General features: G+C 31.7%; 1 protein-coding gene and 1 non-coding gene across 3 annotated transcripts; one reads left to right on the forward strand and one right to left on the reverse strand.

Annotated features, from left to right (window-relative positions):
• The first annotated feature begins 62,735 nt into the window (after positions 1-62,735).
• On the forward strand, positions 62,736-111,602 carry LOC147073712 (putative inorganic phosphate cotransporter). 2 transcript variants are annotated; one of them, XM_085944325.1, is made up of 11 exons: positions 62,736-63,441; positions 78,142-78,278; positions 83,463-83,642; positions 93,655-93,793; positions 94,574-94,794; positions 102,479-102,628; positions 102,922-103,054; positions 103,363-103,487; positions 103,935-104,054; positions 108,971-109,106; positions 109,927-111,602. In XM_085944325.1, exons 1-11 carry the CDS (start codon positions 63,384-63,386, stop codon positions 109,980-109,982), a joined length of 1,455 nt encoding a protein of 484 aa, XP_085800451.1. In that variant the 5' UTR covers positions 62,736-63,383; the 3' UTR covers positions 109,983-111,602. The 2 variants fall into 2 exon arrangements, with proteins under 2 accessions (XP_085800451.1, XP_085800450.1); XM_085944324.1 differs by lacking the exon at positions 62,736-63,441 and adding an exon at positions 75,098-75,611.
• A 2,097-nt stretch (positions 111,603-113,699) lies between these two features.
• LOC147073713 (5S ribosomal RNA) lies at positions 113,700-113,818 on the reverse strand. The gene has a single exon (XR_015070414.1). It is a non-coding gene; the product is annotated as a 5S ribosomal RNA (ribosomal RNA).
• Between the last annotated feature and the right edge of the window lie 25,111 nt (positions 113,819-138,929).

The raw sequence follows: 138,929 nt of genomic DNA on the forward strand, positions 1-138,929 counted from the left end.
TAAAATTCATATGGTTTTATAAATGCAAAATATGCATGATAACAATATTTTATCCAACTGATTTAGGTAGCTATCAAAAAGGTTCGCTCGGATGCCTACTTTCGTAATCCTACCCCACTGGCGACACGCAACCGCGCATAATATGTATATTATAAAAGTAATCCTGTCATTTTTAGGTAAAATGACCTCCTAAAACAATATTACTTTGATTCACCCACCCACCTCAATGTTATGTTGACAAGGCAATAGTAGATTTTGAACTTTTAAATCGAGCTTCAAGCTTTGAGAATCGATGTATCCTCTGGCAATATGAACATTTTAATTTAATTTTAGGTTCTCCGCCTCCACTCGTCATTTCACTCCTGCCGTGGAAATGCATGGCCGCCTTCCGTGACACTTAAAACGTGTCTGAAAGAAAAGATTTTACATGCTTACGCTCCTTTCACATTATACGGTTTTGACCGTACGGCAAAAAATCGAACGGCGACATTCTTTTAGTTGCGTAAAGAAGAGCAAGGCCCTTTTCACATTACACTGTGACGGTTAAAAACCGAAACAGCGCCGTATTGCAGCCGTCCATTCCACTGTATTCACGGCGCCCGATGACTCAGTGGCGTACGTGACCTAACGCACACTTTCATATTAGACGGTTTTAAATCGTACGTTCAGTCGGGTCAGTAGCCCACAAACTGAGCTTGTGACGGGAAAAAACCGTGCACAAACCATGAATAAACCGTATAGTGTCAAAAGAACGTGAACTTGTTGCCGATTCGGATTATTACCTTTAGATTTTTTCCGTACGGTTAAACCGTATAGTGTTAAATAGAGGTTACTCCGTTAATCCGATAAGGAGTCGCACGGGACTGATGTAACAAAAGTGTGCAAAATGGTGCTTAAAAAAATTAAAACTAAAAATGTTGGACTGCTTCAGCTAGTCTCGGTGACATTACGTGTCATCTGTATCCGGATACTGAATATCAAGATTTGAATTTGATGATGACTCCACGGAGGAATCGGGTTTCAACCAAGTTAACCTGCCCTTCATACGACGCTGCAAATCTGTCAAATTTGTAAGCGCATACGTCTACTCTAGGTGATCGAAATAATCATGAAAAGATGCTTCACATGACCTGGACATGACGTGTTCCAGATGTCGCCAGATAGTACGACACCCTGCACCCTTATGTGGCACTGCCTTTACACTGATTACCGTGGCCAACCCTCTCTCATCCTGCAGCTATGCTATAAAACACAAAATATGTGTATAAGTAGTTAATTTCACTTAATCAAGAAATAATGGAATACATGTTTACTTACCTAAGCAGATAATCGGTATCGATTACTATTGTTGGGATTTTTCAATGAAATCATTAACCCTAAATTAAAAATTATTATAGTAAATACAGGAAGTTGCTGGCAGTTTGAATGACTCTCATTATGCAGTTTTGCACAACCCCATAAAATGTAAATTATTTTTTATGAAGGCTTTGGGTGCATAAAAAATATATTCTTATTAATTTGACAAGCAAGTGCAATGGAACAATAAATTTATACCAATAACAAACCGGTTCATTTTCTGCTATTTTAATGATTCGGGGAGATTGGGGCAAAACCTCGCACAATTTGAAAAATTATTTTATATAACTAATAAAATAATAGCAAGATTTTTAGTTTTTTTAATTATTGCGTGTAAGATATACCTGTAATGCTATCATTTTTTAACAATCTGTTTTTAAATTAATTTAAAAATTCATTGAAAATATTATTACGCCAAAATCTTTAGGTATATGATCTTCTAAAAAACTTATCAAATTATATTTTATTCATGACAAGCTGAAGTACCCCGCTTCGCACAGGGTCGCTTCGTGGATACGTTTATCTTAGATATTAAAAAAATAATAATACGTAATTCTTATTCTTATTCTTAAATTCTTAAGTAAATTATCTTTTTAATATAAAAATATCTGTGTAATACAATATGGCAATATGAAATTATTTCTAATAGGAGTAAAGGTCAAACAAAAGAACACTAAATTAAAATCGAATCCATAATATGCAAACGTTATTAATAGTATTAATATGTAGTAAAAAATTCAAAATTGGATGGAACAAAAAAACAACAAACTTTGTATTTTATATAATACTAATTTAGAAGCCTTTGCAGGTGTGCACACAACAACTGACAAAAGTTTCATCGCAATCGGATTAATGGCATAGGAACGCATACGAATAGAAAAAGAAGATGAATTTCTAAATCAGAAATCTTCGCGGGCGTGCGCACGAAAACTTACCAAAGAAGAATGGTATAGTAATGCATACAAATAGACGAAGAAGATGGTTGTACTAATTCAGCAACCTTTGCGGGTGTTGGCACAATTACTGACGAAAGTTTTATTGCAATCGGATGAATGAAATAGGAATACATACGAATAAAAGAATATATAATAGAAGAAGAAGAAGAATATGGTTGTACTAATTCAGAAACCTTTGCGGGTGTGGGCATAACAACTGACGAAAGTTTCATTGCAATCGGATAAATGGTATAGGTATGCATACGAATAGAAGAAGAAAGTTGTACTAATTCAGAAACCTAAGCGGGCGTGCACACAACAACTGATCAAAATTTTATATCAAATAAGAACGCATACAAATAGATGAAGATATAATAGAAGAAAAAGAAGAAGAAAATGGTTGTGTCAATTCAGAAACTTCTGCGGGCGTGAGCACAACACTTGATCAAAATTTCATTGCAATCGAACGAATAGTATAGGCACGCATACGAATAAAAAAAGAAGAAGAAGAAGAAAATGGTTGTACTAATTCAGAAACCTTTGCGGGTATGGGCATAACAACTGACGAAAGTTTCACTGCAATCGGATGAATGGTATATGAACCATACGAGTAAAAGAAGATAGAATGAAGAAGAAAAAGAAAAAAAAATGGTTGTACTAATTCAGAAACCTTTGCGAGTATTGGCACAACAACTGACGAAAGTTTCATTGCAATTGGATGAATGGTATAGGAACAATACGAATAAAAGAATATATAATGAAGAAGAAGAAGCAGAAGATGGTTTTTCTAATTTTGAAACCTTTGCAAGTGTGTGCAAAACAACTGACGAAAGTTTAGTCGCAATCAGATGAATGGTATAGGAATGCGTATGGGACAGATAGACAGACAGACAGACATTCATTTTTATATATATAAAATATAGCCTATAATCTTCGCGCAAGTTCAAGCAATAAGTTGACAAAGTTTTATCGCAATCGGATGAACGGTATGGCAGCGCATACAATACGAACAAACAAACATTAATTTTTATATATTAGAAGATAACAACTATAATTTGAGTAGGTTAAAAACAAAAGGGGTTCTTTCCATCACATACACATTGAGATATGCGCATAAAAATAATGACATGATTTTGAGGGCATTTTAGGTACATTATAAGTTGTATCATAGTATTTTAATAGTACCTGTCTACTAATATTAATCTTCTTTCGCCATTGTTCAACATTTCAAAAAGTGATTGTTTTGCATTTCAAGTATGGAGAAAATCCCTTTTGATTTTAACCTTTTTTATTATATAGCGTTTTTTCAACTGTGCAGATTGTTTTATTAGTTGATAGCTATTTTACGAAAACATTATCAAGATATAAATCTCATAGCTTGAGATGAAATTACCTCTTACCCTCCCCTCTGGACTAATCAATAATAATACCCACTAACTTGACAACCGTATTCAATTCAAATCAGTTAAAGAGACGTTATGTATCATAAATATAATTCAAGGTAAATATTGATAACTTTTACTCAGGTAGTATTTATTGGCCATTTTAGTCAAACATTATTTTTTACAAAATTAATTACAACATTATTAAAACTTCTTATTCTTATTATTCTTATTTTTTTAATAATGATTAAATGCCAAATCATGTAGAGGATCTTTATTTTTATTGTATATCTTAAATTCATACCTCCTTTAAACCTAATAATAAAATGTGAAAATAAAATTTAAACTAGGTATTTCATAGTGTATTTTTTTATAATTTTATTCTTTCTTTATTTAGACGTGTACATTTCTACGGACGTACTTGTCCATATCTCCCCCAGCGTTATCATATTCGTTAATTTCAGTCACGTTTAATATTGCCCACATGATCATTAAAAAGAAGCAAGGTTTAAAATATGAACTTAGAAGGTTAAAATCAAGACATTATATTATTATATTGCTTTTGGAGCAAATTTTACTAATAATTGTCTTTATAATAATATTATTGTAATAAGAGGTCAATTAAATAACTTATTTTAGATAAATGAAACAAATTAAAATTATTTGGGCATACTAACTTGGTGAATGAAATATTATAATTTTGATAAAGTTTTTTTTTTCAAAATAGTTGATCAACATATTTGATACTAACTTTCATGTTCTTTTTTTCAACCAACTTCTGTTTTCTCATATTATTTTGGTAAGCATTTTGAAAACATAGTAGGTAGAACTAATGGTTTATTAAATTATTGGAAAATGCAAGAACATTATAAAAAAATTTGGAGTAATCCTGACAACGGTTAAGATAATTATAATACTTTGATTTAAAGTACAAAACCCGATTGCCAATAAGTAACACAATTTATAAAGCGCTTCAGAAATTATTGCAAAAACCATTAGTTAAATCATCGCAATATTAGCTTCGTGGTTAGTGCACATAAGCGTGAATCTCGGGAGGTGCATATTCGATTCCCACTGGTTATTTATATTTCGAAAATTATGTGTGTCTGTTATATTTTTTTTAATATTATAGTGGTTTTCATTAAACATTAAACGAGTAAAAAAACTCCTCTGAGCCAGAATATATTATAATATTAATAATAAAATTCATGTTTAAATAAAACACAGTTGTCGGTTTACACTTTACAGGAAGTCAGCAGCAAACAAATTTTGAAAATATCCGATAAACTGGATTATTTGTTAGGTTAGGTTAGGTTTTCATTCTTGAATTCATGAATTTTGCCAAAATCAGTTATGAAAATCGAATTAATGTTCATATTGAATCTAATTAAATTGGAGACCATAATAATATAGTACACGATCAAATCTTTCCGACAGAAAGCTCACGGCGAACTATACCACGGTGAAATGTTTTACGTATAATTTAAATGTAACCGCAGCGTGCATATTGTGTGTACTTGTTTAGCATGAACGCCGCACGCCCCGCTCCGCAAAATGCTTACACTGAGGCCTTACACTTAGGTACAGGTAGAGTAGACAATTTTGAACAAGTGAGCGATTTCGGTTGTTACATGTAAGTTGTACATATGCAGTTCTTCGTGGGACACTTATTCGTGTGCCGCAGTACGTGAAACATGAGTTCGTGCAACATTTAATCAAATGACGAGTTCTTCGTTGAACATTTCACCGTGGAATGCGTATTCTACAACATGTGGCCCTAGTTTGCTGTTCCAATTAGATTCAATACGAATTTTATGAGATGTCTTTATTGCTTTTAAATAATTTAATGTTGAAATTACATACATAATATACCTATACGATGTGATTGTATTTATAATCTACTTACCTACCTATTTTTTAATGTGTGTTCCTTGTATTATGATGGTTTTATTACGTATTTTTAAGTGTTTTATTTAGACATTAATATTGTAAGTTACCGAAATAGCAATATTTTGTTAAATATTATAAATAAATAATATTTTATTTATAATTCCCTGTGTAATATATTAGTGTTAGCTAGTATTAGTATATTAGTAAGTAATATTGCACTTTAATGGTATAAATTATCAACAGCTATTGGTGGTAATTGGTAAAATATTATATTAGGAGATTATCTTTATTATTAGAATATTATGGTTTCAAATGTTTTATTCAGATTCCTATAATCTTTCCAAAACATTTGAATAAAAAAAATATGTGAAAAATGTTCTCTTATTGTATTAATATGTATATTTATATTTAAATATAAAATCAGATCAAATGTTTCTTATACTTACACATAAATTTTGCGTGTGGACAATGGACTAGTTGATTTGAAACCTTTAGTAAGTAGGCATTATTGAAAATACAAAGATGGCAATACCTACCTACTTTAACTTTTACTATAGATAAATGCTGTTATTTAATTCATTTAGGATATTAATGATTTTTATAGATAAGTACCTACGTAGTAGCGTAAAGACCCAATGGGTTGGGCGAATGGCTAACAAGTGACAACATTCTTTGTAAAAAGTTTATTTATTAATATAATTTCCATTCAATGGAACCCAATGTATTGCGCTTTGTAGCAAAAATGTTAATTATTTAGCTAGTTCCAGTACAAGCGATTGTTTAATACCGTTCAGACTTGTTATTTGATAATTTTAACAATAATGATGCACCATAGATGTTTTTGTTGTTTTTAATACATGTAAATAATTTGGACAAGACTAAAAAATAAAGTTTTTGAAAATTTTTAAGAACTTTTCAACACTTAACTTAGTACATATTAGACAATTTTGACATAGGCACTTCTTTTACATATATCCAGATTTATAATTCCTTGTGTAATATATTGGAATCATGTAAGTATAGATAATTGACGATTTTTATTAGTAATATTATGTAGTGCCAGCTATTCATTGGTGGGAATTAGGAAAACATTATATTAGGTAGGTATATCTATAAGTCATAGTTGTAGTGGTAGTACCATTTGATTTGTTTTTTTATACTTATACCTAAAAGAACATTTTTCATATAATATCTATATTTTCTATTCAAAAACATTTCAAACCATTGTGTGTTAACACAGCGTAAAGACCCAATGGGTTGGGCGAATGGCTAACAAGTGACAACCATTCTTCGCAAAAAGTTTATTTATTAATATAATTTCCATTCAGTGGAGCCCAATGTGTTTCGCTTTGGAGCAAAAATGTTAATTATTTAGCTAGGTACCTACTGTATTCTGTTTACTAAGTATTCACACATACATGATTTATAAATAATAATATGTAATGTTTAATACACTTGCAGTTTAATACAGTTGCATAATAGTGCATTTTAAATATCTATATGTCATACCACAGAACTGAGTAATAAGATATGCGAAAGCCAGTCACCATCGACCAAGAATTTGAAGCCAGCAACGCAAGAAATACTAAGCCCGTTTAGTGTCTTCGAATATCGCCAATATTGAATGCGCGTTTCGTTTATGTTAGAAACTTAAATGCATATTATGATACATAATGTAAATATTGAAAATAACATATTCTTTATCACGTGGTTGTTGACTATACTACTACTACCACTACAACTATGACTTATAGATATACCTACCTAATATAATGTTTTCCTAATTCCCACCAATAAATAGCTGGCACTACATAATATTACTAATAAAAATCATCAATTATCTATACTTACATGATTCCAATATAGCACACAAGGAATTATAAATCTGGATATATGTAAAAGAAGTGCCTATGTCAAAATTGTCTGATATGTACTAAGTTAAGACGTGTTGAAAAGTTCTTAAAAATTTTCAAAAATTGCTTTATTTTTTAGTCTTGTCCAAATTAGGTATTTACTTGTATTAAAAACAACAAAAAAATCTATAGAGCATCATTATTGTTAAAATTATCAATTAACAAGTCTGGACAGTATTAAACAATCGCTTGTACTGGAACTAGCTAAATAATTAACATTTTTGCTCCAAAGCGCAATACATTGGGCTCCATTGAATGGAAATTATATTAAGGGGGAGACGCATGCCAGCAGAGAACCTAGCGGAAATATACGAAGCTTGCAATTTGAGATTTTTTTTTGATAATTTACAATTTCAACTGTATTATTGAATAAATATGTATCCGAAAACATTAAAAAGATTTTTTATTCTTTTTTAAACTTAAAGATAAACTTACAATTGTAAAAAAATGTAATAAAATGTGAATTCGTTGCAGGGTCAAATCTTATTATTGCATTATATTTTATGGTCATAATTATCATTAAAATTTAGTTTAGTTTTAGATTTTATGTGGTGTAGATTTTTGACTAATTCATCGTTTTAATATTTTTTATATATATTTTTAAAAACATCGATTTTTATAAAAATATAAATGTGTATAACTTGAAATCCTTTTTATTTATATCAACTCGAGCTTCAATATTGTGACCATGCCTAAAATAAAATTTGATATAAATAAAAAGGATTTCAAGTTATACACATTTATATTTTTTTTAAAATCGATATTTTTTAAAATATATATAAAAAATATTAAAACGATGAATTAGTCAAAAATCTACACCACATAAAATCTATAACTTAATAAACTAAATTTTAATAATAAATATGGCCATAAAATATAATGTAATAATAAGATTTGACCCTGCAACGAATTCACATTTTATTACATTTTTTTACAATTGCCAGTTTATCTTTAAATTAAAAAAAAATCTTTTTAGTGTTTTCAGATACATATTTATTAATTACTACAGTTGAAATTGTAAATTATCAAAAAAAATCTCAAATTGCAAGCTTCGTATTTTTCCGTTAGGTGCCTCTTTTCGCCTCTGATAGTATAGCCATCCCCCTTAATAAATAAACTTTTTACAAAGAATGTTGTCACTTCTTAGCCATTCGCCCAACCCATTGGGTCTTTACGCTACTACGTACTTATTTATAAAAATCATTAATATCCTAAATGAATTAAATAACAGCATTTATCTATAGTAAAAGTTAAAGTAGGTAGGTATTGCCATCTTTGTATTTTCAATAATGCCTACTTACTAAAGGTTTCAAATCAACTAGTCCATTGTCCACACGCAAAATTTATGTGTATAAGAAACATTTGATCTGGTTTTATATATAAATATAAATATACATATTAATACAATAAGAGAACATTTTTCACATATTTTTTTTATTCAAATGTTTTGGAAAGATTATAGGAATCTGAATAAAACATTTGAAACCATAATATTCTAATAATAAAGATAATCTCCTAATATAATATTTTACCAATTACCACCAATAGCTGTTGATAATTATTTATACCATTAAAGTGCAATATTACTTACTAATATACTAATACTAGCTAACACTAATATATTACACAGGGAATTATAAATAAAATATTATTTATTTATAATATTTAACAAAATATTGCTATTTCGGTAACATACAATATTAATGTCTAAATAAAACACTTAAAAATACGTAATAAAACCATCATAATACAAGGAACACACATTAAAAAATAGGTAGGTAAGTAGATTATAAATACAATCACATCGTATAGGTATATTATGTATGTAATTTCAACATTAAATTATTTAAAAGCAATAAAGACATCTCATAAAATTCGTATTGAATCTAATTGGAACAGCAAACTAGGGCCACATGTTGTAGAATACGCATTCCACGGTGAAATGTTCAACGAAGAACTCGTCATTTGATTAAATGTTGCACGAACTCATGTTTCACGTACTGCGGCACACGAATAAGTGTTCTACGTTGAATTGTTTACGTACAAATTTCCGGATACGAGCGATTTCATATACCTCAAGTCAAGCTTCAATGACTTCAGTAGCTGCAAAAAGGAAATTAGGCGAAGAATTATGAGAACCCAAGAAGACTATTAATCGTCTCACCAAGATTTGGGTAACATGCAGCATCACAAAAACAACATTAAAACAATCGTTAAAACGCCGTTATATTAATTATTCTTCCTAATTACTGAACTTTTATAAAATCTGATAGGAAGAGAATTGACGTACATATTCGAGATGCTGGTGGAGGTTGTTCCGCATTCTGTGATTCAGACGTCTTTCTATATTGTAAGAGATCGGCATAAAATAACGAATTTTAGCCATAGTAAGAAGAGATCCGAGCACCCTGGAGCATGGCCCCCACAAAGGGGGGGCTGACAGGGATCTAGCCTGGGGGCCTGAGCTTAAAGGGGGCCCAGCGTGGTGATTCGACTAGTTAAGTAAGATAACCCATACACCACAGATTTACTGTAATATTGAAAAAAAGTCGCTATTTTACTTAAAGAATAGTACCATCTAAAATGACTGTGCGATGCAATTAAGTGTAATATTATGATGATTGATATAATTAAATGACAATTTAAGAGTAAAATTTTATTTTTAGTGTATTTTATTTCCTGACTAATGACAATGACTATTTTCCCAATATGATGAAGGTTTGCAAGTTACTTGACTGTAAAAAAAGGGGGTTGTGATCAGTGCTTCATAATAATATGTTGCCAAGTCGCGACAACTCAATAATTCTAGATTTATTTATAAATACAAAGTATCGCTAAAAATAGACGAAATACATTTTACCTCGCGGAACCTTGGGGTTCCACTGAATTCCAGTTGGGGAACACTACTGTAGAACATCACACTGCCCTTAACCTTAGCGATAGGTAGGAGGCCCGCCAAACATCTTGGCCTGGGGGCCCGCTTTAGGATGTGGAGACCATGCCCTGGAGGGAAGAGTGATCTAATAATAATAATTAATAATTAATTAATTAATAACTAATAATTTTCAAGGATGTGCATCTTCCATTTCCAGGTGGATTAACATCGTCAAGAAACAGCTGAATAATTAACAATGAGGGAAGCAACGAGATCAGTACGGAATTTTTCCAGATGGAATGAAATTGTCGACACAACAACTGTAATTTCAGTGATGTAATGAAGCAAAGGATAATATGAAGAATATCAAAATAACCTACAGAATTAGATATTATATTTTTCGTACAATTTTCAACGTTCTAACACCCCTGTTTCCCCATTTCTTAAAATAATGTTACCCAGTACATAAGTATTTAATTTTTGTTTTATGCAACCTTTTATTATAAGAAAATCGATAATTTTAACTGACAATAATTTGACATACTTACATATTATTTCTTTTATTGGGTAACTATCAATTCATGGTGGAACTGCATTGTATTATTGATTAATTTAATAAAATACAATTTTTTTTAGAAGGTAATTATTCCACTTTTATTATTTAATAAATTTGAATAATCTTCAGTTGAAAATGTTCTTTTGAGATGGACAAAACCGGTCCAAATTAATAAATATTAAAAGTGGATTAAGTACTAAAAAAATTACGTTTTATTAAATTAATCAATAATACATACATATAATTTAGTATATAGTCATAAGTTTTCTGATTTAATCATAAAAATATAAGATAATACTTTGTTTCTATTTTATTCATAAAATTATTATGCATCACACTACTTTATAATGTGTGTAATAATATTACATATGGAATTTATATTTTGAATAGCAAATGTTTCTTGTTTTTTTTTAGAGCCTTCAATGTTGCAATAAAATATTGATAAAAACAGCTATCGGCTATATTATATTCTTTTACACACATTGCAATAAACTAGGAGCCCTACGGAACTTTTAAATTAATTACTATACAATATATTAACTTAACGTAGGTGGCTTTTATAGACTTGTTTATATTGTCTTCCGGGTGGGATCAGAAAGGCTACCGGTTGCTTCCTTTTTCAATAATTAATTATCATATTAATACCTTCTAATAATAGCTCAGAGTGAGTTATAAATAAAATAATAACTATATATAATATGATAATACAATTATTGATTTTAAGTCAGTGGTATTCAAACTGTGCTCCGCGGAGTCATGGAGCACCGTGAGAAATTCTCAAGGGCACCGCAGGCTGTTCGAAAAAAATATAATTCCAGAAAATCTTTATTCAATAATTGACTACATTGATTTGTATTCTTCAGTGGATGTTTTCATAAGGTGATTACTCTCAAATTAAGTCAAATTAAATTTCACTTCCAAATGGGACCTTTCATAAAAAGTTAAAGCTAAAATAAACTCTCAAATGTGATTGTGACAGAAGAATATTCAAAATTGACAACTGTTCATAAAATCTAAAAAAGGTCTCAAATCAGATTATAAAGGAAGAATTTTCGATTGGCTGCTCAGAACAAGATGTTGAAAAACCTTTTTCTATAGAAACGGAGCCTAAATGTATGAAATTGGGACAAAAAAGGACCACTAGTCCACTAATTAAGTTAGTTGGAAGTGACTTCGCATTGCAGGTTAATTTGCAAAGAACTTCAAACAACTGATATGCAATTTTTATTTGCCAGTTTTCAGGGCATAAAAAAGGTAATTCTTCAAGATGAGTCGAAAAGCAGCCAATAATACTACACTTCGGCATTATTATTCATTTTTCAAAAAATCTTTAAAATTTGTGTAAATAATCTTGAAATGAAAAAAACACATTGAAAATATAAAATGGTCGCCATTTTTTGAGTAAGAAAATCGGAATAAAAAAATGTCTGAAGTTATCATTTGTAGAGTTTACCAACTTAACCAAGCTTTGAGCGCTTACAAAATAATTTTAAATATCATAACAGATCTAACATATTATTAGACTCCTATTTACATTACAAATTCTTTGGTTTCAGGTCACCATGAAAGAATTTTTAAACTCTAAAGGCGCCGTGAACGAAAAAGTTTGAAACTTACTGGCTTCAGCTAATTATAATTTATACCCATATGAATAGGTACATAATATATATATTATAATATACTAATATAGGTAGGTTAGATATTATTGCTATCATATTATACAATTATTGATATACAAGAAAATTTTATTTAAAAAGGGAAATGATATAATATTACTGTTGTCTTAGACTTCTTAGAGATATATGTCTATATAATGAAATATATATTATATATATATAATAGGTAGGTATTAATACACGATAGGTACGATGTTGTCAGAAGCGAGAAACCGCTTCAGTGAGAATTGTAAAAACCATTTGAAAACTTGTCGCAATTGGATAAAACACACTTAGCTTAGCGGTCAGAGCGGTTCCCAGGGGACACGGGTTCTAATCCCGCTGGGCGTCTTTTTTTCTAAAAAATTTTTTCTAGTAGTTATATGTATTTAATAGTATTTATCTTGTAGTAAATATACGAGCTCAAATTCCGTTGGGCGTCATATTTTTTTTTCAAATGTGATTTTGTCTAATAGGTATTATATATCGAAGGTATTTTCAAGTAATGTATATGTAGCAATCATACCACTCAACATTACAAGGGTGATACACTTTAATATGTATGTCTTGTTATCAAAACAAAACAATGGAGCAGAATCATCAAATGCCAGCATTTCCTCAGTCATGACTAGATCAGTAGGGTATATTATGATTTGTTTAATTGCAACAATGTCTCTTATAATTTTTGAGCTAAATTTATATAAATAGCAAGGATAGTCCATAACTCATCACTCACATCGTGTCCGTCACTCGGCGCACTACTAGTATATCAGCTGTACCCGCGATTATAAGATCACTCTGTCATATTTTATCATTGTATTTATTTATTCGTGTAACGACAAATAAACTCTATCCTTACAACATCCAAGCAATAACGAATTTATCTTCACTCAACTTATCATCCCCAAATATGTTAAATATATTATAATGAACATGATAAATTACAAAGTTAAATTGGTTATAACATGATATTTTTAGCGATTTGTTAAAATTACTGTTATGTAACATTATTTAAATAAAATAAACGGTAGTATAAGTAAAAAAAAGGTTACATGCAAATTGTACGTAAAACATTTCGCCGTGAGTTTCTTATCGGAAAGAGATTACCGTATACTATACGGTCTCCAATTTTATTAAATTCAATAAGAAAAATAGTTCAATTTTCATAGCTGACTTTGGCAAAATTCATGAATACAAGAACCTTAACCTAAGACAACCTAACCTAACCCAACCTAATCTAACCTAACAAATAATCAAGTGGCTATTTTCAAAATTTGTTTGCTGCTGGCTTTTTATTATGTAAACCGACAAGAACCGTGTTTTATTTAGACTTGAATTTTATGTCAGTACTATACGACCCAAAGAGGTTGGATGGTCATTAATATGCGGCCATATATTTCCGATACAACATTTTCACGGTGAAGTGTGATACGGTGAACTGCATACGTACAAGATTCCGGACACGAAAAAATGAACATGGAATCACATCGAGTGAACTCAGTAAACCCTATTTTAATAACCTAGCATCCATAAACTTTTAAATCATATAAATCCGTATATAATAAGAAGTATCAATTTAATACCTACTAATTATATTGTAAACAATTTAATCACCAATCAAAAAAGCCTAAAGACAAGTGAATCCGTTCAAAGCGATCGTTAAGTTCAGCGCAGAGGCCTTGTTTGATAATGGTTTAACATGAGCATTTTAGAAAGGACTAATAATGCATCTACGAAGGCTGCTGGATATCTAAACGAATCGTATATAGAGATATAAAATAATAATACGTACTGATATAAATGAATTAAAAATAAAACAAAAATCAATTACTTAACCGCTTAGATAACATGGATGACTATTAAAAAAAACGTGACACGGAAACTGAAGTCAGACATCTTATTTAATATAGCAAAATGATATCCTAATTTGTTTTAAACCTATTTTTTCGATTATAACAATTGCTCCGTTAGTTTAATTTGAAGGTAAATGCTCAAATAAAATATAATGTATCGAGTAATAAATAAATTGAATTCATAGAGAGTTCAAAATTTAAAATTATTACACGAATTATAATACTACTCCTGTCAAATTAGGTCAAACTCCTTCCGGTGAAATAATTTCCCTGGAAGGAAGACTTTGTACTTAATTATTACGTTTTCGCTAACTTGTACGTATGCAGTTCGCCGTATTACACGTGAAATGTTGTATCAGAAATATATGGCCGTATATTAAAGACCGTCCAACCTCTTTGGGTTGTATAGTATTCACATAAAATTCGTGTCTAAATAAAACACGATTCTTATCGGTTTAAACTTTACAGGAAGCCAGCAGTAAACAAATTTTGAGAATAGCCAATATAATGGATTATTTTTTAGGTTAAGTTAGGTTTTCATTCTTGAATTCATGAATTTGCCGAAATCAGCTAATTCGTGGGCGTACAGGCAAAAGTCACCAACTCCAAATACACAGTTCTGAGATAATCAATGTTTTGTGTTTTTGATTTTCTTGAAATGGTTGTAAAATCTTTATTTTTTGAGTTATTCATTACTTTTATTTTTTTATATGTTCAGTAATCTTAAATCGTGACTTATGCTAGTCAAGCAGCATTACTTTTGTACTAATAATGACATTAAAATCTCAATTTCGTCAAAACTGGAGTTAGTGACTTCAGCTGGCTGTACGCCCACGCTATGAAAATTGAATTAATGATTATGTTGAATCCAATAAAATTAGAGACCGTAGTATACAGTCATCTCTTTCCTATAAGAAAGCTCACGGCGAACTGTGCCACGGTGAAATGTTTTACGTACAAATAATTTGTACACATGTAACCTAATTATTAATTATTATGTATAGTGTTAGTTTATTGGGCATATTGTCAGGCGCGGATCGGACAACCTGGAGAGACTGGTAGTTTTGGGTAGCCTCCAGGGAAGACGAAGCAGAGGAAGAGCGTCTGCGCGATGGAGCGACCAAGTGAAAGACCTGACTGGGGGCACCATCCATTCTGCTCTGAGAGAGAAAGATCGAGAAGGATGGAAAGTCTTGGTCGTTCAAAGGATGGCGAAATTTAAATGTGATCACGATCCTCAGCCATGAGTACACGACCAAGAAGAGATAGTGTTAGTGCTCAGTAATAACACTAACCAAAAATCAACACTCACTCACTCGCCATCTTAGAAAATGGTGGACGGTTTTTTGTTTTCCAGCTATATCTCATGAACGGCTAAAACTATTTCAAATAAAAGTTGAATAAAATTAAAATATAGATAATTACTTTAATAATAATTGTTATTATCGTATTTACAACGGTTGTAATTTTGTTACCGGGTACTTTCAGGGAAATTAATTGAAATAAATTTGAGATTAAATAAATTGAGAAAATCTAACGCAGATGTCTTTGTATGTGATCAAATTACATGTCCATTAACTGAGCTGTATACCTAACTGATTGCTGTATGAAGGCTTCTCTAAGCCAATCCCACTCCTCTCGGACCACATACTTTGACTAATTCGTTGACCCAGTGACCACTAAGTTTTATATGTCGAACGTGTTTACCTCTTGAATAGTAGTCCAGAGATTGTCCATTTTTAGCTATGCATCCAGTCAGTGGCGCACCCAGGATTTAATATTGGGGGGGGGGGCAAGGAGGAGAATGTAAATTAGTCCCATAGGCTCTTTTTCTTCTTCACAGCCTAATTTATCGTTTAGGTATCGGTCTTTTGTTTATTGCACTCGGTGTACCTACACCATGGTCCCCATATCCTGAAACGGGCAGTCAGGCTAGGATATTTGGCGGGCCCCCCTACCTACCTATAAGATTAAAAGCAGTGTGAAACACTACATTAACGTTTTTCAAATTGTGTTTTAGTTCAAACTAAGGGTACCTACTTATACAGTGAATTATTAGCGATTTTTAATACATCTACTTTAATAATGGAGCTGTCGAATTAGAAAAGATATTGCACAATTATACAATTTAAAATTTTCATGGGCATGAAATATAATAATGCCGCAGGAGACATTTCTTTACTATTAAAGCTAATTTATGATGTGTGTTTATCTCACTTATCTGGTCAACCCGACACGCCGGGCCCCCACAGCCCGGGCCCCCGGGCTAAAGCCCTGTAAGCCCTCCCCAGCCATGACCCACACCACTCCGGAATTCGGGTGGACACCGAGAATTTTTTGACAGTTCCATTAGGGATTAGGTTTCTAAAAAAACCCGACATTAGTGTTTCGAAATTTTTGTGTCTAAATCTAAGAATTTTCTAAAAAGGGTGCTGGGAATTACAAATCATTTTTTGGTCTAAACCCAAGGTATAAGTAGTTTATTGGCTTTATTTATTTATTTATTTTTATGTTTGGGGGGTGCCCGGGCCCCTTGCCCCCCCCCCCGGGTGCGCCACGGCATCCAGTCCATTTCCATTAAGTATTTAGTCGATACCGTTAAATTGCATTTCTACCCATTCCCACATTCCCATATTCCATTTTTATCCATTCGCACTATACCCATTATGCACCTCTCCATACCAAATGTCACTTGTACTGAAGTTTGTGATATTTTGCACAAATAATATGATTACAGGAGGTACTTACGCATTATGCACAATGGGAGGTGACTTTTGAAGATAATATTCAGGTGACCAAAATCACTCAAAGCCCCACAGAATAGATTAATAAGATAGAAATGTGACAGTACGATCAAGTTAACGCGTACGGTTAGGTACATGTTCAACATGTACCTAACCGATTTTTTTAAGCGGTACATGTTCAAACACGCGCGTTACCATGATCTTACTCCCTACTTCATTTATCGTTTGTCAATTTATGGCTACGGCCGTATGTTGTAGCTTAGCCACTGGGAAATGCCAATAGAAATGGCGTATTTCAAAAAAATACTACCTTATTCTTAGGTCAATAATTATTATAAAGCAAATATTATTCATAGAATGTTTATCACATTTGAATGGTCAAAAACATAGCTTATAATCAGTATCTTTAAAATTATCTTTAAATGTGTAAATCTTGCCCATTTTTTGAATAATAAAATGCCTAATTCTTGTCAAATTTGAGATCACAGAGATTATCAATATAATTTTTTATTGTAAATATTTCAGTATAATAACGTCAACATAAATTTTACTAATGGTTTTATAATTGCTTTTAAAAATTAATAAATATAAAAAATCTTAACACCACTTCACATGGACGTACTTAAATATGACTATATTCTAAAACATTACAGCGAGAGGTTTAAAAGAATACTATTTTATGTAATAAAAATACTTTATGCAGTCATCAAATGTTTAAAATAAATATAAAGGATAATAAAGATACAAAATTATGTAAATAGATTATCTACAACGTTTAAGAAATGTCCAGGATCATGCTTTGAAAATAGCATAAAAGCTCCATTTTGACGTACGTTGAGCATGCCCCCCCCTTAATCTGTGGTTACTTGTTATCCTGAATAGATGTAATTATTTACATATTCGAACTAACTGCAATTTATTGATGAGGACATTTTTTTGGTCAACGAAGCAGTTAAACATGATTATATTTCTATCTTTGTTACATTTCTTTTAAAGCCTATTTTGCTACTGGGTTTAGTGAGTTCTGTATTATACCTAATAAAGGCTTTAAATAAAAGTGTTTAAAATTTTAAATATAACTTCTAATGCATTTAAGTTTTATACTATTCCATTTGACACGGGTTTCATCTTTCGGCATCTTCAGGCACTATGTGCACTCACTAAAAGGCAAATGCACACTGAAAACGAATACAGTACTCTAACTCAAATGGAATAGTACACAACTTAAATCCATTAGAATTTAAATTCTATTTCCATCAAGTACCTTCGGTCGATAGTATTAATATTAAAATATAACTATTGCTGTATTTTTAATAGTCAGTGACGGTTAACCTCATAGGAGAAAATTTTCCAAGAAAGACCTCATATACCTACCCAAAACCACCACAGATAAGAAGGGGCATTGTGACTCGTTGTAGGTTGCGAAAACTTTTCTTTTTCTTGTCTTATTTTTCCATATCCGTTCCTCAACTAGAGTAGAAAATTAACACCTTATGTGTCGTCCTAAGTAAATACAACACCTGTACAACCATACGTTATACATATGTTAACGAAAACTATATTCTTTATAATATCACTAGAAAGAAGGATATTTGGAATGGAATAGGTGCTAATGTAATCTGTCGTTTACCTCTTAAATGCCACAGATAGAATATATTGTTGAATAGAACTGCGTCGTCATTTCAATATTTTTATTTTATGTTATTAACTTAACAAAATTATAAACAATGACGTCCGGCATAATGACTAATATACATCGTTACATTTTATAGATTTTAATTTCAGATTAAATTCACTATTGCCTTATTTATCGTGGCCTTAGCTTACGCTAAGGGTCTCGAGCTCTTTTCCATTGCAGTGGCCAAATCGATAATATTTAATTGACCGTTTCAGATCAATAAAAATGACCTACACCAACATAATAATTCAAAGATAATAATTATATTTTAGAATTTGATCCGGTGACCTCAACGGTAAATCATGATAATGAAAAAATACATTTTCTAATATACCAAACTGTTATGTGGGTGATGAAGGTTTCTCCACAATAATTTTACTGGTGGTGCTTTATATTATCATGTTTCTTAAACTTGGAGCAGTGTTTTTTTTTTTCAAAAGACCGTACCTATACCTAATTAAATAATTTGTAGTAATTGTGCATGTTGCAGTGCATAGGTTCTTCCTATTTTGTATATATTACAGCGTTAAGCAAATAATTAAAATAAATTAAAAGAAAATAAGTAAGGTTTTACACATATCAAAACACAACAAGTAAATTTACCCGGATTCAAACCGAAATCATCGACTTACCAAGCCGTTATGTTACTACTCGACTATTACGGGCGTACACGGAAAGGACAGGTAAAATTTATTTGTTAAAAATTTTGGGAGTAAAAAGTGGAAAAAAAATCATCCTAAAATGGGGGAAATATCCCAACTTAATATGTCATTTTGTTTTTATTGTAATCGTTTTTGGTAATTTTGATAAAACTATACTTGTAGTACATATTTATGTAGATAAGATAAAAAATGTTAACATTTAATTATTATGAACAAATATTATGCTTGCCACAAATAAATATTTTAAGATTTTTCTATTAATGCGTATGTTGGACGTTTAAAATATATTCTTCTATTATTTTTATTAAAAATATACAATACAATACACATCAATATTATTAAAGCACTTACAGTTACAAATGGTAACTAAACAGTAAGCCTTATATTTTTTGCACAGATTTGGGGAGCCCTGCAATGAAAATTTTTGAGAAGTACTGCCCGATATAATAAATTATATTTTAACCCTTCTTACTCCACGATTTACAATACAGTAATTAACGTAAATTACACTGATTTGTACTTATACCGTCTGTAATATATACCTACTATTTAAAAAAAATAGTAAATATTCTAAAATAAAAAATCATCTAATAGAGGCTTTTGAATAAGAATAATATCTTGGTTAAAATATCTTAGAAGCTCATTTAAGATCAGGACTCCCATCCTTGTCCAGAAAAGCAACAGTGGAAATCTTCACTTCTTAAAATCATCCTTGTCTAACCAAAAGCGGTATATATTTACAATAAAAATGTAAGTATTCGTAAAAAAATAATATATATTTTATATTGATCGATCAATTATGACACTTTGGCAGCGATGTAGGTTTTTTTGCCGAACAACATTAGACGTACCATTGTTTAATAACAGCTTCATTTTTATTATCTTTTCTGAGATTTGATGGACGAGTTGAACCAAATTGACGTTTATTCGATGTTTTCAATATGTCTATACGTTTATTAATTATAGTTTCTGTCATGGCCCCCACATCCTTTAGCGAGCCCCCAGGATAGAATCTTTGGTGGGCCACTCTACCTATCGCTAAGGATAAAGGCAGTGTGACGCTCTACAGTAGCGTTTTCCAAATGGTGTACGCGATATAATTAATATATATGTATATTTTAATACATCCAATAGAATTATGGAGTTGTCGAGTAGGTATCGATATACACAATTAAAAATTGTATCATACAACCACATATACGTACATAATAACATTATTGAAAAAAAGCCCCCGCTGGCGACATTTTTTTAATATTAGAGAGAATTTGTGATGTATGTTTTTCTCACTTATCTGATCGACTCGCCCCGCTGGGCTGTTCCTGAGCCCGGGCCCCCAGGCTGGAGCCCTGTCAGCCCCCTTTGTAGGGGCTATGGTTCCCGTCACCGAAGCAGTGGGTGCAGATCTTTTTGCCGATTTCAACAGTCTCAAACAAGATGCAACAATTCACCTCAATAGAAAAAAAACTGTAGGGGACCAACGACTGGAAAACTGGATATTAGATCCTTCAAGGAAAAATAAGCATTTAATTTATGGTAATTTGGAGAAATTTGATAATTTCCATTTCTCACTATTTTTAATGCATCCAATTTGATGTAAAATAAAGATTATTATAAATTAATATAAAATACTTACATGTTTAGCTATAAAATTATTATGTTTGCTTAAACATACGTAAATAATTGGCATTGTATGTCAATAATATTAAAATTCAAAATAAAAAAATGTAATATTTTAGCACCGAAATCTGGGCATTATTAAATTTTTCTACGAGTTCGCAAACAATAGAATATAAATTACGACTTTTAAACTGGATTTTGATTAGAAGAACATTTATGGTCGAGAAGGAAACTTATTATTTTCGCATTGAAACAATATAGCCAATATTATCAGTTTTTTGAACATTAATAAAATTTAAGAAATATTGCACCACAGGCAAAGTCTTTCATTGTATGCACACATAAACATGGAAGATAACGGAGTCTGAAATTCAGGAGAGAAGTGAAAAAGATGAAAATGTCATTCTAGGGCAGCTCTACCATAACTACCTTTCATATTATCATCATAATATTTTGACGATGAAATTTGATTGATTCCATTTTTCAATGAACAAATGAATTTGAAAAAAATGATTTATTGGTACCGTTGGCAGAAATTCGTGACTGAGAATAGTGACCCGGATTAATCTAATATTTTTGATTTAGTTCATCCACCTAGATAGCTCTCTTTCTTGTCCTTGGCGACCTTCAACCTTCGACCTACCCAACTCCCACGTGTTTTCCAGGATACAAAAACATACTTTTAACGAAATTGTCAAATATTGAAAATGAAATTTAGATTTTTATATTAAAAAAAACATTACTTTCATGTACCTATTTTTACATTGTCCTGAGGATGCACCTAAATAGCGCACGTTGCATGAAAACCCTGACCTACAATTAATATACAACATACAGTATACAATATACATACTACACTCTTTGTACAGGCAGTTATTACATATAAATACATATTGTATACATAACTATTATGTTTATCCATTATATATTACTATGTGCATCATATTATATTTCTGAGAAAAAATCTTCACAGTTCATCGGGGACTACCTGCTTTGCATACCCTTACTCATTCTTTTATGAAATACTGAACACCTGTTTTAAATTTCAACACACAACTGGCATTTTCCCTTTTTCATTTAACACCGCAATAGGTCACAATGCCCAACTATATAGTAGTGAAGTAGTAATATAGAGTATACGTTTTATAACTTTGCACTTTTTTGCACTTTTTTCTACACATACACGCCTCTTTGTCTGATTAACTCACATAAAATTAGATCAAATGATACTCACTTGTAGAAATATAATAATAGGTAGTAATAAATTAATTAATAGATAATATATTATGTAAAAATATATTTCTCGAATATTATATTAGGTACATCATTTTCATCCTAGAGCCAGAGTGCAAAGTTATGAAGCATATTATACTACAATAATTAGAGTGGACCATAGACTATAGATACATGAGTGGACAGGTTATCATAGTAGATCATAGACATGAATCTGAGACATAATAAATTGATTGTTTGAATACTGTAGTAAAAAATAAATTTGGTTAGGTTTAAATTTTTAATGGTGTTGTTAATATTGCATACAAGTAAAATATTATGATACTCGTATTTGTAAATATTTTTTTTTACTTTGCCCACTCTACCCGCAAATTTGTTAGATAAATAATTCATAATTAAATTTATATATTATATATAAGTCGATAAATTTATATATTATAGATAAGAAAATACGTTTTTAAATTTCTGAAGGAGAAAAGGTTGTTCTGCGGATCCAAAAATATCATCACATGCCTGCAGGTAGATCCGATAGGTTTATAAATTTATGGCAATCAATAAACAAGCAATACGTTTTAAAATTAAACTTTCGGATATTAGAGAATAAATTGTTTCATCAAAGTAGATTATATCCAAATAATATTAGATGGAACGTTCTATTGTTTTTTTTTAAATCTTGTATAAAATGAGTAGATAGTATCCAAGTGATATTAAAATGGACCAATATTTTGTTTCTTTAAAGGTTATTATAATGTTTTATATAATATTATGATGATAGTCTAAATTAACCGCGTGATGAATAGTTACATGCATCATATTTTAATGACAGCTACAACAATGAATAATTTCCTTCTTTCTTGCGTATTACTTTACATATATAAATCTTGTACTAAGTAAGTATCAAAATATACCAAACCTTCCTCTCCATCTTATATTAAAAAAAGACTTCCCTGTAGGGAATTTACCGCAGAGAAAAAAACGACAAACAATGAACAAGCCCACGCCACGCTATGACGCTGTGAAACACGTTAAATTTTGATTCAGTATCAAGATTAAAGATACCTAAAACTTGTCGTGAAATAGGGATATATAAGTCATCTGGGAATCACCCAAACCAAATGTATGCATGTCACGACAAAACAATTGTAATTATATGTAATTAATCTTTTTTACAATCTAATCGACATATCATCATCATCATCCTGAATCTATCAACTGCTGGATGAAGGCCTCTTCAAGCTACTTCCACTTCTCTCGGTTCTGTGCATTGCGTTGCCACGTACTTCCACAGAACTTTATCATTCCATCGATCCAGCAGCCTCTAGGTCTACCTTGCGGACGTTTTGTACCTCTTGGATACCACTGGATGACTAAATTCGTCCAACGATTATCTCTTCTTCTAGCAATGTGTCCAGCCCATCTCCATTTGAGGCTTTTAATGATCTTTATCATATCGCAAACCCTTCTCTACTTCCTTATCCACTCATCCCTCTTTTTGTCCTTTCGCGTTATGCCCAGCATGCACCTCTCCAAACCGCGTTGTGCTACACTAAGTTTCTGGATTTCTCTATTACTTAGGGTCCATGTTTCACACGCATATGTGATTATGGAAAGCACACACTGGTTGAACACTTTGCGCTTTAGGCACAGTGGAAGGTCACTTTTGAAGACATTATTCAGGCGGCCAAAAGCACTCCGGCCTAGCTTTACTTTGCGAATAATTTCATCAAATATACATCCATCTATAGACACTTCGTCGCTATAGGATTGGTTTCCCGAATATCCGTTTTTGTCGAAATCGACCTTTTAATGCAGAATGTTTTTTGTATCTAATTGGACTAGAACCATCCCTTTCTTTAAATTACTTTGTAATGGTAATGAATACATCATTAATATGCTGTAAAAATAACAATTTAAATATCTCCATGTATTTATATATAGGATTATGAAATTTGTTTTTCGTCTCCTGAACATTTGGTCTATTCGGTAAACCAATCCTACAGCGACGACTTGTTGTCCCAGATAGATGTCGTTTTTCACCTGTTCGAGCTGAGTGCCCTTGATAAGGATCTCTTTTTGGCCCGCAAAGTAGTTGAACATGACTTTCGTCTTTGTTATATACACATACCAATACAATAAAAGAACTTCTTTTTTCTTTAATAGGAATATTTTAATCTAAGGGAAACCATTGCTCATAATATAATGAATTGGTATGATTATAAGTGCAGGATAATTATATTGAATATATTTTTAATGTAAAATCATCGTAAATACGTCATCATGATAGATGAGATAGTATTTTCTTTGCGCATTGCATTAGTGTCGACTGAAAATTTTATTAATACGAGGTTGTGTAGTTTATGTTTATTTTAGATTTTTTTTGCACGTGTAAAATAAACGGTAAATGAGTAGGCTTGTCGTTGGGGCGAATAACGCTTTACTAAAATATTATGATATTATATTTTTTTGCAAATATATTGCCAGTGGATTAAAAAAAATCAAAATGCACATTAGATAGAAACTCAGTGTTTTTAAATATCAACACCTCCTATATAAAAGGCCGTAACTGCGTTTTTGGCTATTTTGACTTAATAACCTTTTATTTAATAATTTTAAAGATAATACAACAATGATAATCGAAGAAAAAGCAAAAATTGAATCAATATATTATATCAATAACCAAAAAGTTACGATTTCAGCATTAAAAATTATCGTTTTGGTGTCATAAAAATGTATTAAAATAAAATTGTACTACTAAAAAGTACCATTTTGTAGTTCCGGCCTTATCGGTAGGAGGTGTCGATAAATGATTACAACATTAATAATACCTATCAACATAATTTTGAAAACATTTATTAAAGCGCGTTGACACGGTCCAAGTACGATCCAAGTACACTTGGACCGAGTGCCATCCAAGTGCACTCGTATGAGACATCTTCATACTAATTATTCCTATCCAAGCTACTTGGACCGCGTCCTACTCATCCAAGTTAGCTTGGATAGGAATAATTAGTATGAAGCTGTCACCTGGATGGCACTCGGTCCAAATGTACTTGGATCGTACTTAGACCATGTCAACGCGGCTTTAGTCGCAGTAGGATTCCAACATATTTCCAACATATTTCCAACATAATATCGAGATAATACCGTTTAAAAAAAATATGTACTTAAATACCTATTCGTCACAGCAATGATAAAAATACAATAATATTAGTATTACTTATCAATGTTTTACAAACACTGTAAGTAAAATTTATTAATCTCTACCTAAATATCGACCAACTGATAACTTCTTTTTCTGCCATCAAAGCCGACGAAAACGCATTATAATAGGTAATAATTTATAGAGATTATACCGTTGTTTCTCTAGTGATAAACTAGTATGTAAATAATGATAATGTGACTGTGGTTTGTTTGTTTTGATATTTCTATTTATAGAAATATAGGTACACCTTGTACCTATACTTACGTAAACATTAATAAATCTATAATATTATAGTACTTACCTTATTTTGTACATATTATAATTTTTTGACAAGTTACATACTATACATGAAAAAATCTATATATTAATACAATATAATTAAATTAAAATTCTATTTCGATTGCAGGATGCTATCAAACTTTGACAGGTAAGTACTACTACATGATCCGTTGATATCGTTTGAATATAAATTACCTGCATTCAATAATTATGATTCCCTCTTATTTATGTCACAGAGATGATTACGGTCTGAGAAGAATAAAAGTACTCAATTTAATTTTTGATAATGGCCTGCATAAACTATTACTCATGCAGTATTATTAAAATTCCCTTTTTAAATTAATATCGGTATCATTGACCTATTATCAAATCTACACAATTGGATTTAGGTAAACACGTTAATATCATATTACATTACTATATTATATCCAAGAGGTTGGTTTTAATAATGAATCACAATTGACTATTAACCAATCATTGTTTTCCTCATCACTTATGATATTCGCGGTTTTTGTTGAAGATATGCCCTGTTGATGGATTTTTAATACAAATACCAGAAGTATCAGATAAGGTAGGAAACTGTTTTACCAACCAAATTAATCCGGACGATATTCACACTAGTTTAAATATAATTTTTATTGAAGGAAGTTGGTAATTCTCATCCGTCAAGATGTTTTGACATTTATATACAGGTAAAACATTATTTTTCTCTCTACATCACACATTTTTTGTTGATTTATTACTAAAGTAACTCTTATAACTTTATATTTTTTTTTTATAATTTGTGTACCCATTTACTCTTTATATTGTTTTACTAATAGTGCATTTTATATTTCTATGTTCTTTTTACTATTTTAATACTATTTATTTGTGTTTTAATTCCATGTTATGGACGACTTAAATTTACAATTTGTAAAGTTCACTATATGTAACAATACATCAATTTTAATTCAAATGATAAGAAGGCGCATTGCATGTTGGTCGCCAACTTTCGATGAAAGACCAGACCAAAAACATAAACATAGACTTTTACAACCCAACCTACCTCGCACTACACTCGATTTTAATCAACCGTATCATGAGGCCCTACGTTCGGCTGTGAAGCGTCAGCAGGTTTACGCCTGGTAATGTCTCAGGAACAGATACCCAAGTCTCAAGTGAGTTGTGACTGAGTTGACTTAAGTTAATAAAAAGTGCCATAAAAGAGAAAAGCTCGGGGAACTATCATAAAAGAAAATTAATTTACTTATAAATATAATTCAAAAACCAAGCTAAATAAAATGGCTCTGCTCGACAAACGTACAAGAAGGCAATCATCCAAGCCAGGAAAGACCACTGGTGGAACTTCGTCACCATAGAGGGAGGTTCGGACCCCTGGGATGCTCAATTCCGCGCTTTGAAGTTAGAACTTACGGCGTAAGCGCGTTCGGCGGTGCGTTGAGCGACGCGCGCAACTCAAACGTATAACCGTATAACCAAAAAAAGACTTTGTCTACGAACATGTTCACACACGGTTATACGTTTGAGTTGCGCGCGCCGCTCAACGCTTCGCCGATTTCGCCCACGTAAGACGCCCAGTTAAAAAGGAGACCAAAAGAATTCATATATATTATTCTTGGCTGCCATTTTTTACCCTGCATGTATAATAATAATATGTTTAAATAAATAAATAAATCACGTATTTAGCCGGTTATAATAATTTATCATGAAATATACAGTAATCATAGACAAGCTTTAACAACCGGTTAAGTATATAATGTGCTTTATAAAAAATACTTGGAAGTAGTAGCAATGCCAAGTACGCTGGTGAAACCAAACACTATAAAATTGTGACGACCTTAATCAACCCGTTAAAACTGATGATGAAATACAGAGAAAATCATATAAATTATTGATACAATCCATTTTATTATTTTACCAAGTAGCATCGTGAAATTTGGAGGTAATAAATGCCTTGTACTATTCTCGTAATTTTTTTAAAGGCTGTGTCGTTTTTTTCATGATCAAAATGAAAAATGTTAGTCGTTATTTGTAATGGGATTGTCGCCTGAGGCGTCCGGATACACTTGCTTCTACAATACGTGCTACCAATATCGCCTACTTACGTCAGAATGAATTATTATCGATTCCAGCAGTGTACTTTAAAGTTTGTGAATAAATTAATTATTACATTGCTGCATTGAACAAAATAGCCAAGCATGTTAACAAATTTTTGTCCTAGCACCGACATAATATACCTATTCACATACATTTTCGTAGATGAGCGACGTTTACAACATGATATTTAATTTTTGAACTTACACTTCTTTTGGGGCGTTTGGTAGAGAATGAAATTTAGAGCCGTTACGAAAATAATTGACAGTATGAAGTTAACTGCGAATCAATCAGCTGTATACAAACGCAAGTTTGATAGTAGAATTGTTCCGTTGCCTAGGCACCGAATTTATTATTGTTGGCCAAAATAAAATACAAGCAACGAGAAATAATTATATAATTTATTTAGTGATATAAGTTTAAGTGCATAGAAATAAACCAGCGGCACTCCAATAAGCGGCCCTCCTTTATTATAGTTTTAATTGATATGGGGCTATTAAAACGTCAATTCTATCAAACATCACACTTTATTTGACATATCTGAAACATGACATTTCGCGCAATGATATACCTGACCATAGTGACCTTAGACTAAGGAGTATGGATTATTTTGCTTGGTGTAAAATATTATTTCGCTTTGTGAATTGTACTCCTTTTTCTATGTGATTAGCTGTCAAACTAAGCCTACTTATATTTTTAAGTGTGATAGGTACGTTACTTTTGTTTCGTATAATGTATGTGAAAACTATTTTCTCAATGTTTGAATATTTTTACGTACATAAATACACGCACCGAATTTTTTTATTTATATTTATATTTTTCTACCTATGAAAGAAAATATTATGCAATAAACAGTAAAACATAGCATACGGAATATCGTTAAATTTGAAAAAATAAGAAAGTAGTAGAGAAGGTAGACACAGAAAAAAACAATTCTATGCCTTACCTACTGCTTGAAGGGAGTTATTGAACATGTCAAAGAAACCCCTGGGCCGCTCCGGAGGAGATGGATGGATAACGTCCAGATGGATGTAGAGAGGCTCAGATTAAGTAAGTGTACTCATTCATAAGTAAACATAGTAATCTAAATATAACGTTTAAGAATTTATAAAACTACGTCCATATTAACTCTCCCACACATAAGTGGAATATATCGATATCAAAATCAATACGATTGAGCGCAGTGTTATTGCCATCCGAATTGACATTACCAGTGACAGGTTAGTTCTGCGTCTTGAAATAGGTGGAATATTTATGTTATGTTAGGGTTTTTAGTGTATTTTCACCAATTTGTATAAATCGATGGTGGCGTATTCTATAATCAATAAAGTTTTTTTTATAGAATTGAATTTTTATAAAGGGACCCTATGTGATTTATGTAGAATGTAGAAAACATGTTAACTATATCATGTTAAATATGATAACTCATTTTTACCTCAGTTAAGCGACATTATTAAATAGTATATTATAGATTATTTTCGGGCATGCTGCTCATCTACAATATCTATGGAAAGCATGCCTCTTACAGATTGTCAACAATATCACATAATTAAATGAGTCTCGACTCCCACAACTCTAAGTTAAACCCGTTTTAGATCGAGACTTTACCATGGTTAAAGTATAATGATTTTATATCTTAAATACGTACAAAATGTTGAACATCTTAGCAGTCAGTTAGTACTACGTAACATTGTGTATGTAGATACTATACACACGACATGCAGATTCGATTTTATCTTCAGTGAATTGAGTAGGTCAATGGTCCAGTTTCGTTTCAATGATATCGAAATGGAGGTATGCATTTATCATTATTTGAGTCATTTCAGTGCCAAAACGTACAGACTTCATGGCCTTTACTTATAGGGTAGGATGATTTGGAGGTTTTAGTACCTAAATAATGTAAAATATTATTATTTCTGAATGTGAGAGGTAAACTATAATAGTATGTCGAAATTGCCAATATTATAAATAGAAGATATCACTGAGTGAATTGTCATGCTATAAGCATATTCTGCGCATCTATTCTATACACAAGGCTGATTCGGCGGCTATCGAGGGTTGTTTATCATATTTATGTATTGAGGTGCTCACAAAGGTGCTGTCAAAACATAGCACTTTTTAATAGTTCAGACGATTAACTTATTGCAACAATTAACCTACTCAACACATAAATATGATAAACTACCATCGATAGCCGCCGATAGCAGCATTGTCTATAGAATAGATGCGCAGACACCTATTAGAAAAAATCTTTTTGAAAAAAATAGCGCGAATCCAGATAATGCAGATTTGTGTCCTGCTCAGCGTCGTATTTTAAAAAATCTGATGTATTTTAAATAAAAGAATGTTACATTTTCTAATCTGGTGAATTATTCGTTGAAAAAAAAAATAGTTAATTCCATATTAGCAGAATCGAATTGCAAAAAAACACGAAATTTTATTTCGCTTCTTGAAATAAAATAAATAATATGAAAGTACCTATTTAATTATTTTATTAGTAAATTAAAGTGATATTAAAATATCCTAAGTAATAATATATTCAAATATAATCAATATTATAAAAAATATACATACCAAATTTTATTATAAACAGATTCGATTATTTTGTGAAAAATTATGGCAATTAATCTTTTGAAAGTATATATACGTATATATTAGTTAGCAGCATGTAACTATGTATATAATAATTATTATTAATTATTATTCATATTACAACTACTACATATTATTATAATCGCTAACATAATATATCACCTTCAAACCGATCATCAAATGAAAATAATATAGAAAATTTGTATAGTTAGAATCGTGAAAACCGCCTGTTAGAGGTCGATAAATAATTATTACATACAAAAAGGATAACAATATACACTTAGATAAGTAAAGAGTAACGAGCGGTAATGTGGTCATAATCATTTTAATTTAAAAACTTCCAAATACTATATATTATTCAAAGTTTTCAGTTTAATCGTATCAATAGATTCAGTATTATTCAAATATTAGTCACTAGAAAAAGTTACCAGGTGACAGTGCCACCTGTCAACATTCTTGGTGGTGGCGATTGTTAGGACTTCACTGTAAGTATCTGTCAAACTATTATGAGAGTGTCCTACATATTTGTTTTCCTTCACGACCCGATTAATATAAACGATTTCTTTATTTGCTCATCATTTTATTTTTCAAATTTAGAGTTTGCTCCTTGTATTTGCTCTCTCCGACATATTTAGATATTTACATATTATTTTCTCCCATGCGTTACAGTCAGATAGAAAGATATAAAGCAAGACCAATATAATATTACAGACTCTATAATTTCATAGTACTTTAAAGGTGTTGCTCAAGGCCCGAACAAAAACGAACTATAAGTGCGAATGAGAAAGCATTCAGCACGCTTATATCTCTACAATATGGAGTAAGATGAACTTTCTACGGCTGAATTAAATATCTTTTGTAGGTACACGTTGCCGGTAAATATTAATTTGAATGACTCCATTCATTCAAAAACTGCGAGCGTATTATTGAATACCGGTATTTTTCAAAATATATTATAGAAAAAAGAAGTACATATCAATAAATAGGACTATTAAAATCTATTTAAAACACTATTTTATCGCAATCTAAAGTACCTACCTATATTTATCATGTTGATAATGTAAATAATGAATAAATCATAATATTTTAGAACTGATAATTTTTACAAGTACCTACAATTATTATAAGTCCGGATATAGAAAAATCTCTCTGATATTCAACGTTTGTTGGATGTACTATCAACTTTGGATCAATGGTTAATAGATCAATTTTTAAAACCTGTATTTCGGTATCGATAAATAGTTATTACCATTACTTAATGCAATCTCTAGTTGCACGCACATGCAACAGTGAGGTATCGGGACGCAACTGAGAGCCATCAAATAAAAATAGTAAATACATATTCATATTATATTATAATTATTATAGTTTCGGAAAAAGAAATATTTTATTGACTACACACCAGAGTATCTAAGCAAAGACCAATCAAAAAGGAGGGAATAATTTTCAATCATTTAAAATAACAATATTATCTATGTCTATGCATTTTGAAAAAAACTACGAATGGAATAATCAATGGATTTAATACAAAGCATTTTTCCATTTTGGATACAAAATTATGCTCGGAATAATTTGTCCGCGGTGCTTGCATACAGAGTAGAAGCATAGTGAACGTATGTAATATGGGTAAGTATATTAAATTATTTTTAATTTTTAATATTACCTATTAATTTTAAATTATTATTAAAATTATATTGTGCAGTTTTCATCCATTTTCCATTGTACATAATATGCCAACACGATGCCCGAGCAGCTACTCTGTTGAGTTATAATGTCGTGGGTTCCAGTTTCAAATCCTGAGTCAGGTAAATACAAATATTGCTTTTCAATGTGTATTTGGAGTCAGATTATAGACCTAATACGTCGACCAAGTTTCTGACATTTATTTCTCGTAAAACCGTAAATCTGGTAATACAACTCCACTCTGTGGAGGTCCATATTATGATCTTCTTCAAATCGGACAAGGTAAAAAAAATGATGCGAGAAGCGATGTTGGCAGGTTATTAATTATTGTTTTGCTATTTCTTTCATGGTAAGTTAGTTAAACATAACGTCAGCATTCTATTGATCCACATTCAGCAGTGAATGGAAGAAGGTTGATAAAGAAGAATTTCACTATTTTCTTTGCAGCTGAGTTTCCCCGCAGATGAAACGTCAAAGGCTGAAACATCCCTACCAGTTTTAAATGTATAGGTACATTAATTGTAAAAAAACAACTTAATGCATTAAAAATGTGATGTCAGCCAAAGAACACGAAGTTTGCCAATAAATTCAATTAGCTATTTATGCCAACCACAAGTCACGATTGATTTCAGAACAGAGGTTTGTTTTCTTTTTATTTTCTCCTAAATATGGCCACTTGTTGTTCTATAAGTGTTGTTCCTCCGGTATATAGAATCATCTACTTACTTATTTTTCATATTCTAATTTTATATAAGATACTGCGACTTACTTTATATACAAATATATCAACTAATTATTTAGTGATATGACTAATTGCATATCCGAGGTATTTTTTTTTTTATTATTTTGTTATCGTTTTTACTACAAAAATACGTCATATTCTTTGTATGAAAACAAGCATTAAGTTATTACTTCTCTACATGTATAATTATAATAAAAGTTATTCAAATGTGATCGATTTTAGTGATTTGGTCTCCCAACTCCTCTTCTAGTCTATGTATTGAAGAGAACCATCTTCGCTTACTTGCTTTATCTTCCACCACCAGCCACGTCTCTTAACCCGTTATGCATGCGTATACTGAATGTTAGGCGCCCCTCAATTATTTTGTGCTGGGAATATTCCAGGGCCAACTTTCCAAGATCTTTTTGACGTGCACTAGAGTGTGCGTGCCGCAAACTTTTAGGAAACTGAGAAATTTCGTATATTACCAAGCCGCTATAGGTGACCGGTCTAACTAAGGATTGGACCTCGGGGGTCAAAGTCACCCTCAGTAGTGATAAATCATGCCAGCGGTCCTTTCAGTCTTGAAGCAAGGCGTCTTTGAATTTACGTCTGGTGGCTTTATAATATGTAGTGTGCAGTGGTGTGTGGTATTGTGAGGTGGTGGTGCGCAAATTTGAGTGCCTGTCTAGTTCATTTATTGAGATGTGTGTGATCATAAATGAATGTGTTTTGTCTACCAGACTGGTAGATGCTTGGAGTTGCAATGGCCTAAAAATACTGCAGCATTAATGATGATGCCAGACAGTCGTGATGCGGGTGTCGAATTGTAAATAGTATTTTATTTCAAGAATATTTTTTTAGCGGCTTGGCTATTTTCAGTAGAATGTAGAGAAAACCTTCTCGCATCTGATCTATATCAAATCTCATTTTTTTATTTTTTGTGTACTGGCTACTTTCTGCATAACTATGTCCAATTATGAATATATCACACCAGTCAGTTTTTGACAGGCCACGGTGGGTTCGCTGCCAAGCCCTTTGAGCTTGGACTTGTTACCCGACCGACATGTGGCGTAGAAAATCAGGATTCAAACCACATCCTCTGGTAATGTCCGAGAATGTGTTCCGAGAGAGAAGAGTTACTCGAATCGGTCCAGCCAGGTGTTGGACTCATCGGGTCATCTGACCTGGTCGCCACAAAGGCCAATTATCTTGCATTTTAAAAAAATGTGGCGTCTTACTGCGGGCGTGAAAATCTTTTTACAGAATTTTTGCTGTCCGTATGATAAGCTTCGTTTATTCTGTTCTTATATTTATTAAATTCCTTTCTTTTTTGTTATTTCCTTGTGGCTTTTCTCTCCCCGGCACTTTGCATTAGAGTAAAATCAGTAAACTCAGTCAAAGCTCACTTGAGAGCGTGGCGACCTCAGTCTCGGGTAATTGCTCCTGGGACATTACCAGGCGTAAACAACTGTACAGATGCTTCACATCAAGCGTAGTACCTCGTGATATGCTCGATTAAGACCGAGTGTGGTGCAGGGCGTGTCTGTGCTGGGTTTGGTTTGGAGGGCGTGTTTGTGCTGTCATTCTGAATGATGGTGTAAGGTCCGCATAAGAAATCTAGCTCGATTGTAAGTAGGTATATACAAATAACTAATTTTAATACATGTGGTTTTTTATTCATCCAAGTCGCATATTATTCTTAGTCATATTATAAACGTGTCAAAAATAATAACAATTTAAAATTGTGTAGTCGTTCCACGTTGTTTCTGCATTCATTTATATTAGTATATTATTTGTAGACATTGCATATTGCAATAGATGATAATTTCTGCAAGTTCATCGATTAAGAATATAACCAATACTATGTCAGGACCCGGGCACCAATAAAAAAATACAAATTATTTAAATAAATAGAATATTAGGTCTTCTTCATTTTCATCAGGACCTCATGAGTGAGGATCATAAAACGGATGATCTGGCTATCGGATGGTCTTCTCAACGGGTTGACTCATCTCCTCTCGGTATTCTACAACATGCGAGGTCTGTGTCATTCCTATCATCTTAGACATCCAATGGTTTCTTTAATATTCTGACGCGGTGTGTGTAAAAGACATGACAGGAACGGACATATTTACGATTCTAATAACTATGTTCATACCATAGGTGAGCATCCGCAGTTATAATTCAGATCAGGTGTTTATCGCTCAACTCAAAGTAATCTGCTGGGTGTTTGGATAAAGGGAATTTACCGGAAAAGTGCGGAGGTCCACGGTTGAATCGACGTGAAGCTTGAAGTAGTTAGCGGGTTAATTTGTAACTCAGTGGCACCTCCTAATTTTTTTAACATCTCACGATGCCATCCGTAAATTATTATGAATTTTACCCCCCCCCCCCCTATATCATTTTTCTTTGTGTGCGCCTGTTTAAAATAGATAACTCATATAACAATTACACACTTACTATACTCTGAAGACGTATTAACATTTCCCGTCTGAAAAACCAAATATGTGACTAATGGCCACAGTGCTTGCGCTGGAAAATCTTAGAGACAATTGCACCATTGTTTTCTATTTTCAAAGTTATTTTCCTGATCATAAACTTTTATAAAAAAAAATACTACGTAATAGTGTCTAATAATAATAATAATACTCCTCATAGTTATGTATATATTATACATACAGTTTTCCCAACTTGTAGCTATTCACAAAAATTTGCCAGATAGGGTAAGAAAATAAGAAAAACAGCAAAAAATAATGCAAGATTTTCCCAAAATTCAAAAAGTGTCTGAAAACTAGAATTTAAAAAAAATATGCTATAAATATTAACCTAATTTTACAAAGGGAAAGATTAAATAAGAATTTCTTGTTTTACAATTAATAAAAAAACATAAAATAAATTGTTATAAATCAATACACGTAAAAATGTAGTATTTTTGTATGTAATGCATCGGCTTATAATGTCATGATACCCAGGATCGAATCTTATTGTTTTTAAAGTGTGTTCGGAGTCATAATATAAACCAGATAGGTTGAGCAAGTGGATAACATCCATTTCTCATAAAAATAAAAATCTCTTAATACAAACCTTAGAGACTCATATAATCTTCTCAGGATTGGACATAGTTAAATAAACAGATGTATGTACAGAAATGCTACGAAATAGTTGGCCGTGAAATTTAAGTTAATCCGAGAGTTCTTCGATATTTTAAAGCAAATTTTTAATAATTTTCTTACGATGTATTATAAAATATCCTCTAAGATTAAATAAATTAATAAATATGTAAAAAAAATAATCAATTATTACACAAATATAGGTAAATATATCTCTCGAAATATGTAATCATATTACGTTGTTTTATTTATAATTTTTTTTTCTTGTCTTGAAATTTACGATTTTTTGTGTTCCACTAATTTTTCCTCTTAATAATGATAATCAAGCGTTTGTGATCCACGGTATAATATAGAGCTTTTTTGTTATCCTGATTAAATTATTTAAAATGGGAATTTGATTTCTGTACGTCGGCAAGTAATGTTTACCTATAAATATAAGCAAATACTTTGACTTCATTTTATCAAGGCATGTAATGCCGATTATGTAAGTTCCGATAAAAGTACTTAGTAAAGTTGTTATTTTGATTATTTCCAGAAAAATCAGTAAAATTCTTATCATTGTTTCTAACATAATATCATTGTTATATTATTTATATTCATTCAACTTTTGTACTATCACTATTTATTTAAAATTTCAAGTCATTGAACTCTGCACACATAGTAAAACTAATTGATTGTGAATTTCAATAATTGATAACTTCGCAAGCCATATTTATTTTAATTTTGGAACAAGTGGGATTTTATATCTTTGGTACGAGTATCATTGCATTTTATTCATATTGTTTTTTTTTCTTTTTTAGTATGCTGCTATCTGCCATCATTCTGCCTGTCGAGACAGCTTTAAAAAAATAATAATCTAATTACTGCAATTTCTTTCTTTTTTTTATTTATTTTAAAGTTGCTTAACCTGCACACAAAGTTCATAGACTCCAACGTATATTATTTTGATTAAAATTGAGGACATGTACATAAAAAAATATCAATGAAGAAATAGGGTCATGCGAAATTAACTGAAAAATTGTTTTGCAGTATTTTAACACTATATAATACACACGGAGTTTATGTTTGAATATTTGCATTTATAAAAAATATTTTTATTTCATTTCCAAATAAATATAAAATAAGGAAATGAAAGTTTTAAGATGTGGCAATATGGACATAATACTTATACATTGTGATGAATAAGAACTGAATAGAATAATAGGTAACATTTCGAGACAATAAATAAAATTTATCTATAAGCTAGTCCCATTCCTCCCAGTCATGTACTTTGGTTCGTCACGTAGCTACTTCTAGAGAATTCAATTATAACTACAGTGTAGCAGTCTCTACGTCTACCTTTTATACTATTTTTACCTCTTGTTCATTTCTTCAGTGATTATCTTTTTCTATAATTTAAAAATATAAATTGTCAACAATCTGTTCCAATTTACTGCTGGAAGGCATTTCAAAGCTCTCTCCACTCTTTCCGGTTTTTTGTTATTTGCTGCGACGTCCTGCTTCATCAATCCAGCGTACCTTGAATCGGTTTACGACCATTCAATTTAAACTGATAAATGGGAATTTTACCATTATTATATTGTTGAATATTGCCTACAGTTTATCAATAAAAATCGACATGTAAGATTCACATACAGCCGTGAGCACTGGATAGACACTTTGGTTAAACACCCCGCGTTTGAGACAATAGCGATAATTACACAGATAAGTCATTTAATATATTAATAATAATTAGTAAACCACTAAGCTATTATCACATGTATTCTATCTAATTGTGACGAAGTTAACTGATATTTTTAAAATACTCTCTGAAACGTTTTCTAAATTGCGTTATGTTTTAGGACACGTATAGCTTAGTATTCAGGGTATATGGCCGCGAATCCCGGAATGCGCAAGTTCAAATCCTGCTGGGTATTTTTTCTAGTAGTTATATATTTCCCACAAGTGTTTTCAAATTATGTACGTTCAATGAAAGAATGTTACATTCTTAAATCTTGTGAATTATTCGTTGAAGAAAAATAGTATATATTGTTAATTTTTTTTTTGTGATTTTACCGAGGCTTTGACTGCGACTCGCTGTCATATCGCCTCTTTTCTTCTAGAAGGGGATCCGTCGATCAAGTCCTCACTCCTATGCTGTTAAATAACTTTACAATTTTGCCTAGCTCTTCCGTCTTACCCACCGCCAGGACACCTTTCAATTCGTCGACATTCTCATAGATATCTGCAATTCGCACCTGTACTCTGTGAATTTCATATTTGGGGCATTGCAGTGCTATATGTACAATGTCCTCTAAAACATGACATTCATCGCAAAGCTGCGACTCGCTTCTTACCATGAGGACATCAAATCTTTTGCTCATAGTGTGCCCTGTTCTTAGCCTCAGTATTAACTTAAGCGCATTCCTCGCCAAAGAAGACTGTACAAACCAGGGCACCTCTCGTGGTGATAGTAGAATAGACTTACTCCATTTCCCCTTTTCTAATGATGCCCTATGGTGAAAATCTATCCACATACTATGGCACATTTTCTTTATAGCTTCATTCCAGTCCAGGTTTTCTGGTATCTATATATTGTTAATAATTGTATTATTTATCTATGAGGTATCATAATCCCCACCCACCATAACACCCGCGGTGGCCGCGCGGCTTAAGCGTTGGACTATCACGCCGCGAGTCTCAGGTTCAAATCCTGGGTCTGGAAAGTACACATATTGTTTTTCAATTTGTGTGTGAGTCAGAGTATGGACCTAATAGGTTGAGCAAGTGGCTGACATCCATTTCTCGTAAAAAACAAAATCTGTTAATATAAATCTCTACTCTGTGGAGGCCCATATGATCATGGCATGGTCGGAAAAAAAATCATAATCAAACCAGAAGATGTCAAGGAGTGTTGAAGATTTCGATATGTGGATATTCGTCGCCTTGAGAACTGTAGTGGGAAATCTAAAAAACATGGTATTGAGATATTGAGGTTTAAAGAAATTCATTATTTTATATTCTTAAAACTTGTTAATCATCTCATATATTTATAAAGGAAATATTTAAAGAAAATCCAAAGGCATACGACCATAATATATTTCGCCAGTAACATATTTTTATTAAAATGTTTCAGTGCTATAGTAAGACATGTATGTTATCCCAGTTTAACATTTAACATAATGGGATTTTTTATTCAATGTTATATTGGCATATTTCTCATACAAAGAAATTTTACTAGTATAATAACACCAAATATCTCAGTACAGCACTTAATACTACGAAAAATAAGGAATTTTATAAGCAGATAAAAAATACGTTTTTTTAGTAATCTCACCGATTACAGAGTGACCGGATGATGATGTTGACAATCGAATGGGAAAGAACGAAAAATTTCTGCATATCATCAAAACCAAACAACTAAATAACCACGGCCACATTACGAGAGGATAAAAGTGCAGCATTTCCTAACATTTCAACTAAGGAAAGATCAATAGTACATTTCGTGATTTAGGAAACTCCGTGATTAGAATTCAAATCTACAAAACTATTCCGGGTAGCATAATATAATATAGCAGAGGTTGGTTTGATGGTAGCAGCTGTAAACTTGTTGCACCGATCGACTGTCTTGGGTCTAGGACGATTCGGCGCCGGGGCAACTGAGCGCCACGTAATCGAATGAAATTCAAAATAAATGGACGTCTGTGAATTATAGGTACCTTTAAAATATATATTCATTTTATAAATTATAGTATTATTAATTAATATTTGGTAATAATTTAAATATGTACACTTAAATAATGATTTGATAGTGCATATCTTTAAGTTCTAACGAGAAGAGAGTTATTTTATTTTTATATAAAGCCTTAGACTTGATAATTCTCAATCCGCAATAAAAAAAACATTATGTTAATAGCAAAATGAATTAAAACTAGCTAGTCCTGGCGCCCAATTGTCCCATTCCCACTGTCGTCATGTACGATGGCTCTAATAGGTTAGTTTCTGAGGTGTTTCCGAATTATGTATGCTGAATGCATATCATATTATAATATACAGATAATATTAATATCAGTTACATATTATTTGACGCAACAAAAATCATAAACCTTGCAATATAAGGGAAGTCCCTTCGTTCTAAACTAAACATTACGTGAAACATTTCATAACATGATTTGAGTACAATAACTTTTAACTTAAATTTACATAATAGTATTAAGGTACCTAGTCATAACAGGATAATGGTATATTAATAGTTTAATGAGACATAACTTGTTGACTATAAATGATTAACTGTTGCGTTTTTTTATATCAACATGACCAAAGTGTTTGAGCGTCAGAGAATTTACCTCGCAATGTTATATGGATATTATTATTTCATAGACTTACTGATAGAAAGGTAGACTGTTTTTTATTTGACACTAGCGATACTTCGCGAACTAAGCCGTGCAAACTACGGAAATAAAAAATAGACAGATAATAATATACGGAATGAAGAAATAGACTAAATAGATATGATTTTTTTAAGAGTGTTGTGTATCCGTAACTCCCCTCTCTATGATATCTCCCCAATGACAATAAATTGTCTTTTGTTTAATTCATCGACACCCTAAGTTACTAATTATGTAGGTACAATTGTTAAGAATATTCGTGTGATTTCGACTATTGCAATATACCTACTCAATATTATATTATTGATCAACCCCAATTTTCCACCCTATCTCACTGTGTTACTATACACATATAAACCCTTGTACATGAACTATGCGTCACTAATTTTACTTACTTACTATTTCATATTATTTATACTATTGTAAATGATTCTGATATCATACAATTCAGACCATTCAGGCGGCTCTCGTGGTGCAGTGCGTAATGCGCTTGCCTTCCACCCGAGAGTTCCTGGGTTCGATTCGCGGTCAGGACACACAATATTTCTGTGTTTTTCTCAAAGCCTAGGTGTTTGTGATTGTTCAAAAATTACTAACAACCGCCTTGTACGAAAAAGCAAAGACATGGTTATTAATAATTCTAAAAAAAAAATCGGACCATTCTACTTGTTCAAACTAAATTCAGCTCTGCTCACCGAGTTGTTCCACTGCGGGTCGAACTCTCCTGAGTTCTTTCCCTTTTATTTTTACACCATGTAACTGTACATTGAAAATTGACGAATAAACATCTTTGAATATTAAAATCCATCGAGTCTTATTACTGACATACCTACACCTTCCACTGGACCACGTGAAGGATCGGGGCCCGTTGGTAAGGATTTCTGTTGCCAAAAACATAACAAGAGAGCGCCTTTCTATCCGCACCACTCCACAGCAGCTGCTGTCTCATCGCTTCACCTATTCATGATTGAACTTAATTATTAGCTCCGATTTAACCCACTCGATCGACAACAGACAACAGTAGGCACTCTCCAATATCCAAATCTCACCTCACCAAGCCACCGCTGCTATCCAACCATGTTACATACTCATTATGAATTTTTACATTGCGTAGTTTTTATTTTAACTTGGATACCTTTGAGATATTGAAATGAACTCGTTTCATTTAATATTGGTTTAGTAGTTTTCGAGTAACAACTAAACAAACCGATTTAAGTACTATTTTCTTTATATAACTATATTTTTTGCCTATGTATAATGAAAATACGAAATTACAGATAGACTTTTAATATTACTATTGTCAGTGATGTCCCTAGACAAAGTGTCGCCCCTTTCATTTTTATAATATTGTTTTTTTTTAAATTATAGTGTAACAAACACAATAGTTCCTTTATTATAATTCTTTTTTTCTGTTCTACCTAAGATCACTCATAATATTATTATGAATAAATTTCAATAATTTTTAACACAAATATTATAATATATACTTTATGTCTATAATTATTCAATATTCTTCCTCATTTTTCTTCAATTTCTCCTTCCTCGTGTAACTTCTTTATATGTTCTTCTTACTTTTTTACTTGCTGTCTTGTTAGGCTTAACTATATTATAATTCATATATGGAAACTTTGCTGGTTGCAATATTTTTTCACTATTCTATTTTCAAACAATTATTTTTGTAATCAAAATGTAACTGGTTGTTAAATAAAAAGATGGTTGCATGGGAACCCCACATTTGAGGCACCGAAAGAAACATAAACTCCACTTAGTTGGTATTAATAATGAAATCTATGACATAAAATGAGGTGCAATTTCAGAAAGGTCAGTTGTTTTATGAAAAATACATCACAGTTTTATTAATACGAATATAGAGCAGTGTCAAACTTTGTAGCGCGAAAATTTTGTTAGAAGTACAGAAGAGAAATTCTCTCTGTATTATTTTCTAATTATTTTTCATCACTAATTCATTAGCAACATATGTACAAGTGGGCCATCAATCTTTTCATAAGATACGACTATATACACCAGACATTAACAGTGCAAGAAAATATAATCGACTTTGAAAACGATCCTGTGCACAAAACATCATTTTCCATGCTCGAATTGTCAGCATTTTGTATTTTGGTTTCGAGTCAATACAATATTAGTTACTACTAACTACTACTTAAATATTTATTTCTGTTTCGATCGTCGTTGAGTATTTTTTTATCTAATTTAAAAACGCTTGAAAATTCTTTCTCAAAATAATTCTAAAATTATTATCTCTATTACCGATGTTGATGAAACAATATTATTTTATTTGGTGTGCCATGAAAAAAATACCCCTTTCCCAGTGTGCTGCCAGGTAAAAAAGTTTGGCAGATACTGGATTATGAGTATAGATTATATAGGTATGTGTGATATTTTTTATTTAATATAATCGACATCAAAATTGGGAGATGCAAAAATCACATGACTTATTTTCGCTTCGTATAAATTTAATGATAATTATAATATGCCATAATCGATCAATCATACAGTACGTTTCAGCGCTTCAATAGTATAACTAGACAACTTCGATTTTTATATTATTAGTAAATTGAATTTCAACATTATTTACAGTAGAAATACTTCAATTAAATATCACGATACTTTATCGTGGCAATATTCAGTTATCTTCGAAAATAATGTCAAAAACTAAGCATTAATTGGATTATATCATTTTAAAATATCGGTACCTGCGTTTAACTTTTTAATATAACAGCTATAAATGTGTATTTATAATTTAGTTGCTGGACTTAGGAAGCAAGGGTTTATTTATTAGCGATAGTTAATTGGTATAAATGATAATATTATATAGAGATCATTATGTAGATATTTTTCCATTCTAATTCCATGTCGATATCTCAAAATGTCAGCTATCTCAAAACATAAATGAAGTTAGCTGCAGCCTGCGGGAAGCGAAACTGTGTGGCCACTCGATTAGGTATTTAATAAATATGTATTGGAAATGCTTTGTCCGATATTCAATTCTATTATAAAAACACTTTTTTAAAAACACTAAATAATACAAGTTTGTATTATTTATAATTATTCAATTTATACTGTGCAGTTCACACACTAATTCCACACTTCTTCACAATTTCAATTTTTTTTTTAATTATCATAAGGGAATAAATAATATTTTAAAAATAATTGGTCATTGTGACGCGATGTGACGTCACTAACATTTACATTCATGCTTGCAGATTGGCATTATTTATATTGAAGGAAATTTATGTTCTGTGCATGCTTCTCTTAGCGATGGTGCCCACAGAACGCGTCGGGCGCGCGAAGTCCGCGTATGCAGTGTTTATTCATAACCATAATCACACGTCTCTTCCCGCGCATTACCCTTCACCTATGTTATAAGCGGCCCAAGCAGCACAAAATAAATATTATTACAGCGCCTCTCATAACAAAGCAATAAAAATATTATATTATTTCGGGGCTTGTAATTAAAATTTACGATGACATTATTCAACCAGCGATAAACTGAACACGCAATAAAATAAAACAATGACTTCTCTGTAATTAAATAATTGCTTTCCGCCCGTCGATCGACGATGCCTCGCGCGGCGTGTTTTTACTCGCTGTGTTCAATGAATGGACTCCATTGTATTTTTTTTCATTCGTATCGCCGAGAAGCGGTGATTCGCGAAAAAACGATGATTCATGCGGCGCGCGCGTAAAATGCGTCGTCAAATCCAGTGGGCGCTGGCGTATTTGATTACGTTGTATTTTCGTTGATTTACGCGCCACTTGTAGAAATTTTGCGCGAGCGCCGCACTCGCTGCGTCAATGGGCTTTATGCCTTAGAGTTATGATTGCATTACATAAACACAACACTGTGAGTATTGCATCAGATTTATCAATTGTCAATTATAGCATAAACCAAAGTTACCTAGGTGTAGTATTGATGTGATATTAGTATTATATTTTGTAATGCATCACAAATTACACCCACATACCATCATATAATTATTTTTTTTTATACTAAAATTATTCAAAGTATCATTTAGTACCAGCGTATTATTAAATTTCTTTTCTCAGTAATATAAGTTTTGTAAAACATAATATTATGTAGTGCATTTTTAGTTTACATTGAAGTTATTTATTAAATAAAAAAATGACACACTTTTTCAAAAAATACGTGGCAGCAAAAATGCTATTAGTAAAAAAATTAAATGAACTATCCAGCAGTGAGTGGATTGTCTACGGCTGATAATAATTCATTCGATAGTGTGGTATCCACATGAGTGGCAAAAACCCTATACTAAGTGATTTTAAAGCCTAACTTATAAATTGAAATTACCCAAAGACATTTCAAAGGCGAAAACAACAGATATATATTTATTATATATGCAAACAGAATCATTCAACTATAATTTCGGATTCACATTCACATAACATACTGTATCTTAGTCTACCGAATCTTCTACTAACGTATTCAAACAAAGGCTTCGTATACTTTATTATATTAATACTTTGGACGCGGAAGACGCACACGGCGCGTTATGACCAGGCGGCCGATCGATGTAATTAACGTGCATTTTAAAGGGGACAATTAAAATCTCATTATCTATTCAGCAGCGAAAGCGTTAATATAATTAAATGTGTCATTCATATTTTGAAGATGTTCTGGGTCGTTCGCGAAGACAGCAATACAAATACTTACAATAGTTTACATAACCCAAAAGTTGAATCAGGTATTTTTTACTTTAAATATATTTTGAACAACAATTATCATCATGAAATAGATTTACAATAGTCTCAATTCGTACTGTATGACATGTGATTTAATAATAACAGAAACATCTGATTAAATGATTTATTTTTATTTATAATTAAGAACATTTTGATTTTGACAGATAGTAAAATATGTCTACAAAGATTTGGCGCGAAACTTTGTATGTAACTTAGTATTGAAGGTAGTCAGTCATATCTGGATTCATTATCATAATGTTCATAACTCAAACGAAGTGAACATTATTGACTGTTTATGCAGTAGTACAATATTGTATCTTACTACGAACACAAACATTTCTACAATTATTTGATATTTGGAAGTACATTGCCATAAGAAATGATCAAGTAATTTGTAGGTACTCTCCATATCAAATGTATGTGAACACAATACAATGATAATATATTATAAATAGCATTCTGATTATATATAAGAGTAATGAATAGAGTGCCAATTTTTTATATACTTGGCTTAGGAATTTGACTGGATTGACTGGATTTTTTAAATAAATAAATAGGATCCAGAATACGGATCCAAAGATCTGAGCTAATGACTAATCACAATTCCTCATAAACATATATATTATCTAGATCAGTGATTCCAGTATTCCGTAGGAACCGGCATCTCTCGGGTTTCGCGCCCACGCACATCACTATACTAAAGATACCATACTTAATGACGACAAATTTTAACTAATGGGTCTTATAGTACTCTCTGAAGCGCTTTCTAAATTGAGCTACTATTGGCTGTCGGTTTTTGTATTTTTAAATCAATGTAGGTATTACTTTAATTACTAACCGACGTCACGGATCCTTGAACTTGCTAATAATTTTTAATTAAGTATTCATTTTTTTTATTCAATGCATAAATCACAAGATTTAAGAATGTAACATTCTAATTATTGAATATAAAATAATAATAAATCATTTATATGCTGTAACTATTTTAAACGATTTGACAGCAATAAAATCAACAGTGTAGTAGGCGGTGACCTCAATTACTAAAAACCTCGGAATCCTAAATTTTTACTTTAAATTTAAATATTAAACCTTTTTATTATATTTAGTAATAACTATGTAAGTTGTAGCGTTGACCGCCCCTAAAATTCTGTAGACCTGATGGAGAATCACTGGTATAGATAATTTCCACTCTGCAGACATTTATATTTTTCTTTTGAAACAATACTAGTTATTAATTATAAAAATAAATGCAAAATACTTGATTAATTTATTGTTAATATCGGTAAATCTATTTATAAAGATTTTGATTATACATAATAGTTTTAAAATGATCAATCATTATTTTTTTACGTATAAGACGCACTCGCTCTGGTAGAAATCTGCAGACAGGAATTCCCCAATGAGAGGTGTGCCGGTTTGCTCGTACGTTATTCGTGAGGAAATAAAAATAATGACTTTTTTTCCTCTTTCGACTTCACCAAATTTATTTCTACCATACTCACCTGCCTCTTTACGTACGTCGCGTTAATCTCTGACGTATTCTGTACGTCATCGCACACTACCTTAAGGAGGTAAATACCGTGTGAATGATTAGTTTAATACTTGGTTGCACAAACTGCTGAATATTAATGCTTGACGTACCAGCGATTTTAGTACGTGCCAAAAAATAATTGAAATCATATGCCATTACATGTGGAAAGACATTGCAAAAGAAAGTACATACCTATCGACATTTTGCAATAATTTTATATCTTAAATAATAAAGCTATGTCATTAGTGAAAAAATACTAAAGCTATATTTTAAATAAATACGTGTAGGTACAAATAATTTTGTTTAATATTATTATTATTAATAAAATTAGATTCGTTGGTTAAGAATTTATCGTAACAGAATACAAAACAAGGAATTTAATGTAAACTACTTATATTTTACATTTTAATATTAACCAATATGTTAACAAGAGTTGAGGCGAAGCAATACTCACATATACGCATTGTTTACAAACAGGTGTTTCAAATTTTTAAATCGACATCAACGTATACGCATGTTGTCTTCTTTTAGCTATAGCCGCAATACGTAGGCGTAAGCAAGACAAACGGCTGTTTCTCGCAGACGTTGTGCAATGCCCGTTGTCTCAGAAATGCACCAATGCATACAATCTTTCGTGTCTGTGTTCGCCTCAACTTTCATTGAGTGACCTACTCGTATAACAATAATGATAAACCATACGATTTATATAAAAACGTTATAAAAGTGAGTTTGTAAATATTATCATAAATTAATACTACCTAATAATTCCATTTTAGATATCTTAGGGCAGCTATTTATTGAGTTGGTTTTCTGTAGTAAATCAGGAATGTTTTTAAATTTTAGTTTGTTGACAATTTACTAAACATTTTACTGAAATTTTAAAACATCCAAAAACTTATAATCTGACTTACCACAGAAAGCCAAACTTAGATACAAATAGCTGCCCCAAGAATTGATGTGTGTAGACTTCATATTCACGCCATACAATTTAAAGTAGATCTTTCAAAAAATTTTATTGCTAATTTCTCTGTGAGTAGGTAGATTACTTATATAATTAATTAATATTATTTATTATTAAGGTAATTTTGTCGATTGATCGCGAGTTGTGCACCACTGATATTTATTATATACCTAAATATTTTTTTTAAATTATAAATTCTACCTTTTTATGGGTACTAAAGAAATATACTTATAATAATTATATTATAATCAGTGGAGCGTTTAGTAATCGACGCGACGCACTAATTGAAGTCTCCCCTCAATAACAATCTATGTTACATATTGGCAGTTTTGAACTAAATATGCAACAATGATCTACATCACATTGCCTCTGTTTTGGCATATTTGTTTTTTTATGTCTATTAACATTAAGTCACTTGTTTTTAATCCGTTATGTTGGCCTCCGTACAATAATGATAAATGCATCTGTCAAAATGGAGGACGACTCTAGGGTTTTTGTTAACTTCACAGAGAAAAATTCACATGTAAAATTGGAAGAGGAATAAAAATAAGTATGGAGATATAGAATTACAAAGTAAATATCTATTTTCCGTAGTGTCAAATTATAGCAAACTCGGTAAGGAACTGACCGCAATAATAAACTCCGCATATCCGTTTTTCACTTAGTCAGTCATCAATAGCTGACTCGATTATTTCAATAAAAAGAATATTATTTTGATTATATAAATAGCGAATAATAATTCATTGGAAATGTCACTCGAATAGGTATATGTTTCCGGTATGTTACTATCTCAGTCTCCGTATCACCCCGCACAACATCTCATTGTACCAAGATGCTGACCTCGGATCCGTATCATAAGTTTAGTATTGTAACATAACTACTGTAACACTATTGTACCGATCGATACGCCGCAAACAAAACTCGCTCCTCCATCCGTCGGAGCAACCACCAAATCTCGACTACTCATCTCTCATTCTGACAACCTCTTCACCCATCACACCACAACCCCCAGATAAGTGATTAAGGAACTCAGGAGAGACCTTTTAATTATAAATGGTTTATTCTCAACAAAATACTCTTAGTTTTATTTGACTATCTCAAAATGCCCAAATGTAACATAGATCATTATTGAGGAGGAGGCTTCAATTAATGATCAGTATTATTACGCCCATGGTGGCTGCGCGGCTTAAGCGTTGGACTATCACGCCGTGGGTCCCAGGTTCGAATCCTGGGTCTGTTAATTTCACATATTGTTTTTCAATTTGTGTGTGAGTCAGGGTATGGACCTAATAGGTTGAGCAAGTGGCTGTCATCCATTTCTCGTAAAAAACAAAATCTGTTAATACAAACCTCTACTCTGTGGAGTGATGATCCTATTAGGATCAGACATGGTCGAAAAAAAAATTATTAAAACATTATGTGAAATTCTCATATAATTAAATAATAATTTTATGACTGATATGAACTGTTTCGAGGCCCCTTTTTATTTTTTTCTGACGATTTGATTGCGCCGTATGCGTCAAATAAAATCGTCGTTGATTATATTCACGACGCATAGCTCGAAGAAGAGACAATCGTTGGACAAATCTGGTCATCCAGTGGTATCCAAAAAGTACAAAACGTCCGCAAGGTAGACCTAGAGGCCGCTGGATCGATGAAATGATAAAGTTCTGCGGAAGTACGTGGCAACGCAATGCACAGGACCGAGAGAAGTGGAAGCAGCTTGAAGAGGCCTTCATCCAGCAGTGGATAGATTCAGGCTGATGATGATGATGATGATGACTTACCTATCTACACTAGTTGAATGTGCCTGTAAACAACCACCAATTATTCATAATCATGATAGTAGTTAACATCTCACTGTTCGGTTGTATTATAAGGAATTTCGCTGCGAAGAATCTAAAATTATATTATAATATATTGTATGAGAAGTTATTGCATTTCACATCCTTGCAGTGCGAAACTGTCTGACTAGGATATAATGAGATTTTAGTATGTGATTGATTATAAATTTAATTACAATAGCTGTAAAATAAATAAAAACGGACAGATGCTATCTTCTTACTTGTTTAACGTGTATTTGTTTTATTATTCAAAAAAATATTACTATGTCAGATTTTAGATCAGCAGATTTCTCCATTCGCGTCGATCTTTTGCATTTGTGATTATAAATTAATGTTATTATGTGTTATCACGATCACCTTTAATAATAAGTGTTTTTAGTTACAACATAGGATTCTAGGAAAAAAGATACATTGACATTTCTACTAGGTACGTTAGTATTTGGACTTTATGTTTTTATTTTATTTTTATTGTGGAGGATCTCAAAAACGGTCAGTGCTTCAACCCTCCACATTTTATAAAGTCTTAAAATATGGTTCACTTAGCTCAGTCGGTGTGCTTCCGTGCTTTATAATTTTTATAATTTTTGTATCTTTTACTTTACTTTTCATACTGTTTTTGTGATACTGCATATATTTATTTCTTCTTTACACTGTTTAATACTATTGCTTTGTTTTTAAATGACATGTTGTGAACGTTTTAAATTCATAATTTGTAATGTTCACCGTATGTAAAAAAAAAAATGTTTAAATTCCTACACCGGCCACTGATAGTATTGTATACTTATATTTCTTTCGTTTCAATATTAATTCAATTTAATAACATTTAATCTATATAAATTTTGTATATATATACGATATTATTGTATTTTATACGGATACCTATACGCCTAAACATAAAAACGAAGTGATATATAAATTATCATGAATTACTACCAAATAAAGATGAATCACTTGAAAAGATAGTTAGAAATATTTTACTATCAATACATGACATCGTCTCTCAACTGTGACGATCTTCTTTCTTGATAATCTGGAGGATTTGAGACACTTATTTTTTTAAATCTGGTTGCTCTTAGATTCGAGGTAGCCAAACTCATCAACTGATTTTACTGTTTTGAATTTACTGTTTTGCGTTTTTAAAACAATTTAGTCGTTTAACCTGATCACTGGCAGAGTGAGGAGGGCACCTGAGAGAGGCAGCAATTATCACGATAATTGATAAGTAACGCCTACGTTATATTAGTGTGCAATATCAGTACCTAGTCATTTAAAATTAATCATGAATATCAGCCACATACGTCACAGAAACATTTTTTATTTGATAGCTCATTAAAACATTTTTTTATAATGACAAATTCATGTGGTTACAACCACACAAATTTGACATATTGCATGCCTGTCAAAATGATCACCATATTGATCATTTAAAAATACAGCTAGTTAATTCAAAATTATACAATAATATTTTGTTGAGAATAATAAATCCCCGGTAAAATGCAAATCTTCTTATGACAATATATATCCCACATAACATCACTGGGTCAAATTCACATAATATGAATTAATTACAGTGCGTGTTTAAATCCAACACATTGACATTTAACTATATCTTGCAATCAGTCTTTGTATTGGTCATAGTTTACCTTGCATACCCAATACATATCCATACGTTTACTGGCTTGCTGGAGAGTAATAATTAACTTTATTACTATTATTTTTTTTGATTAATCATACATAAATGGTAAAAGATCTACTCTTTCGTCAGCGGAATGTCTGGAACTTACGGTTATACTCGGTGCAATCAAAATGCAATCAACGCATGCATTTCGATGATGCTGCTTTACGTTAGTAAAATAAGGCACCTTAAATGACGTTGTACCTGCCACGGAGTCTCAAGATAATTTCAACCTGGCCCGCCTGTTCTTCAAGCTAATCGGATTGCTGCAAAATACCATCCAAGGGGTAATATGCAACACCCGACAAATTACACCCGACGGGACTTCAACCTGTATCTTGTTACCAGGTTTCACAGTAACCTGTTATTTGATTTGATTTTCTTTTTGATTTTGCCTTTTAATAATATCTTTTACTTTTTGGGTAAAGTGTTTTATTTACTTATTTTTATTTTTACTATCGCTGTATTATGATTATATATAATTAAAATCAATACCTGCAATATTCACCTTGGTACTGCTACATAACAATAATATTTATTGACACCGTTTAGTAACAAATTTCCTCGTTCACGTTTCACTGAACTCTTTCAATTAAGACTGAATCAAAAAGACAACCATGGCATCTCACGTAATCTGTGTGGTACGTATTTTTTTACAAAATACAAAATATTTTACGATATTATGTAAAGTGGCACAGTAAAGTTGTATTCGGATGATTGTGACAATGGCCTCCAAAACTAAACGAAAGGTCGGAGTTTCTAATTTTGCAGCCGTATAGCTTTAACTGAGTAAGTACCTACCTAAGCTCACCCAGGGATGTCATTATATTTTTCTAACAATCGGTTCTAAATTAAAAAAAAATAGCCAAATATAAGGATCGTAAGTAGTAAGTAGTGGGTAAAATTCTCTGCTTACAAATCCATGAGATGCTATTTTTTTTTGTTTCTTTGTTAAACACCAGAACAGGATGTGAAGCCCAATTACAGTGGCAAAACTCCTAGGCTTGAGGAATTTACATATTAGATTATGTAAATATATTTTGACCTCACCGGGTTGAACCCGGAGCTCCCGGATATAAAGGCCAGAGCCTTACGCACTGCACCAATAGAGCCGTAAGTAACTAATAAAATATAACATAATATTATGGTATTTCAATATTTTCTATACATGTTTGGGTTCAGACAAAACCTCATTAAATTTAACGAATGACTCACAATCATTTATCATAAAACAAATATAACATATACAAATACAAAATACAAAATATAATATAATATACAAAAATTCAAACGAAATTCGCACCATGAAAGCATCATCTGGATCAGGCTTACGTCAAACCCATGAATGTACGCTTTGATGTTGTCAAAATTTTACAAAGTAATACACGTTTACACGTGCACGGCATTATGTTTAATCGCGATCATAATTATAAAACAAGTATTATCGTGCACAGTGGCGCACCCAGGATTTATTATTGGGGGGGGCCGAAGGAGGAGAATGGAAATTAGTCCCATAGGCTCTTTTTCTTCTTCATATAAACATTTTTACATAATTTCACAATACACGGCGATATATTTGTACAGTTTCTCCTAGTTTTTATTAAATTGGAGGCATAGTGGCGGTAACCGTTGAGCGTGTCATCAGCGACTGGCGGATTGGAAGTGAACAGCGACCATGGTAGCCATGTGTACCTAGTATGCTTAAACATTACTTAAATAATATCGGCTGTGCTACCCGCTTGGTCAAGAGCAGTGTTTCCCAAAGTGTGGTACGCATACCCCCTGGGGTACGGGAAGAGTTTGGTGGGGGTACGCGCTGCACCGGGTTATGGCTACGCCTGGTGCAACAAGCATTAATACAACATCCATGCTAGAAGGTTTATCGCATGCGGAAGAAGAGCAATTGTTGGAATTATTAGCTTCAGACGGATTCTTGCAAAATAAATATAAGGAGTGTACTTAAACATCATTTAGGTTGCAAATTCAACATGTGTATCCAGTTTTAACAGAGAAATTCCTGAAAAACATTGCCTTTTTCAACTCCATATCTATGTGAAGTTGCTTTTCAGCATTTGTAGACATTAAGTCAAAAAAAGGAACAGCCTTTGGGTGTGTAACCGCATCTCAGATTAAAATTAATAACCAAGGAACCAAATTATGATGATCTGTCGTTTCAACATAAATAATTTCATCCTTCTCATGGTTTATAATGAATGTTATTTTTTTAAATATAACTTTTATTTATATTTTATTATGAATGAATCTTATTTTTCGTTTATTATTATTTTGTTTATGTACTACAAAAGGAATATATTTTGATTGTTATTAAAGTACTTATATGCATTTTTCTTTGACGAGGATTACTCAGTGTTACGAAAATTATAGAAGGGGTACACAGATGTCGAAAGTTTGGGGAACACTGGTCTAGAGATCTACAATATTTATGCCGAATTCCACCGAAAAAAATGTTCTTTTGATTTACACCACCACCGTAGTGGGTGTAGTCGTTCTTTTCGCCGAATGTTTATCGCAGATTTTTGGTTTTTTAATATTGAGGTTCCAAAATATTAATTGAAAATGGACAAAAAAAGTATTATTGCTTTTAAATTATACACAACCTACTCAATACAACACAGCCTAATATCTCGTTTATCGGTCTTTTGTCTATTGCACTCGGTGTACCTACACCATGGCCCCCACATCCTGAAACGGGCCCTCAGGCTAGGGCAGTGGTCGGCAAACTGCGACTCATTGGCCCCTTGAGTGCGGCTCTTTCACAGATGCTCTCTGCCATATTTGGCATGGCTACAAAGAAGAATCAAAGAAAATAGAAGAGGATAACCGTAAATGTAATGTTGAATAGACCGAGACTTAGCGTTTATTCAAAACTTAAATGGCTTACCGACCTTTATTTATGTGTCGGGAAAAGTTAGCGCATTCAAATTTAGAGAGATACTACAACTAAAAACTCGTAATTTTGCGCTAAATATTCTGTCGATGATGCAAGGAAGAAAGCAGCTGAGGAGAAGAGTCAAGAAAAATAAAGTTCTGTATTTATTAATTAGGTACTGAATAAAATCTTTCAACAATGTTAATAAATAAAGTTCTGTATTTAATTAGGTACTGAATAAAATCTTTCAACAATGTTAATATTGCAAGTTTTGTGGTAAGTAAAAAGATTTCCAAGAGAGGAAATCAAGAGTAAATTGAGAAATCGATTTATTGATGAGAACCTGGAATCGTGATTAAAATTAAATCAACAACATACGAACCTGACTTACCCAAACTTTACAAGGAGATGCAAGGCCATTATTCACATTGAGTTTGTCAGTCATTGTCATGATTCAATTTTATGGATACCTGACTTACAATTTAATTTTTATTAATAAATAAGATTACGTATGATATTCAGTTTTATTCAGTGTACCTACCTATAATTTAAAAAGACCTTAAAACTTTAACTAAAGTATATTAAGTAAATTAGCAGTGTACCTACTTACTACCTACGCATATAATTTCAGTTTAAGAAATTTGGCTCTTAAAAGAAATCCCAATCGTTGTACTGTTGATATTTGGCTCTATTGACTAATGAGTTTGCCGACCACTGGGTTAGAGTATTTGACGGGCCCCCTATCCACCGCTTAGATTAAAGACAGTGTGAAACACTACATTAACGTTTTTCAAATTGTGTTTTAGTTCAAATTGAGGGTACTTATACAGTGAATTATTGGCGATTTTCAATACATCTACTTTAATAATGGAGCTGTCGAGTATCAACACAATATAATAATCTGAAAATATATTGGACAATTATATAATTTAAAATGTTCATAGTCATGAAGTGTAATAGCGCCGCAGGCGACTTTTTTTACTATTAAAGATAATTTATGATGTATGTTTATCTCACTTATCTGGTCAACCCGACACGCCGGCCCCCCACAGCCCGGGCCCCCAGGCTAGGGACCTATACCACTCCAGAATTCGGGTGGACACCGAGAATTTCATTAGGGAACGGGTTTCTAAAAAAACCTGACATCAGTGTTTCGAAATTTTTGTGTTAGAAATTAAAATCTAAGAAATTTTACTAAAAAGGGTGCTAGAGAATTACAAATCATTTTTTTCCGTGTTGTTTGTCTAAGCCCAAGGTATAGTTTATTGGCTTTCAATTTCAATGTGTAAAATCATTCTGATGATTTCCATATTTTGGGGGGAGCCAAGGCCCCCTGCCCCCCCCCCTGGGTGCGCTACTGATCGTGCAAGTTACAAGACTTGGATGCAGTGCATGCATCAAAAAAATTCAATAGTTTCTGAATTTTCAAGCGATAGTTGCAACTTGCGCGATATCGATAGAACGATAGTGTTGAACCTGATGAAAAAAATACGAATTACACCTTCACGAAACAATAACCAACGTCTCTGGCTGACGCTAGCATTTTTGAGTGTAAACAGTTATCGCGATTGTTTAATTTACACGCTATTGCTGGTAGTAAGTCCATGCACGTGTACAGACTCAAGATTCACTTTAAAATACGACAGTTTCATATAATATGTGAAATAAGTTGCTTAGCTCAGATTATATAAAATGGGTAGTGGGGTATAGATTTACAATACATTAAATCATATGGCCATAATATGAAGATTGTATTAACAGATTTGTGTTTTTACGAGAAATGGATGTTAGACATTTTACAAATTTAATGCATTGCAGTCGACAGTTGTTTGTATGTGCGTCCCGGCTTATAAATCGAAAATAAAAATATGGCCTACTTTTGATATCTTGTTTCGGTTACATATTATTTATGTAGGTACTGTTAATTTTAAGCATTAAAATAATATTAATAATTTAATGTCATAAAACGCAATTTTTTTTTTAGTACTTTTTCCACTTTTAATAAATAAATCTGGACCGGTTACGTCCGCCTCAGAGTGACAATGACAGTTAACGCAATATAAAAAAATTTAATAATACTACTTTGTTGTATATACTTATAACACTTAGTAGATAAATAGAACATTTTTAGAGAACAACTATCAATATAATATCTACAAATACATCCCCAATATGTAATAATATGAAGTTAATTAAACATTAAACTTAGTATATCTTTGTATATCTACGTAGAATAAAATTTCTCTTCTACATCTTAGCCCTGTCTCCATTATAAGAATTTTTTTGTTCGCTCTATGAACGTATCGCATGAAAGAGTTAGCGCACGTAGCTTCAAAAATATGACAACACAGCTTACCGAGAAAAATTGAAAACTATTTGACGTACAAGTATAATTAGTCTACGTGGTGCGTAACACGCTTTCAACCTAAAGCATGCGCTAAAGTACTCAGTATTAAAATCAGAATTAAAAAGTTGAAGGGAAATTGAACATGACGTGACATAGATTTTGAAATTACTATTTTTGCTACAAGATTAAAGCAAATGAAAGTATTCTTCTGAATATTGTTATGAAGATTAAATTGTTAGACATTTTTCAATGTCCTTAATTTTAAATTTACTTTACATGAAAAACAATATAGACATTTTTACTAACCAGCATGATTCATGCTCGAAACCCAATGAATATGAGTTCAAAACGATTACATCCAACGCAGTAGTTTTGTATAACCTCTTATTACAAACATCCACAATGTCTACATCATAGCAAGTTTGCAAACCTTCACGTGATCATTATCAACCGGTTCGCGATATTCCAATTGACACCACTATAACTTACTGACACCCAAGTCATAATGAGTTTTTTTGCTGTCATCAAATTTATCAAGTAATTGGACATTAGCTACGGTCACAAAGCATTTGGCATAAGGGTACAAAGGAGTTATGTCAATGTGATATATTTTTTTAATAATTGATTTTTATATAACTATAAAATATAATATAGATATTTTTAAAATCGCGCATTTTATTTTGCGACGATATTGAAAATAATTATTAGTCCAGCACTTAGTTTTTACTTGCGAGTCATTTTTATCACAATATTATCAACTGCATATTATATTATATTTACCAACATATTAATTTTATTTTTATAAATAAGGAAAAGTTTGCTAAAGCTAATGTTTAAAATTACTAAAAATTTTGTATTGCATATATTCTGTACGTCAAAAACAATAAGTTGGATGTCACATAAATCATAAATTGTTCAGGAGAAAGTAAAATGTAAAATAATGCAACCGCTTCAGCAAATTAATATTCAATGGTTTAATTTGTGTATTTTTTTTCTTGCCATTACCAGAATATTTTTTTTATGTTGGAATATCCTATTCTAATTGATTTAAGTTTTATACTATTCCGTTTTAAATAGTTTTTGAGAGCCACACATATAATATGTACTTATCAATGGAAAATGCGCACTGATATAGAATAAACTTAACTCTCGTTTATACAATAAATTGCCACAGTAAAAGAACGTGAAAACCACAATATAAAGTAAAAAATCAAGTGTAAAAACTTGTGATGGAAATTGGAAAGAAACCGGAATTGTTTTTTAGTTTAATGTCTTAAAAAATAATTTATCGATAGATACGTATATGATATCAGCCATATAGTAAACATGTACCTAATGAGTAAAAGAAAATATTATAAGTATAATATTATTAAAAATATTTTCTTAAAAATATTTGAAAACCCACGCCACGCTAAATATTAGTCATATTAGTAGAGATATTAAAAAAAATGAAAATGTCAATTGTTTTAAGTATCTGATTTCCTTAGAAATTAAATAGATGAGACATGAATTTTCCCGGATTATTAATTAAACGTAACGCTTACTCAGAATTTTCCTCCACGAAGGTAGTACAGCTTCACAGATATCCGTATGTCTGGGCTCACCTTAACGGCAGGAATTATAAATACATAATATAATAGGTACTTATATAACACAAAAACCGATTGTTATATTGATTCAATTCAATCTATTTTTTAACATATTGTAGACATTACAAATTATAAGTTTAAGACATTCACAATATGACATGAAACATTATTATAAAGAAGAGAAAAAAAGTAATAAAAGGGATAAAAATGAAAATATAAAAAGAGAACATAATATTACCATACAAAAGCAGTGAAAATACAATTATACATCTAAAGAAGTTCAAAGAAGTACACCGAGTTTGCTAAGGAGACGCTATTTTTTTAAGAATTTATAAAATAGCGTCCACCTAAACTCATCCTCACGCAAGTGGAATATATCAACACCCGAAGCAATTTGGTTGAACATAGTTATCGCCCTCCTAATTAGTATTACCAGTGGCAGGTTGGTTCTGCACCTTGGGAGAATAAACAACTGGTGTTCTCTATTTCTAAGATAGTTATCCGGGACACGCAAGTCAACACTGCCCAGAATGGCAGAGTTCTCATTTATACCTCGTACTTATAAGTCGAAAAAAGTGATAAAAATAACGATATGAAAATGTGATTATTTTCGGTTATTTCAGCATGTCCGATCCTAGGATATCATACAAATCTCCACAGAGTGGAAGTTGTATTAACAAAAAATTTGTTTCTTAACGAGAAATGGTTGTTAGTCACTTGCTCAACCTATTAGAAAATTACTCTGGTCTGAAGACACGTCGAAAAACAACATGTGACTTTTCCTGACCCGGGATTCGAATCCGGTATCCACAAAGCCATAGGCTGGCATAGTAACCGCTGGTACCTAAAAGGCACTAAACGATCACAAGGCCCGCTGTATAGACTAACTCATAAACTTCGGTTGATGTACATATCAGCGAAGAACTAGATACCAAGAAGAGTATAGGGAGCTAGGGGAGGCCTTCATCCAGCAGAGTATTGACCCCAGCTGATAAGTATGAAGGTTAATGATCATGAACATTTATTATTATAATAAAATACTATTTAGGAAGTGAGATGTGTCATCGTGAACGAATAATTGCGGTTTATCTAAATAAATTCATTACTCACAATCTTAATTTAACATGTCAGCCAAGTTTTGTGGTTTACTCGACATTTCTAAATATTAACTTAATTTTCTTAGTGTTTTTCGGTTAACTTATGCCGTGGGCGTGAATCCTAGACTCTAAAAATCAAGTCAAGCGTCAGAAAAATTAATATGCTTTTATTATAATATACACATTATAAAATATATCATGCATTCCAATGTAAAGAAAAGAGAGATACGACTAATATCACTAAATTTCCGGAAAACCAAAAGAATATTTTGATTTTGACTTTATTTTTAAATGTGAAATGTATTACTTTATCAACATCTGTAGAGGTTTTACCCAACTCTACTACGCTCATTTTCAGAGCATAGACAAAAACGATACAGTTGTCAAAGAGAGCTTCATAAATTTAGACGTTACGAGATGATCGTTCTTTCCTTAAAATATCCAAGTTAAAAGCATCATTATAAATCTGTACGTGTAAATCATAGATTAATATACTTTCATGATCTCCGGCCATGTAATATCACTAGTGTAATAACTTTGCTTTATACAAAATATAAAACGATATAAATACCCACGCGTGTTTTCTTAATAGAGACCCATATAATATCACATCACACATCCAAACGCAACCATCTGAATATAATATATTAACCCTCCAATACATCAATTTCACTCATTCCCTCATACAGTGTAAAACTAACCTGCTATTCATGATGCCAATTGGGAGGGAAATAGTCCTGCAGACAAAGGAACGGCTCACAACAATACATCTGAGATGCATTCTGTAGTTTTTTATGTACTTTGTTTGGCGCGGGTCGGGTAACCTAGAGAGACTGGTGATTTTGGGTAGCCTCCAGGGAAGGCGAAGTAGTGATTGAGCTGACTGAGGGCAGCATTCACTCTGCCCTGAGAGAAGCAGAAGATTGAGAGGGATGGGAAGTTTTGGTAGCTCAATTTCAAGGTGGTCACGATCCTCAGCCATGAGGGAACTGCCAAGAAGTAGCCATGTTCAACCAAATCGTTTCGTTTATTGATATTTTTTACCTACGTGAGGACGAGTTTAGGTGAACGTTGTTTTTTAAATTCTTAAAATTCTAATACAACGTTTACTCAGCTCATTATATATGTGTGGAATATATTCTTAAATCGTGCAAAGATGACTAAAAAACGTTCCGCATGTACTTTAAAAAGAAAACATGTCAATGAACATACTATTAATATTACGAATATAATAATAAATATAACATTAAAAGGACGCATGTTGAATTTTTATGACAAATTATATTTCGTTCGGCTCGCGTCATTTGCACAATCCTCGCACCGCCTAGTCACAATCTTTTTAGACCATGCCTCAGCTGAGGTATAGCCTTAATGACATTAGTCTCTTCAAGTTAAGGAATGATAATGTGAGGGTGCTGTGGAATGTAGGACACTGCTAGTTTAAATGCTGGATAGAGAATCACAGCTTATCTGAAGTTAGACACACCCGTTATAAGCTGGACAACATGGCGTGGCCTTTGCTTATTTCTGGACTAGTACTTTGTAACTATTTAAGACATGATTCAACGAAGAAGAAGAAGAAAAGGAATAGTTTTCCTCTTTTTCGTAATTATGATGACTAAAAGTCTACGTTTGAAAAGGTGAGTCTATTTGTTTTAATAATTGAACCCACGTTTTTCCTCGAGCACATACTTGTCTATTCACAACGCGAGATCACGAATTTATATAGCAGACGTCATAATGGCATATCAGATTAAATATAATGTTCAGGTTTTTTATATACTCAAGAAACAAAAACTTGGTTAAACCAAATTGTTTTAGTTTAAACATCAATCTATTTATAGCAAAGAGAAAAGATCACTCATTTTTTATTTGGTATTATTTAAATTAGGAATGTAATTAATCTAAATCTTAATTAAAATATACATATGAAAACATTAAAAAGATATTTATAATTCAGTTCGGTACATATTGTGACTAATTAAATATAAATAACATTAAAACTTCATCAAAATTTTATTTATTATTTTCAATAAAAACACAGACACTTTATATTTCGTAGATAAATACGTGTGAAATTAATCTATACCTAACATTTATAAATAAAATTACAGTGAGGAAATTATATAAAATGAGATGTGGGAAATATAGATAAAATAAATAATATCCCATTTCTCCCCATGTATATAAAATATCTCCTCTAGTCTGGTGGATACGTTAAGAGTACCTAACTAAAACCGCGACTAGGCAGCTTTGGATTTCTATGCTTATTTGCAGGTACTCAGTTGAATGTGACTCATCTGTTTTATCAGTCAAGCAACGACTGATCTCAGCCGTGGTATTTAAAGCGGGGGTCCCTGTGGTCCAAATGTCTCCAAGGATCACCCCACCAAAACAAACAGTGGAAGGATACTAGCGATACTTGCAAGGTGCCCTGCCACATCCTGAAGCGGGCCCCCTACCTATCATTAAGGTTATAGGCAGTATGACGGTCTATATTAGCGTTTTCCAAAAGGTGTTCTAGGTAAAATTAAGAGCATTCAATGTATTTTAGCGATTTTTTATGTTAATCAACATATCCACTTGAATTATGGAGTTGTCGAGTATCGATACTAATCAATAATCAAAAATTGTATGATACAAATACTCCTCTTGAAATAAAATAGCACCGCAGGCGACATTTTTTTACTGTTCATGAAAACTTGTGATGTGTGTTTATCTCACTTATCTGTTCGACCCGTCACACTGGGCCCCATCTAACCTCGGGCCCCAGGCTAGCCCCTATCAGCCACCCTTGTGGCGGCCATGCCTGCACGACACACACACTACAAACAAGGGCTCCAAATACCTCGAAATCTTGGGGACGGACGAAAAATACCACTAGTATCATTTCGCTCTTAAGGTGACGCATCAGTGAAACGCCAAATAATTTTCAACTGTACGCGCGACGAAATTTTGGACTCGCTGCCATTCACTGAGAGAATGTTGACCCGGGAACACGTCACTTTGCTGCGTGATGGCGACGGGTCAATTAATTCTAAAATCGTGTAAAGATGACTAAAAACGTTACCCATTTACTTTAAAAAGAAAACATGTCAATGAATATATTATTATTGTTACTAATAGAACAATAAACAGAACATAAAATGGACGTATGTTGGATTTATATGACAATTAATATTTCGTTTGACAGGCGTCATTTTCACCCGCCACCCGCAATCCGCGCATCGCCTAGCGACGATCTTTTTAGACCGTGCCTTAACTAATGCATGGCCTTAAATAATTTATTATTAAAGTATACTTTTTATTTATTATACAATCTACTACTAATATATTACACAAGTTTAGTGTTGTAACTGAAACCTACATCGAAATAACCCGTTAAAATAAAAACACCTCCGGAAAGAAACCCCCAAACAACTATGCAATAATCCACCGCAAGAGCCAATCCATCAATCCAATATAACGCACGGCGGAAAAAACCATTCTATTTTTAGTTTGCAGTGTCCAAAGAGTCTAGTGTGAATCATTCGCGGGGTATTAACTCTTATCAAAGATTTTCCGGCCAGTAGACGTCGAGCGCCTTTACCGCCGCTGCAGAACCGGTCCACCTCAGGTCCAACGTCGCTTATATCAATACCTGTGCACCGCGGATGGTGTCAGTCGATTGCACGCCTCTCTCATAACACGTCGGAATACCCCTGTGCATAGCCGGTGACTTAAAATAATCCTGGACGATAAACCAAAAATAAACACAAAATTAACAAACAAGCCAACACTTGTAAAGTATTTTTTTTAACTACAGTGGTGCTTACAAGTAAAACAAAAGTTTGTTTTGGTCTGTCAAAAGTCACCCTACTGCTCTAAAAAAGCAGGGGTTAAATAAATAAAGTTCTTTGCTTGATTTATGTAATAATTTTTTGATGTCTGTGAAATTAATGATTGCATTCGCAAATGTTTTGTGAATACTTTATCGTTTTTCTGCTGCTACTGTCGTCGGTCTAAACGAGGACGCGTCGAAAGCGTGTCTGAAATAGTTAAAACAAAAGAATTTTGTGATTTCAATTCGGAAAGAATTACTTCGCTCGATAGGGGATAGTTTTTTGTTGAATACTTGCCACTTGAGGTGAAGAAAATCTGCCGAAGAATTATTATACCAAAAGTGATTGAAACCAGAATCCTATTAATTTTTAAGAAAATAATAACGACGTAACAAGTGTACCTTATAAAAATACATTAATAATAAGACTACAATTTGATTGATTATCGTCACGCGATATAAAATAAATATTTAATACTAATAAATAATAGGATAAGTCTAAAGATGCATCACGCTAGGAAAGCTGACTGCGAGTACAATGCCGTGGGAACGTCTATACCAGGTAATAATTTTACACTTGCACTTTTTAATCGCAAACTGTTTAAACAAAGTAAACCTGTTGAGAGTCTCTACAATTATTCTATACTTACAAAGGAATATTAATAACTGACTGTAAAATGATATTTATAATATAAGGTAGGTACAGTTAAATTATTAACTATTAAGTTTTATTCTTTGTTTGATTATTACATGCTTTTGTGGACAGTTAAGAAAGATAGCAACTAAGTATCGTATAGATTATTAGTTATGTTGTTTTTAAATGTATATAATACATATTATTATTACTATAATAACATAATGATTCTGTTATTATTCCAGTTGTATGCCAGTTCTAAGGTTAAAATTGATCTTAATCGTTGATTTAATTTTTAATATATATATATATATATATATATATATATATATATATATATATATATATATATATTAATTTAAATGTAGTGTAGTTTTAAAATTAGTACCTACAAGTACAAAAAACCAATGCCACAAAGTATAATGGTACACTAATGTATAATCAACTTTAATACTGTAAATTAATTGTTGTGCAAGTGAATTATTTTAAATACATTTTCATATTGTTACAAATGCAAAAAATAATTTAAAAAAATAGTGTTTCAATTTTTCACATGGAGCTCGCATTTACGTTTTAATTTTTAATTCGATACGTTTATCACATAATGTAAATTTTGTTAAACCTAAAAACCGTGAAATGACATCCTGGAAAAAGATATCAACATTTTTAGTAAATTCTCTTTGTATTGTAGTTTATCGTAAAGTTCTTAATATAGTGAATACCGACTGAATTCTAAAAAGTATATTACATTTGTTAAAATGCTTTTGCTACAGTTTTAGAATATTGGATTGTATTTTTTTTTTAATATAAATAATTTAATTAGATATTATGTATTTAAAACTCGTTACTATGTGTGTTTCAATAACTAATAAAATAACTGCAATATTTATTGTAACTAAGTATAAATAGTGTTAATAAATAATATTACTATAAAATAACTTTCGAAAATTTATCAAAAAATTAATTATTCCATAGTGTATTTAAAATATTGCAAACATAATTTTATTGTTACGTAAAAAGACAGTGTTTTTTTGTTAGTTAAATGAAAACGCAAGTTTTGAACCACATTTTTCTTATGTTATGTAAAATTATTGGATTGTTTTGACATATTCATATAATAGATAGTGTTTATTTAGATATGATGTAAAAATAATCCAATAATTTTATATACTATAAGAGAAAGGGTAGTTTAAAACTTGGGTTTTCATTTCACTAAAACCAAAAACTGTCTTTTTACTTGACGTAGTAAACTAATTGTCATATACCACATATCATCAAAATCTAATAAAAATGCAAACATATTACATAACATGTATGTAATTTCAGACAAATTGTCTATAACTTTCAACATTCGATAAACGAGGATTCGATTTTTTAATTTACTTAATAACTAGAAACCGATCAATTATAATTATGCTTATATTTCAACAATTAGTATATTTTCTAATAACAACGTTTTTATTTGAAAATTCAATGTAATAGAAAAGAAATTGAGCTAACGTAAAAACCAACCACCTACGAATGAAATATACAAACCACAAAATAAACATTGAATTGTTTACTATGTGTAGGTTATTTGAAAATATATGCCTTATTTTTGTTTCGGTAGACAATTTACAGTGTTAATTATATTACAGAAGTTTTCTTTTTAATCAAAAAAATAGTTCTTTCGTCTACCTTTAGATATATCTAGTAATCTAGAGGCTATATAATATAATTTTAAGAATCAATCATAACACTCATATTAAATTATAATTATTATTCTTCAAGTTGGTTGGATACTGATCAATTAACCTGGTACCTTGTATAACTTTTATAAACAAATTTAGGAAATACTATATTATAATTCATTGGCATTAAATAAAATTACCTTTATTTTCTGAAGTCCATAATATAATATTAATTTTAGTATTGAACTCACAAAGAATATGAACTTCTGACATACTTATATCTGGTTTCAATTGGTTAGTTTTTGCAAACAAATTTGGGTTTTCCTGATCATAAGACCGCAAAGGGCGACTCACTCATCTTAGGTCAAAGTCAATGGCAATGCACATATTATTATATTGTGTTAAGTTAGTATACCGTGCAATTTGTATAGTTAATTATACTATGTAATTTGCGTATTTTTAACTTAATTACAATTGATTCATCATAATAATAGTGAATCAGTCATGTCGCAATTTTTTAATATTAAAAAAATGACTGTGGTTTTAATTTGATATTAATATGAGCGACAAAACATTTATTTTTAACAATATAGGTAATATAAAGGTAATTGTATGATACACAAAAAATAATTAATCGATGACAAAACGATCTGATATTAATATAATTAGCACCTATTATTTGAAATAAGCTACTATATTAAGAAATGTAACTATTTTTCTTAGTATAGTTTCATTGTAGTAAAAAAAACTAAAAGTGTTCATTGAGCCCTTTTCAATTTAAAGTAGGTATCAGTTAGTAGATATTTTTTTCAATTCAACCCACGTTCAATATTTCATACATACAAATCGTTTCCATTAGAAAACATCAACCTTATATTATATTTCTTTCTAGATTAGGTACGATGCTAAAATAATTAATTAAATTATTTTTTAACTACAACTATTTTATTTTTACATGGATTTCCTGAAAATCAAATTCAAACGAACGTTAATTTTTGGGTTATTATAACAATAGATATATTTATTAATATAAAACACCTACACCATATGTACGAATAAAATTAATTATTTATGAAATCTGTTTATTTAAAATGTCATCTTTTGCGGTTTCTAAAGTGCAACATCCAAACTTTTGTATAAAAGTATTTTTTTTTAAAACAGAGTTCAGTGAAAAATACAAGACGAAACCAGTAAATCCATTTTGACAACTTTACTCTCAGTTTTCAAATTGTCACTTACACTCGTTTGGCTTGGCATTTTTGATATATTTATTAAAAATCCGTATATGTTTAAGTATTATAATAATATTAGAAACATATTTTTTTTACATCCATATACATCCATTTACATCCATACAAAACATATTTAAAATTAATCTTAGAAATAAAATTATTAAGTATTTTTCATTGTTAACGTGATATTACTTATTTACATTTGATCAATTTGAATCAACTATAAAAACTTAATTACTTACTAGTACGCCATGTTTATGTTTTAAAAACTTTGAAAGACAAGTTTAGTTCACTTTAAAATAGTTTATATTATTATTAATTGCATATTGACATGATAATGATTAATTGTAATAACCGTTATTAATGTGATTTTTAGTCATATTATCAAAAGATTGATTTCAACGACCTTCAATAATATTATGTATAATGGTTTATATTGGATGGAATTTCCAAACAATTAATATTCCAAAACATGTGATTGTCGACGCGTTTGTACAAACCGTCATTTGATTTAGATAACATCAAAATCAATTTAGTTTCAATAATGCAATTAATGATTGAAAGGTACTTATAATTACGAAAAGTACTTTCTATTTTAATAACATTGAGTGTTCTAATGGCGATCAAAAACCATGCTAAATTTCATACGTTATTCTATTCTGCCGATGATTATGTTTAGTAAATATTCTTTTGTTTTTTCATACTTTACTAAAACTTACTTTAAACTTACTTTACTTTATTTAAAAAAAAAAAAAAAAAAAGATAGATACCTACTCGAGCAAAACTTTATTAGATATCACCCGAATTTTAATACTAACGATAACCCAAGACCTCAAACGCATGAAAGGTGAATGAATGTTCTTACTTTACATTTTTTTTAAATCAATGAGATATACAATGGTTGGCTCTAGTCAGTGTCTTTGGACACGCGCAAACCTATTACACTCAACTGAGAGCTTGAGAGAGCCCGCACGACCAACAACAATGAGATGTAAGCACAAGGTATTATACCCTCACCTCACCACACCACCACTGCTATCCGACCTTAAATTGGTCAATTAGTTCTTGAGAAGTTACAACGGACAATCATTAAGATATATATATGTATATAAATAACTCTATTTTGTCCTTGCGTGTTATGGAAATAATCAAAAAGTTTACGAAAGGAAAATATTCTGAAATCACAAACACTTCAATTGAAATATAATTAGTATTATGTAAATTAATATTAACAATAATAATTGTAGTTTAATAAAAATTAGCCAATAATTAAGTAATTTACAAAAGATCATGTTAAAAGCCTAATCTACTAATATTACTGATATAATATACCTACAATAGTTTTAGTTGAATTAACCTTCCCTTTACGATACTAATAAATTCCGTCCGTTCCCGTGATGTCACCTTGGGTTAGCCTAGCGTATGAGATTGACAATATTACAGTAAGTAGATAAAAATAAAATACCTATTTTGGCAACATAGACAAGTCTAATTAGGTTTCATCATCCTTATTTATTTAATCTATAAAATGATAAATAGGCATCAAAGCCTAATACGAGTATTTCTATACATACAGCCAACAAGTCATAATACACTATATTTATATTAATATATTATCTTGATCTCACTATTACTTTCAGATCTCTTTCTCACAATTGAGTATGCCTCTATTTGTCGCATAATATACTTTCAGATATACCTCTTTTGTTCGTAATGAAATGCGGTGCTCTGTTTGCAATTTGCATTTATAATAATTTATTACAGGTAAATGAAATTTGACGGATATCTGTTAATTATAATATGCTATCGATTTTGAAAATAATAACATTTTAATAAGATGTAATTGAGGATTCTAGGAATAGGCAAAATATGAAGATGATAATATTTAGTTAATATTATTAACTAAAATATGTACTGTTTAATAAGTTGGGTAGCCTAATGTGACATACGGTAACGGGATTGTTAAGTTTACTACAGTTTTATACGACTCAAAAATAAACCAGATTTCTGAATTGATTTATAAATTAAATTTCTTTCGACTTATGAATAATATAAGTATTGCGTAAAATCGTTTTTACACAAAAAATATATTGTAGCACGCCAAGTATTTACGTAATTTTATATTATGTAGAAACTAACTACTCTTGAACTTGAAAAACCACATAATTAAAAAAATATCAATGATTTAAATTATACAGGTCAAAATACGAACTACGTGTGAAGTTGTTTACTTATTTATCTATCTAATTACCGGTTTTTGCCGACTCCCCCAAGTCAATGAAATGATAAATAATACCGGATTGGCGACAAAAATAAACCTTTATTTGACTACATATATAATGACATTAAAACAATAGATTCGGGCCAATTAAACATTATGTATATTTTCCATTTCATACGAGATATTATAAGATGTATATATTAATAGAAGTAGCAAAACCCTAAGTGCATTATTAGCGGCCTTCCAGGACGCCAGAATCCGTTTGGCTTGAAGAATAGGCAACCCAGGTTGAGGTTATCTTCTGGCATACACAGCACAAGGCCGAGCCAGGTCAAACGTCACCTCTTCACTCCCGGCGCGATGAAAGGCTGCTTGGTGCGTTTTTGTATCTCCTCGTTACTCTTAAAGTCATACCACCCGCACACCCAGTATCCATCGCAAACATCTGTTTTATAAGCTCAGTATACGGTTGCTCTGAACCTCCGTATGGTGTTATTTATCGCTACCGTAAAGCAACACCGTCAGAATGCAAGCGTAGAATAGGCGGAATTTGATTTTGACCAAATACAGTCGTGAGTCCCGGACACTCCGCATCGAGTTGAATGTTGTACCATCTCCCTTGATGCGTACTCCTAGGTTTTCGAAGCTGAACTCGATGTTTTTCCCGTCGCTAATCAGAGGGAAATCTGGAACAGGACATGTGCTATTGCACAAAACATTTAAACAATTATTATGTTATATTATTATTTATTAAAATTATTTATAACTATTGTTTCTTTTGATCTGTTCCCAACGTTTTTGATCAAAACATTTGTTTTCTGCTTTGAAGCTAAGGTCATGTAAATTGTAAACATAAAACTATGCTGGTATTTTATCTCCATCGGCCTTTTGACAGCTGATGACACAATTTATTATTGTTTATTTATGAACCGATGTGCTCAATATTGGAGATTGCAACTCGACCACACGTAGTCACTTTTTACTAATCTTATTAAAACATATTATCATTTGTATCGTCATCGATTTTATTTTAACATAAATAGTAACATGTAGCTACATTGATAATCAGTTTTCTCTGAAGGTCGTATTACGCTGGACGATGAGTTACTCATTAAATCCGAACCTACCAGTGTACGTAGAATATCGCGTGCATATACATTACCAAAATCGACTACTTATACTATTCGAGAACCATTATAAATCTATATTATGTTCAAAAATTACCTCTACACACTATTTGACCGTGTTATTTATCCACTAATACTCTTGATAATTGTTTACTATGGCTTGGATTAGGTAGGGCTTAATTGAATTTTAAAAATAACAAACACTATTCATACATTGTAAGCATAGTGCATTTAAAACAAATACGTTTGACTGGCAAAGTATAGCATGCACGATTCATGTCGGATCTTAACAGCCTACCTCCACCCTTCGCTACTTCTGTTGAAACCGATTCAATATAAGTATTAGAAACAAATCAATTACATCGATTATTATCTTCACGATTCGATACATAAGACTCAATGTGACCATCACCTTGCATTTACTTTCTCATCGTTCAGAAACTGAACTGGCGTCGTCCGGTGTAATATGGTGAATGACGACAAAGCTTTATTCGTTATAGTTTAAAGTTAACCAATATAATTATTTTTATTGAATAAAAACAGTGATTTTGTCAATTAACTCAAAGGTCAATAAGATGCTTTGGATCAAGGCATTATTTTCAATTAATAACCTCAAACGTGCTCGAGAAATCGTTATCAGTAGTTGTATTACTATCGATTTTAATCAAGAAATTTTCAATGTCAACAGAGTTCCTTTATTTGAGACCTTGTAATCTTAGTGTTATCATTTTATTTTGATTTTTATTATTATTTCAATGAATTGGTTGCATTATTTTCAATACTTTCAATTTTGTAAAGTATAGTATGGCACTATAAGCAATAGCCTGACCAATACACCTCAATTTAATTTTTGTACACTACACTCCTTTTTTATTTCGAATGTCTACCTGCACTTGCAAGTATGGTGATCTAGTCGTGGTTTTTGCGTATTTAAGTATCTTTCTGGTCAGCTAAATGATGCATTCTTCGAGGTTTGATCATCCACACTCACGACGTTGAGCTGGCTACACATGCATTGAATACTAAAACACCCAATATAATATGAAAATAGTTAATATTATATGAGTAGATAATCAAAAAAAAAAAAAAAAAAGATATTTAATATATTTAACGTCTTCAAAAATATTAATATTAACACCAAAGAACAATTTCTGAAATATACTTAAGTACGTAAGTATTTAAAAATAATATAATAATTATTGCACCGAATATTTTTTTTCTAAAATTTTTCTAGTACCTACTTATATATTTTTTTGAGGTTATTCCAAATTATGTAGGTATTCTTATATCTTGTGTATTCAATATGTTTGCATGAAATCATGATTTTCGATACTGAAAGGGCCAGTTGGGCCTGTTCTATTTAACAGATTTTTGTTTTCACGATAAATGGATTATAACAACTTGCTCCGCCTATTGGGTCTATACTCTTGATCTAAACACATATTGAAAAAACAACACGTGAATTTTCCAGACCCGCAATTCTAACCCGAGGCCCCTGGCATTATAAGATGACACGTTACAGATCGACCATTATGTATTAGTATTAATTATTAAAATATATCAAGCAGTTAAACAGCACGGCAGAGGGCATTATAGAATACTCCGTCTGTCTTAAGATGATTTGTTTCAAATAAAAATAATTTAACAAAATTCTAATAACTACATAGGTAGGTACTTCAGAATGACTTTTCATTTTTAGAACGTATTTTTAAACATGTATTTCCTATACTTATTATAAAATATCTTTTTTCAATAAAATTATTCTGTCGGTAATTATTTTCTAGTTTAATAATATAATAATTGTTTTATATCTGTTTGCGCAACGTGTTGTTATTACTAGTGGTAAATGATAGTTTTTGACAAGATCATTAAGGACCAGTTTCACAAACTATTACAAGCTTGATTGCACAATATCTTCTTTATTCTTCATTGTGCAATACGTACTACATAAAATAAATTATGTATATCAGTATAATTAAAAACAAGTTTTTTGAAAAATATTAGGTTAGAAAAAAATAGAACAAGAATAAGTAGACCAATCAACCATTGTATGTATAGTTTATATACTTTCTAATTATTGCATATTAATAGTAACTATAGATCGACCTCTATATCAAGTCTATTACGTCACAGCGCTGCATGCGCTGACACTGACGTTATGTCAAGTGATCTTTATGTCTTGATTTGTCATAGCAGATACTCTATCTCTGCCACTATTGAGTGCCATCTTTCTTTTCTGTTTATCCTCCTTACAATACTTCTACATTCGAAACAATGCTCTTCGTCTGCTTCTGCAAAGGTGCATTTTAATGTTAATAAAATTCCATGCGGGTGAGGGTTTTAGTTCCAAAAACGACCGTGGTTATATAAAAGACTTGATATTATAGAAGTGACACCGGATCAGGTAGTTTGCACACAGATAATCGATGCAATATCGTATAGACATTTTATAGTTTAAATCGATCTCGCAAACAGTCAGAAAATGTTAAAATTCATCGGTATATAAAATAGTAGTATATAAAAAATATCATTATTAAAAAACAAAACACATGTGCACATTTTACATAACAAAAATATATACCTTTTTTCCATACCTACCTATATTTTAAAGCTTTTTAAAAAACGAGAGTATTTATGATAATAGAACCATAATTTTAGTTTCATTTAACATTTTATAATAGTTTTTTTTAATGTACGTTTATATTTGAATTGAAAAAAATATGTTCTTTTTAGTATTTAAAATAATATTTTGTACAGTAAAAACGAAACAATAATGCGGTCGGTCGATAGTGTGCGTGCGTATGGGGAGCCGTGATAAATGCCTGGCAGCCGATGACCGCGTATTCGTACGTATACGTACATATACAATCGACGAACCGCATCATCGTTTAGTTTTTACTGTAAGTATGTATTGATAATATTTAAAATTGACTTTTACATGTTATAATATTTTATTTGACAGTATACAATTATTCACTAAATAAATATCCGTAGTAGAACGACACAGCTTTAAAAATAATTGAATAAGTTATTTATGTCAACTAATTTCGTGTATAGATTAATTGACTAGTTGCAGTTGAGTTGAGGTTGTATAGGTATGCGAGCTCGCTTATCGTGATAATCTCTCTTCAAACAAATAAATTAGTTAAAAATTACTCACGAATACACAGTGTTGACATCGTTAAAATATTAAAAAATAGAATAATTATATTACTCATTTAATTACTTTAAGGCTCAAGATAGAAATTAGTCTAGTTAAATGCCCTTTTGAAAGCAAATAATTAATTTGTCAAATTATTTACAGAGGTCAATTATTTACAAATGATCTATATTGTGTGGTCAGATTTTAAAGTACGAGTTGTTAACAACTGGCTCGCTTTTTCTTAAAAAAATAATATTTTATTTTCATTTTTTCTACTAGACCATGAAGTCATTTTTGTACGTCAGTATTGTCCATTTGATGACAGTTACCGATATTTTTTCTGTAAACTGAGCCTTCAGAAAAATGTTTCATTAAAGTTCTCCACACAACCCGTGCGAATTATTTGCACCACCTGCTAATGTTTCGCATCGCCCCTATGATAGTGGCGGATTTATAAGATCCAACTTTCGCGACAGTCTTGCATTGAGCGTGCGAATTTGTTGCGCAAAAAAAAACGTTGCAAAATTTCCACATAGTCGACTGCATTTTTACAAGGCGTTCCAAGTTAAAAATGATGATAAAGGCGATTAATTTGATAGAAATGGTTCAAACAATCATAAAATTTAATGTATATGATGACTGCATATTATTATATGCAGTTGTAGGCCAAATACCATTTGAAAATGCACTTTTATCACTTTCAATGATTCTGACAGTACGCAAAAATGAGATTGTCGTAGTCATCAAAAATCGTTGTTTCATTTTAAGATAAGATTTAAAACCTCCAAATTTAACAATTGAATTAAGATAACATGTCTGCATTCATGTTATGAGTATTTACTGTATGATTAATAATTTTTGTTTTATAAACTTATCGTCAAGAAAATATGCGAGTTTTCATGAAAGTTTCACATTGGTGTGGGTGATCCTTTTTATAAGAAAACAATACAGAGTTTGACAGGAATAAACACTGATACAGTCAACTTTGGAAATTTTAAACACCGGTTCTTGCATATTTATGAGAACGTGCTGATTCCCAGCACTAGCGTTGTTGAATGATTACATAGTTGCTTAGTGGTTCATGGGCATTTCAAATTAAATTTGCAAGCTTATCATTTATTAAACAATAATATACTATATTCATCACTGTCAACTAAATTAAGATTTTTAAGTCGAAACGCAATTCTTTAGCTGATTATATGAAAATAGTTATTTTATTTAATTTATAATAAACATAATATGTACTCCAAAACTATTTTAGTATCAATAGGTATGTACTTACTTGAAATATTTCTTTATAGTTGTTTGGAGGACTTATCAAAATAAATTACAAGTAGATTTTATAGGTTACACAAAAAATTGGAAACCTTCACCAATAGAATCGTCGTTAACACGGCATTGTCAATCTACATTTCGAGATAATGTAACTTTGCATTAATGCGCGTGTAGTGAAAGGAAGGTAAGAGGTCGGTGGGTGATTGGGTTCAGACAGATCCCCCCTAGTTATTTCAATAAAATCATTACATAAGACATCAAAATGGATAGTTTAGAATCTTATTGCTTTAAAATAATTTGTAAAAAATCATTAATTATGGTATATATTATAATATTGGTATAATTACAGAATACATAGGTACTCAAGATATTTTATGTAGCAGTTCTATACTTTCGATTCAAACACAGATTAAAATACACCATATTATTATCAATTTTTACTAATATATTATTATGTTATTATTCCAATAATTAAAATATTAATATTAAAATTTTTAATCTTGTTAATTTCCGTAAATAAAATATTTACCATATTTTTTATTAATTACATATTATTGTACATAGTTTTAAAAAAATTGAACCACCCAAGCTAACTCAAATCTTTTCAAGTAATTTGAGATAATTTTTAGTAATAAAACTTAATATTTTTATCACCATTTTATGCCACAATTTTGCCACACGCACAATTCTGCAGCTCTACGCTCAAACATATACTGTGCTTATTTCAATTTTGTTGTTTTAATAAGTAACTGATAATTAATATTAATCATTTAATTGTAAATATTATTTTTCCCGTTGGGTTTATACGCTGATATCAAAATGTTGGAGAACCCGTGTAAGTCTGGATAAACAAAAATATCTATAGATAAATAAATAATCGAGAAACAAAGTTTGTCCTCTTCTCGGCTCATAAATGAGTTGATGAAACGGTGAAATCGGTCAGTTTAGAATATTTTGTTACACTGTCCAAAGCAGCCCAAGGGAGTGCTTTTGAAGTATTTTATATTATTATTTCGCAAAGTTTTAAAGTGTTTTTATGTTCGTGTTTTGAAAACGAAAGTTGTGAAGTAGTAAATAAAAAATAAAACAGTGACATAATATTTTAATATTTAAATTAAATACGAGAATTATCACACTCTGTTTATAGAAAAAGAAAGTCCGTGTTGTATAATTTAAAAAGTTTTCAATATAATTTGTTAATAAATGAATATTTTCAATATAAAAATATACTTGAGTAGTGTTAAATATAACCGTTGTAATATACTACGTAGATTTTAATTAAATAGTATCTAGTCTTATATTATTTTTTAAATATGACATTTTTAATATTTTGCTCGCGTAGTTTTAAGAGGCGACACGGTTATGAAGAAATCAATGGGGATGATTTCATAAAAAAATTTCACCCTGCAAGTGATAGAAAAAATCGCAGTTGTAAGTGTTTTATATTTTCTACAACTATATTTTTTTTTAAATTAATGAATAACTTTTCCATATATATTTTTTTCCATATATGTCACTACAGAAATATAAACCCTTATAATTTCTACAATAATTACGAATGTTTTTTTTAATTTTTTTCAATAATAGTAAATAATGCCTGCTTAGAGAATGTGTCAAGTGTCGCAGGAGCAACTTACTAAGCCAGGTCATCTATATAAACTAGTATGTAGTAGTAGTAGTAGTAGTAGTAGTAGTAAACAAATATGTATGGTGTCCGAGCAGTTGTATCATGCCAGAGATACCGCAAGAAAAATTTCAACATAAACTGTCAGTTGTCCCTTGAGCCGATACATAATTTATAATACTATAATTATTATCAATCATACGTCGTATAGATAATTTTATATTTCCAATTATATTTATATTCAGACTGTCGTCATATTATATAATTATACAGTAATTAACGTTTCATTATCAAATATGTATGTACGTCTGAATAACTATAGCACCGTCGTATAATATGGTAAATTACATAGATTAGTTTAAGCGTAATATTAAGTATGATAATTACTATTGCCTTACGACAAAGTAGAAAGTAATTTAAAAGTTTGGATTCGCGTAAATAAGTCTTTACTATTTGAATGAATCACTCATAAAGACCGGCGAATCAAGGCTCTGTCGGTGTGTGGAGAGAGATACATTCAAGAGACGCCCTATGGTTTCTTCATTACACCGCGCTGGTTTTCCATTACTGGCATTGGATATACAAGCATAGTAATAATATAATAATCACTATGTTACTTACTTAGTTCAAATGTACCAACAAATATTAATGAGTATTCCAGTAATGTAATGCACGCGTCTAATCCACTTGCCGTGTATATTATCTATTTATTAGCGTAAAACCAACAAACTGTTTGACTTACTATTAATGAGCATTTTATCTTGTGTAAATACGATAAAAAAAATAATGTGATGCTACGACGGTGTTGTCAAATATATTATAATTACAAAATGTGTTCTACATTTTCGATTTCGGATATTGTGTCTTAATAGTTAGTATTCAAAATTGGCCTAAAATACTATCGTTTGTTGATAAGTTCTTTATCGTTTCGGGTCTTCAATACTCATGTTGTGTCGACCAAAAGTTAACATAGGCAAGACATTATTATTCAGTTTATATTATAAATCATCGATCAGTCATTGGAATATTATTGTGTACTTTTGAAGTTATACTTCTTTTGGCGCGTTTGGAAAAACAGATCAGAGTGTATTTTTCGCGTGTGACCGGCCACGATGTAACACATAATTTTTATAATTTATATTGCTTTCGGGTTGCGTAATACTTTGAAATATTTATCGTTGTGTTAGGCGGATTCAAATGTGATTCCGTTAACTTTACTTTCCGAACGGTATTCATAAAACGTTATTTATATTGGAGTGTATATTTATTTACTCATAAAAAGGTAGTTTTAAACATAACACATATTTGAAAACCTTTAAAAAATAATAAAATACTTATAGTTAATTTAAATTATATATTATGGAGTATTTAACACACATAATAAAAAAACGTTCGAACCTTATACGTATTTCTGTTATGACATTTGAAATTATTTAGCAAAGCATGGTTATGTTAGTAAATTTGACAAATATTAACATCGTTCAGTTGGTATTCCTATTTTCTAACATACGCAATAGCTGCCATATTTTTATGTTCGTTGTGAATTAATTAATATTAATTCCGAAGTGTAGTATTATTAGCTACTTATCTATGCTACTCATCGTGATGGATTGTCTTTTTATACTTCCTGTAAATTGGCAAATAAATGTCATAATAGAAGTCTGAAGTCTTCTTCAAATGAGCTTGCAATGCAAAGTCGTACCTAATTTCATACCTGTACCAGTGACCTTTTTTTGCTTCAATTTCATACAATCCGGCGCCATTTCTATAGAAGGAAGATTAATTTTATTTAACATCTTTGGAATCTATCAAAAAGCATCACACACTATAGATACACAATAATGGCCTGCTAATCATATACTAACATCAAAAAGTCGATGTAATAACTTTTATCACGCCTAATTCGATTTTTGAATTAAACTATTTCGTTACACACCGATTCTAGCCTTAAATTCACTGTCGTTATCGTTACAGGATGTACAAGGTACATTTTATACAAATAACCTATTTACAAAATAGTGATATGATTTGATAATAATATTGAAATAAAAATTTTAAAATTCGAATAAGTAATTATATTTGTTAGGTAGTGAAATTCCCACACCAATTTCTCTCATATGAAGCAGTACGGGACATCCAGCCATATTGTGTTTTTTTTTCAATTATGGTAATAGTCATTTATTTATAGTGATTTTTTGCATGGGGCCCAAGATTTCTTACTGCGCCACTGATTATTAAGGGCATTACACGCAGTCAAACTCAGTCTGTTATTTTATCTTTTATAATATACTGTAATCTTTACGGAAAACTAATGTATTGTGTTTATTGTTTTTGCAGACCTGCGTCTCGGCACGCGACACATTCAAGCCTTGCTTCTGTTTGCCGCTATGGCCATCAGTGAGGCAGTCGGCGTGGCCTTGAGCGTGGGAATTGTCGCCATGACAGATCTCTACAATCAGAATGAAGACGTTGAGGTGAAATAATACCCATTATGTAATAACACTATAACGTAATATTAATTAACTATTTCTGTATTATTCTGTATTATGTTATAAAACAAAGATTCTCCGCCATTGATAGTAGAGTTGCCACATTTGGTTAAGGCTTCTCGGTTAATTTTGGAAACTAATAAAAGTTCGTGAATCATTGTCTTTGATTGGTGAATAAAAGCAAATAAATGACTCGTTCAGTTGGTCAAATAAGCGCGCTACATCCTCACTATAAGACACGATAATGGATCTTCTAGTATAACACAGTATTTATAGTACGAGTACTCTATTTATTTAATATTATAAATCTGTTTCATATTGTATTTCAAAAATTACCGTAAAATGATAAAATTATTTTACTTAGAAATTATTCAAAATTCCACTATCGATAATATTTTTGTTTGAAAAACTGTAAAGTATGCCAATTTTATATTCAAGATAAATAAACATATTGTTTTTCATCCAACATAATTTTGGTAATTTGTCTTTCAAAAATGTTTTCTTAACTGCTCTAAATTTTATATGCCATTCATACTTGTCCTAGCATTTTTATACTAATATAATTTATTTTGCTTTTCTAACACTATAACAGGCCATGAAACCCAATAACAGTAGTGTATTGAAACAATCTAACACCTAGGCTTTGAGAAAATTACATACTAAATTATTATATGGTGACCCTACCGGGATCGAACCTATAACCCCCGAATGAACAATGTTGGTAATAACTAATCGTTTATACGTTCTATAAATTTAATAAAATCAAACATGTTATGTATTGAAACGTATTTACAAAATTGTGACAAGTAAGTGGTAATGAGTAAATAAAAATTTACAAAAATAATAAAAAAGTTAACTGTATTTTTAAATCATAAAAAAAATCGATGTTTCTTAAATACAGTTTTCAAAAATCTCTGTAGTACATTCAAGAGAGCTTACCAAAAGATATTTTAATGGTGAAATAACTATAAAATAATAATGTATAGTAATAAAATGAATGCCTTTAACCATCGTTACTTTTATATATAAAATATTTTTTCTTTAATTATTAGTTTTATATTTTAGTTAGGTACATCTTGATTAATGAAATTGTCTGTAAATTATATTAGATTGCATGTGTCGTTACACGTCACTAGATGTCCTCTACTGAAATGTTGTATATTATTTATTATAAACGCATGAAAACTCGAATTGAAATAGACGTTAACGATTTTAATGATGTGAAAATAGGAATGCAGGAAATTTAGCGATAGAATTACATCACTAATTTTAGGTAATAATAATATACTGTCAAATACAAATCTCCAAACAAAACATACAAAAATATTTTTTTACATTAATTTTAATCAAAATGTGATATAATGTATATTACGATTATGGTCGAGGCTATTGGGGGAACCTTTTCAACTATCAGGAAGAATATTTTGGTAGAGAGGCCTTGGAGAATTTGCAATTTATTTTTTGAAACGATTGTCTTTTTGCGATTATTACTCTGCTAATTTGTGTGACTAGATGATTTCTATAGAATATAGCGTGAAGTATATAATAAATTATTATGTAATATTTTATAACTAAGCAACAAAAAAAAAACATCAAAAATTAAATATTTTTTTGAAAATTAAATTAGAATATTTAATAGCGCTTAGCATGTTAGTGAATGGGTGCGTTACTATGCTTTTTTATTCTGAAGCATCATTTTTTCCATCGATTACATAACAATTTTATTTATAGACATTTTTAATTGACATGTGGTTATTATATAATTTTTTTATATTAATTTATTACCAATAATAAATCTTCTCAAAATACTATTAATGTATTTATTTATGGATGGCCTTGTAGTGATACCAAGTTAGATTACACAGGATCTTAAATTATATAATATTTCAGTTAATATGCATTTCATCTACTTTATATTATAATATAAGTAGTATAATATACGTAGCCATAAATTGACAAACTATATTTAAAGTAGGGATTAAAATTATGTTAACGCGCGTGTTTGAACATGTACCTAACCGAATTTTTTTTTATTTTTTTTTAAACGCTACATGTTTAAACACGCGCGTCAATATCATTTTACTCCCTACTTTAATTATAGTTTGTCAATTTATGGCTACGGCCGTATGTTGTAGCTTAACCACTGGGGAATGACAAAAGAAATGGCGTATTTAAAAAAAACACTACCTTATTCTTAGGTCAATAATTATTATAAAGCAATCATTATTCATAAGATGTTTATCACACTTGAATGGTCAAAGACATAGCTTATAATAAGTATCTTTAGAATTATCTTTAAATGTGTTAATCTTGCCGATTTTTTGAATAATAAAATGCCTAATTCTTGTCAAATTTGGGATCACGGAGATTATCACTAGGGAATCCAATCCCGAGCCAAAATTCTGATCCCGGGATTTCGGGATTACAATTTGATAATCCCGGAATCCCGGGACTGGTCCCGCGATTGACATTTTTTCCATTGTTAATATAAAAATTTTATATTCACAAATAACATTGATAAAATCGGTCAAAAATAAATCTAGTATAATTTATACTATTTAAGACATTTATTTTTAATATTGTATACGTTCAATCTTGGAAATACATAAGTTTAATGGAGTAAATAATATTGTAATATAAATAATAATGTGAATTTAATATGAGATTGCTGTTTCTGATAGTAAAGACTAATCGAATGGATTAGCGAGATTTAGAATAGTAAAGCAAATAATCATGGCGTACTTATGGCCTTTCCGCTTCATAAATCTAATTCGTCAGCCAAATATGAAACTGCCGTAAAACGTATGAGATCATGGTGGAATTACTTTGTTTAAAGTGCGAAGCATTGTTTTTTTTCAATCTTTCTCATTTTTAATAAAGTATGTGAAAAAATAAAATAAATCGGCAACTTACACATGGGTATAAATCAAACTTCACTCAACTCAGCTTATTTCTAATGTAGTTATTTTTTATTATAAGTATTTTTCTGTTATATTTTTGCTTTTATTTTATGTTCTATAAAAATTGATAAAAAAATCAATCCCGAAATCCCGGGATTATGTTTATCAATCCCGGGATTCATAGGTATCGAAAATAGCTCGGGATCCCGGGATCCCGGAATTCGGGATCCCGGGATTGGAATCCCTAATTATCACTATAATTTTTTATCGTGAATATTTTACAAAAATTATCTCGTAATAAATTATACATATGGTTTCATAAATGCGTTTAAAAATTAATAAACGTAAAAAATCTTAACACCACTGCACAGTTATGTACCGAAATATGACTTTATTCTAAAACATTAGAGCGAGAGGTTTAAAAGAATACTATTTTATGTAACAAAAATACTTTATGCAGTCATCAAATGTTTAAAATAACTATAAAGGATAATAAGGCTTCAAAATTATATAAATAGATTATCTACAACGTTTAAGGAGTGTCCAGGATCATGGTTTGAAAATACAATAAAATCTCAATTTTGACCTTCGACGAGCATGTCCCCCCTTAATATTATTATAAACTAACAGTGACACCTGTAAATTAAATTTTGTCAGCACACTTTGTTCAATGTAGAGAACTGAAAGTTTTTAAATAAAATTTCTTTCACACAAAAAATATAAAAAATAATACGGTGTGTTGCTGAAAGGCAACACCAAGCAATAAATGGTTAAGATGAAGATTTAGTGAAACTAAAATAATTACAAAAAAATGCAATTGATAAAAAAACAGCATTCAGTTTCACATAGAATAAATATTTTGTTCTTTGACTATTCTGTAACGTTAATTAATTTTGTAGATTGGGCATATTGTCAAAATTGACACTACGTGTAACACGTTGTCTATATTATGTAATATCTAACTTTATACCATTATAATATATTGTCAAAGGGGTATTTATATCCATTACAAGATTCCGTCATATCATGAAATGGCATATTTTAGCACAAGAAATCTTAAACTATACACCAAGCGCTATTGTAATAATATAATAATTAAATGACTAGCAAAAGTCTCTAAAGAACTATTTTGAAATTTGCAATCAATAACAAAGACATGGTCGTGTTATAATTATGACAAGTCGTTATTATTTTATTATTATTCTACTTCACTGTGTTACAAAATACACCCAACAGTGGAGTGCAGGCTAGAAATCTCAATTATTGTTTCTCGAGTTGTAAGTTTAACTAAATCCAATGTGTTAGGAATTATTAATTAAGATAGGTACCTAGCGTTTGTCAAATCATTAATCTTTGCAATAGCTCCATCTTTTAGCGAACCTACTTTAGATTATAACATGTTATAATCTATCATGCACAATAATATATGTTTAGGGTCAAGGCGAATGCTGGCATAATTGCCTACAAGAGATACTTAGCGGAAAAATATGAAGCTTGTAATTTGAGACATTTTATTGATAAATACGTCTATCTAAAAATCTAAAAACGTAAAAATAATCAAAGATAAACTTACAATTATTAATAAAAAACGAAAAAAAAATATCATGAATTCGTTTAAGGATAGCATCTTATTATGAGCTACATACTATTTCGTTATTATTTATTGAACTGGTGTTTACGTGGTAAAACTCCATTATAATGATTTTTCACTGCCACCCTTTAATGTACCTACATATTACTTTTCTAATCGATGTCATTCAATGTTTAATATTATTATAAATTAACAGTGGCACCGATGAATAAAAACTATAGGCATTTTGTCAGCACACTTTGTCCACTGAAGAGAAATGCAATTTTTAAAAATAAAATTTCATTCACTCAAAAGAATATAAACAATAATACAGTTAGTTGCTGTCAAGTATTTATATACGTTAGATTTTACATTACAGTATTCTACATTCACAAATCGTGTTTATATATTTTAGTTTTGAACAAAAAACATAATTAAATTAATAAAAGGTGGTTTTATCGGATTTTAGTTATTGACGGAGTTAGATTGCATAAATTAATGATCATATTCAGTCTTCCTATTTTTGTCAGCAAGGGTTATTCCATAATAACAAAGTTACGGTTAGGTATATTTATTTTTCTTGTAAGATTGCAAATTTTCACTTATCTTTTTGACCTTACACACTAGATGTCAAATAGCTACGCAATTTGTTTCGTAATTTCAATTAAGCTAACGTTAATGTAAATGTTCTTTTTTCAGATTTTCGAATGGGACAAACAAACACAGGATATCATTCTCAGCTCCTTCCTGTGGGGATACACCCTCATGCAACTTCCGGCAGGTCAACTGGCGCACGCGTATGGCGGGAAAAAGCTTTTAGTGGCCGCCACCGTCATCAATGGCCTCTCTAGTATCCTGATACCTTGGGCAGCGCACGTGGTGAGAAAAATAACACTATTACACAATAATTGTCTTGATTTATCTATTTGTCTGTCTGTAAGGCATGAGAGAAAACATCGATGGCTTTGTGCAAAGATATTGTATGTCCAGTTTTTGTCTAAATTGAGTTAACATACACAAAACGTTCGTCTGATCGTGTCTTTATGCTGTAAAAATATTGTACGTTCAAATAGAATATGTATTTGAGAAAAAATGTGTTAATCAAATACATAATAAGTACCTATGTCGATTTTTCATGCGTCTGGATATACAAAATATTTGCACTAAATCATCGAGATGTGTAGGAGAAAGAGAGATTGGGGAAGACATTTTGAAAAGGGTAAACGCAAATTCTAAATTTGAAAAATAAACTGACACGTAAATAAAGGAATCGTTTTATTTTAATCGGATCGTGAAAGATAACGAATGATAGGACACTCTCACAATAGATTGACAGTAATAGCATATCGGAAAATTTAGAAAGTTGTAAATGACATTATTGTTGCACAATAATTAAACTAGGTCCAAAAATGTTGACAGGTGGTACGGCCACCTGGTACTTTTTCTAGTTATTTATACTTACCCAAATATTATTCTATTCTACTATGTAATATTATTATTCTCCATTTATTAACGAACAGTGTTGAGTCATGGATCCTAAGGGCAAGGTAGCAGATAGAAATTGATGCTTTCGAAATGTGGAGTTGGCTCCGAAAGATTTATTTTGGACATACCTACCACAAATTGAACCAATCCAGAGACTCTATATAATGGAACGGTGGCTGTCTATAACGCATCTCCAATACTAAAAACAGTGGAGCTAAAAGAAAGGAATAGGCGACCAAATGTACAATCGAGTCCATCGTCAGCAAGTTCTCCGTTTGCTTGCGTCAGGCACTCAAATTGTATGCTAGTAATAGAAGATGACGAAACAGATATGGACGGTTATATGTAAATTGTACGTAAAACATTTCACCGTGGCACAGTTCGCCGTGAGCTTATTTTATCGGAAAGAGGTGACCGTATACAATAATTATGGTCTCCAATTTTATTAGATTCAATATTAACATTAATTCAATTGTCATAGCTGATTTTGACAAAATTCAAGAATGAAAACCTACCCTTACCTAACAAATAATCCAGTATATCGGCTATTTTCAAATTTTGTTTGCTGCTAGCTGGCTTCCTGTAAAGTGTAAACTGACAAGAGCCCTATTTTATTAAAACATAAATTTTATGCCAGTACTACACGACCCAAAGAGGTTGGACGGTCTTTAATATACGGCCATATATTTCCGATACAACATTTATTTCACGGTGAAGTGTGCTACAACTGCATACGTACAAGTTTCCGGACACGGAGATGGACGAAGCAAATTAAGGGTATCGACTATTTATATGGGTTTCCACTAACACAGACTCAGCTTTCTGACGAATGCTGTGAGAGGTGAAGCCGATCCGTTGCTGGTGCCCCACAGTCAATTTATCCTAGAAATCCAAATCCAAAATCAATCCAAAAAACAAGCCTGATCTAATATTATAAGCCTACATAGTAAACTTACATCAATATTATCTCTAAATATTTATAGAACTATTATGTAAATTGAAATCTTAGCAAAAAAATACGTCGTAGGATAGGTATATTCATCTCAAGTTTAAACTAAAATATTTTATTACCTAATCGTGTTGTAATAATAGTTTTATCTTGAAGCTTAGGCGTGTTAATGCTTTGACAATACTCGTTTTATTCAGCAATTAAACACATAAATATTTTTTATACACATCGTGTCATAGTGCCCAACCAGGCATTGTAATCCCAGTTTTCAAACCCGTGATTCGAAATTTCGATCCCTATCATTGACATTTTGAAATTGGTGATAATATAAAATTAACCGATTTTTTGGGGGTAAAACGAATACTTATGTAAAATCGCTTTATTATTAATACATAGATTTTTTTTAATTGTAAGTTCTTGTTTTTTTGCTGGCTTAAATCGTAACGTCTATGCCAAATGTATGTTAGCAAGTTCATGTAGACGTTATAACTAAAATATTTGGCGAGAGCCGGGCGTCGTTTAATAATTAAGGCAATTAATACTTCTTGATTTAATACACAAAAACCAATAGTCAATAATAAAGCAATTTGATAAGCATTTCGTGTATGACCAAATAGTTTAAACTGTCGTAGTTGAATAGGAGGCTCATAGCATAATTGGTTAATGCACAGTTGGCGCGATACCAGTGGTTATACAGGTTCAAACCCGCCAATCATCGTATTTTTTTTCAAATATGATTTTTTTCTAGTGTGTAGATATATACATATATATATATATCTGAAGTGTTTTCAAGTTATGTATGTTCAATAATATTGAACGTTACATTCTCAAAATCTAGTGAATTATTAATTGAATAAAAGAAATTATATTATGTCATCTAGTTAAAATTAAGTCAGTCCAAAACGTTAGTTTTATATTCTGACTAATAATATTATAATAAAATCTAATATCTAAAAATTATTAAGTAGGTATAGGTAAATAATTATAGACTGCTTTTAACACAATAAATAAAGGTATAGTTTTGCTTGTTTGAGATACTAGGATGTAAATAATTCTGGCATTTATAGAGCTACGGCGTGAAGTGATGATGAAATTGAATGAACCAGTTTTAAGTTGACTTAAACTGGACCAAGTATTTAGTACATTATTTTGTAAACGGAATAGGATCTATTTAACAGGATACTATCAAATTTAATAATACTGTTAGCAAATATATTTGAAAGGAGTAATACCAAAACATAACGCAAGCCCCAGTCAAGTGTATTTTATGACTCCACTAAATATTAATAATGATACTTTCTCGAAAATTATCTCATTTTGATAATGCGGATTATGTCAATTTAATAATTCAGCAATCGTTATTTGTTCATTAAAATTGAGTTTCAAAACTATTTTACAACGTTTCTTTTGTGTATTCACAACAGTATGTATTCGCTCTAAATATATAATAATATATTATAATCATCGCCATAATCGGCTTAAATCAATCATCTGCTGAATGGTACATATATATTTATGTATTTATATAAATATATATATGTATATAATATTTATCAGAAATGGCCATTAGGCCCAATTACAGGATTATAGTGCGTTAGTAGGAGCGAAACAATCGCATAACCACCCAAGTTTTGAGAAAACCACATAAATATACTGTGACGTCACTAAAATCAAACCCGAAGCCCCCGAGTGAGATTCCTAATTTCATTCATATCGGTAGGTACTCTGCCTAATGCGTAAAATAATTAAGCAATGTATACTCACGTACGTATGTGAAACATGGAATATTGGTGGAAGAAATCCAAAAAACTATTAGTACCTATGTAGCATAATGTTGCATGGAAATGTGCATGATCGTTTATAGTTAGGACGCGGCACTTAACACAATGCTTACGGGCCCTTTTAATTAATTTTGTAATTAACGTGTTAATTTTCATTTGAAAAGTAATTAGCAAAAACACAATTTTGTGCGGCCCGTAAGCATTGGGTTCCGATAGTAGCGCAAGCTATTGAATAACTTCGAATGCTATAAAGTAACTTGTTCGCAGTAAACGCATATTTTCATTTGCATGTATTTTAATATGCAGCAATCATCCGTTTATATAAACAATTTACCATATTATTGCATTTCGAAGTATAAGCATTATCTAGTTACTAGTATGTACTATGATCGAAATTTACTTAAATTATACAACGCGGAAACATCACAAAGTAAACCAATAGATAAGAAGGATGGTCGCAATAGAGGTCGCCAAGCTGATTAAATGGTCTATAATATGTCTCGGTGAGTGGACAACCTCTGAACAAATAATGCTGCCATATATAGTCACTGCAGTTCAAACTGGCTGCTAGTGTGATAAATTGGTATTAAGCTAATCAATTTTGAAGATTTTATCCAGATGTGACTTATAATAGTACAATATGGTCGATTATAATTTTTCATGATAGTTTAATTTACACACTATTGGTGCCAGTAAATCCATGCACGTGTACAAATCATACATATTTATTTTTTCATTAAAATTCTTTCTTATATACTTATTATTTTTATATTAAATCGACATATTAATAATATTGGTTTTTTTATTATTTTAAATATTTTTATATTACAATTTTATTATTAAATTCGATTTGTTGTAATAAAAATGATTCACACGCTTATTTCCAAATCCCATCAATTCGATTTCCTATGGAATATTTTTTTTTTAAATCAGTAAGTACCTTTTTTACTAATCACTGTACTTATTTATTTTTTTCATTTCGAAGCTCCAAAAATACGGAAATCAAAAATCAAAGAAGGCTTATGGAAGGCTACAGCTAATTGACAAGAGCGAAACCTATTTATAAATTCATTAACTCCGATAGAAATAATATTTATTGTTTATCGCATTTTGTAATAAACAATTCTAAGTAAGGCTACAGAAATATTTTACAAAAATATAGGACTAAATAAATATTTCATAGTTTCTTAGAAGAACCAAAAGTGATTGAGATTAATTTCAAGGCTTGAATTTATAATAAATAATAGTATTAGCCAAGCATTGATTATATTATTATCAAACAATTATTATACTCCCCGAGGAGGTACAGTATAATATAATATAATATATATATATATATTAAAGATGCAAGGTTGTCTCGTGCTTTATACGTATATATATATATATATATATATATTATATGTTAATGGCAAACAACTCGAGTTGTTATCTTATGCAACATGTCAACGAAAACTTCCGTATATTCATTCGTCACTAATAATTGTTAACAACCTATCCAATAATGTCGGAAACAAAACATTTATTTGTACACACAACAACATCACACGTTGATTCATGTTTATCTTATTATATTTATACTGTACTGTTTTGTTTAGTTTTATTTACAATATCAATCGATATGACATTTACAGATCGTTATTAATTTTATGAGTTTCCGGTAATAAATTCCCTTCCTAGACATTCCTATGACCTTTTATCGTAGCACGAAATATTCTTTATAAAAAAAAACGTTATAAAAAATATCACGTGCTTTTGGTGAAGCTTCCGAGATTGAACTTTTTCACTACTATTACGTCGATTATGACATTCGAAATAATGTATTAAGTAATTCCATTCTTGACATTTAACACTGTGTATTTACTAGCTGCAAAAAAATAATCGAGGCATCTACTTTTGACATGAAAATTATACGTTAATTATAATGAAGTATTGACCGTGGAACATTATTTTATTACCTCACATTAATTTTATAACATGCATTACTTGATGTTTTAAAACACTATTTCCATTTACTTAATGTTGTATAAATCAAAAAAAAAAGTATGCATTGTTGCTAGCTACATCTACAAATTAATATACTTACTCACACTTATTATTAACACTATATTATGTAAGTTATATTGTGGTTAATAGCAGTGGCGAAGGGTGACTTTTGGAAAGAAGTTGGCTGTGGAGATCATTGAAAAATAGCACACTTGCCTTGTATACTTACGGGAAAAGAGAAGATGATGAATAGGTACGCACTAATGACAACGACACACTAAATCAATGAAATTTCAATAACTCACGCGATGACTGAGCGATGAGCTTAAATTATGAATTTTCCTATATATTTATCTATACACACGAAAAATCAATAAATAAAATTATTTTTTATTTTTTAAAACAATCTATATTTATATGACGTGATCGAATGCTATAAAAATTATCTTATTATTAATGATGGACAAAGTTGCAGCTATTTACAATAATATTAGGCGCAATGGTTTTAGGCTTCGCCTTTCGATCCTACCGTATTGCATACATTTCGGACCTGACGGTCATACAAAATAAATCTGAATTCCTTACAAAATAATCGTATAAATACAATAGTCGAAGACAGATGGCGTTGTCGCATATTTTTTATTTATTCTAAATTCAATACTTAAAGATACTGATGAAAGATAGTTATGTTTATTTTTTTTAACTGTACAATGTCTTTTTTAGAATATAGGCTTTAAATATACGCCTAGCATGGAGCCTTATACTACGTTTACTATGACTTGTAAAAAATATTTAAATACCTACGAGAATTTGCTATAAATAATACTATACAATACAATTATTATCACATAAAACTATTCTATGCATAATTAGGTGCTTTACACATGCGTAAATTTATTGTCGACAGTAAAATTGTCACAAAAACTTTCACATGCATGCACAAATTTAATAATGCACGAAGTATTCTTGTTGTGAAAGTGTTTTTACGTTTTCTACTGATCTCCTCCAGTGGAAGGTACCTAGCACATGGACCGAATAACATTATTTTATTATTTTCGTGTCATACTGAATCTATTACGGAAATGAAACCCTTAAGGAAATTAAAGGCCAAGACGAGAATCCAACTTGACAGTGTTAATGTGTTTGTTGTAAATCACCCACGATTGGAAGTGGCCTTAATCCGACAGTGAATAGTTAACTGTTCACGCGGCAATACTGATTGATAAATTAGATATCTGATCTAGATATTATTCCACCAAAATGATGAATAATTTGACTTCTTTCTCTAATTGAAGGTCTTCTGCATCATTAATTTATTATTTAGACCGCCATATTTTTCGTTTCAAGTCCAAGAAAACTTATTGAAAACAGGTTTACACCTATCATCACGCATCTCAATGCCGTTTGTTAACCTGGAAACAATTTGAACATACGTTCACGTCCTTATAAATGTTGACAATAATAAAATTGTCTCGAACCTTTTCAATTTGGACGGGATACGCCCTGTGCCCCGGGGCTGTGATAATCCGACTGATACTAATAATTTGTTAATGAACAAAATTCTCTTAGACATACGTCAATATAACAACCTTACTATAGTAATAAATCTGCATAGGATAACATGTATTATAATATTTATGTGGTGTCTGGTTAGTTGTGATAAATGCCTACGTCTGACCTTTATTATTGTAATAAATTGTACGCAATGTGATAATTATTCAACAAGTAATACTTTATTTAATTTTAAATAATTCTAACTGCATAATGACCAAATAGTAAAGATGCTGTTTCATATGTAGACCTTCGCATCTCTACTAGTGAATAACAACATTCAAAACAGTCACCCTATAGTATAAAGAGACAAAAACGAGAAAAAAAATAATCACATAATACAAAATTTAATCATATTGATAGATAAACTTTTCATTATATCGGAACATCAATGGCTATTGCTCCAGCAGGGCCGGGCGCGCACACAAAAAAATGCTTTGGGGGGAGCATTTTATTGATTTTTAAGGCGGCGGGAAGAGAAGGGGTTGACAAAATCTACCAAGTGCCACTTACTTTCACACTTACCCACCTACTACTTACAGCTTTTCGTTGATTCAATCGCAGAATACCACACTTTTCCTGGTACATTCCTCATACCCAGGCACTCCGCACTTTGAGTCAAACACCTGGTACGTGGGTACATCTATGGGTGTTCAATGCGCTTGGCTTAGTGGTCATACCTATTGGGACCGTCAGTGTCCGTTTGTGTCATCCGCGAATATTGAATAAATATTCCATTTTTGGGGGGAGTCCGAGCCCGCTCTTGTGTGTACACCTGAGCAGAGCTATTTTAATATATATTAATTATTTTAGAGCAAGTTATAGTGGGTACGACAATTACTATATTATGATAGGTATGACTGTATTACTAATTTACTTACATATCTATTTTCTCAATACCAATGGTATACGGTCATCGGTTTCTGATTCAACAGGTCACCATGAGCCGTGATACGACCAAAATTAAATAGTTACAAATTTGACATCCGTGATTTTTATTTTATCATTTTTTATTTACCTACTTATTGTCTTATTTGCCTACTGGGATTTCTATAGATTTCCTTCCGGGTCAATCAGACGCTGAGTTGAGATAATATAGTAGAGTTATACGTATAAATTATGTTTATTTAGGGTATGGTATAATTTTCTATAAACCAATAACCTTATATGATATTGAAATGGCATTTTAAATTTAAAATCCAGCACGTATCCCCATCAGTCTTATTAGATTATGGTGTTAGATTGTTTTTTGATTAATGTTTCCCACTAAGTAATTTTTATAAGATAATTGTGCATAAAATTCTATGCGAAAATTTTGCTTAAAATAATTATTAATCATAAGAAAAATAATTGAATAAATAACATCAATTTTGAAATATTGCCGGAACTTGTCCATAAATCCAGCTGGTGTATATAATTATTACCAAAAAATTGTTTCTAAAATATCTTTTATTGTCCACAAATTATATTCAGCTTTAAAACCAGTTCGTGACTTCACCGTCAGCTGTTTTTTTTTATTATGTAACATTACACAGTTTAAATATTCAAGTTCACACGGTCTATGATAAAATATAAAACCGGAACTGTGTGAAGCTATTTCGATACTGTTTTATAAACCATCTTTTTATAGGTTAATTATAATCATATTATTATAAATATTTTTCATTATCTACTATATTATATTATTATTATCAATACTACGATTTAGTAAAAAAAAACGATTCGAATTCATACAATTCGATATTCAAATAACTAATAATAATTTATATTAATAAATAAATAATAATAATATTAATACTTTCGACCGAAGGTACTTGATGGAATCTGAATTTAAATTCTAATGGATTCAAGCTCTGTACTATTCCAACTTAAATGGAATAGTACAGAGCTTGAATCCATTAGAATTTAAATAATAATAACTAATAATAATAATATTTTTTACAATTCGATATTCAAATAACATAAAATTAAAATCGTTCAATAAAAAATGAATAGCTTCCTAAATTCATGACATAACATCAAAAATAATTCATATTCCCCGATAATGACTACAATACTTCCATGAATTTCCATGCGAATCATGGATATTTCCTTTAAATAACGTCCCCACTGTTTTTAGTGCGATGGGTTTGCCACGGTTCAAAGGTTTCTTATACATTTTTTTCTATGACTTATATTAAATTTAGCACTAGGTATAAAATAATAAATACTTGTTTAATAAATTATGTTGGTTATTAAAGCTCTTCTGGTAAAATAGTACCTGAACATATTTTAGATCTTTCCTTCGCTTGACTTATTTAAATTAAAATTAAAATTGAATTGACTATTGGTAAACACTTAGTTGCACAGAACTGATAATAAATATAATACCGATAGGCTATATTCAATAAGCCGCAAGTTGATGTCGGGTTTTCAATGTGTGTGTGTCCTACGAAAATTAAGCAAGCATTATGCAGTGCAATAGTGTGTGTAATACACCCACATTAAATGAGCGTAAATGCATAAACCGATATCAATTATCAGTATTCGACGTCAAACGTATTCTTGACACATGTGTAAGTTTAACCCGGTTCTTCCTTAGTCGAGTCGGTTACCTGCTATCGCCTTACCCGTTATGTATTTCAGTTCCCATTATTTCTGAGTTCCCTGCTTAGTAGATATAGAATAATATAAGGTAGATATATTCCAGTAGCGTACGGTCCATGAATGGTGTAATTGTAGCGCATTCGCAGAAATATTCGATAAAGTTACTAGGTAGTTATATACACATTGTAAATAATCGTATGTATATTTTTTTAGAATTTAGCGCAACTATTACTCCCCAAGACCACACACCTTAATATGACATTTTCGGAGAATTAATTAATTACAAAACGTAGTAAATGTAGTAAATACCTACTAGCTATAAATGTGCTTTTTTAGACAATATCCCTACAAGCAAAAGTTACCGCACGCCGATGGTATATTCTATTTTAGTTGTGAATTGTTAGAACGACAACAAATAAATTATAAGAGAATTTAAAATGCAATCCCGTTTATGTTTATTCGCAGTGTATTTCCTTTATGGTTATTCGATATACGTTATACTTATTGCTCGATTGAATTCGCGTCATAAGCTAAAGGCGTTTTTTATTATTTTCAGGGTGGTTGGCAAGCAATCTGCGCATGCAGGGTCATCCAAGGTCTGGCACAAGGTTTCTTCTTACCAGCTCTTCACACATTTCTCGGGAAGTGGGCACCAGTCAGCGAACGTTCCAGATTCAGCACCTACGTCTATGGAGGTAAGTTGTATTTTGCTTGAAGTTATATTTAACTTAGTGATCGCTTTATATCTATATCGAATTACTCAAGTACCTAAATATCGCCATCTTAAGATTACGAGATCGTACGTGGTATTGACGTCGTAATCAAAACCTGACTAGCTTTCCATTAAGTTATATTAAACGTATTTACATTGGGGAAAATATTTTTATTTGTTGAATTTGTGTCAAGTAAAACTGAAGTAGGTAAGTAGATATTTATATACTTAAATAAAAAATAATGTTAAAGATTCCCACTTCATCTTAAAAGAAAAAGTTTATTTCGAATAACTTTAATATTATTTTTATAACAAAGTCTTCCCTAACCATTTTGTAATTCTACACAGAGCATTGTTCTTAACTATTTGTGTAAATTAGGTACCTATATAAATTTTATAGATAAATTTAATTTCTGATTGTTGGATTTGAAAAAAGATTTTTTTATATGTACATAGATTACAGTTTTCCGACGTCTACAATAAACAGCCATGGCTTAACTATAAAAACGTATAAACGTTGCAATTTGACACCGCTATACCTACCAAGTTCAAATCTCACACGCTAACTGCCTTCCCGGCTTTCTTCAACTAAGGTATCTTGTGGATATATTGCGGTCAAGTCGCAACGGCCAGACGTTGTAGTAGGCGCGTGCTTTCAGAGGGACAGACTTAGCGAAGTCTTTCAACATTTATAGCGAAGTATTTTAATTTGTTAAAAAGATAATTAAAATCCATGACATTAATGTGACATTTTAATAAACAGGTGCACAGTTCGGTACGGTCATATCACTATCATCTTGCGGATTCCTGGCCAGCAGTTCTTTCGGATGGCCATCCATCTTCTACGCTATGGGTCTAGTTAGTGTGGTTTTCGCTGGAGTCCTCCAACTCTTCGGAGCTGACAGCCCTGCTACACACAAGACTATCTCCGTCGAAGAAAAGCTTTACATCCAGTCATCGCTGGGACAAGTCAACGTAGAAAAGGTAAGCATTCGATTTATATTTTGTTTTCTGCACATCATTATGGACTTACAGAGAAAACATAAAATTGTATCAATAAATTTCTTACAAATAAATAATCGATTTCATCAGCACATATTCAATGGGATAAGAAAAAGGATGAAGGAAGGGATGAATAAATATTCAAGAAAAACAAAACATCTAACGTGTGATACCAATTATTATTCAATTTGGATTTGAACCAATTTCTTTTCTATTTCAAGAATCTAGCCGAATATTGGGTAATGGTTTAAAAACAAAGTGTGTTTTGTTAATTTTACAATATCTGAGTTATTTATATTAACAGCTGTATCATGGTATAAGCCTATCTTCGGAACAATCAACCATAACCGGTGTTGGAGGATCAAACACCTTCTTCTGTTTTTGGATGTACATAACTCGTAATAGAGCGAAATGGTACGAAGATTGTTCGAATCTCCAAAACCAGTTATAGTCAATAGTTTTATAGCCTGAAATATCTGTCAACAAATTATTCAATACCATTACAATAGAGTTTTACTACGTAAACGGCAGTCCAATTAATGATTATTAATTAGGTAGCTAGACGATAGCATAACTCTCATAATTTGTCAAACATTTCATTACTTTGTTTCAAACTCATCGTTATCGAAAAATAACTTTTAATTTTCATCAGATATCACAAATAATGTGTCCAGTTTTGGTCTCTCCTCAATAGACGTCGCACATTATATTATTCGGATTCAATCATCAAAATCGATTAGGCACCTAACTCAAAAGTAATAATATCGCGCTAACAACAAATTAATACGGCAATTTATTATTAAAACTTTTTTGCTAGAAACTGTGGAACGATGTGCATTCTGAGGAAAGTTTGCAACACATATATCTAAATAATGTAAAAACAAGCTTTTTATTTATAATTCAAGGTCACGTGAAGTGTTATTAAATTACTTAGGTATTTAATATCAGTAAGATTATTTAAATTCAGTAAATTATTACATAACATTCAAAAAATTACCAAAATAATAAATCAGCATTGTGTGAATCATCAATCACTTTTATGGGTACTTAATTTTAATAAATAATATTATTATCCTATCAGTTTATTCAATTTGCTTATTTTTTTATATAATAGATTTTTTAACCAAATTTAATGCCAATGGGACGTTTACATGTTTAATGAAATCGCTTCGGATATTGATATATTCCACTTACGTGAGGGTGAATTTAGGTGGGCGTTGTTTTATAAGTTTTTAAGATAGGGTCTATCAAAGTTCACTCTGTGTGCTTCCATCTACTTTTATTTTGTTATTTATTTTATTATTTTATTACTTGTTGTATTATTAACTCACACTTCTCTGTATTTTTATTTTTTTTTAATTATTAACACTTATTTTATGTTATGTCGTGAACGCTTTGAATTTATAATTTGTTATGTTCATTATATGTAAAATAAATAAATTTGATTTGATTTGATTTGATAAACTGTAACGATTTGGAAATTTAAAAATACAATAACTTCCCGATTATCCTTCGATAGTTATTAAAAGCAATAAATACTGCGGTATATCTACGTCTTTTAATGTACTAATAAAAACCTGAAATTTAATTATGTTAAGGTATTTGTTACAAAATTTCACAATGCACACGGACACTCCCATAGGTACCTATGGATTGCAACAGGACTAATTTTACTTTGGCAGGTAACAGAGACCGGTTTTAAAAAATAGTTTTGCAATATTTTAACAGCATTAGGCACGTTTATAAGTTGCATAGAAGGCAAGTGCAATCGTTGATTTAATTTTTAATTTAATTTAATTTAAGGGAACAGTAATTGCAACTGAACTATCGTTATCATCATCAGCTGTCGACTCACATTGTTTCAATGCATCCAAGTTTGCTCAGTTTGCCCAGAGCGGCATTGTGTTATTTTGCCTCCTTCCCACTTCCAACTATAGACAGACCGGGCGACTCGACTGCGAGTTACGATGGTAGTGATATATATTGATTATTTTCGGATGCAATAAAGTAACATATTCGCAGTATATTCCAGTCAGTAATACAGTCAAATAACGTAATATCATGTAGTTCGATATAAAACAATCGTCATTTTCAACAAACAGTAAGTTTATAATATTGCACTCGAAGTATGAGCAATAACTAGCACTACGATCAAAATTTACAGTTTCGTGTCACGGCCTGAATATAGTGGACTTTGGAAGATAATAATAATAATTCGATATCACTCTTACTAATGTCAATATGCAATAATAACGTACAATTCAGATAATAGATCAAGATCAAGATCAAGACCAAGATACAAAATTTCAAATTTGAAAATATATTAAATTACCTACTTAAATTTTATTTAACGGCGTAGATTTTTTTTGAAAATATCAATTTTTTATGCATTTTCTTAAAGGCTGACAATAAAAAGCCTTTGAACTCTAGTAGAATTTGCTGATCTGTTACGATAATTTACCGATATATGGCACAATATTCTATACAAAAACAGTATACATTTACGTACGTATTATTAGTGGTAAATATACGATGCAGCGCATCTGCAACCCATTCACTGCGTCCAACGCAACCGGTGCGTTGCCCATCAGGTGGCCATTAGATATAATTATCATGTTTTTTTAAATGTGGTAAGTAATTAAATATTAATTAAAAGGTCCGCAGCGAATGGGATAATATAGATATTATATTACTTAAACTATGACAACATATTACGTATAGATATGCCCATGGCTCCCACAAGGGGGGGCTGATAGGGCTCAGGAGGGGCCCGAAAAGGCCAGTCGACCAGATAAGTGAGATAAACACACATCAAAAATTTGCTTTAATAGTAAAAAAATCACTATTTTCCTTATAATAATATTATTATTTTAAATTATGTGGCTGTACAATACAATTTTTAATTGTGTATTTAATACTCGACAACTCCGTAATTCAAATGGATGGTATATATCGTCACTGTTCTGGCAGAAGACACTAATTCGAAAAAATGAAATATTGAGTTACTACCAAAAGTTTCATGTTTTCAAACTTTACCGTCTGGAAACCTTCTTAATAAATAAACAGTCTTTATTTTAAAGTTATCCTTTTTACGATTACTTAATAAACTCACATGATAGACCATTATTTCAAACATTTTAACAACTTCAAAGTCAAATTACTCAAAACTAGTATTCTCCAGTTAGTGTGTTCTGCCAGAACAGAGACGATATACAAAAATAAAACGCTAAATATACACATTAATTTTACCGCGTACACCATTTGGAAAACGCTTAGAGGGTCACACTGCCTTTATCCTTAGCGATAGGCAGGGGGGCCCGCTTCATGATGTGGGGGCCATGGATATGCCAGTAATAGAATGTAACATTAAAAGTTTGTTAATTAAGGTAGAATCGCCTATTACGAAGTTTTTGTCACTGATTTATCGTTAGCTCATCATCTTCGAGGTAATTCTTCTATATTCATATCTGCACTATTAGTAGTCGTACAACCCCCCTACCCCCAATAACAATTTAAATAATAATACCTCAATGTTATTACTTGTTGATCTACTATGGAGTGTGACATTTGTATCTCTTTTGCCAATACTTACATGACACAATATTATAGGTAGGTATTGTATTATAATGACATTTTAATTAGAAATTCCGTAAATGCTTAAATCCGATAGTTGGCAATCATTATTGGAAAATTTCCTCTTATTTATTATTTATACATTAGTTTTATTATCAATGCCATTCGTTATGAGACTATTAAAACTGACTACCACAGTATCTCTTATTTATAAATCAGATATTTAATTAGTGAAATAATTAACTTTAGTTTATAATAATTATGTGCTTAGAAGAGCGAATGCGTAAACTTTTAAAAATACCGACAAAAACATAGAAGAAACCCTCCTAAATATAGAGGGAGCCTGTTTATCTAAAATTGAAGCTAAAATTTCATTTCGAGTGCTTAAAGTCAGACAACGTTATCTACAAAAAAGTGTTTTTTTTTGAGATAACGTTATTTTACATTTACGGCTACATCATAGTCAAACAACGTTATGTCAATCTTTTCTAATTTTTTATTAAATCGTCAGTAATGTTTAACGCTAACTACATATGCTACTCTTGTTTTCATATTTTTTTTAAACTATCCCTATACATTTTTACATCATCATAAGCAGGATAAATGTACAATACACAATAAATTATAAAATATTAACATTAGGTTTTAAATAAACATTTCCCTTGTTGAGTTACAAGAATCTAAAATAACGATTTTTGGCTCTCCTGTAAAGTTGCACTTTTGTAGATAGTGTTGTTTGACACTAAGCCCTCGATTTATTAGATAACATAACTATTAAATTAGTTGCAAGTGATTTAATATTCTCTACGTTTGGCATTGTAGTGCTTCTTATTACCCGCCGTTTATCTTCTCATTACTATAATCATATCGTTTCGCGAGAATGTAAATTGATTTCCACGAAGTAATGTTAAGCCCTCCAGTTTATTGGCCCCTACAATGTTGGCGGCCGTACCGCCACTGGCTATGAATACAAAATACAGCATACTATAATAATATAAATGCAATCTTAATATGTACAAATAATGCATTTTGTTCAGCTGCTATTTGATAACCATAGCAAATACACGATTGACCCTTTAAATTACTGCTGAATTTCGCAGTCGGTTACATTGCAGACTTGTACACATTATTCTGTTCGTATTGTTATAGGTAATTTACATAAAATTTTAAATAAACTATTAAATTTATAATATATTTTGATACGATATTACTTCCAGGCAACAAATTATTATTACATTTTGTTATTTTTACTTAGAATGTCGGCAAGACGAAAATTACATAGCTCTATATTTTTACCATATTCGATCGTTGTGTTAACGTTTTTTTTATGAGAAATTTACGTTAGCCACTTATTCATTCTATGAGGCTCATAATTTGGGTCCTAACACACATTGAAAAACCCGTTTCGAACCCGGGATTTATGACATTAATCGGCCAAAATATAAATTTAAATTATTATACGAAGATAAAATCCATTGTAAATCATCAATTTACTTGTAATATTAAAATATACAAACGGAGACAAATAAACTAATATTTAAATGCTAGAGCGTGTTTTGTCATTTTCCATTCGTTGGTGAAAACAAATATTCATTTTCTGACATATTTATTGTCATTCCAACACTTTGCATAGATACTAAATTACACAGTTTATTGTTTTTGACTTTGAAAAACATACCTTTTTCCGGAATTATAACAGTATTCTATTGTATATTTTATCTGAATAATCATCGTCACCTCCAGACAATGTCTCCACCCCACTCAGTCAATTGCAAACCCGAACTCATGGCCCCCACATCTTGAAGCGGGCCCCCAGGCTAGAATCTTCAGCGGACCCCCCTACCTATCGCTAAGATTAAAGTCTGTTTGACGATCTACAGTAAGTAGTGTAACACAAATAGTGTTCAAGGTAAAATTTAGGGTATTTTACTGCGATTTTTTGTATTTTTAATACACCCATTTGAATTGTAGAGTTGTCGAATATCGACAAACAATAATCGACAATTGCATCACACAAGTACATATTTTGAAATGTTAGTATGCTTGAAGTGAAATAGCGTCACATCCGACATTTTTTACTATGAGTACAATTCTGTGATGTATGTTTATCCCACTTGGCTGGTCGATCCGCCACGCCGGGCCCTCCTTAAGCCCGGGCTCCCAGGCTAGAGCCCTGTTAGCCCCCCTTTGTGGGGGCCATGCCCGAACTACTGCCATATATAGATACACTCTCTTTCTACATATTCCAACTACCACAGTCTTGGAATCCCGATCATCCTTTTGTATTGTATTTATGATAACGCTGAGAATATTATTGAGTGGTTGGATTTCATTCTATTTTGAGACATTGCCTACCCAATAGGGTCGCTCCACTGTCACACATTAGACGACAAACGAATAGTCACACCTTCCTTTTCACAAACCATCCTCATAGCATGCGGCTCCAAATAACCTTCTAAATATCCTCCTTTCAAAGATATCTAGTTTCCGCTCATCTTTTTGATAAGACCTAGTTAAGTGTAAATATGGACCTTATAAAGAGTTTTAAAGAAGTTACTTTTTGTTGTTTTTTTAAGAGGAATCTTAATCTGAAGTATCTGAGTAATGCATAATTATAATGCATGACATAGGTATTTATAATTCACTATTAAGTATGCATAAAAACGCTGTATCGTTTTTAAGAGTCCAAAGTCATGCAACGTAAATAATTGACGTCATTGCGTCTGTAAATTTACCTACACCTCCATAATTTTAATTCTTCGCTGCCAGGTGGCTAAAGGTTATTTTGTAAATAAATTCATACATTAAATTGTATCCTTTTAAACCAGTCACGAGAGCTTTTTCCAAGCCTTTGGGTTCAATATATTATTATATTATGTTATATGTCACATAGATTATAATATTATTATTTAAAGATTTATTAATTTTATTTTTCTTTAACGGTGTTGAATTATTGAAGTTGTAATTAAATAAAAAAACAAATAGTATTATGGCGCTTCACCAACGTTCAGTGTAAGATAATAACCCGATGGGTAAAACCATTCCGTGTAAAGATGTGATGTTCCAAATTCTCCACTTTCTCAATTGAAGTCATAATTAAATTAAATAAATAGTATTATGGGGCTTCACCAACGCCCAGTGTACGAACTCAATGGGTAAAACCATTCCGTGTAAAGATGTGATGTTCCAAATTCTCCACTTTCTCTAGAGCGAAAATGGTTCCTAATTTAAGTTACATACTATGAATTTAAAAGAATTCCTTAGAAAAATTAAATTTTTGATCGGAAATAAGTACCTTGTTAAAAATTCATTTGAATTTCTCATCTAATCGATATAATTACAATGTTGTTAAAAATGCGATAAAAGAGAATTATCTCTTCTTTTATTGCATTGATGATTTTATACCGTTGTGAATTTGAATGCAATTCCTAATTTGTGTTATGTATGTAATATTTTAATGCTCATTTTATGATCAAGTACTGATATCGCCTTTTTATGATGACATCCTTCTGGATGCATTTCAAGCACCTCTGTCACTTGTAAACCTAATTCGCGTCGAAATTGGTTCATTCCAACATTCTTGATAATAAAACACACCTCTCTGTACACTTGTTGTGTAAACAAAATATTTAACATTTTTTTAATAATATCTATTATGTCAATAAATCAGTATCAACATAATATTTATCCACCCTTTCTCGACAGTGATTTCACACTGTATTCGTCAGAAGCCAGAGGGCGGATTGTTAATACCTACCTACATATGATAAATTATTATAATATTTTGTACAAACTACGCATTTCACATTGCACATCGCGGAATCCCGTGACATCGAAATGAATATGTATAATATATTATGTATATTATACATTGTCTATGCCTTGAAACTCGTGCTATGAATTTAAAATATGTTATTATTTGAATTGCAAAAACAAAAATCACTCGACTATTGGTCATTATTTTTACACGCATTGCACAACTCAATCTTATGACGTGTAATCTGCATTATTTGCAGTCCACATGCAGTGAAAATTTTCAATCAGCTGTTATAAAATAATTTATAAAATTAAATTTTGGTATTATCTTTTACAGGCGATGCGAGTACCATGGAAATCAATTCTCACAAGTCTCCCAGTCTGGTCTATAGCTGTCGCTCACATTGGTTGTTTCTGGGGCTACATCACTCTTCTGGCTGAAATTCCATCATACGTCCATAAAGTCCTAGGAGCTGATATTCAACAGGTAATAAAAATAATAATTAACTCCAATAATTTATTGTCTTTGTTATTAAAATACAATACTACTACATCTCTCCGCAAACAATAAAACTTATTTCTAAATAATTTGCCATCTAGTGTCATATACCTGAAATTATTCTCAAATTAATTATAGGAATCTACTATTTCAAGTTTTCATTTTGAAATCAGAACAATCAATGAATTTTCTTTCTAAACTAACGTGCCAAGAAATTACACTTTGTATAACAAGGTATTATTTAGTATGGCTTCTGATTTGTATTTTTTTTTCTTTTACAGAACGGAATCTTATCCGCCATTCCATACTTCGCCATGTGGATGATGAGTTTCTTCTTCAGTTTCTTCTCCGACTTCGTCATCAACAGGCAAATTTGCAGCATCACAACCTCAAGAAAAATCGCTAACTCAATCGGTAATTAAGGAAACTATCTTATTTATTGTGAATATTCAGACCTTCGTGTAAACGAAGCCTAAATATAATCGTGAACTTTTCAGTTTATGGGAAAAGCTGTAAATATCTACCTTACCTAACCTTATCTAATTTTAGTATGAAACGTTTACTATAATACTGGTATCCCAAAACAAAGTGGTAGGTACCAATATTTTTTGATCACTTCCGCATATCTCTATGTGTAGGTATATAATGGAGAGATTAACTCTTTTACCTACTTATTTACACATAATTACCTGCAAGATTATAACATTATTTTATCTTTTTAGGAACCTGGGTACCAGCTCTCGGTTTGATTGGATTATCTTACGTCCCAGCCAGTAATGCTCCATTGGCCGTATGTGTCCTTATCATCACCATCGGTTCTCTAGCTGCCACATTTGTTGGATTCAATGTAAGTACCTATACAACATGAAAATAATTGAAAGAATTTCTATTCAAACTTAAAGTTTTTTTTTATATTTAACTGTAAATGTACTTCACCCTATTTATTTAAAAAACAAATAATTTAATGCCACATAGATAATCTCTGTTCTAATTTGTCAGAAATCATATTATACAACTTAAATTCGAAATCTCGAGATTTTGGGCTTTAAAAATATAGGAATGCAAAAAATTGCAAACCTTATTTTCGAAAGACGTGCAAACAATATGTATGTAGGTATAGGATTGTATTGTTTTTCACGATCTAATTCTAGTTCATATTTTCAAATTGTTTGATTCAGGGCATCTTTGGCATTTTTCCATATTCGGAACAACCAGTAATATGCCTATTAAAAACCCAAATATTTCGTTAAAATAGTTTTTTTATGTGAGATTTATTTTATAATTATTTTTTCAGATAACCATGATCGACCTGGCTCCAAACTTTGCCGGTACATTGATGAGCATTAGCTGCTTCTGGGCCAACCTGTTCAGCATCATGACACCAATCACAGCTGGACTGGTTCTCTCTGACGACGTAAGTCCTAGATTGTTCTAGTGCAAATATATATAATTACTCCATGATATACATAATGATTTTATGTGCCATGCATTCTAAGGCTAGTCTAAATACATACGTGATTTTTTTAATATAACATTCCGGTAGTCAATCTACCCCTTACAACACTTGACAACTTAGATTAGTTAAGGGGGGACATGCTCGTCGAAGGTCAAAATTGAGTTTTTATTGTATATTCAAACCATGATCCTGGACACTCCTTAAATGTTGTAGATGATCTATTTATATAATTTTAAAGCCTTATTATCCTTTATAGTTATTTTAAACATTTGATGACTGCATAAAGTATTTTTGATACATAAAATAGTATTCTTTTAAACCTCTCGCTCTAATGTTTTAGAATATAGTCATATTTCGGTACATAACTGTGCAGTGGTGTTAAGATTTTTTACATTTATTAATTTTTAAACGCATTTATAAAACCATTAGTATAATTTATTACGAGATAATTTTTGTAAAATATTCACGATAAAAAAATATTTTGATAATCTCTGTGATCCCAAATTTGACAAGAATTAGGCATTTTATTATTCAAAAAATCGGCAAGATTAACACATTTGAAGATAAATCTAAAGATACTTATTATAAGCTATGTCTTTGACCATTCAAGTGCGATAAAAATCCTATGAATAATGATTGCTTTATAATAATTATTGACCTAAGAATAAGGTAGTGTTTTTTTGAAATACGCCATTTCTTTTGTCATTCCCTAGTAGTTAAGCTACAACATACGGCCGTAGCCATAAAATGACAAACTATAATTAAAGTAGGGAGTATAATTATGTTAACGCGCGTGTTTGAACATGTACTTAACCGAATTTTTTTTTATTTTTTTTTAAACGGTACATGTTCAAACACGCGCGTCAATATCATTTTACTCCCTACTTCAATTATAGTTTGTCAATTTATTGCTACGGCCGTATGATGTAGCCTAACCACTGGGGAATGACAAAAGAAATGGCGTATTTCAAAAAAACACCACCTTATTCTTAGGTCAATAATTATTATAAAGCAATCATTATTCATAAGATTTTTATCACACTTGAATGGTCAAAGACATAGCTTATAATAAATATCTTTAGAATCATCTTGAAATGTGTTAATCTTGCCGATTTTTTAAATAATAAAATGCCTAATTCTTGTCAAATTTGGGATCACAGAGATTATCAATATAATTTTTTATCGTGAATATTTTACAAAAATTATCTCGTAATAAATTATGCTAATGGTTTTATAAATGCGTTTAAAAATTAATAAATGTAAAAAATCTTAACACCACTGCACAGTTCTGTACCGAAATATGACTATATTCTAAAACATTAGAGCGAGAGGTTTAAAAGAATACTATTTTATGTAACAAAAATACTTCATGCAGTCATCAAATGTTTAAAATAATTATAAAGGATAATAAGGCTTCAAAATTATATAAATAGATCATCTACAACGTTTAAGGAGTGTCCAGGATCATGGTTTGAATATACAATAAAAACTCAATTTTGACCTTCGACGAGCATGTCCCCCCTTAAGATACTTATAAAATAAACTACAACATAAAAAAAACAAAAACCAATTCAATATTATTTGATTTTTAATCCTCGGAAATGCAGCGACTAATTATTATTAAACTGGCGCTAGGGGCCGTTCAGGTCCATGGCCGACTGCACAACGTTTTTCCAGGCATCTCTGTCCAGCGCTCTCTCTTCCCAGTTGACTATCCCCAGCCTTTCCGCATCCCTTTGAATGTTGTCCGCCCATCTCCGTCGAGGGCGGCCAAGAGGTCGAGTGCCAGCTGGTGTGCCTTTGTAAATCCTATAGAGAGTTCTAGATCGTTCAGATCGTACAACGTGGCCCGCCCATCTGAGCCTTCTTGACCTCAGAATATTAGTGATTCTAGGTTGGTATCGGTCGAAGAGCTCAGCGTTTGTGCGGATGCGCCACCGGTGGTTCTCATTGACGGGTCCAAGTATTCTCCGGAGGATTCTGTTTTCAAACACTTGGAGCGCCTTTTCTTGTTTTTCTGTTAAACCCCACGTTTCACATCCATACATGACGATTGGCTTGATGACCACGTTATACACCCGGAATTTCGTTTTGATGGACAGCATTTTGGACCTGAACAGACGACTCAGCGCGAAGTACGCTGCATTTCCACTTCTCAGTCGGTCAGAGAGCTCTAGGGACATTTCATTTTTAGAGGTAATGTTGGAGCCCAAGTACTTGAAGAGAGAGGTTCTCTCGAACGAGGAGTTTCTTATTCCAATGTTTCCAGAGGGTTCAATGCCTCTTGTCATTTTCAAATACTTGGTCTTTCCCACATTTACTCGTAGATTCAACCTTTTCGCTGTGTCCTCCAGAGGAGTGAAAATATCTCTGACTTCTTCTTCAGATTCTCCGAGCACCACCAAATCATCTGCGTAGCCCAATATTTTATGGGACCCATTCAGGGTTACTCCACCTTCTGCTTTTAGAGCTTCTCTAACGGCTTTCTCTAAAGCTAAGTTGAACAGCATTGGTGATAAGGAGTCGCCTTGTTTTAGTCCTGCTGTCACCTTAAAAGATTCTGATATACTACCTTGCATATGAATTCTACTTCTGGATCCGTCCATGCATACTTTTATTATATTTATAAGTTTTGACGGTATTTCAAATTCTTTCAATATATTCCAGAGAGCTTCTCTATCAATAGAGTCATATGCGGTTTTAAAATCTACAAAGAGACAGTGTACATCTTGGGCGTATTCCCATTTCTTTTCAAAGATTTGGCGCAGTGTAAAGATTTGATCGGTAGTACTGCGGTTTCGTCTAAAGCCGCATTGGTAGTCACCAAGAATGTTTTCGGCATATGGTAGAATTCTTTCGAGAATAATGTTCGACAGAACTTTGTATGCAGTAGGAAGAAGAGAGATGCCACGGTAGTTTGCACAGTTGAGTTTGTCCCCTTTCTTGAAGATAGGACAGACCAGTGATTCTTTCCATGCTTCAGGGATCTTTTCTTCCTCCCATATTTGTTGCAGTAGCTCAAGCATGGCACTAAGAAAGGTTTCTCCTCCATGCTTGAGAAGCTCCGATGGAATATTATCGTTTCCTGCCGATTTGTTATTCTTTAAATAACTCAGTGCTCCCATCAACTCTGCCTTATTTGGTGGCGGTATAAGAGGTTCTGCTGTCGCGATTTCTGGCGATTCCAAAGGTTCATGTAAGGTTGAAGTAAGTTTTCAAAATGGGACTTCCATATGTTTAGCACTTGCTCTTTGTTTGCCACTATCTGACCCTGTTGATCTTTGATTTGTAGCGTGCTAGGTTGAAAGCCTCTTTTTTCAAAGCTCACTTTCGAGAAGAATGATCGAGTTTTATTTCGTTTTGCTTCTTCTTCCATCTGCTCAAAATTACTTTTGATGAAGCTTCGTTTGCACTTTCTCAGATGCTTTCGGACATTTTTGCACGTCTCGCTATATCGTTTCTGTGCTTCTTCGCTCTGCGTATTTTGCAGATAGAGCGCTCTTTCTGCTCTTCTCTCCTCCACCATTTGTCGGCAAGTGTCGTCGTACCAAGGGCACTTTACTTTCTTGGGTGCCAGTCCTATCGAGACTTCCGCAGCTTTTACCATTCCTTCTTTTAGTCTCTTCCACCTCTCATCGATACTCCAGGCTTCTCCTTCGGTGAGTTTTCCGATTTGGTTTTTTAACTCTTTTCTGTAGCTATCTCTTCCTTTTGGAGTTGTCAGCTTTTCTATATGGTACTTCACTCTCGTCTTCGCATTTGCGTGGGCTGTCTTTTTAAGTTTTTCCCTAAAGGTTGCTATCGATAAGTTGTGGTCCGTATCACAGTCAGCGCCTCTGTAGCTTCGAATGTTTTCAATAGCTTTATGGTGTCGTCTATCAATTAGAAAATGGTCAATCTGGTTAAAGGTCTTCCTGTCCCTTGAATTCCAAGTCACTTTATGTATATTTTTACGAGGGAAAGTGGTACTTCGGGCGATTAAGTTTTTGGCGCTGCAGAAGAGAGCCACTTTTTTACCATTTTCGTTAGAATGATCATGTAGGCTCTCTTTTCCAATAAAGGGTCTGAATACAGCTTCCTTCCCTATTTTCGCATTGAAGTCTCCTAGCACACATTTGATATCATGTCCCGGTAGCCTGTCAAAAGTCGCTTCAAGGAGATCATAGAAATTATCCTTTTCGGCCTCTTCTGAAGTCTCTGTCGGGGCATGTACATTCACAAGTGATATATTAAACCATCTTCCTTTGATTCTGAGCACACATATGCGCTCGTTTACGGGTTCAAAAGAAAGTATAGCATCTGCTACTTCTCTAGCGACCACAAAACCTGTTCCGAAAACATGTTTCCCCTCTGTGTTTCCGCTATAGTAGATAACATGCTGTCCGACTATAAGTTCTCCGCTATCCGGCCAACGGGTTTCCTGGATGGCGGTAATTTGGACCTTATATTTTGACAGTTCTTCCACTAGGTTTTGAGCTGCGCCAGCTCGGTATAGGCTGAGTACGTTCCAAAATCCTATTCGTAGTCCATTTTTCGGTCCGGGTCGTCTAGAAGCGGTTGCCATATGTCCGAGGCATTGTGTAGTATTAGTAACCTTTGGTGATTTCACGGGAGAGAGTGGTTAACCCTCTGCCCAACCCCCAACCTGGAGGGCCAGGTCTGTTGGTCCGCGGGAGATATTTTATTTTTCTCCTACCCTTGATTAGGGCATTCTCCTATCCGCCACCTGGAGACGCGCTCTCTAGGGGTTACAGACTCCCCCGAGAACAGCGACTAATACTTTTCATAATAAGTATATTATTCTTTATCTTCCGATCGTATAAATATTTTCAATTACCTATTATATACTTAATTGAATTTTTTCTTATCTTTAGAGCGATCCCACCCAGTGGAGAACAGTTTTCTTCATCGCAGCTGGAATTCTTTTCTTCACAAACTTATTCTTTATAACATTCGGCTCAGCTGAGACCCTGCCCTGGAATGAACCAGAATATTTAAGAAGGAAAAGTCGTAAGTAATCTTATAATATATGTTCCACCGTTAAGAAAATCTGTCAGTTTGTTCTTTTTTTTGAAATTGATCAATTATTATAATAAAGTTCTAAAATTCTAGTAAACTTAAATAAAATACCATAAAACGGGGTGAATAGGAAGGGTACAAAATAGGTTCATAGTGTTATAATTGCCAGAATTCTACTGTTTGCATTCCAATATGTATAATATTATATAAAAATATTTTTTCTTTATTTAATCATGTTTTTAGTCATATTTGCAGTTTTCCTTTATATATTGTATAATATGGTGTTCATATTCACCCCGTTTCGATAGCTAGTGATTAATGAACGTTCCCATTTACCAAACCATACTGCTGAATTGCAAACATAACTTTTGGCAAGCGAGTTTAGCTTCTCAGTCATCCAACATAAGATTTAAATTGAATATAAAATCTGAACAACGTTCATATTATTCACCCCGTTTTACTGTAGTAAAAAGAATATCAATTAAAGCTCGAATTATTGTAAACTTAAGTATATTTTTTAAACATATAAATAATAAAACAAAATAAAACGTGGTGCAGGTAATTCAATAACTAGAAATAATTTAAAAAAAAAAAACCTTTAGGACCAAAAATATTCCCAAAAACTTTCTTATATAGATATAAATAAAGCGTATGTTTGAGAGTTGAGATGAAAAAATTCACCCTACTAGTACCTAGTCTCCTAAGTTCAATATATTGTATTTTAAACATTGCAATTTATAATTTTCTACTATGTAAATAATCATATAATTTTTTTTATTTTTTCTAATAATATTGTTTTCTCTTTCTACAGAAGACTCCGTTTCATTAGAAGAGCCTGAAATTCAGGTGGCAAACGAAGAACGATGACTTGCTTCTTGAAACAAGGGAAAAATATTATGTTTTTCAATTACATATAATATTATGCTATAATATTATATATACGTGATTAAAAACAGATATCTCTATCATCCAGAGATACACACAAGTGTTCCAGTATTAGTAAAATTAAATTTTACGCATAAGTAAGCTTAACAATAATTACTTTTAAGTTGTAGCCGGTGTTTAAAAAATATGTTTTTGTAAAAATGAATATAACTCGAGGGCTGTGCCACTATTATTTATATAATTTTGCTATTTTTATATTGTTGAATGTTGTAAGTGGATCAATGTTCGTGTAGTAATCAAATGAATCGAATTGTAATAGAATCTCACGAAATATATTGTATCTACTGTATGAATGATGATAATTTTACTATTTGAGTATAAATTTAATCATTATGATTAAACTGATTAAAATTATTTTATTACATATTTAAATTAATTCACATCCTTTATGTATTATAGTATATATATATGTATATAAAAAGAATATATTTTATGTAATATGTCAAAATACTCAGTATTCTAGCGTAATATGTAATTAACTTGTTACAAATAAATTAAAAGTCCAATAAAACATAAAATATTAATTTTAATAAGTCCATGTATATCTTGGCTGCAATTACATACAGAAATATTTTTATATAAAAATAATATTTTCTCCACTTCTCTGGTTTCGTGGGACGTGGAATAATAATGTATTTATATTTTTTTTCAGAATTGGAATAATTATTTTTAATGATCTCAAATATTAGCAATGGAATGAATGATATGGGTAGAAAATATGTTTATTTGTAAGTTATAATAGAAATAATTTTGAAACTGTTTTAAGTCCCCGACTGATGATTTTGTGAGACCCGGTTGGTTTTTTAACATATCCGGGGTGATATACAATGTGATGCAAATAATTAAGTAATATTTTAATATAATAGCGTAGCTATATTATATCTAATAAATCACATAATATAAATGAATTGTATTACTAAAATATTCTATCATTATTATAACATAGCTTCGTTACGCCTTCAAAGCCGGCTAAAATATGGCAAAAATACAGGAGACAAAAAATAGGGCAATTTTTATTGATCCCATCTTAAAACAGTGACTCCACAATATTATACTCAAAATCTGTACTAAAAATAATATCAATTCTCGAATCTGTCTGTATATTGTTGCATACAACAATAATTATTATTATGGACAGTTTTAAAGGTGTAACGACGATCATATTAATTTAAAAATGTAAACATTCCATCAAAAAATATTTGATCTTTAACGTGAAACTTATATATTAAAGAAATCATTTTTTACCAACCTTGTTCTAGTAAATAAATATTATATTTTCACTTGTGTATAAATACTTTTGTATTTTACTACCCTTAATTGACTAAACACCTGATTTAAAAAAAAAATACCATAATATTCGTATTGATAAAATTAATTTTGGATTATCATAACACAAATATATTATATAACTTATCTATAATATACTTATATGTTTATGTAATTTTATATATTATTTTTTTTATGTTTTGATAATAATTTATTTTACTAATATCACCCATGTGCAATAAATATTTCATTCCTAATACGAAATATTGAATTGTATTCGGACATAAATGCTAATATCGAAATATTTTTAATAAAAGAAATTATACATAACTATTATTTTTATTTCGTACATATTATTATATACCTACAATTATTATAGGTCCACGATGCATTACTATTATAGTATCGCAATACCGCAAAAACTGGAACAGCGGGTACCCCGTGCAATAAACATGAATTATTATCCAAGGCTTCCTTGATGTTGTATTCAAAATGGGAATAACACATTCATTAAAATTATTTCTTTCATACATATTATTAAAATTGTACAACATTATATTTTATAACAACATGAATAAACTACGCGATTATATTAAAAATCGTTACCTACAACTAAGGATATCGGAGTGAAAACTCTTTCTTATCAGATTGAGCCTAACTATATGAGAATCAGGGCTCGAAATGGACGGGAATGCACCGGAGCGCCGTTCCGGTTCATACAATCCCCAAAATTATCGCTCCGTCTCATGTAAATATTAGTTTGACCGTCTGAGAGAGATATTTCATAATATTATAAAAAAATCTAACACAATCGTTTTTTTTAATACATATATGTATAGAATTAGATACGTAAGAGTGTTAATATTTTCGTAAAATTATCCAGCGCTCCGGTTCGTAAAATTTTCCATTTCGAGCGCTGATGAGAATGTAATTGAAGATTGCTAATGCTAACGATTAAAATGGTCGCAAGATACCTATTTAGCATTGAATATTCATTATTGAAACAACTTCGTTATTATATTGTATTCTGAGATATTTTGCCAGAGCTGCTCATTGAGTTATAGCTCCCCACCAGTATAAATATACCGAATTAGTACGAGGTTAGATAGTTTTAACAGATTTTGATATAATCACAGGGGCACTGAGCAGGAGAAAACTTAAGTACAGTCATTGCCGACTCAAGTAGAAAGCCGATACATTCGCAACGACTGGGGCCTTATGTTCTAACTTGTGACATTAAGTCACCCGACGACATGACGTAATTGTGACGTAAACCAATACACAGTCGAGGTAAGCCGCCCAACGCATACGGCTCAAACATGCTGAAACACCTATTTGTGTATGGGGACAATGGATAACGCCAGTGTTTGAGCAGCGTTAATTTCTCAAATGCTATTATCACTCCGGTAGTACGTCACAATGATGCCATATGACGTCATGTCGACCGGGCGACTGGGACTCGCAAGTTCTAACATAAGGCCTCGGTCCTACTTTTTCCGCCCCTCCCAATGTTGTCTAAGGATGACCTGTCATTGCCTGTCATTTTTCTACAGGAGCGCGTCTGTCGTGTTCACACAGGCACACAGGGAATGGTTTGATTTGAATAGATAAGTTACATGATAAATAATACAAATCGATATTACCAGTAGGTACCAGACTAGTCTGACTTTGACAGCTGATAAATAACAGGAATGTATATTATTTATAATTTATTAATATATTATTTGATTTGAGAATTTTTTATAATTCAATTTGACACGAGAAAGGACGAATGAATATGTCAAGCAATCTGGGATCTGATGTTGACAGCTGAGCAATGAACCACTCGTTGCATGTGCAAAAATATATGCTTAGGCTTTTTAATCTAAAGATGGCGCTGGTACAGTCCATGATTGCAACCGTGGCAAAAACGACATTAGCCCTGCCTAATTCCTGCACTCTCGACGAAATCTGCGCATGTTCAACGTTAAATTGTTTCACTATAGTGTACAAAGATCAAAAAGTACTCTTAAAAACTGAACCATCATTTTTTTAGTATTTATATAAACAAACACAAAAATCAGACATAATGATAGTTTGTAAACAATGATAAGTAAAACTGAAAACATTCTTGCGTGATAAATAATGCAAGTTTTCTATGTACGAATTAAGCCACAATCCAAATTATTGCTCTCAAATCGAGAGACGTTTGTAGTAGGTACCATCAAAAAGTTTTTCCTTTGTATCAACTAATACAACAATTTAATAAAGTATGGTCGTCGCCGAACGCTATGAATTGCCATACATATTTTATTTGATGATTACTCCAATTTAAAAAAAAATATATAGATATGAATATATATTATAGACACCCAACGGAAAATGCAAAAGAAAAGCCAACGGCACGCGGTGTTCCCAAGCGGTCACCCATCCAAGTACTATCCGCGCCCAATGTTGCTTAACTTCGGTGATCGGACGAGAACCGGTGCTTTCAACATGGTATGGTCGTTGGCGAATGCTGTGAATTTTCATGCATATTTTCTTTATGTATTTTATCGGTAGCTTGTTGGGAGTAATCAACAATCAAGTCCTCGCTTGCTAGCTTAGTCTTTCATTTTTTTTTTTTAACTTTTTACTTAATAAAAATCAGATATTTTATTATAATAGCCAGTCTATAACTTTATATTTTATACCTAGCTTTGAAAACGAGCAAGAAAAATAATTAATTACTATAAATAATAAATCAAACACTCTTTTCTGCCATCTGACAATTTTTGCAAAAAGCTCAGAGCAAATCATTGAGAATACTTTCCTTTATTACTTTATCGATAATAAAAGTATTATAATAATAATTATATTAATATGTTTTATTTATTATACACAGACGTCGTTAAAAACTTACAATACTATAATATAATATAGAAGGAAATACATTATTATTTCATTAGATTATTATAAATTAATTACTATTCCTGTTTATTTCATTGTAATGTATTTTTACACAGATATTTACTCATGAAACCAATTTTATTACCATGATTCTTACATAAATATGTAGTGTCTCGTGTGTTTTTCAATAAATTGTAAGCAAACCAGACTAAAAAAAAGTGTGTATAGGTACCTAACTGATATCGCGGAATATAATTATTTAGTTATGTAATATTTTAATATATGTATTTGCACGAAATCGTTTATCAATATAATATGATATCGTACATCGTCATTTGATTTTTGCCAACGATTAAAAACTAGCAAGTCACGTGTTTAATAATTGCATTCAAAATCAATGAATGATAGGTACCTACCTATCAAAATATTATATTTTTTAATTGTTATCGAATGACGAAAAAAACGCAATCATCGATTTTACGTCAAAGTCAAAACATCACTTATTATAAATATTGATATTTTTTCTACACAGCAAATACTACGTTAAAACCAGTTCAATAACTGACGAACTTGTTAAACGTTTAACAAATTATTGTAATAATAGGTAATTGAAATATTTATTTTTAATAGTTTTGTTCGTTCTATTCTAGAGATAAGAGTAAATACCAATGCCTAATGACAAATTGCTTATTTACACGGAAGGCATCTGTTCTCGAGGCGTAGTATGCTATTGATCTGAGCCTAAGTAAAGTGCCATGACTGGCTACCGTAAATCAGCACCGTCAGAATGCAAGCGTCGTATAAACGGCATTTGGTTATATCCGAGTACAGTCGTGAGTTCCAGACAGTTCGCTTCAAGTTAAAATGTTGCTCAAACCATTCCCATTCGTATATGAGCTGATCAGGTATTTAGGGCAGTCGATTCTCTCGATGTTTTACCGTCGCTAATCAATCATTCGGGGGAAATCTGGATCGGCACAAATGCCATTGCACAAAACGTTAGTTTTATTCGAGCTCCTTTTGTTAAACTTACCTATTATTCAGGATTTTTTTTATCATTTATGGAAATGGTCAATTTTTCAAAAAAACCCAATAATTAAAAACAATATAGTGTTTTGTTTTAACGAAAGATCAATCAAAATATATGGACAGACGTATAAAAGACTTATAACAATCAATTTTAAGATTTTTGGGTCGATAAATCAGGCTGGTCTTGATATCAAATTTGGGTAAAAGACGTCATTAATACATTGGAATAGATTTATCACGTTTCAATAAAATTTATTGATTTCGTAATACCACAATGTATATTGTATGTAAATGTTTTAATATAATTTTATCATGTACTTTTAGCTTTAGTATTACCTACGTACAGTGGCGGCTCGACGACTTTCTAGGTGGTGGGGTTTAGTCAATAATTACTTATCAAATATAGGTACAAGTATGTACCTACCTACATTCTCATATTATTAGGTATAGATACGTTATGTACGAAGCTATTTATAATAATATGATTTTATTAACGAGGAAATAGATTTACCATCATCAGTTTTGAACAACAACATTCAACAAGCGTTTTTACTCACCTATGGGGTCATTCTATTCAGTCCCTAGTACGCGTATAACAACGCTAACGCATTCACATACTTTGTAGAAAGCCATCGTACCGCAGCAACGGGATGGGACTGAGTGACCCCGATCAGCACAGTTATTTCAATACCGCGTAATCATTATTATGTTATTACATAATTTACAATTATTGCTTTATTTCTTTGTATAATAATAAATAATAAATATCTCTCTAAAATTGCGACGGGTTTAGATAGATGAAATAAATTTAAAAAATCATTTAATTAAGTAGGTATATTGACAATATATGACAATGATAAAAATATCTGACGTTTTTTACGCATTCTCCACATGATAACGATGTGGGGATGGTCTCTATGAACCCTTAAGGTAGAGCCGCCCCTGCCTACGTATAGAATATAGATGTACCATAATAAATCGTCATGTGTTCGAAATTAGAACTAATCTCATCACAGAATCAAAATTTTGAGTGATGTGTCAAATGTTAACATGTGGTGCCCTCACTCAGCAGACAACTTATACTGGTGAATCTATACGTGATGTGGTCCCGTATACAGCTGTAAGGTATACAATCTGCATCTGACAAAGTTTTGAAAACCGATTTCCGTTGATTCTTCGAGGTACCTACACCAGTGTTAGTAGCGAACCGTACTATAATAAAATTGGAGTAATTTTATTATAATTTTGGTCTGCGTACTATATATGAAATTAAAAAGTATAGTACTAGTCTAAAATACTATAATTTTAATATTAGACAACATTTAATTAGTAAATGCAAAGCAAACATAAGTAGTAGGAAATACAGGGCATCATGAGCTTTAAGAAAACATCTGAATTATTTTATTATATAATATTATTATTAACCCTCGAAACACAACGATTTTCAATTTTTTTACTCTCACTAGTGATAGGTACTATAAAGTGAACAAATACCAATAGTACATAAATTCAAACAGTAGTGTTAAGTAAAAAAAAATGAATTAATTTTTTTGAAAAGCGAATAACATGCTTATAAAAAAAATATTTATTATGTATTTTACTTGAAAGAGGGGAAATTGTTTTGTATTAAGGGGGGACATGCTCGTCGTAGGTCAAAATTGAGTTTTTATTGTATTTTCAAACCATGATCCTGGACACTCCTTAAACGTTGTAGATAATCTATATATTATATAATTTTGAAGCCTTATTATCCCTCATATTTATTTTAAACATTTGATGACTGCATAAAGTATTTTTGTTACATAAAATAGTATTCTTTTAAACCTCTCGCTCTAATGTTTTAGAATATAGTCATATTTCGGTACATAACTGTGCAGTGGTGTTAAGATTTTTTACATTTATTAATTTTTAAACGCATTTATAAAACCATTAGTATAATTTATGACGAGATAATTTTTGTAAAATATTCACGATAATAAATTATATTGATAATCTCTGTGATCCCAAATTTGACAAGAATTAGGCATTTTATTATTCTAAAATCGGCAAGATTAACACATTTGAAGATAATTCTAACGATACTCATTATAAGCTATGTCTTTGACCATTCAAGTGTGATAAACACCCTACGAATAATGATTGCTTTATAATAATTATTGACCTAAGAATAAGGTAGTGTTTTTTTGAAATACGCCATTTCTTTTGTCATTCCCCAGTAGTTAAGCTACAACATACGGCCGTAGCCATAAATTGACAAACTAAAAAATGTTCAAACACGCGCGTCAATATCATTTTACTCCCTACTTCAATTATAGTTTGTCAATTTATGGCTACGGCCGTATGTTGTAGCTTAACCACTGGGGAATGACAAAAGAAATGGCGTATTTCAAAAAAACTTTACCTTATTCTTAGGTCAATAATTATTATAAAACAATCATTATTCATAAGATGTTTATCACACTTGAATGGTCAAAGCCATAGCTTATAATAAGTATCTTTAGAATCATCTTCAAACGTGTTAATCTTGCCGATTTTTTGAATAATAAAATGCCTAATTCTTGTCAAATTTGGGATCACAGAGATTATCAATATAATTTTTTATCGTGAATATTTTACAAAAATTATTTCGTCATAAATTATACTAATGGTTTTATAAATGCGTTTAAATATTAATAAAAGTAAAAAATCTTAACACCACTGCACAGTTATGTACCGAAATATGACTATATTCTAAAACATTAGAGCGAGAGGCTTAAAAGAATATTATTTTATGTAACAAAAATACTTTATGCAGTCATCAAATGTTTAAAATAACTATAAAGGATAATAAGGCTTCAAAATTATTCAATTAGATTATCTACAACGTTTAAGGAGTGTCCAGGATCATGGTTTGAAAATACAATAAAAACTCAATTTTGACCTACGACGAGCATGTGGGCCGTTATTTTTAGATTTTGTGCTATAAGTACCTATATTTTCAAAAGTGACAAAACTGATTCAACCGTGTTACAGCTACCTGAGTTTGTGAGCAGACATCAGTTTGTTCTTGGTGATGGATCAGATCACGATTGCTATTCACGTGAGTGGGATATAATATACTCCGGATACTGCTTAAGGCCATGCATTAGTTGAGGCACGGTCTAAAAAGATCGTTGCTAGGCGATGTGCGGATTGCGGGTCGCGGGTGCAAAAGACGCCTGTCAAACGAAATATTATTTCTCATATAAATCCAACATACGTCCATTTTATGTTCTGTTTATTATTATATTAGTAACAATAATAATATATTCATTGACATGTTTTCTTTTTAAAGTAAATGGGTAACGTTTTTAGTCATCTTTACACGATTTTAGAATTAATTGGCCCGTCGCCATCACGCAGCAAAGTGACGTATGTCTGACTCGACGTTCTCTCAATGAATGCGAAGCGAGTACAAAATTTCGTCGCGCGTACAGTTGAAAATTATTTGGCGTTTCACTGATGCGTCACCTTAAGAGTAGCACCGTCAATGTCCTTGTTCCACAGCCTGTCACATATTACAGCGATGCATAAAAAAGACATTTGTACGAATTGGCGCTTTCGGCGAATAATATAATAAGTATATTATTTAGTTGTACATTAATCTCTTCCCATTCTTTATTTTCTTCGCATGACCCTCATTCAACGAATAACTTTTCCTTCATCGCTCAATGATAGTTTTAATTATTATCCTCATTCATCTTGAACTCGTAAGAAGTTGTTTAGTATATTACTGAATCATATTATTAGTTTTTTTTATATACCTAATCTACAGTGACGTACGTAGGTAAAGTGTCGCCCTTGCAAAAATTCAAAAAAGGTCGCACTTACCAAACTTATTATGTTCGCCTTAAATTGTAGTAATATTCATTACTAACAACAACTAAATTTTATCACTTTTCTTCTTCGATGTATTGAATACAAAGATGTAATGAAAATATAAAAAAAAAAAATACTCATACCCACAAACGTTCAGATCCAGTTTGCACCCCTGGTGAAAAATCCGCCACGACGGAACCTACTCTAACGCTATACATAATATAATCATAATATGACGATAGTAAAAAAAAAGCAAAATATTATATACCCACCAACAAAAAAGACATTAGAAAAAAAAATCACTAATCTAATTCTAACTAATCTCTACCTTGTTTTTTCTCTAACTGATTACTTGTAATTTTTATTCTAAACGTCATGTTGTGAACGTCCTGAATTAATAATTTGTTATATCCTCAAAGTGTCTTTTTTAAATAAATAAATAAACAAGTCACAATCACAGTGGAACCGGTAAGGCAGCAATCCACATAATTCTTTTTGGCTTGGCTTGGTGTGTGCCTTCAGGGAAGGCATACATGTTGCATGGTTACACGATGTGCTCCGTGGTCTAAATCTCACCACGCTCTCAAAGTGGTGGCTCCTTCAAGCACCACTTCTGCATTATATTAGCACACCTGTGGGTCTATTCTATACTTATCGAACACTAAAGTGATAAATAGTATAGATATACGCTATACAGGTGTTCGCCGGGAAGGTTTACTATTTTAATGTTGTATAACTTTATGGAAAATTAAAACAAAATGGTTTAATGCTGATAAATGACACCCATGGTGGCCGCGCGGCTTAAGCGTTGGACTATCACGCCGTGAGTTTGAATCCTGGGGCTGGCAAGTACACATATTGTTTTTCAATTTGTGTGTGAGTCAGGATGGACCTGATAGGTTGAGCAAGTCACTGACATCCATTTCTCGTAAAAAAACAAATAATCTGTTAATACAAACCTCTACTCTGTGGAGGCCCATATGATCCTATTAGGATCGGACATGGTCGAAAAAAAGGAGAAATTTTTTTTTTTTATTAAATGTTAGGAATTACGTATGGAAGAAAATGCCAGCTAAAATGTCTGCTTCTGTTAATCTCACAAATGCGAGCTCTTTTTACAACATTTTTCATCACATTTTCACACATTTCAATCGGTATTTCATTAATTTAGTCACAAATGTTTTGTTTAAGTTGCTGAAGTATTTCTGTTTTGTTGGCATAAACCTTGTTCTCTAAATATCCCCACAAGAAGAAGTCCGGGGCTGTTAAATCCGGCGACCGTGGATGCCAATCGATATCACCATTTCTTGAGATATTTTTTTGTTGTTGAAACAGATCTCTCAGTAATGCCATTGTAAGATTTGCTCTATGTGATGTACGGAATCGCAAATGATCTTGATGAAGAAGCTCTTGTGTCAAATGAATATTAAATGGATACAAATGCAAATCTTTATGCATAATTTCTCACAAATTTGTTGTCCTAAATCCAATTTCTTGAGCACGGTGTCGAATTGAGGTTGATGTATTGTTTTGAACACTTTCTAGGACAGCAGCAATGCAGCTGATCTTGTCGTACGTTTTGGCACAGGCCTTTAATTATCTGCCACAGAGACTCTTTCTTAAATAATCATTCACTAAACGATAAATATTGGGTTTTGATGGCGCATTATTTCTACCCAAATTTTACTAGTAGTCACAATAATAATTGATGATTGATTTTGATAAAATGTTTTTACGATTAAAACATATTGGTTTATCGAATATTTTTCCATAATAAATTGGCCACGTCTATACTTCACGATTTGCAAATATAAACTGTCAAAATTCATTTTTACCATAATGGTGACCAAACCAATTAGTAAACCTTTCCGGCTAACACCCTGTATTTTGTGAAGTCTAAAGCCATGGAGCTTGTCCACAATTAGATGGGAATTCCTCACGACTGATCCTAGCCGACCTAGCCAGTCACACCGCCAGGCATCCTCCTGCTCGCTGTTAATCTAAATCTGCTTTTCTCTTACATTCTTTCGTTGGTGAAGACGTTATGCCGGTGTGGAGGAGGAGTATAAGGCTGTTTAAAACTTTCTTATACTACCTCAAGTTGCTCATGTTTCGCCTTATCTTTGGTGGAAGTATCCTTGACAACACAGGCAGCCATTGATGCGGAGTAGAGGCTAGAGTGCCACTGATGATACGCGTTGCCAACGCTGTAATCTCATGTCTTCCATAACGTGTTGCCGTATGATCTGCCGACCCAAGAGTGGATTTAACTCAATTAGCCCCCCCCCACCTATTGAAATAATATTTTAACAAAATTTAAGAACCCACCTAAAATCCTGCAAAAACTCACATTATAAATATTTTTTTAACGGAGGTTAGCAATATCTTCCAAATAATTATAATAATAATAAATAGTCATTTATTTTCGCGTTCACATATAATGTAATATCACAACTATGAAATGTATCACAAATAACGTTTTTTGCACTTTTAAAAAAATATATAATTGAGACTATTTAAACAAATTCTTTCATTTTTTGACTAGGAAGATACGAAAAAGAAGCCTTTTCATAACAAATTAATGATCATTTTTTAAATATAGAAATTTACTTACTTACTATGTATTCTGTGTAATAAACAGTTACCTACATAGTATAAAAAAAACATTTTCAAATGTTTCAAACATACTAATTACTAAGGATTTAACTATTTTACAACGTTTTTCTTAGCTCGTATTCTTATTTGTCCGGTGGTTCTTTGTCCGGTACAAATCTTGCAATCGATTTTTAACTAACTTTCCGACTAGCTAGACATTTGAAACTTTTAGAATATATCAGAACACGATGCCAATGCATTTTTAATACTTTTAGCCATCTTTAAGTAGAATTGAATTCATTTTCAGTTAATTCTGTTTTGTATGAAAACTTATTTCGACACCATTATTGGTTGTTAAGCGGATGGTCCTAGCAACTAAATTATTAATATATACCTACGTGCGTTACTATGGAAATCAAAATGACATTTCAGTATTATTTCTATCAAGTCACGCTAGTTTATATGATTCAACAGAAAATTTAAAAACGTTGTACTTGTAATTATTTTTATTAACGTTTTTTGATATTTTTAAATTACGGGCCCCTACTCCCGTGTACACCCCAGTGCCAGAGATCCGCACCTGTGCCTACCCTACGAGACGTCACTGCCAAACTACGATATTATTTACAAATAAAACAACTATGTATTCTGTTAGATTTTAATAAATTTACATATCCACAAATACAGCACAGCTGCTTCCTATCGAAATATTAAAAAACAAACATACCTATTTATAATTAATATTATTTTTTATTCATAAAACAAGTATGATTTTCCATTATATTTCAAATACGTATATTGACAAATAGGATGTCTGTCTATAATCGTTTTTATGTGAATTTTATTATCCGTTTGACATTTTGAAGTTAATTTTCCGAGTACGAATGTGTATCACAACAACAAAATGTCAGAACACTAGCGAATCCATAAAATTGTCAAGGGGATGCCCATTTAATTTAAAAACTCACATACATTATGTGATTACTGATTATCTATAACTAAATTTATGAATGGTACAATATTAACTTAAACCATTAAGAATTACTATGGGTAGGTACCTACTCATTCCAAAGCTCTATTAAAATATATAATAAAACGTAAGCGATGGTGCCCACAGACGCGTCGGGCGCGCGAAGTCGGCGAATGCAGTGTTTATTCATAACCATAATCACACGTCTCTTCCCGCGCATTACCCTTCACCTATGTTATAAGCGGCCCAAGCAGCACAAAATAAATATTATTACAGCGCCTCTCATAACAAAGCAATAAAAATATTATATTATTTCGGGGCTTGTAATTAAAATTTACGATGACATTATTCAACCAGCGATAAACTGAACACGCAATAAAATAAAACAATGACTTCTCTGTAATTAAATAATTGCTTTCCGCCCGTCGATCGACGATGCCTCGCGCAGCATGTTTTTGCTCGCTGTGTTCAATGAGTGGACTCATTGTATTTTCTTTCATTCGTATCGCCGAGAAGCGGTGATTCGCGAAAAAACGATGATTCATGCGGCGCGCGCGTATAATGCGTCGCCATATCCAGTGGGCGCTGGCGTATTTGATTACGTTGTATTTTCAATGATTTATGCGCCACTTGTAGAAATTTTGCGCGAGTGCGGCGCCCGACGCGTTCTGTGGGCACCATCGCTAAGAATGAATTCACGACTGTACCTATTTATTATAGGGTTGCAATGTCGAAAGAAGAAGTGTCGATACCAGTGGCGAGGGGTGGAGGTAGGCTGTTAAGATTTGACATAAATAGTCCACACTAATTTTCGTCAGTCATACTGATGTATTTCCATTCAACTGAGAATACAATTTGCAGATGGCGCTGGTTAACTTTTAAAATTGGCTTGGATTAGGCAGGGTTTAATTGAATTTTAAAAACTAACAAACACTATCTACACATTGCAGTCTTAGTTCAATGAAAACAAAGACGTTCGACTGACAATGCTTAGTGTGCACTATTTATGTCGGATCTTAGCAGCCTACCCTCACCCTTCGCCACCGATCGATATCTCATATTGATATCGTATCGAAAAGTATCAGTTTCAAATGATGGATATCCGTGAAGGATTTTTATTGAAAAAAATACGCAAAATACCAGTATCATATCGAAAGAAAATATACTTTTTTGACGACCTTATTATAGTCTCATTTCCTAACAAGATTGCGCCGCAGGTGACATTTTTTTGTCTAGGAAGTTATAGGTACTTAGAATAAAAGTGAGCGTCAATAAAATATGAATATCTACTAGATTCCCGGAGAAAATACGATAAAATTCTAACTTGTTCAAGAATAGGTACTACATTATTTATATGATCAGGAAAAAATGGTTAATAGTTAATAGCAAATTAAAATCATAGCATTGAAGAAATCCAATGCCAAAGATCCAAATAATTAAAGAGTCATTCTTTTCATTAGCCATTCTTTTTATTAGCCATGGGAATCGAGTCACTCAGTAGTGATTCTAAGACTTTCGTTCAATTGGACGTAATGATCCGTTCTGACTCGTTAGTTCATTTCAGTAACAAGGTATTTGTGTCAGTTGGAAAGTGAACGTATTGCACAATATCATTTTAACACGTCAGGATATTTTTGTAATCTTCACCATTTAAGACGTCTCATTATTCTCTGCTAGAAATAAATAGAGTAAGAAAATATGCTAGACCCGCTAGATGGAATAAAATACTAGATTTTCACAAAATTAAAAAAAAATGATAATTATGAACATTGTTTTTACAAGAACAAAATTCGAAGAAGAATTTCATATTTTACGACTAATAAAAACAGTTATAAATTTAAAAATGAACGAAGGTAAATAATTTAGTCATCATAAGTCTGTAGATACCAACACAAAAAAACAGCATGTTGATTTTCTACCAAATCTGGTACTTATTTAAAATATTTTAGCTTCATTATGAGAAATTATTTGCGGTATTAAAAGACGCAATATTAAGCCCCACATGCAAGATGCAATTTTTTTGCAAGCTAGATCTCTATTCTTAAAAAATGCTAAATCTGGCAAGAAAAACGCTACGATATCTCGTAAAGTGACATGGCATTATTTACCTCAATCGTCTTGTATTTTGGATAATAGTAATTGATAGGTACTTTTTTTAATTCTAAGAAAACCTAGAAGTTGTCTCTCCAAATTAACTTATTTTATTACACCTTATTTTGTCAACGATAGTTGCAATCTAAATACAGATAGCCAAATAATAAAGTATTCGAATTATTCTTCAGTTTTTTTCCTTCACTACATCATGACACTAATTGCACGATCAATATTACTGTCTATATTTTGTGATGCTTACAGTAATAATAATTATGTACCTACTATAATTACGTTAAGGGCCCACGTGCGGTATTAAAGTCGAATGAATAATAGAGTTAGGGTATATAAGCCTGAAATGGGTATATTATGTTATAACATAAATTAATGGTTTAACATGACATTATTTTAGATATTTTATAGATAAACGAATATTTTTTTACTATTATCTACTATGGCTTGGATTAGGCAGTGTTTAATTGAATTTTAAAAACTAACAAACACCACCTTGTAGTCTTAGTCTAATGAAAACAAATACGTTTGGCTGACAAAGTTTAATATGCAATATTTATGTCGGATCTTAACAACCTAACTCGAATCTTCGCCATTGATATCCATACTGTAACACACTATAGAAATAACTCCTAATGTCTTTAATAAAGAAGGAAAAAAATGTCTTTGGAGGTAAACTTTAAAAAACCAGTTTTGTGCATTAACAATATAAAAAAGGATTTTAAAATATTTTAAAACTAGTAAGAACACAAAACAAATAATAATATAATTTTACATTATATCACTAAAAAATACCATGTTTAATGCGCGAAAAATCCTGCGAAATTGACAATATGGACTTACCATAGTTTACCGCTCGCGTACAGATATAATGTTTTTATTAAAAAATTTAAGGGAAGGCATTTATTAGTCATTCATATTTTTTTCCTTACCACTAGCCTTACATGAAAGTATTTTTTTTCAAACTAATTATTAGAAAACCCTGATTTGTATCGCGTGACTTTGTATTCATATTGCATAACTTGGGTACAACCTGCCACAGGAGTAAGAAAAAGAGAATGTGTTAATACCACGCTTTAAACTGAGGCTTAGTTTTCTTTTACCGTCGCGCAAAATGCACTTTGTACGGTAGGAGAATAAATTTTACGATTAATACCCAAAGGAAGGCAGAAGCTAATAACTTTTACGACGAATGTAAACTTGAGTATTTCTTTGTAATGGTGACATACTCGTATATCCCAATCCAAATATAATTTTATTCATCTTCTTCGGCCATATCCGCCCCTTAGTTGGAGCATATGTACGCCACGCGGCGTCTCCAAGAATACCTGTCACGAAAGCCTCAATGACATTGAGCTACTTTACAAGCTGCTTGTTGGCGAATGAGAATGGCGGGTAAGTCAGCTAGTGCGAATGTGATGATGATACACGAAACTTTCCACTCGCTCAGAAACCAACAATCTAGCGAGTTGAAACCGTCATTTTTGGTATTTTTTTTACATTTGGGACAGGTCGTATTGAGTAGTTCGTTTTTTTACCAGGATGTCTATACTATCGCTCTACTGCGCAGACGCAGTAGGCCCACACGTCAGCGTGTAGCGTGTAAAGTTGACCGGCTTTCAACTTTTCTCGGTAGATTGTTTACAATCTGCTTGTAAGCTTGTTCGATGATGACACTGGGCGAGTTTACAAGCAGATTGTAAATTTGCCAACAAGCAGCTTGTAAAGTAGCTCAATGTCATTGAGACATAACCAGTCTGCTTGCATCGTTTCGTAATAGCATAATAGCATCCCTTAACTCCGCCATATATATAGCAGCCTTCCAGGACGAAGGTATCCAGTCGGCTTGAAGAACAGGCAAGCCGGGTTGGAGTTCTCTTCTAACATCCGCAGCACGTGGCCGAGCAGGTCGCAAGTCGCCACTGCACTCTCAGCGTGATGAGAGGCTGCTTGGTGCGTTCTCCTATCTCCTTGTTACTGCAAAAATCATACCACCACCGCACATCCAGTATCCGTCGGAGACATCTGTTCTCAAAGCTCAGCATAATATGGTGGCTTATAAGGTGCCATGATTCGTTACAAACATAATTTTAAATTTAAAGATTAGTCATAGAAAAGTCTCGTAGATCACTGTCAGCTTTGATACCAGATAGTAGAAAATAGATCACAGCCTATTCTCCAAAATTTTTATATTCGACCTTTATACAACACTTGGACCCTTAATGTTAATTAATTCTTGATTTTTAGTTATTATTGAATAGGAACGCGGTATAATTAGTGAATATTTTTGAAAACATAACATAAAAAACACAAACATGTAGTTTTTTTATTGCAACTATTTAGGTTGTATAAGACACTATTAATTTAAATTGGGAATAACCACATCCTAGTAGGTAATAACGCAAGTTTCTAGTGCGGTATTTTAAATTATTATTGAGTTATGAATCAAAATAAAACAAGTCAGTGTATAATTAGTACATCGTAAATCTTAAAATCTTTCAACGTAGTGCGAAAAAAACATTTCACGTGATTGGAAATTTTGATACTTAAATAATAAAAACACGTCTTAAATTGAGAAAGCGTTCACTTAGTGATAATTACATAACAGTATAATATTGATAATTATATGAATATTTTATTTTAATCTATGGTGTTGTCGTCTATCTGTCTGGCATCATATTTTTAACAGTACGTCATACGAAGTCTAGTCATTGACTTATAACTTACCAGCAGTGGCGAAGGGCGGAAGTAGGCTGTTAAGATCCGCAATAAATAGTGCACAATATTAAACTTTCTCAGTCATACGTATTTGTTTTCATTTAAATAAAACTACAATTTACAGATGGCGTTGGTTGGTTTTTAAAATTCAATTAAACCCTGTGAAAACCAATTGATTGAATGATTTAATGTTTTAATATATATTATTAAACCTATTCATTAAAAAAAAAACATCAATTTTTATACAAAATACAAATGTGTACTTTGAAATATGTTTTATTTACATCGAATCGAGCTTCAATATTGTGACCGTACCGTATATTTTGTATTTTATAACACGTGAACACCGTTTGGGGTAGATCACTACTGGAATATCGCACCCGTGGGTCTATTCTATACACTCGGCGACTATCGACGATAGTTTACCATATTTATGTATTGAAGTAATTGTTACAATAAGTTAGCCGTCGAAACTGTCAAAACTGTCTATCTCGCTCTAAAAATTAACAAAGCCAAGAGAGGGGCTGTTAAAACATAGCACTTTTTGACAGTTGCTTCCCAGACTTTTTCATACCACGGTCACCCAAATTTGAAAAAAAATACTCCGCGGCCCTCCACCGTCGATACATAAATTATTTTGGTTATCAATATATTTTATTGTACTTCTGATCCTTAAAACTTCATGCACCGACCGAACTTATCTCTAAATATGTGTAATTCTTCTGATAAATTTCGCAGAAGCTCCACATCTCCCAAGGAGGCCGCAACCCATAAGTTTGAAAAGAACTGGTGTATGGTATAGGTGTTTTTCAGTGTTTCCAGATTAGTTCAGGCATTTCATGTCAAAATAAGGGTTTACCTATTTAGCTCTATAATTCTTGTACCCTTTATTATGTCAAATGATTGAATAAACTAAGATGGCGTGCACCCACATTATAATAACGTACAACGACTGTACCTACAAAATGTTTGTCAACTATATTGGAAAAGAAATACGATCACTCCAATTTGTCCTGTTTGTCCTCTTTTGGGATACCAGGATTAGGAGGTATTAGTACCTAATTATAACAAAAAATATTTAATTAAGTTTTATTAACACAAGACAAATAATAAAACGTGACTTACTTAATGGATACGTAAAATTTAAACAACTATAAATAAATACCTTTTATAAGAGCTGTAAAATAATATATTGTTGTTTATTATAATATTTTTTTATTAAAAACATGTCACGAAATATACTACAAGGAAGATTTTAAATTGAATTTTTCCTGCTATTTTTTTTTTGCTTGCAATTTGATAGTTGATTATTGCACGCCACGTGGGTAAATATATTAATAGGTACATTTAAAGTTTGATCCCGTGGAGTTAGTACCTACCTTGTGATATATTTATCAAATTGATCCCCATTCAAGCTCTGAAGCTATTTATTTATTTATTTAATTGTATACATAAAAAAATATTAATTTAGGACGTTCGCAAGATTACACTTAAGGGGGGACATGGTCAGCGTAGGTCAAAATGGAGCTTTTGTTCTATTTTCAAAGCAAGATCCTGGACATTCCTTAAACGTTGTAGATAATCTATTTATATAATTTTGAAGCCTTATTATCCTTTATATTTATTTTAAACATTTGATGACTGCATAAAGTATTTTTATTACATAAAATAGTATTCTTTTAAACCTCTCGCTCTAATGTTTTTGAATACAGTCATATTTCAGTACATAACTGTGCAGTGGTGTTAAGATTTTTTACATTTATTTTTAAACGCATTTATAAAACCATCAGTACAATTTATGTCGACATTATTGTAGTGAAATATTTACGTTAAAAAATATATTGATAATCTCTGTGATCCCAAATTTGACAAGAATTACGCATTTTAATATTCAAAAAATGGGCAAAATTAACACATTTGAAGATAATTCTAAAGATACTGATTATAAGCTATGTCTTTGACCATTCAAGTGTGATAAACATCCTAAGAATAATGATTGCTTTATAATAATTATTGACCTAAGAATAAGGTAGTGTTTTTTGAAATACGCCATTTCTTTTGGCATTCCCCAGTGGTTAAGCTACAACATACGGCCGTAGCCATAAATTGACAAACTATAATTAAAATAGGGAGTAAAATGGTGTTAACGCGCGTGTTTGTACCGTTTAAAAAAATCGGTTAGGTAGGTGAAACGCGACAAAAATATCAAAATACAAAGATAAGTTTGTAGAAAATTTCATCTCCAGATAACGGAACAAATTCATAAATTCTACATCCTAACGAGAAACCCAACGTTTTGTGCAATAGCACCTGTTCTGACCCAGGTTTCTCCCTTATTAGCGACGGGCAAAATATCGAGAGTGTCGGCAGTTTTAAATTACTGGGGGCCCACATCACTGCAGATGGGCACTTTGCGAAGAAAGTACGCCACCTGAATGAAAATGACTGGAGCAACGTTCAACTCAATACGGAATGTCGTACAGATGATTAGACGGTTTCTTTTTCGTTCAATTGGCCGTATTTATAGATTCGAATGGAGCAAATGAAACATTGTCAAGCAGAACCGATAGACTGCCCGCGTGTATGCTGTATCCTTATGGTCTCGTGTCAACAGTTTATTCCGAAATTGAAGCCACTCATTCGAGGATATGGCTAGTCGCCCTTGAAGCTCTTCGGCCTTCAGGATCAAACTCAGCGAATTTTTGCTTGGATATTACTTTTTTATAATCCATTTTACAAAAAGTTTATTTACCTATTGATTTTGAAGCAAACAAAACAAACACAATAACAATAAAAATATTAAGTCAGTCACTAATCACACGAATGAATTGCATAGCGACCAATAATTCTGTTTCAGCCGGTTGACGATCGAATTTAACGGCACTGATTGGTAAAATTAATGAATCATAATTAAACTATTAAACATATTGTATATTTGTATGGATGAATGATATTTCAAAATATTACACCAGGTGCCGTTGGCTCTGTAGGAGGGTAGCTGCGTATTCGAGTATTATTTTAAATAATTACGTTTAAGTTTAGCATAGTAGCAGCAGGGCTCGAAATGGACCGGAACGCTCTAGAGCGCCGTTCCGGTTCATAAAATCTCCAAAATTAGCGCTCCGTCTCGAGAAAATATTAATTTGACCGCCTGAGCTAGATATGTCATATAATAAAAAATCCATAGTGTAGTATAGTATAGTCATATAATAACAGACTTAATTTTATAAAATACATATACAATTAGATAACAACGTTAATATTTTCATAAAATTATCGAGCGCTACGGTTCGTAAAATTTTCCATTTCGAGCGCTGAGTAGCAGACATCCACAGGTAGAATTTAGTCCTGTGAACCGACTAAAATATGAAATCCTGGTAGCTACCGCTATTGTGTAGCAGTTTTCGACAATGCGGATGCCCGTATTTATCATCATCTTTTGGAGTAACATTACCTCGATGGCTCAGTCCCATAGTTCTACAAATAGGAATTAGTAGTTTTGAGTAATGGCTGATCAAAGCTTTGACTTACCTACACTGACTTGTAGAAAAATGACAAAAACATGGCCCTACGAGGACAACTAGTAATTTTTTGGAGTTTTGTGGAACTGAAGAGGAGCGATATATGAATATAATGGCTAACATAACTCAAAACTTGAAATTTTTGACATCGTACTATGGAACTGAGTCATCGAATATCCCAAAACTTATAAAAACCTTCTTCTTCTTCTTTAACCATGTCCGCTCATCGGTTCGAGGGACATCACACGCTCGCTAATGCCAGTATCTCGTAACTCAACCGTATACACCCTGCGGATGATATTTAGCAATCTTTCAAGACGCTACAATTTATTTGAATTGAAGAAAAGTAAGTATGTGAAATTAAAATTCATGCAGATAGATTTATTTCTTAACTTTTTTCTTTAAGCACCACGGTGCATAGTTGCAGCATCAGTTCCGTGCGGCTCTGTCTCGGGACGGAATGAGCACTTAAAATCACTTCTTTCAGACACGTTTAAAGCGTCATAGAAAGCGGCCGTGCATATCCACGGCTGTGCACATATGACGGGTGGTGGTGGGAACTTTAACGTAGATACTACACATTACTTTGCGGCATTCGAGAAATTTGCACCGTCGTATGGGAAGCAGGATAGTCCCGACTCTTCTGTAGACTCATCTATTTCAATTCGTGACACTCAGTATGCGGGTACACAAAGCGCTTAACGTCAGCGGACAGCAAAGCCAGTCCAAAAAACAAAAAAAATCTTTCTTAACTTTCTTCTTTAAGTGCAGTGCATGGTTGCAGCATCAGTCCCGTGCGGCTCCGTCTCGGGACGGAATGAGCACTTAAAATCACTTCTTTCAGACACGTTTAAAGCGTCATATAAAGCGGCTGTGCATATATGATGGGTGGTAGTGGGAACTTTAACGTATATACTACATATTAGCTTGTAGGCTACATTAATTTTAATATTGACACGATTAAAAAAATAATTGTATTCAAAGAAATTTTTTCAAGTGTTTTATTTTGCATAATTTATTACCAGTCAATTAAACTGATAATTTTATTACCTGGTGATAGTAAATCATCTCGACGTGAAGCAGAAATAAAAAATAATGTCACCATGGTCTCAAAGTAAGTTTACGAGTTATTCAATGTGAGGCATCTATCCTTCCACTGCATAATATATATCCGCACTTTACCCTAAATATGGATACACCTTTGTTACTAACACTCATCTTAATACTAACACAAATACACTGCAAGCTACTTTAGTATCAGTGTAAAAAATAGATACCTACGTATTTATTATAATTTATGGCATTCCCTTGTTGTACATCACGTAGGTAATATTATATTTGTATGTATTATGCAAATTATTTCTAATATGGGGCTGGTTTTTCCCAAACCTGCAGCTAAAAGTACAACCTCTTCTGCCAATAAGTAATTATTATTCATTCCATATTAACATATAATTATATTATTTGCGGTTTGGTATCTGAAATGAACCGGTTGAATATTAAAAATAGACACAAAAAAAATATTATTTACTTCCTTTAGGGCTCTTCTACCGTGTTATGTAAAAATCATTGAAATTCACAGAGTTTAAGGATATTCTTGGCCTATAATATTTCGTTTGCATACTTTAGTGTTTGTATAATATATCAAATTTACATCTTCCCCGTTAAAACCATTAACTAAACGAACAATTTGATTTAGAGTAATAATATTTAAGTATGTTTAAAGATATTTACAATAAAAACATAATATTATAGGTACTATAAAATTTCTTTTATGCTAAATAGAATGAAAAATCTATTGCCTTATATCGAGTATGGTAAGCCAAAATGTTGTTGGAAACATTTTATCAATAGTTATTTATGGTACCTAATAGATTTTTTAAATATCATCTTGCTGGTTATTCTGTGATGAAGTTACACAATTTTTTCGTAGCGTAGTTAATTAAAAATATATGAATTATATTTTAAATGCGTGGCATGTCGGGTATAACGCGTCAAGATCTCGAAATAATAAACCAATGGATAACGAAGCAGACAAGAGTACGCGATGTGATAAAAGTGGTAATCAGATGAAATGGGAATAGGCTGGACAACCGCTGTACAAATGCCGTCATACAGTTGTGTACAAAGGACACTAAACGCCCACAGAAACACACTAAAACCCGCTGAATAGACAAACTCATAAAGTTCGGTGGATGTACGTGGCGGCAAAGAACTAGGGACTGAGAAGAGTGGAGGGAGGTAAGGGAGACCTTCATCCAGCAGTGGATTGACACCGGCTGATGATGATATGAAGAAACTAATACACTTCTGATTTTTTAAATTGCTCTCCTTTAATCCTATGTTGCAAATTGATAGTCTATGCCCTTTTGGCTTCTGCCCCTTTATTATTTAAAAATAAATTTAAACCGAGCTGCAAAAATCACTTCATCGGTTTTCACTGAATAAAGAAAAGTTACTTGAAATAAATAAATAGAAGATTATAGAAAAATAAATACCGATATTTTTTTTCAATAGACCGTTTCATATTCACGTTAATAAATGTTTTTCCCGGAATAAAATATACGTGAGTCGTGACATAATTTGAATTGGTTTATATTAGACAGGTCACGTCTCAAGAAATACCCAATCACCCAAGAGGCAACCCAAATGTACCGATGGTAAATCAAATGAATAAAGTTTTATCACCAAGCTGAGAAGCAAAATAATATACTTATAATGAATTTTTCAGTCTGGACCAGTGACATACATGGCTAATGTGACCAGACGTCCCGTTTTCAGGCGGCGTGTCCCGGTGTCCACGAATACAGCTCCGGGAAGCCAAAATGTCCCGTTTTCGAAAAGAAAGAAACTTGTGACCAAGATACAGAAACGCCGCAAAAAGTGTCTGAATGGAACACTGGGAATGTTTCAACCGAAAGTCGTTGGGTGGAGTTGTTCAAACACTTTCGCGCCAATAGTTTGGAGCACAAAATTTTTCGTATAATTATTGAATATATTTTATGTCTGCCCGGCACTAATGCACCAGTAGAAAGGGTCTTCTCTCTTATGAATAAGTTGTACACGAGTGAAAAAACACAGTTGAAAGTATGGATGTTCTTAAAGCAATGTTAATTATAAAAGTAAATTCGAAAAAGTCCTGCCAAGAATTTCATTCGTTTTTTAAATCAACACCAGATATACCTACCTACTAAATTTGTTCTTTGGAAAAAATATAACATCAGATAAATTTTCATGAATTCATACCTGTGTGTACTTTTCATTAATAAATTAAATAATAATATGTAGATACTATTAAAAAAATATGTAGGAACTCAAGCGTTGTATGCGCCTACTCAAACATACCTACCGATAATCTTCATATAAAAAATAAAATCGGTAACCTAATATGACATGAAATACATTACTATCTTGTCAATTGTATTGTATGAAAGTGTGAGCCGCCTAAAATGGATAAGTACCTACCTTTTTTTTAGGTGTCCCGGTTTGGGGGAAAAAATAAATGGTCACGTTATACATGGCCCAACGGTATTGGCATTTTTAGGTTTTGTTTGTATCGTTTGCGTCATGCAATTCCCGTCTTTAGATATTATGACGTATCGTTTGGCGATATAAAAGCTTAATATTTATTAGATAATCACGGCCCGTAATATTTCATTCACCTACATCAAATATTTCCACTCTTATTTGGTCCATCCGTCCCTTTTCAGAAGAAAAGTCATCCTTGAAATTTACAATAACTTTTAACGAGCAAACAGAAAGATACAATGACAACTTGCGTCCTTCTATCTATCTATCTATCTATCTATTATTAATCCAACGAAAAATAACAAGAATAACAATAATTGCGAATGAAATTGGGTGTACTGAATCCAATTCATAAAATGTTCGGTTCAATTGTTGTCAGCAGTATTCTTAAATCACCACCATTAGTTATTTGCAGTCAGTTTTTTTTTTAAATTAACTGTTTTGTGACCATATTAATTTGGGAAATATAGTAATCACCACAAATTTAACAGTAGATACTTGTGTTACATCAGCGCCATTTTAAGATACTTTAGTCGGCTTTGGTTACATAATATATTTACATTTAACGCCCCTTTGTTGCTTCCGATGGTACTGCTAACCTCTCCCCTGTATAATTATATATATATGTTGTGTTTATTATATCTATAGTATATTTTGTGTTTTTTTTTCATTCCTAAACGGGGTCCGGACCCGAGAACACTACGCATGCTTAGATTCTGGTGACGATTGTGATGATTATGAAGTCCTTCATATCATTTAAAATAGTGTCAACAAGCTTCTGTGAATTTATTTGTGCCACTTTACTGAAGGGTTTAGTTATGTTTTATATTTATTTTCCTTCGTTATTAATGTTACTAATCAACCGTTTTCCTTGAGCCCTTTTTCATTCTAGATATAAAATCAATGCCATATTTTATTTCAAGTGTCTGATTGATACAATATCAAAATAAGTATCTATTGATAAGTATTAAATAGTGTATAACAATTACATTGATAAGATAAAAACGGAGACCACTCAGGTTATCCACAGATCCATAACATGACGTATTATCAAAAAATACCTGACAGCGCAAATGGAAAATGCAGCAACGTGTAAAGATTTTTTACACGGTGTAGAATGGTTTAAATTGGATTCGCAGAGAATAGAAAAAAATAGCATGACTCATTAAGAATGTTCTTTTATTATAGGTATTATAATATATTATATATATATGCGTATGATTATTGGAATAGCTTGAATTGCCTTCTTACGACGACGCACAGACTGTACAATGTAAATGATTGTTCTAAGCTGCATGGACAATGTTTAAATTTTAACTAAGTACAAATATCTTAGCCTGGGGGCCCGCTTCAGATATTACGGAAGCCATGGTTTTCATCTTTGTATTAATATATAAATGACTCTGTGCTTCGGTAGATTAACTAATGCAGATTCTTCAGTCAATAAATACGTCTTTTTTGTGGACTTGTTTTGCTTTCCTCGTATGATTAATTACTCGAATAATCAATGCATTTGTCATTTCATACGGCGTGTCCAAAGAATTCGATTTATTGTTTCCTCACTCATAATGAAAAAGTTTCCTGGACATTTTAGACATTCTTTGGAGTACTAAATGTAAAATTATACGTATTACGTCATGTATATAAAAATACACAATATTATACAAATTGTTGACATAATAATGGTTGAATATTGTAGTCGAATATGTCGAAAATCAAAATCTCGAATGTCCAAAATCTCAAAGGCTTTAATACCTAAGGCCGAAATCCTGTGTCAATATATAAAAAAAACAATATTAAATTGGATAGTTGATTAAATGGTTATATTGTTACTGAGAATCGTAGTCATAGTAAGTTTATAATCATTCAAATAATAATTTATAGGAATTATTGTACAATGTATATTATTTAAGAATATTTGGTTAACTTTGTTTTCAATAGTAGGTATTACAAAGTTTTCTACTCGTTTTTAAATATTTTTTCGGGATTTCGGCATACGGGATTTAAACTTAAATACGATAATGACTTAAGTTCTAATCAAAAATCTTGTGTATTTAGCAGTAATTATTTAAATACCTATTATTTTTCGCTAATAATGTTTAATATATTGTAATAATATTAGTGTCATTTTTGACGAATATTTTGTACTTATAAAAAAAGACACAATAATCAATAATATATTAATATATAATACTCACAACCTTCGATAGTAAAGTTTCGGTCACTATAGGAAGATTTTAGAAATCAATTATTATTTTTTCAACCTTGTAATTTTTGTTCAAATAATACGGATTCGTACTGCTTGATGACAATCTTTTTAGTATTATAGTGATGATTTCAGCAGTACATAAACAATTTTTTGCTAAACTTCTGGTGAGCCTTGCACTCGATAAAATTGAAATGTAGATCATAGCATTATTCTATGAAAATATCATTATACCAAATTCTATATGAAGCATTCTACGCTTTTGCATGTTGACTGATTATAATATCAGATACTCTATCTCTGAGACTATTGAGAGAAATTGAAAGTTTTCTTTTCTGTTTTTTCCCCCACAAAGCTTCTACGTTCGAAAAAATGCTTTTCATCTGCTACCGCAAAGGTTTAGCTATTTCAATATTATGTTTAGATGATGGTATCACTATGAACAATTACTGTCGTTTTTGGAAGAAAAAATAAAAAAAAACAATCAAATATCATCGATTAATACTCCCGTGAAATCACAGTAGGTACGTAACTAATAGTAACTATGTTACCAAAGCAAGACGTCAACTTAGACCCGCATTTTTTTTTAAATTACAAGCAATGCTTACAACTAGGGCTTCGAACCATAACTGAACCGAAAACCGAAAAAACCGTTATTTCAGTCAGAACGAAAACCGGAATCGAATATATCGGTTTTTTCGGTTCGGTACATGTTCAAACACGTACGTTAACTTACTTACAGACCTACAAATTTATACTTGTAAAATTGCCAAAAATGGAACTACGAACTACCATAGGACGCCATTTTGAAAATTTCATTCGAATGTCAGACTTTGTCCAGTTACGAGTCTTGATTGGGTAGTTTTCGACAGTGTCTCCCCCATCCCATTCTTCAGATAAGTTTGTAGGTCTGTACTCCTCACTTCAGATGCCGTTCAATTGTCGTGACGCATCTCGACATAATTCTAATAATTTATAATATATGCATATCATCATCAGTCTGAATCTATCCACTGCTGGACGAATGCCTCTCCAAGCTGGTTCCACTTCTCTAGGTCCTGTGCATTACGTTTCCACGTACTTCCGCAGAACTTTATAATTTCATCGATCCAGCGGCCTCTAGGTCTACCTGGCGGACGTTTTGTACCTCTTGAATTCCACTGAATGATTAAATTTTTCCAACGATTGTCCCTTCTTCGAGCTGTGTGTCCAGCCTATTTCCATTTGCGGTTTTTAATGAACTCTATTACATCGCGAACCCTTGTCTGTTTCCTCATCTACTCATTCCTCTTTTTGTCCTTTCCCGTTATGTCCACCATGCACCTCTCCATACAAAGTTTCTGGATCTCTCTTTTACTTAGGGTCCATGTTTCACACGCATATGTGATTACGGGAAACACACTGGTTGAACACTTTACGATTTAGGCACAGTGGGAGGTCACTTTTGAAGACATTATTCAGGCGGCCAAATGCACTCCAGCCTAACTTTACTCTGCGAACAATTTCATCAAATATACATCCATCTATAGACACTTGTCCCAGATAGATGTAGTTTTTCACCTGTTCGAGCTGAGTGCCATTGATGAAGATCTGTTTTTGGCCCCCAAAGCAGTTGAACATGACTTTCGTTTCTGTTGCATTTATTTTCAAGCCTACTTTGTTGCTTACTTCAGCGCGTTCCTGCATTCTGCTTTGGAGGTCTTCTTATTTATTATTTAAAAAAAAAAATATGGCTTCGGCCGTGCGGTACAGCATAACTATTGGTTTTGGAGCGTGGCACCGGGCCACCATGTAAGTACCATAAAATGTTCTAAATCTAAATTATGGTAGAAAATAGTTTTTAATACAAACAAAAATATTAATTAAAAACTAAAATTAATCAGAGCTGAACCGAAAACCAAAAATCGGAAAACCGTTATTTTTTTCGGAACGAAAACCGGAACCGATATATATATATACATATTATATGAACCAAAACGAAATCCGAAACAAAAAAATAGCGGTTCTAAGTCCTGCTTCCAGCGCAGGGAGTAGGTACATTTTGTTACATACTGATTTAACCATACTACAAATATACAGGAACACTGCATACTATAATATATTATATAGAAAGTATTTTTGAAAAAAATGCGACAGCTAATGGGATTCGAAGCCACATTCACTGGATTCGCGCCAATATGCTTTACCAATTAGGCCACTTGCGTCATATCTAATTACGATAATTAATA

This window comes from Rhyacophila brunnea, unplaced genomic scaffold (genome assembly GCF_057557595.1).
Source record: "Rhyacophila brunnea isolate RB1 unplaced genomic scaffold, BYU_Rbru_1.0 scaffold_17, whole genome shotgun sequence".
In the NCBI taxonomy this organism is placed as follows: domain Eukaryota; kingdom Metazoa; phylum Arthropoda; class Insecta; order Trichoptera; family Rhyacophilidae; genus Rhyacophila; species Rhyacophila brunnea.

Coding starts and splice junctions, on each gene's coding strand:
- LOC147073712 (XM_085944324.1), top strand. CDS start 75,494: ATGACATTTTTAATATTTTGCTCGCGTAGTTTTAAGAGGCGACACGGT. Junction 78,279..83,462: donor ATCAGAATGAAGACGTTGAG/GTGAAATAATAC, acceptor TTCTTTTTTCAG/ATTTTCGAATGGGACAAACA. Junction 102,629..102,921: donor TAGGAGCTGATATTCAACAG/GTAATAAAAATA, acceptor TTTCTTTTACAG/AACGGAATCTTATCCGCCAT.